The following is a 133,199-nucleotide window of genomic DNA, read 5'->3' as shown; positions in this document are numbered from 1 at the left end:
TCTCACTTACTTTTACATGGTTCAGAAATGCAGACATACACAGAGAACAATAAAGCAGATGGGCTAATATGCAAATAATAGGTAAATCTTGGCAACGAGTGTACGAGTATACTTTGAATCATTCTTCCAACTTTCCTGTAAATTTGAAATAAAATGCTAAAAAAAAAGTTTAAAACTCCAAAACAACAAAGACAGCACATGCAGTAATGCCAGGACCCACCTGGAGAGCCAGCCGGGTTCCCCAGGTGGAGCTGGCCCAGGGAGCCTAATGGCAGGCAGGGATGAGCAGTGCAGGACTTTGGGGAGGACCAAGCCAACCTGGGGCCTGTTCTTGGAGCCTGTGCCTCTGGTTCAGCCTCTCAGAACAGCCTCTGGACCCGTTCCAACAGGTGGGCCTGGTGCGGGAGCTTATAAGCTTAAGCAGCAGCAGTTAGGATCTGAGCAGAAAGCATCTGAGGAATGCGGTGTGTGGGGCACCAAGCTTTTCCTGGAGGGCACACACGAATAGGCACAGGCCCTGGAGAACTCCGCCCAAGTTCAGGAAACAGATGTGGTGTTCACTAAAGTCCTCCTCCTCTCCACCCCTTCCTTCAGGCAGCCTTTCCTGATTGCTCCCACACCACCCTCCCCAGAAATCTCACAGACCTAGTCTGAGTCTCTGGCTTTTCCCTGGTGTGGATATTAGTCTCTAACTGCCTTTAGCAGGGGGGGTGGTCTCCAGTCAGCTTGGGCAGAGCCTGGGTCTCCCCTCCTTTTCTTACTTCTTTCCCCTGCCTCTCTTCTGTTGCAGGGAGCCCAGTCCCAATGGTACAGGGGAATCTTTATGGGGGAAGCTAAGAAAGAGTTTGTTGACCAGATCTCTCCATTCATTTGAAGGTGACAGGGTGACATGTCTTCCCAAGTGCTGGGACAGGATATGGCTTTACTGGCCCTAATCAGGTGGTCTTGGGCAGAGAGGGCTCCTGGCAGGAGGCGATGGGTGGGTGGGTTCAGAGAGAGGTTGATGGGTCAGCCAGAGGCTCCCCATTGACTGCAGCACGTGTCCCTGGAGCCTGTCCGTGGCCAGCTGTGGTATGAGCAGAGAGCAGAGGCTCTGACCTCAGGAGCAACCTCAGCCTGTGGGGAGTGTGCCAGCCGTGGGCCTGAGTGGCCCCGTGGAGGTGAGAGAGAGCACCGAGGTGCTGGGGCAGCTGAGGGTGGGAGGCAGGGGGAGTACTGTGGGAGCACCTTGAAGGGTTTGAACAGGGAGGAGGGAGACCTTTACTCCCGATGGAGAGTCAGGGTGGACAGAGGTCCGAGTGGGCAAGTGCAGGCCGGCTCAGCTGGGATCCTGGCTGGGGTAGGGCCAGGGAGTAGAGGACAGGCTCAGGGGAAGCCCCATTTCTAGAAGGGTCTAGGAAGCAGGCACCGAAGCGATCAGCCCCATTCCTCCCCGGCAGGGCTTCCCTTGTGCTTCCAAATCAGTCCCCTCGCTCCCCCAACCCGTATCTCTCTTAGAAGGACTGTCCTTGGGCAGGTAGACCTGCAGTCTGCTCAGGGATGGGGGGCCCACTACCTGACCCCAACTCCCCAGCATGCTCTGCCACTGACCGGAAGTGAAGAGCTCCAGCTGTGGCAGTGAACCCCCTGGGGGCCCTGGGGGGTCCAGGAGGCTGGGACTTCTTTTCCTTCTCTATCCTGCTCCGTCCCCTCTCTTACCAATCTCCCCTGGGAACACTTTTACAAGTCACAGCAGATGACCCCTCATCTCAGCCCTGGGGAATCTGACAGGAAGGCAGCCTAAGAGGTCAGGGAAGTCTGGACTTGAACTTGCTACATGTAACAGGTTAAAAACAAACAACAATGAAGTCAGACAAAACCCTTGCACCCAGTGGGGGGGTCCTTTGGAAGACTGTGGGTGCCAGAAGAAACCCCCACCCACAAATGTGACCAGCAGGCTAACTGAAATACTGTCATTTAGAAGCTTTCTGTCCCTAGGGGTCGCCCAGGCCTTGGTGGGCGGTCCCCATCTTCAGAAAAAGTCCCCTGTGCACAGCAGCGGTGTCCTGGCACCCAGGAGGGGGAGGTGCTGTGGGTGTGGGACAAGGGGGGACACCAGCAGCTGCTGGAGGTCAGGGGTAGGAGGATACCAGATATTTCTTGGTTTTTATCCAGAACGGTCCTGTCCTTCTAAAAAATGCTCCACCCTCTCTTCCAGTTTCCCAACGATTTTCCACCATCACTTCCTCCCACCTCAAGGAGTCTTTTTAGATTTTTTTCCCTGATTGTCTCTACTCGTGAAACTGTAATACCCCAGATGTGTTGTCTGTCTATGTTCTGTGGTTCTCCAGACAGCCACAGACCACGGTATCATCCAAGACTGCTCTGCTCTCCACTTTTTGCCCCCCTGAGAGAGGGCACGCTCTCCTCCCAACATGGGGCTTGATGGGCAGCAGGCCACCCTGGACCGGCCCGATGCAAGCGGCCAGGCTGGGTGAGTGAGAGGGACCGTAGCTGGTTGATACAGAAAAGACCAGCTGGTCTGGGCAGACTCAGTCCCAATCTTTCCCTGGGATTTACGAACTCTGCATCTCGAGAGCGGCTATTCCTTGGTCACGGAGAGACTGAGAGGCGGCCAGCAGCTGCCTGGCTGTTGAGAAAGCGGAGCTGAGGGACTGAGCTTGCCACCCACCAGAGGGGGCAGCGAAGGGGGCGGCGAGAAAGTCCTGAGGCGTTCCAGACTCCGGTCAAGCCCACTCTGCCTTGGCCCCCTAAAAGGGAGCTCTCCAAAAATCTTCCCTGATCTTCTAGCCAGTGTGCAGGGCACTGCCGTTACTTGCTACCCCAGGAATTTTGACCAACTTAGAAGGGGTCAGAGGAGAATTCAGAGTAAAAAGTGACCAGGGACCTGGAAGACACCCATCCCCATGTCTGGGAACCAGAGCTGTCAAAGAGAGCTCAGACTTCCTGTCCATCTAATGGGCTGGGGCAGATAGGTCATTGTCAGTAGCTATAAAAGGGAAGGGTGACTTTGGGGGACTGGGGTTCTTTGGGACATTTGGGCTGCATGTGAGAGAGCTAGTTCTGTGTTCTAGAATGTTTGCTTGAGCAGCAGCGTGGTCTTGGTTTGTAGATTCGACTGGAGTTAAGGAGGGAGCAGAGCGGGCCAGTGCTGCAGCCCGGGTGAGGGATTGGATGGTGTCCAGGGCAGGGTCGGGTCTGCCACCGCACTGAGGGGCCACCACACTGAGCCCACCTCTCGCCGGGGCTGAGACTGCTGGCACCAGGCACTATAGCAGGTGAGGCTGCCTGGGGTTCCCTCCCCACGCTCCTCGCGCCCCCACCCCAAGTTTATGGCCGGGTGACACCTTGTCCCCCAGGAGTATCAGGTTCTCTCCTGATTTTAGCTGTGGTCACACCGATTTAGTCTCAGATGACAGAGTATGCCTTTGTGAGGTCCTTTCAGATCACAATTTTATAGCATCGGTAGAAGAACAGCCATTGGTTTTGCTCATTGTTTATCTTTATTCTTTCTGTGGGTTCTGTGGGCTGTTACTCTGATCTCTCTCTCTCTTTCTCCCCTTCTAAATCCTGGTTCCGGGAAGCCAGGTCCAAGTATGAGTTATGATCATCTGTGTTGTCACTCGTCCCTCAAGAAAACCGAGTCATCGTACTTGATTAGTGGGCATGGAGTCAGCTCTGGCCGAGTTTTTACCCGCTCACCAGCCTCGTGTCTGGGGAACAGCCGTGGAGCCTGTGGTTTCTGGAACGGTTTGGGCCCTAAGGCTGAGTGGACTTCGGGCCTGGCTCCAGGTTGCCGTGTCTGTGGTTTCACAGCTGTCCCCCTGCCCTGTGCGGCCACCAGGGGTCGGGCTGGCAGAAATCAGGCCTCTGCTCCTGCCTGGCCAGGTGCCCCAGTGTCTCCACCTCTGCCGGCACCCCCCTCCCACCCCATGCCTATCTCCCTCACCTTTCCCCCAATTCCCTTAACTGTAAAACAGAATCATGACCCCTCCCATGGAGGCCGTGGTGAGGATCAAGTTAGAACAGGTGTGGACAGCCACTTCCCGGAAATGTTGTTTTGTTTCTTCTAGTTCAAAGTCAACGAACACTGAGGACCTGCCATGCACACGCCCCCACGCAAGGCATGACCACGGGTGCCTAGAGTGGAGTAGGTTCTTAAGAGAAGTTTGTCAAGTGACTGAGTGAATGGGGATGACTTTAGGAGTCTCTGGGCAAGAGGGTTGGGGCAGTCAGGGATAAAAGGGATTTGAGAAGCCCCTGGCACACAGGGCAAGGTCTGGATGCTTCTCCCCACATCTGCCGCTCTTGAACTCATACAAGGGCACCAAACTGGAAGGGGGAAAACAGTCGTTAGCATGAATTAAACATCATTGATTGAGCACCAACTAAGTGCAGGGTGCAGGGAGAGAAGACACAGTGGCTGTCCCTGATTGGTGGAGGAGACAGAGCAGGGATCAGGCAAGGCTACAAGGGCCAGCGAGTGTGAAGCTACCAGTGCTACCTGCCATTGGGGTTGGGAGGGTGACCAGAGCTCAGCTAGATGAAGGTGCAGGTGTGGAGGAAGGGCCTCTGAAGGGTGGGCGAGAACAAGACAGGCTTAAGGACCTGCAGGGGGCTTGCAGGGGTGCAGCTGATCTTGGATGAGGTGGGCAGTGGGCAGAGCCCCAGCCAGGAGGCACGTGGGCCGGGTAAGGCATCTTCGGGAGGAGCTAGCCATGGGGCTAACGGGCCACTTCGGCGGTGTAGAAAGAGCAGGTCAGAGAATGCCGTGGCTGGGACCTGCCCAGGGGCAGCAGACCAGTCAGGAGGCTCTGCCAATATGCAGTGGTGCTGGCCTGAGTCTGGTCCTCACGCTGCTCTGCAGAGGACATCGGAGCTGGAAGGGACTTTAACAGTCACTCAATTCACACTCCCATTTCACAGGTAAGAAAGCAAGGCCCAGGAAGGTGTGGTTCAAGTGCGGGAGGGCCATGCCTCCGCACTCACCAGCCCGCTCCCTGCCCCACTCTGTCTGCGGAGTGAGAAGAGCCCAGGGCATCTGGTCCTTTCTCCTCTTCAAGACCAGGCCACCTCTGCTGTGGGGTGACTTTGGGGGCTTCCAGGTGACAGGAGCCTGAGACACACATTAACATTGCGAAAGGCAAGTGGTCTATGAGGTCAGCAGGGCCTGATTCAGCCGGGAAAGGTCAGGCGCAGTGGTAGGTGCATCGGGCCTCCTCCCCTTCTCCAGGGTTTGCCAGCCACCCCTGTGGCCGCTCTTACTGGGAGGCTGTTTGTGAAGGGAGAATTGGAATTTCACTCAAAAGCTTTTTCTTTCCTTACGAAAGATAGTGGTCTCAAACTGAGCGCTAGAGCCATTAATTCACTGATAATAGGAGGCATTTGTGAGGAGAAATGCATCGCTTTGCACAATCTGCTAATGCTCTCTTTGGCAGGTGTATAGAACATTGACAAAGGAGATTCAAACGGTCCTGCATTTATTTCCCCTGGCTGCTCAGGAAAAGGAGAAGTTGGTTTTTGCACAGAGCATAAATACCATCCCAGGCGTCCTCAGATATGGGTTCTGTGCAGGATCCTCCATCATAGGCACAGAGCAGGGGCACAATTGAACTTGACTGAAGCTGGCCTGCCGGGTTAGCTTTGCATCTACCACAGTCTAGCTGTGTGACTCTGGGTGAGTGACTTCAGCTCCCCGTCTCCCAACTCCCTTTGGAGAGTGGAGCTCAGAGCAACACCTGTTGTAGCCCCTCCCTCCTTGCCTTGCTCTGGGGATGACATGGCTCCATCCAGGCGGAGTGGATAGTTCAGGGCCTGGCCCATCCATCGTTTTCTCTGAAACCCCCTGGCTGCTGGGCCAAGCTTCACATAGGAATGCGAGTGGAAAATTCAGCCAGGATGGAGGAGATCACCCTGGCCACCCTGTTCCCAATGGTCTGGAGTGACTTTGATCTTTAACAGATGTTTGCACTGTGATGAAAGTCTAGCAGTAATTGGCAAGTTCATATACAAAAATAGAGAGAGCTTTGCAAATGACATTAGATAGCATCTAGTTTAATGTCCCTCTTTGTAGATGTGTAAACTAAGGCCCAGAGAGGAGAAAGGATGGCTCAGGTCCCCCAGGGAGGACTCCCAGAACTGACTCGTAACTCCCTCTAGATTGGAGGCTGCGATGCTTCTCCAGATTCATTTCTCTGTCGAGGATTGTGACCCGATCATAGACTTGAATGTCGAAGAACCAGCAGATCACCTTTGGCAAAAGGCCAACACCACTTATGCTAGCAACTGTGGCACTGAGGGGTGCCAGGATTCACCAGGGCAGGGACAGCAGCCTGCATTTTAATGATCAGGCCTCTTAGCTGTGTGACCAGCTAGCCTGGGAATTGTCCTGGGGACCATCACACCCTGGTTTTTGTCCCAGTCATGGACAGTTGAGGTTGTGGGCAATATGCATGTTCCAGCTGCCTGGACCCACAGGGATGATGACACGGCAGGGTCCAGAGATGCCCTTCTGCCCAGGTCAGAGGGAAGGTGGGATAGTGACCCTCAGAGAAACGTTATTTGCCTCTTAGCTAGTTGGTAGTAGATTTAAAACCAGAGCCTTAAATTGCTGACTTCCCAGACCTACTAGGTCAGAAAGTCTGGGGGTTGGGCATAGCAATCTATGTCATTAAAAGATTATTCTGATGCACACTCAAGTTTGGGAACTATCACCTTCAACTAAGTTCATTAGGGTCAGGGTCTGTTCACCTCCCAGCGTTGCTCAGGCTTGGCCAGATGGGCCTAGATGTGTACACACTACGCTGGTGAACACACTGACCTGCAGCCCTGCCCACAAAGTCAGACAGCCCCGGCCTCAGGCTCGAGTGGAGGGCAGAAATCTCCTCTTTATTCTTTTAAAGAGATTTTATTTGTTTAGAGAGAGGGGAAGGAAGGGAGAAAGACAGGGAGAGAAACATCCATATGTGTGTGAGATATCCATTGCCTCTCACATACCCCCAATGGGGGACCCAGCCCACAGCCCAGGCATGTTCCCTGACTGGGAATCAAACCAGTGACCTTTCCGTTCACAGGCCAGCACTCAATCCACTGAGCCATACCAGCCGGGGCTCTCCTCTTTACTCTTGTAGAGAGGATGGCCTCCCTCTTTGTTCTCCCTGATGAGAATTCCAACATCGCCTGTTTTTTTTACTGTTGTCACTTATCCAGTGCATCATCTGTTGAACCAGTGCATTGTGGTTGCTCTCTGCATGCAGATGCAGTGGGGGGCTGGGACGCGGGGTTGAAGGGAAGGGCAGGTGGACAGGCAATTGGGGCGGGTGGGTGGGATATGGCACCTTCCTCCTCCTGGTGCTGGCCCTGCCTCTCTGGGGGACCCTGGGCCAGTCACACTCCTGCTCTCGTCCCTAAAATGGGTGAAGTCTGGACCAGATGAACTCTGAAGGCTCTTCCAGTTCTAGAGAGTTTGGCTCCTGAAGGAGGGCAGGTGATGGAGGCAGAGTGCGGGGCCATAGACACACGGTGAGCTAGTGAGCTCTTAATCATCATTAGATGAAGGGGGAATGGATGGATGATCTGATAAAGAATATGCAAATGAACAGAAGACCCAATGAAGGGACGTGAGGATGAGAGTGAAGTTGTGCTGAGGGGCAGGAGAGGTGGGTTGTGTCTGTTGTGTGTCCCCAAGGCTTGAGCAGCAGGCACATATGAAGTCCTACGTCTCTGTGGTCCTATGCGCTGGTCCCTTAGCCTCACAGGCAGAGCCACCAGGATTTCTTAGCAGCTCAATAAAATCAGTGCTCTGGGTGGGAACATGTCTCAGAGCCACGAAATCCCACTCTCTGTCTGGGCCTGAAACACCCTCTGCAGCTCCACACCAGCCGAGCACCCGGCTTCTGCTTGGACAGTTCCTCCTTTTCTCACTGGCCTTGGGACTTGAGGCTGCCTGCCTTGACTGTTCCAGACCCCACCAATCTCCCCACTCCTGTGTTCCCACAGCCCCCCATGTCTGAGCCTCCTACTCCAGCCCCTCCTCTCTTCCCAGCCTGAACTCTTCTCGGCTGCCCCCCACAATGCAGAAGCACCATGGGCACTTATAAATACTTTTAAAAATTATGTTCAATAACAAGAAATACACAAATACATTCTCAGTATTTACAAATACAAATAAGAGAGTCAGCCATCCACTTTGGTCCTCCCAATGGCATCAGCCTCCCTGGAGATCAGTTTTTAAGTTTTCCAAGTTTCTTTCCACACTTCAAATTTTTCATTTTCATCAAACTTTGGTATTTCTGGTTTTTGTGAGGTTGTTTACACACATACCATACAGATGCTATTTCACTTAACCATATGTGATGCGGACTCTGACCAGCGGTGTCCGCAGTGTTGTGGATGTGACAAAGAAATTCGCACGGACTGAAGAAGTCCTGTGGAGAAAAAGGGACAGTGCGGCCACTCTCTGGGTGAGAGAGGGCCCCGACCTTTGCCCGGACAGGCTTTCATTGCTTTCTGGGAGCATTACCTCAAGGAAGGTCTTCATTAATCATTGTCAGGCAGTAATGATCAAACAATAGATAACATTCAAAGGACTATCAGGGCTTATTCTGAGTCAGGGTCAGTTAACTAAAGGGCCATAAAACTTTGGGGAACAAACTCACTTCATTCTTGGACCATTATCAGAAAACTGAGGACATTCTTAGCAAAGCAGACTTCACAGGATTTTATGAATTCTTTCTTACACCTGATCACCACATGTTCCTGGGAACCACTTGTTCCTGCCCGGGTCTATACTGCCTTCTGTCATTGTTTCAGGCTTAAGTCAGGCAGGGGAAGTAAGGCAGCCAAGAGATTAGGAGACTTCTCACAGATAGAATGAGGACTCAGGCTATGTCAAAGCTGAGGGGTGAGGGTCCATCATCCCTTTTTTCTATAGCCGCCCCCCCCCTCCCCGTCCTTCCTGGAGGGCCCCTTTGTGACGATGACTGTCTTAGGTTGTCCCTCCCTTGAGGAATCTTACCTGTCATTGGCTAACCAGTCATCCACTGTGGGCCAAACAGGGTGAAGTAAAGTGGGCAGAGGCGGCACCCCTACCAGGAAGGTAAGCTTTGTCTCCTCAGTGGCTTGTGGTTCCAAGGTGTCTTTACTCAGCCTCAGCCATGGGGGTTACAGTTTCTGAAACCAGGCAGGGAGGTTTCCAACACATATGTCTTAGAGACCCTTCAGTGCCAGCATTTTTGTGTGGGGTGTTATGTATGTGTGTCGTCTATGCTGTGGCATAAATGTGGCATTAAATACCCTGTAGGGTAACAGCTGCCTAGTGTACAAAGCAGGATCCTCTACTTGTAGTGATGGAGGTGTGGTGCCTTCCCCAAGTTCACGGTCACTGATGATGCCTCTTTGTGCATCATGTGCACGTATTTCCTGGGGGACACACTCAGACATGGGGTCCTCGGCTGGGAGGAAACAGACATTCTGTATTTTAATAGACGCTGCTACACGGCCCTCCACGTTCTTACTGCCGGGCACCTGTGCCCCCGGTATGTCTTTCCTTGGCCTATAGCAGTTATGGTTGTTCTTCATTTTGCCAATCTGAAGGGGAATCACACCCTGGCTTTCATTTGCATTTCCCTGATGACTTACGAGGCCAAGCGTATTTCCCTATGGTGATTGGCCATTTGCAGAGGAAAAGCTCATGGAATGATTGAGCACTTAGTGAAGACACTGCTGAAGAAGGAGGAGAGCCACTGAGTGGCTCAGGGAAGACGGCTCCTGTGCTGGTCCAGGAGCGACGCTCAGGGGACTGGGACCTGGCTGGGGTGCAGGCTGAGGAAGGCGCCTCTGACCCTGGAACAATCGAGTTGTACAGCCAACCAGAGACAAGGCTGGGACCTTGACCCAACGCCTCCTTAGCTCGTGGGGTCTCCCCCTAACTGGTGTCCTTTGCTTTGGGAGCTGTCACTATCTGAATGTAGAAACTTGAATCTTAGTTCTCTCTTGCCGCATGGTAGACTGCCCCAAGTGTGGTGGTTAAGACAATAACAATCATTTATTTGCTCATGTTTCTGTGATTTGGGGACATCTCAATGGCCAGATCCATGAGTTGTCTGCTAGGGCTGGAACATTCAAGACGGCTTCCTCATTCACATGCCTGCAACCTGGGCTGGGATGGCTGAACCAGCCGGGCCCTGCGTGGGGGGCATCTCTCGGGGGTCTCTCCAAGTGGCTTAGCTCAGGCTTCCAAACAGCATGGCAGGTTCAGGAAAGTGATAACCTTTTTTTTACATGGCAGCTGGCTGCCCCCAAAATGCAAAAGTAGAAGCTGCCAGGTCTTCTTCATGCCTGTACTTGGAAGCCTCAGAATATCACTGATGCTTCATTTTGCTGGTTAGTCAGTCACTGGTCAGTCATAGGACCAGGGGAGGTGAAATGGACTTTACTTCTCCGTAGGGGAGTGGCAAGAGCCCTGGCAAGATAGCATGTGGGCTGGGAGGCGTAGTCTACCACACAATTGAAATCTTCTCTAAACAGATTGAGAATAAAGAGGAGAATTTATTCGAAGGACAAGGTGTGATCAGAGAAGCCAGGCCAGGAAATGCAGGGGTGGAAAAGCGTGGACTGGAAAACTCATCAGTGACTCAGGCTGCATCTCCCTGGCCTCGTTGAGGGTACTGTGGCCTCCCCTGCACTTGGCCTTTCCCCGGCTTATGCGCTCTATGCGCTGCCCACCCCCCAAGCCCAGTATCGCACCCTTAGCCCCGCATCTTTACCTTCCCTGAGTTTTTGTGAATCCCACTTCCAAGCCCCAGAGGGTCCAACTGGCCTAGGCTGGGGCAGGTTTTCTCCCAAATGTGGAAAACGAGGCTCAGAGCCTTGCAAGGTGTTGCCCAGCGCTGGCACATGGCAGAGCCAAGTGTCCAGCCCTGGCATCTCCCTGAATCCGAGTGAAGGCTCACTCCAGGCTTCCCCAAAGTGCCCTGCCCCCCGGCCCAAGCCCCTACCTATCAAGGTCCGACCTGTGGGAGTTGAGTGGGGCTGGACCTCACAGCCAGGGGCCCTCTTAATCAGTAGCCTCCTCTGGTCCCTGCTCAGGGTGAGGGGCAGTTTAGTGGTGTAATTCATCTAGAATGAAGGGCTTCAGCTACCCCAGCAGGCTTTCTGTCTTCCCATGTCAGCTCTGGAGCTCCTGAGCCTGCCCAGAGGAGATCATCCGAGTCTCTAGCAGGTCTGATGAGATGGCTTGTGATTCTCTGGAGACTGGCTGCACAGCTGGGACAGGATGCACCAAGGCTGTGTCTGACCTCCCACCCTTCCCTACACTCTATGCAAAAACCTGGTTTGGGGTCCACAGCTACCTGCGGCACTCTCCTGTCCTTCCCCAGGGCTGGCCTGCGGCAGGGAACCTCTGTGCTTCTGGTTCCCGGCACCTTCCTTTTCTCTGCAAAGCCTTGGCTGATGTCGACCCCCAGCAGTGGGGGCCTGAACCCCACGGCTGCTCCCAGGCCCTGCAGGGGACAGGACCCCTGTTAGTACTTGCCAGGGTGACCCCTTCTGGAGACACATGGGGCAGTACACCTGGGACTCCAGATGGTGTCTCTGTTCTGCAGAAGCAGGTGCAGGCTGGTATCTGTTGCTTTTTTTAGGTTGCATAATGAAATTCCACCTTGAATTTGCATAGCTTTTATTTTTCTCTTGTTGAAGTCCTGTCTCATCAACCTGTTCCACATTAGCACCTCTTTCCTCCTAGCTGGGGATCAGCCAATGCCTTCTTCTTGTTCCCCAAATGTAAACGGGAGCTTCCCCAGTCTACTCCAAGGCCCGCCAGTGAGCAGTCCACACAGTAAGCCCCCGCCCCCAAGAGAGACAAAACTCAGAGATGAATAGGGGCCGCTTAACCCCCACAGTCCCCTGAGTCACCTCGGCTGTGTGGATGGTGCAGAGAGGGGACACTCCAGCAAGGATGTGCCTGGGGAGCGGCTTATCAGTGTGACTGCTGGGGCCCCAGGCATCTCGAAGGGATGGCATCTTCCACCAGCCAAGCTGGAGTCAACCCAGTTGCTGGGTTTGGTTTTAATTTATTTGCAGATGAATATCCCTCCTCAGAGGCAGAAGGAAGGGAGCACACAATCTCTTTTTAATTATTTGGGGCTTGATTTACAGAGACCTCTGAGCCAGTGCCCCGGCCTCAGGGGCGTTCTGATCTCCAGCGAGTCCCAGTTCCTTCTCTGCTTCCCTTCCACACTCACACACGCAAGGGGTCACCCCCGGCCCAGGCGGAGCCCATCTGCCTTCCACCCCCTCTGCTGCACGTCCCTCCCTTGTCTTCACATTCTTCTGCCTGGTGAAGGGAGCTCTGGTAAGCACAGCTGAGCCCGGGTGGGGGTGGCACCAGGATGGCAACCATGGGCCCCAGCAGAGGTCTGAGTTCCCCAGGAGTGGCTTCCACACTCAGCCCCATCACTGGGCCTTGAAGGTAAGTCTGATAGTGTCACTTGCCCTCTCTAGTGGCTCCAATGACTCCCATGTTGCTCAGATGAAGAGCTGCGGCCCACCAGGCTCTCCGTGCACACATGTGCTTGTGTGCACACAGAGGCTGCCATGAACAACACATGTGTCACTCATGCCTACAGGCACACATGTCCCCTGTGCATGCACACACAGACCCTCACAGGAACAATGCACACCCACAGATGCGTGCAAACACACAAACCCTGCATGTACACACACAGATGGATGCCTGTGTGAACAACACACACACATGCACACACAGAGTCCCGTGTGCACTCGCCAGGCACTCTCCCATGTCAGGGCCTTCACTTGGGCTGTTCCCTCTGCCCAGGCTCCTGCTTGGCTCGCTCTTAACTCTTGCCTCAAATGTCACCCCCTGGAGGCCCTTCCTAGCCACATGGCAGGGGGTGCCGATGTGCCCCCACTAGGCCCTAGCTGCCCTTCCTGCACACGTTGTCTGCAGAAGGACAGCCACCTGGCTTGGAGCATTCCTCTGCCTTTCCCTTTGCACTGCCGGGCAGCCAGCAGCAATTGACAGGCGGGTGGGAGAAGGGGCAAAGATGTCAAAGGGGGCCCCGACAGTGTGCCATGCACCCTACAGAGCTCCCTGGGGACGGACCTGAAGAGAGGACCCCACTGACACTGCACCTGTTCCACCTGTGCTGCCAGCCTGACTTCAATTCACCACATGCACGAACCCTCCCCAGCCAGGCTCCCGGCCCAGGTGGAAGCTCACACTATTTAGACTTGTGGACCCCAACCTTACCTATGTCCCCTCCACTGTTCGTTGGACTCTTTGCTTTATTGTTTCTAATTTATCATCTTTAAATATAGGATTCTCTTATTTCTTTTGTTTTCTGTTTTTTTTTTCTCCCAACTTAGAAGGCAAAGTCCTACTTAGGAGGCAGAATTTTATGTTTCGTTCAGTTTACTGCTTGCACATAGCAGGTGCTCAATAAATAGCAACCTGTAATCACCATATTTTATAGACCAGAATCTAAAAGCCCAGTCATGATGCTTGCATAGCAGAGTGAGGATTCAAACCCATGTCTGTCTGTTTGTCTGTCTGTGTGTCTGTCTATGGAGTTATGCAGATTCTATAGGCCACCTTTCTGCCCCTCCGCCCGGTGTGCAGAGCATCACCTGGGCACAAGCACGGACGTCACCTGCACGCACTACCATTCCGTCTGCTTAGTAGGTGTGATGGCACAGCTAGGGGAGAGTCCCAGATTGTCATTTACTTCCTGTGTGTCCCTAGGCAGGTTCCTTAACCTCTCTGAGCCTCAGCTCCCACATCTGTAAAATGGGGATACATGGACTCACTCAGCAAAATTACTTATCAAGCACCTAGAATATGCCAGGCACTGCGCTGAATGCTGGGGAGAGACACAGTCTTGCCTCGTGAATGGGGCGTGTACTATTTGGCTGTCCAAAAGCGGAATGCTGGGCTCTCTCGGTGGATTTCCAGGAGCTTTCTGCCTTTGCGGCCACTGTAGGAAAGACTCTGCCCCTCTGTGGTACTGAGGGACCAACAAGCAGTTACGCCTTTTGAGGTCCGAAAGGGGCACTGTAACTCCAGGGGAGAGGTGGAGCAGGAATTTTGCTGTCCAGTGGAATTGACAGCCAGCATCTTTCTCAGACGCAGTTCCCAGGACAGAGAAAAATGCATTGCTTTCTTTTCAGCAGATCGGGTGGTCTAACCATGGTGGGAGGCGGACTCCCTGTGGAATTACAGAGGTGTGCCTGCTCCGTCTGCGGCAACATGCTGGTGGGTGTCAGCAGCGTGAATGTTCCAGGCCATGCTCCGAACATGCCCCTCCCTCCTGCGCAGAAGCAGCCCAGCCTCCTTGGCTCCTGACCCTCCCTTCGCAAAGAAGAGGTCTGGGGGCCTAGCACGTGACACTGTGTTTCTTGGGGCCCATCCTGCTTCTCTGGCCTCTCGGCCGTCGAACCCACCAGCCACCCAGCCTTCCCAATCTGGGCACATCCCTCCTGTCCCTGTTCCCACTACCTTTGATAACAGGTGTCTCTCTGCCAGGACTAGCAGCCCCGTCCCCACTGCCCTGCCCCCAGCCCGTCACCCCTTGTTGGGCACCTCTGCCCGTGGAAACCCCTCTGAGCCCATGCCCGCCACTTTGGGAGCCCTTGCTGACTCTCAGTCGTGCTTATGTCCCTGTGCCTGTCCTGGCTGTGCCGTCTCCCAGAGGCACCAGCCACACACCCACAACACAGCCCCACCCTCCGCCTGAGCATCCTTGTCTTCAGGACTAAAGAGAAGCCCAGAAGTTACCTTCTCTAGATGCCTCTGACTTCCTAGGGATCCCCCAGCCCCTCACTGACCTCCTGACGGAGTCCCCCAGCTCTGAGAGCTGGAGCCCACCTTCCAGGCACTTCTGACTGAGCCACAGTGTGTTCGGTCTCTGGATGCCAGCAGGGTGGGGCCTCTCCTCTGCTCACAGGACATGCACTGAGTTAAAGTGGAAAGAGTGCTGACAATGACCGACACTTCTAGCATGACCTTGGGCCAGGTGCTGGACTGAGTACTGAACATACATCAACTCATTTAGCCTCCACTATCACCTTTATTTTGTATCCGATGAAACAGGTGGAGAGAATGAGCTTAAGTGGCCAGGTGTGCCTACCTGAGTGTCAGGGGAAGGATTGAATCCAGGCAGCCATGCCTTTGACCTCTACTTTCTATGCTCTGCTGTGCTAGAGTGATGGGAAGGACTCCTGAGGGCTGAGGTCTCCAGGGACACTTCCTGGAGCAGGGGCCCCATGACTAGTGACAATTTGCTGATTGGACAATGGCTGCATGAGAGAAGTGCTCGCTTGTGCAGATTCTTGTGTTGATATCGTCATGCTCCGGCTCTGCCTAGACAGAAGTAACTGAGGCCTGTTCCCAGCCTGGTGGAGCTCGCAGGCTGGTGGAAACAAGCTGACATGTCAACAGAACCTTGCAAAACCACATGGCACCAGGCAGGTGGTGAAGGGGGGAGGAAAGATGGTTCTCAGTGGAGCTATGAGCTATCTGGGTTTGTAGGGAAGAGGAGGTTCTACAAAGTATGGCCACAGCTAAGGCCAAGGGCATGCACAGCAGAGCAAATGCACAGGTAAAGGCCCTGAGGCAAGGAGGGCTGCGTAAAGCCAGTATGGCTGAAGTGTTGGGATATGCCATGGGGTGACCCCTGAAAAAGTTGGAGGAATCCTGGTTATGGGCCTGTCTAGAGTGGAGGGGTGAAAGCGGAGGTCCTTTTTCTTCCTGAGTTCTAGCCTCCTTGGCTGAAGCCCCCATTTTCCTTTCTTGGATCTCTAGATTTCCTGATATTTTAAGCTCTGATTTGGTTCCAGCAGGACGAGACCTATTCTTTGTGGACGCCAGAACCAGGGAGAGGGCAGCCACATCCAGAGGAGGGCTTGAGGACCCTCCAGATGGGCGGGCTTGCAGCCCATTGGAGATAGGGAAGCCTAGGGTCCAGCATGTATGTAGGTCATGCCTCCAGAGCCAACAGAGCCAGCAGCACCAGTGACAGGGCAGCAGGTGGGCAGCAGGCAGGCAGCTGAGCCTCGTTTGGGAAAGGGGTGTGTGGGTCCTCAAAATCCTAGATCCAGCTCAGGGCAGGTTCAGTTCCAAGAATGGAGAGGACAGGACCAAGGAAGTGAGTCACTGAGGGGAGAGGGTGGTAAGGAAGAGAGCTGCAGAGATGAAGCGACAGAACAAGATGCAGACAAAAGAAGAGCACTATTTAGGAGGTACCATCAAGTAGCCTGGCTGCCCAGGTGCAGGGGAGCGTGTGAGAGAGGAAGGAGTCAGGGATGGAGGCCTGTCCTCACTGAGATGGACACGTGGGGAGGGGGAGCAGGTCTGAGGATGGGGAGCCTGCCTTTGAACCTGCTAAGTTAGAGAGGCCATAGCTCAGGCAAGCAGAGGAGGGCAGGAGCACAAGCAGAACCGACAGGCAGACAGTGGCTCTCTGGTGGCCTTCTAGAAGGAATGGTGATTCTTGGATGCTCCTAATGACATATCAGCAGAGGAAGGAGAGACCAGCAAGCCCAGGGTAAGACAAGGGGCGTGGGGCACATTTTCTTGGCAGAGTGCTGGAGCCCCCCTCCCTCTCTCGTCTGGAGACAGGAGCCTGAGGGGACACTCCAAGGCGTGTCCAAGACCCCTGTGATTCCGGGGAACAGTCAGAATTCAAGATGCACCCCTCACTCCTTGCTTCTCACAGGGTGGCCCCCGCAGCAGCAGCAGCAGCCGCAGCCGCACTTGGACGCTTGTTGGGAGTGCGGAATCTCAGGCCCTGCTGGCTCAGAATCCATAGCTTAACCAGCTCCCAGGTGACCCCCACGCACACTGGTTTGGAAATACCTAGTCTTTGGGGCCCTAGAGTGCCCAGTGAAATCCAGTGTCCAGGACCCACAGAGGCAGGAGCGTTCTGGTTTCATAGTGGCCCTTCCTGTCCAAGAGTTTCCCGATTCCTCTGGGTGTATGAGCTCACAGCTCCTCCACTGCCTGAGGCCTGGCAGAACCTCCATAGGTCAAAAGGGCCAGAGCTTGGAGATTTCTTTTCTAAGGAAGCCTCAGACATAGGTCTTTCTCAGCACTTCTGCCTAAAGCTTTCTGCCCTGCCCTGCCCTGCCCTGCCCTCTGGTGGTCTCAAGGAAACATAGCCATCTCACATGACCCCACCTCAGCAGCCAGGAAATTGAGATTTAAACACCCTTGTTTTAGAGTTCTAAGTTTCCAACATGCCTCGCTCTAGGGTCATAGAAGTGAGTATTCCCTTTTCCAATACACTAATCCTGTGGCTATCCGCAGATGTTCTCTGGCTCCTGTGTGACTGTGGAGCACCCTGAGACATGGCTCCAGTCTTCACACAGTGTGTTTAAGACCAGGAGGGCTCTGAACAGGGAGGACTGGTAAATGTTTCACGACCAGCTGTAAAAAGACAAGAAGCAAACATATATAAAGAAGTGGGTGATAGGCGCTTTATGGAGATTGCCACTTCCCATGGTGTAAATGCTCCCACCACAGTGGACTGCAAGCTCCCAGTGGTCTAACAACTGTGCCCCCAATTCCTGAAAACGTGACCCCTGGCTGAGCACACCTCTGTCTCTAAACTAGGGCTGGCAGGTTTAGCAAATACAAAGACAGGGTTCCCAGTTAACTGAATTTCAGATAAAACAATGTCTTAAAGCGTAAGTGCATCCTTACATTGCATGGAACATACCCTCAATGAATACTCATTGTTCATCTGAAATGCAACTCACACTGGGCGTCCACAGTATTACCCACCCATTAGAGAACATTTGTAGCTGGAACAGTGGGGGCTCTGGTTGGAGAGCAAGTTGTCTCCTGCAGCTCTGCCTTCCATTCCCGCCATCAAGTGCTGTCACACAGGACCAAGTGTCCCAAGGCACCATCGCTCCATCCAGGGAAAGATGCCCAGAGATTAGCACATGATCTTTGGTGTTATTTCCTCGGGAGCCTGTGTAGCATGGGGCTCTTGCTTCCCAAGTGTGACCGCAAGAGGAGTTTTAGATGGGTGCGTAGCTTTCCAGCTATGTATTTGTTTTAATGTATGTCAGAGATTTAATCAACACACCCAAGATGTGATTTTGTGAGTAGTACTGCCTGGAAACACTTTCCTTGTAAAAGAAACTTAAACATATTGTGTGTTGATTAAAGATAATACTTCATAAGTAACAGTACAGGTGCTGTGGGCTGAATCGTGACCCCCAAATCCATGTGTTGATGTCCTGAAGTTCAGTACCTCAGAATGTGGCTGTACTTGCAGACAGAGCTTTTAAAGTGGCCTATACATTGAAATGAGATAGTTAGGGGGGGGTCCTAATCCAGTATCCGGTGTCCTTTTAAGAAGAGGAGATTAGGACACAGACATGCACAGAGGAAAGGCCATGCGAGGACACAGGGACATGACCGCCATCTACAAGCCAAGGAAAGAGGCCCCAGAAGATTCCAAGCTTGCTGACCCCCTTGCTTTGGGACCTTTAACCTCTGGAACTGTGAGAAAATATGTTTCTGTTGTTTAAGCCACTAGCCCACTAGTACACTGGGAGGTGTGCCGATGGGGCCAAGATCATGAAGGGGGCACCCAAGCCACTGGGTCTGAGGCAGCTGGTACTGGGCACAGGCATGGGTTTGGCTGACAGGCAGCTTTGCCCGTTCCTAGCTGTGTGACCTTCAGCAAAATCTAAAGCTTTTTGAATCTCAGTGGTTTTTTTTGTTGTTGTTTAATTTTTAAACACTAATTTGAAGAGAGATGGGTGGGGGGGGGAGAGACAGAGAGAAATTCATTGGTTAACCCTTGTATGTGCCCTGACTGGGATCAAATGTGTAACCTTAGTGTGTCTGGGACAGTGTTCTAACCAACTGACCTAGCCAGCCAGGCAGGACTCCATGTCATGTTTTGAAGAAGGGAGCCAAAACAACCCTCTTGCCTGGAAGTGGTAGGATTAAAGAGGTGATAATGCATGTAAAATGTTTGGTGCTCAATAACAAACAGTCTCCTTATGGGAATGCAGGCACTAAGTGAGGAGGGAATGCTCTTTAATTTCAGTGCTGAGTAGGCAGAGGCCGGGGCTTCTAGTCCCTCGCAGTCCAGGCCAGACAGGGCCAGTGGGTCTCCAGTGACCCCAGGAGCCAGCTCGGGTCTGCCAGTAGACCTCTAGGGGCCACCTGCCTGTGGGTTTTCTCTCCCAGGATCGAGGAGGCAGGTACTTCCCCATTGCCCATCTTGGGAAATGGGGACTAGAATTGGATCAGTGACTTGTTCTAGGCCGTCAGGGTCTGAGTCAGGACCCAGGTCGGAGCCCTGGGTGGGCTCCTGGGCGGCTCACGACTTCTGCCTTGTGGGAGGTGCATCCCTGCTGGCAGAGGGAGTTCCAGTTCAGAGGATGCCCCGCCCTTCCCACCCGCCCTCTGAGCTCCAGGGGAAGGGGCGGGGCCTCCAGTGCAGGGAACACGTCGCCACGGCAACGCGGCCATACTGGCCAACCGGCCCGGGGGTCTGGGGCTGTGCGGCCGCAGCCTCGTGGGTAGGGCAGGCAGCATGGACAGCCTCTTCGTGGAGGAGGTGGCCGCCTCCCTGGTGAGGGAGTTCCTCAGCAGAAAGGTACGTAGCGTGCCCTCCGTAGCACGGGGCCGTTGCTCTAATTGGGGGCACCCTGGGGGCTTCCCTGCAACCTCTGCCATTTCAGGGAGGGAGACCTTCCCCTGCCCGCTGCCTGCCCGCTGCCTGCCCGCTGCCTGCCCGCTGCCTGCCCGAGGTGACCGGGCAGCAGCTCCGCTTTCCTGGGCTGGCATGAGGGGACTACACTTCCCAGGACCGCTTTCTGTCCCCGCGCACTTCTCGAAAGCAGGGCCCACCGCAGCCGCCCTCCCAGGGCTTGTCCCCTCCTGGCCGGCGGTAGTGGGATGTGGCCCAGGGACCGGGTCCAACGCCTTCTCCCTGACGAGCCCAGCCTAAGACTCTCTGCGGCCAGGAAGAACTGCCCCAAAAAGGAAGCCTGAGGGGCTAGAAAAGTTCTCAGACAGTCAGACCCTCCAGTCACGTTCATCATCAGCTCAGTCGTCGCAGTGGGTTTGTTTTTAAGTTCTGTTGACAAAACTCTCTTGTCCCAGGAGAGTTTTTGGAATGATCTAAGGTTGGGGAGGTCCTTGGCTCTGCTTTGCCCTGTCGGTGGAGGTGAGGGCAACCCAGGAAAGAGGTGGCTGGGGGTCACGGGGAAGGAGAGCCTAGGGACAGCACCCATTACTCCTACACAGTGACTGAAGGCTGGCTACCTGCCATGTGTCTTGGGTCCTCGTGGTGTCCTGGAAGGCGGGGCAGTGGGCACTGGTCTGGGATTAAAACACACACACACACACACACACACACACACAGAGTAAACAATGTTTTGAATGGAGGAAGGGGAAGGGCTTGGAGTCAGGGCAGTTCACTTGTCCACCACTAGCTAGCAGCATGAGCTTGGGCCCACTACTCACTGCCTCGATTTCCTTACCTGTAGCAAAGGAATGAGACTTTCCCTTGGCAGATTAATAATGAGGATTAATAATGATATATGGGCAGCTCTTCAGCATTGTATGGTGCACATAGTAGGTATTCAACATTGTCTTCTCCCCATCTCTGATGGGCACCTGTTCTGAAAGTCTTTGTTTGCTTTTTAAACATGTATTTTTATTAAAACACCTTTTAAAGGCATGTGGTTTCATTGTATCTGCTTTATTTTCATGGGTATTTGACTTTTCATCACCCAACCCCAGCAAGACATTATATTATCAGTGACACACCCTGGGAGGTTGACCCCTGCTGTCAATTTTTAAAAGTCTGGTCACCAAGCAAAATTCTCAGAGTTTTTCTCATGCCTTTTCTTTTTTGAGTACAAACAGATTCCAGGGTCCTCACCTGAGATCCAAGGCTCCCCTTGATCTCAGCTTGCCAGCCCAGGCTCACTTCTAGCTTCTTCCTCGTGCTCTTCTTCCCTGTTCCAGCCAAGTCTCATGTCCTTCCAGACGTCTTTTCAGGTTAATGCTCACTGGAATGATGGGCTCATCTTGTCTGGTTTGCTCATGATGGGCATGTTACATTTTATGCACCCGCCTTTCTCCCCTGACAGATAGGTACACAGAGCTGACCCCTGAACCTCGGCAGTTGTCTGGTTCACCTGGCTTCTTCGCCCATTTTTCATTTGGGTACATTAAGGCCCAGAGAGAGGAAAGGGGCTGCCTACAGTCTCCCAGAAAGTCACTGAGAGCTGGGACTTCAGCCCAGGTTGACTGCTTTTTTCATTGACTTCTGCCCCAAGGCAGAGACCATGAACTCCCCATGGGGCTTAGCACAAGGCGGGCCCAGCAATTATAATTACCAGAATCCCCATCATGGTTCAAGGTACCTGCTCAGTGCCTGTTTGTTCTCTCAAGTCCTCGTAACCGTCCTGTAATACTATGACAAGAGTAGGAGGCGAAGAAACGTGCCCAGGGTGAGTGGGGCAGACCTTGTCACCTTCCTTTGTGCAAAACCCTCCCTGAGCTTCCCATTACAACTGGAGTGAATTCCCAGCGAAGGTCTCACCGGGGCCTTCAAGGCTGGGTTGACCCGCTCCCTGCGCCCCCCTCGGATCCCATGCCCTGATTCAGCGATGTACCCAGCTACACTGGCCCCTTTGAACTCACTGCGTGTGACCTCCTCTCAGGGAGAGTCCTGACAGTATCTTGGTGACGTTGGGATCCACCGAGGTGATTCTCCTGCTGCCTAAACCTCCCAGTCCATGGCCCCTCCTGTGGTGACCAGTCCCATCCTATCCTGCCACCCTTGCCTGCGACTGTGCCTTAGATTTGTCATTGCCAGCACTGCCCTTTCCATAATCTCAGTTCCAGGTACCCCACCGTCCTCGTTTCCAGCTTACCCCCCACCCTGGAAGTCCAACATGAACTGTTCTTCAGCCTCACTGGCGTCTCCTGCCACCGTGTCAGAGCCCCTCAGCCCTATGGAACGTGACCTCCAGGAGGGCCAGGACTGTGATCTGTTCCCTCTGCCCCCAGCAGCTAAACTCGTGGGTCGGTGGTGGTTCCCTTCATTTCACAGATGGGGAATTAGAAGACCGGAATGAGCATGGGGTGATGCTCAATGGGTAGCTGACCATCTAAAATTGTGTTCTTCATCTTCATCTCTGCTCTCCCTGTTTGTCACCACAGTCGTGCGTATCAGCAGCCGCCATGCTGTAAGCTTATGCCTTGTTTATGGCCTGCTTCCTCATCAGATGTCGGCCTCATGGGACATGGGGGGACTCCGCCTGTTTCTTTCTGTATTTCCTGCCTGAAGAACAGCCTGGCACATAGTAGGTGCACTACAGATGTTTGTTCAGTGAACGAGGATTAAGTGGGCCTGGTGGGCCCGAGGACTTCCTAATGCTGGAGGGCATTCTTGTCCACTGCCCGGTGATTTTCAAATGCCAGCATGCACCACAATCCTGGAGAGTTTGGTAGAGGTGCTGAGACTGGCTGATCTGAGCTCTTCACCGCTGTCACCCGGCGGCGGGGGGGGACCCTCACTGTGGAGTTTCCAGCACTCAGAGGGTGGGAGAGCCACGGTCAAGCCCAGGTGAAATGCTCATGCTCGCTTTCCAGCCTCACCTCTTCTTCCAGGTGACTGTCCCTAATGCTCGCAGGAATGTCCCTACCTGTTCCCAATCCGTACAACCTTTTCTCTCTGCCTCACTTTCCTGCCCGCACCCAAGGCTTTCTTTTTATTCTCTTTGGTTCAGGGTTGTGTTCATACCTCTTGTTTCACAAGTTCTCACCTCAGTGCATGGCTGACAGCAAGTTTTGTCTTGTTTTCCCGGCAGTGAGAGCCTCCACTACAAAATTCTGAACACACAGGACAGGGGAGAAGTCGGGGCCTGCCTAGCACTGAGGTCTGTGTCTTTCCAGAGTAAAGGGCCCTCGTTATGCCAGGCGGAGCTGTTTGCCAGGCATCTTGGCCCCGTCCTCCACCATTGGAGGATCAGCATGGCCTGGAGCTGCTCCTTGTGGAGCAGCGGGTGGCCAGAGCTGCCGTGATTGGTTTTAAGGAAGAAGCCAGGCTCTAGGGGAACAGCACTTCCCCCTGCCAGAGTGTGTCTCAGCTGGGCCTTCTGGGGGTTTACGTCTGGGTGAGGGAGGGTGGCTTGCTGTGGGCCAGGTCCCAGCATCCTGACTCACACGGGCTGTGCCCATCAGAAGCCCCGCTGATGATTCCGCTGTGTTGCCTTGGGTGAGTCAGCCCTGGCTCCCCATCTGAGAAAGGGAAGGAATGAATATTGGCCTTTTGTGTATGTTTTTTCTTTTGGTTGCTTTTAAAGCTTCCCATTCTGCAGCCCCACATGAGGGCCAAACCCAGGGCTCCTGAGCCGTACTTGGGTGAGTCAGTTACCTGAATTTCCCTTTCTTCTTCTGTGAAATGGTCTGACAATGCCAGCCTTACCTTGCTCAGCCCACGGGGCTGTCGTAAGATTTAGAATATTAATTATGAAGATGATGTCAAGTGTGAAGGATACATAAAAATAAATTCTCCAGTCAGAGTTTGGCCTTTGCAATCTCCCTGTGAGGCCAGCAGGGTAAGAATGGTCCTAATAAACACCAGTGGTCTGTTGTTCGTTCCCATGTCAGACACGGAGGGTTTTGATTTAAAATGGTAAATAATGGTTGGGATTCCTCCCCTCAGGGCTTGAAGAGGACGTGTGTGACCATGGACCAGGAGCGCCCGCGCACTGACCTCAGCATCAACAGCCGAAACAACCTCCGCAAGGTTTTGCACCTTGAATTTCTCTACAAGGAGAACAAGGTGTGTGCTGTTACTGTGTGACGTGGTGTTCTGGAGCCGAGTTTGGCCACGCTGAGGCGCGCACGGGCCCTGCCAAGCCCTCCGCGGTGGGGAGCAGCAGGGGGGCCGCACCTGCGGTCAGGGAGAAAGAGACCCAGGAGTGCTGATGACTCCCGAGTGTGAGTCACATTTCCAGCCTCAGCCAGGCCCCCTGGGCTGCCCCAGAGGCATGCCGCGCAAGCCCCGCTATGAGACTCACGTTGAACCCAAATCTGTAACAGTTGTTCCCTGTGCTCCCTCCTCCCCGCTGAGGCTAATTTTAGCCAGACTTTCCTTGAGAATATAGTATACGGTTACACTAAAATTTTCCATTCCCTGTCCGCCTAAAAGTTTCCTTCTTCAGCTCTGAGTACTATGTTACTCTTTAGTTCAGGTGCAAGCGAAGCTTGGGTTCAGCTCCCCCGATGCATTGGAGTTGAGAAGGGGCGGGGGTGGGAGAAGCTTCCCTGGGCCCCCAGCCTCAGCCCCCCCAGCCGCATCACCAGCGTTCACGGCGCCCTATAGTTCTCTTCCCTTGTGCTCATCAAGGGTGTCACAGCGTATCTGTGCGGTGGCTTTGTTAGTGTCCACCTACCCTGCTGTGGAGACCACAGTGGGAGGTAGGAGATGGCGTCTGTTAGGTTTGGTTTTGTGTCCCTGTACTCACCATGTTGAGGGTGACATGGCGAATAGTCAGCATGCATTTCTGGGTTATAGGATGGATGGACAGACAGACAGACGGATGGATGGACTGACTGTCTGGGGGATGAAGCTGCCATTGGGGCCTAACCGCTGTCTGCTGTGAAGACAGAGTCTCTACTTGGGTTTGAGGATGGCTCTCCAGCGTGTGTTGCCTTGTGGTGGGGCACGGTGTCAGCGTTGGAAAGAATCTGATAACCATATTGGTTAGCATTTATCATGGTTTTTTAAAACAGGCAATAAAATATCTCCTGCAGAAGTTCAGTATGGAAAACAAGGACCGGAGGCAGTCCTATTTGAGGGGGAGGTGAGGGCATGCTGCCTCCCGGGCCTTCGGGGCAGCCCTCCAGGGCAGAGCTGAGCAGGTCTGAAGCCACTGGTAGAATGGGGATGCCACCAGGGAGGGCCCGAACCGGCCCGGAGAGAGGTGGCCTTGCCAGGGCCACACAGTCAGTTATGAAGAGGGAGTGAAGCTGCAGCCAGACTGGTTCCGTCCAATGCTGGTAATGGAGCTCAAGCTTCCTTTAATAGTAACTCTCTTCTCAAGTGAAACAGTAGCAGATTGGGTTGGTGTAGGGGTGGGGCACCCCCGCCCGCTAAGGCTGTTTCTGAGACACCTGGGGGACCCCAGAATAGCTTGGGAACCACCCATGGGCACATCCTACCAGCCCAGGGAGGGACTTGGGTAGGTTTCCTCCGTAACGTGAAGGAATTCCAAGCAAACCTATGAACCTCAGCCAACTGGTACCAACCTACAGGAATGTTCAGGAGGCCAGAAGGAAGACCTTGTTCTCTGCTCTGAGGAGAAAGGGCAATGGCAGCCAGGTGATGTCCTCTGGGGCCTGGGGCGACAGGTGGGCCTTTCTGTCTCCTGTGTGCAGTCAGCTGAAGTCCTGTAGGCTGCTGCGGTCCCCGGCCTTCTTGGCACCAGGGGCAGGTTTGTGGAAGACAGTTTTCTGTGGACTGGGTGGGGGGTGGTTTCCGGATGAGGCCAGGGCACCTTCAAGCTCACCTCCTGCTTTGTGGCCCAGTACTGAGGCCTGGAGGTTAGGGACACTCTGCTGGCGAGAGGCACCTCAACCAAGGCAGCAGATACCCAGAAATCCTCCATCTGCTACGTTTTGAGGCAGGAGAGTAGACTGTACATTTTAGGAACTTTTCTCCCCAGGGAGTGAGACGGCTCACCAGAAAACACGATGGACCATTCTGGTACAGTGGGGTGTTTGATATACGTGCGACTTTACCTAATTTTCTAGATATATCTTTCCCATTCAAGTTATTTTTGTTTTTTCACTATAATACAGTCTCTGTAAGGTAACTATTATCTCAAGATACTTAAGATATTTTATTAGGTATTGATAAGTACCTGATTATTTGATTTAATCAGTAGTTATTTGCTATTATACAATGACTTGGAACTTGTATTTTACAGGAAAAATACTTATTAATCTATTTACTGCATAGTGACTTTGGCATTCATACAGAGCTACTGTGATTCGAGGGAAGCCCTGAAATTTCATGTTAGTTCCAGTAACTTATCTTTTTCTATGAAGTATATGATAGGAAATGCCTATATACTGGGTTGGCCAAAAAGTTCATTTGGTTTTCTCCTTAAGATGGCTCTAGTAGTGCTCAGTTGTCTTTAACTTCATTTGAAACACATTTTTTAGATTGTGTTGTGGCCCCAGAGTTCTGCTGTGTAGGTCAGGGCAATAGGAAGGGGAAGGACTGGACATGTCCAAGGACTCCCCCCACGCTGGGCTCCCCCCAGGCCGGGCTCCCCCCAGGCCAGGCTCTCTGTTTGGTTCTTCGTTGTTCTGATTGCAGAGTCCCCGAATGCCCATGCCTGGCTGCACTTCCCAGGGGCCTGGCGTTTCTGGGTAAGCAGTGTGGGCCCTGGCACAGTTACGTGGCCTGGCCCCAGAGGCCAGCCTGGGGGCTTCGGCATGGACAACTCCGTCTGTTCACATTTCTTAGGGGAATTTGAAAAGAAATCGGGCTCTAATTTTTGTGGTTTTGGCTTTGTGAGACTCAACAGAGCTTGGGGATGTGTATTTAGAAATTCTCCTAAGATAATATTTGGTCCAGTCAGGGTTGGGCAATGCTGATTTTATTCACTTCCAAAACCGACTACTGAAGTGTTTCATTGTATCTTTTTATTTTTTTAAGTCTGGGGTGTAAACCAAGTCAGTCCCGACCACCTCTCTGTGTTGTTTGCAATAACCTGCTGGTGCATGGTTCCCGAAGTCCCCAAGTCCAAGGTCAGATGCAGGCTGCACCAATGAAGGGAATATTCAGGCCCCAAATATTTACAGACTTTGGAGTCAGCAATCCCTAAGGGCTTCATTTTTTATTTTTTAAAAGATTTTTTTTTATTTTTTAGAGAGAGGGGGAGGGAGGGAGAGAGGGAGAGAAACATCAATGTGTAGTTGCCTCTCATGTGGCCCCCACTGGGGACCCGGCCAGCAACCCAGGCATGTGCCCTGACTAGGAATCGAACTGGCGACCTTTTGGTTCACAGACTATTAAAGTCTTCATTTTTTAAATGAAAGGGTATATATTTTACAGAGTTATTCCTGGGAGTAAAAAGCATGAGCAGATCCGAGTTGCACTTGGACCTCCTCGCTTACCCACGGGAGGCTAGTCCTCTTAGGGTGGAGGTTTTTGTCCTTGTCTCTGTCACAACTCAGCCCTTCACACTGGATTGGCCGTCAGTGGCCATCTCCTCGGAGTGTGTGACCGAGAAGGTGATAATCTCATGTGAAAGACAAGGCATAGCCATCTTTACCGCCCTTCCTGTGAAGCTGTACTTGCCATTAATGATCTTTTTTCCTTCCACTGATAGGCAAAGGAAAACCCTCTAAAGACAAACCTCGAACTCATTACCAGATACTTTCTGGATCACTTCGAAAATACTGCTAACAATTTTGCTCAGAAAGCACCAATGCCTGCACTCTCACTTCCAAAGAAAAGCGACAAATTACCACTGAGATACTCAGAGACCACGCTGGTGAATATATATGACCTTGCAGATGAAGATGCGGCATGGAGAACATCGCTGTCGGAGGCGAGCAAAGCCAGGTATCTTTTCTGTTTACACTGTGGGTTAGTTTCCCAATGCCGCTGTAACAAATCACTATGAACTCAGGGGCTGTAATAGGGTTCTCCAGAGAAACGAAACCAATAGGAACCAAGAGGATGTGTGTGTGTGTGTGTGTGTGTGTGTGTGTAAAGAGGGCAGCCCAGCAGGCTGGTAACTCAGGCAACATTTCTGTGCTACTGCCTGGGGCAGAGTTGCGTCTTCACTGGGAGGCCTCAGCTTTAGCTCTTAAGGTCGTCAACTGTTGAGCGAGGCTCACCCAGGTTATCTAGGGCGATCTTTATATCACCTGATCGGAGAGGCTAATCTCGTCCAAAAAACACCTTTAGGGCAATATGTAGGGTAGTATTTGACCAAACAACCGGGCACCATAGCTTAGTTGATGTACAAAATTTAACCACTGTGGTCTCTTAAATCAACTCAAATTTGTTACCTTGTGGTTCTGGAGGTCTGAAGCCCAGAACCAGTCTCACCGGATTAATGGCAAGGTGTCAGTGGGGCTCGTTCCCTCTAGAGATTTCGAGGGGAGAGTCTGTTTCCTCTCTCTTTTTTAGCTTATGGTGGCCACCACCTACATTGCTTGGCCTGTGGCCATTTCCTCTGTCTTTTGGGCACATCACTCCCCCCTCTCCCACTACCGACTCTGACACTCCTGTCTCCTCCTGACAAGGCCCCTGCGATTCCGCTGGGCCCACCCAGATAATCTAGCATAACTCCCCACCTTATGATCTTTAGCCCATCACACCTGCAAGGACTCTTCTCCACATAAGGTAACGTGTTCCCATATTTCCAGGGTTGAGATGTGGGCATCTTTGCAGGGCCATCATTCAGCCTTGTGCACCCTGTGCTCTCAGAACCCCTGTTTCGGAGCACTGGTGCCTTCCTCCGGAGGCCGTGGGGACGGGCCACTGGGTGATGGGGACGCTTATGACTTAGAGTGTTTAACTTTTTAAAGTATATTTTATTTATTATACTATTACAATTGTCCCATTTTTTCTCCCGTTTGTCTGCCTCCGCTCTGCACCCCACTTCCCACCAGCGTTTACCCAACTTAGTTCATGTCCGTGGGTCGTACATGTAAATTCTTTGGCTTCTCCATTTCTCATACTTTTCTTAACCTCCCCTTGTCTATTTTGTACTTACCAGTTATGCTTCTTATTCCCTGTACCTTTTCCTCCATTCTTCCCCCTCCCTCTTCCCACTAATAACCCTCCATGTGATCTCCATTTTAAATTCTGTGATTCATAAAGTTCAGGGGCTTGTTTTATTAGCATTTATTTATTTTTAAATATTTAATTTATTTATTTCTAGAGAGAGGAAGGGAAGGAGAGAGGGAGAGAAACATCAGATTCTTGCATGCCCCAACTGGGGGCCTGGCCTGCAACCTAGGCATATACCCTGACTGGGAATTGAACTGGCGGCTTTTTGCTTTGCGGGCTGGCACTCAATCCACTGAGCAACACCAGCCAGGACTTATTAGCATTTTTTAAAGGCAATAAAACACTGGGGAAATGGAAAAAATCTGAAAAATAAGGCCCTAGGAACTCTTAGAAAGAAAATGAATTGGCATTCCTGATTGAACCTCAGTTGTTTGGAAAACCATCCTATTATAGCACCACCTTAACACCCCACATGAGGCCTCTGAGAGGGAGCCTGGCCTCCTGGGGATGGGTGTGCTCCTCCAGCCTGTCCAAATGCATTTCTCTTCCCCAGGGGAGCCAGAGCTGGGGATGCAGGTGTCAAGCTGCCAGAAGGTGAGAACCATTAAAACATTAACTCAAGGCTTAAGATGTGCAACTTAACAAGGGTGCAATGAAGAAGATGGTTCCTCCTTCACAGACACATACTGCCTGGGAAGTGAAATATTTCTGAAATGATAAAAAATTGCAATAACGTCTTTGAAGCACCCAAGTTCCACCCAGTTGCCCAAGCTCAAACTTGCCTGTTATCCTTGACTCCTCCTTGCCTATTGGTTTTGCATCTTTGAGTCCTTAATGAGGGTAAGCTCTGTCCTGCTTCCTCTGGAAGCCCAGGTCTTACCCCTCCTTTCCGGGACTCCAGTGGCCTCCTGGAATGCATCCTGGACCCAGGGCAGCACGAGCCTTCCGAAAGCAAGTCTGCCAGGCTGCTGTGCCACTGAAAGGCCTTCAGTGTTCCCCGTAGCTCTTAGGATGAAATCCAGACTCCTTAGGCTAACTCACAAAGCCCTTTCTGTGGTCAGTCCCCACAGCTCACCCAGGCACGGGTATCTTTTACAGGCTTCTGCTAGAACCTGGGGCCTTCTCCTACTCACCACCTGCCTGCCCTTCTTTCAGACTCAGCCCTTCTAGATTTCCCCAGGCTGGTTCCAAATCCTTCCTCTGCTTGACATACCCCCATCATTACGCATGTGCCCACTTTTCTCTCGTGTGGCCCAGTGCGTGGTAAGTGGCTGGCACAGCAGGTGTCCATGTGCCGTCTTGCCCCAGTCCAGTGCAGAAGGCAGCTGGCCCGCATCAGGGGAGCTGGCTCTGCTCGATCACAGGTTAAGACCTCTTTACCCGGGTCCCTGTCTCCTTCTCATTCTCGTTCTTTCCCCCTCCTTGCTGCTCTGTCTCTCTCTCTCATTCTTTCAATGCCAGGCAACCCAGAAAATGAAGCTGTTGGCATGCCCGACCTTACCCTTCACTGCACCATTGGGAAGGCTGGATTTGCTGCCGTTCCCAGTGGTGCGCAGCACGACTGGGCTCTGTGTGTCCTGGTCCAAATGGAAGGGCCGCAGTGTTCCTCCATCAGTTGGGTCTAGAATAAGAAAGCTCTTTCTAGTGGAGCTTGAGCTTTCTAGTGGAGCTTGAGCTTTCTAGTGGAGCTTGAGCTTTCTAGTGGAGTCCTGTCATGAGTCATCAACTCCGATTTTCTTTCTCGTTTCCTGGCCTCCTCTTGTAGGCCAGAGTTGCCCTGATGAGCAAGTATTTTCCATTCCTTACCTTGAACGATGAAGCACAGGCCAGCTAGAAGTCTCCACGGATCTGTGAATGGGCTTGTGAGCGCCTGCTGAATGTGCAATTTATTATCGTCGTCAGTGATTCCTTTTGAGGAGTCTGTTTCAATGGAAATATTCCCCTTTTTTGCAGACACGACAATCACGATGGGGATGTACTTGGTAATTTGGTGTCATCCAAGAGGCCCCCACACAAAAGTAAGCCGGCGCAGGCCTTCCCGGTTGAAAGCCCTCTGGCTGCGGCCCCCGAGTGGGAGAAGGTGGACAAGCTCCCATCGTCAGAGCCATCCTCTGACACGAAGAGGGCGGGAGAGAAGACCAGGACGAAGCCTGGCCTGATTGTCCGAGGCATGATGGCCGGGCCCACCGCCAGCTCCCCACAGGTTGTTGCTCCTTCCTGTCAATACGAGAGTGGAGAGTGGGAACCAACCGGCATTCCCTTGGGGCACCCCACAGAGAGCCCAAGGGCACCCCCCTGTTCTCCCTGGCTCTGCTGTCAGCTCCTTGTGGGAGCTTGGGCTGTCCTCGTCCCCTTCCCTGCCTCAGTTTACCCGTGACGCCAGTGAGGCGGACGCTGTGGTTGTCTGTTGCTTTGCCGAGTGAGAACACATCTACCTAGCTTTATCTTTGCCATTCAGGAGTGGGGGAACTCATCCAAGCCTGGGGAACTTCTTTTTTATTTTTTAAAACGTGATACTTAAAAGGGAAAAAGAAATGCCAATCTTTGTGGTTTTATTTGCTTTGATTAAAAAAAAGCATTCTAAATATTGAACATTGTTGTTTCACAGTGTCCCTTAAGGAGGGCCTGTGGTAGGGTCCCATGAGGTGCGGAGACTGAACCAGCTCCGAGAACGAATGTCCGAGGGCTCTGTAAAACAACACACTGAGACCCAACACCCACCTGGAAGTGTCAGACAAAGCAGGTGCCTGAGCAAACCAAAACTCCGTGGTGTGTGTCCACGGCCAGTGTGTGTCACCTCTGCTCTCCTGTGCCACCCAGTTGGGTGTCCACAGCGGCTGTGGGCGCTGGTCTTACAGAAACCCTGCCTGTGGAAGATGCAGAACCCTCCCTGCCTCTGCCCCCGTCTTGTGAGGTTTTTGGACACTGTCAGTTTCTGTTGGCCGTGGTCGCATTTGTTAGACAGGTATCTCAGGCCCCTTCGAGCTCTGGGGTTCCGTGGCTCTGAAATGGTTGTGCCGTAGTTCTGGTGGCCAGGTCAAGGGAGGTGAGGGTCTGCTGCCTTCTGTGGGGTTCAGGCCACACCTTGACACTGTGTCCTACCCCAGGTGTCTTGTACTTGAAGAAGGACATTCATAAGCTGGACTATGTCCAGAGGAAAGGAACTAGGAAGGTGAAGAGTTTGGAGGAAATCAAGAGATTTGGGAGTATTTATTTCATCTTGGGAGGAGAAGGCTTGTGGGAGGTGGGACATAACAGAAGAGAGTTCTTCCAGCCTGGAGGTAGGAATAGCGCCACCCCAGGGTGGTGAACGCGTGGCTTTCAGGGGACTACTCCACGCCACTGCCCGCCTCTGTGCCCGTGGCAGACATCCCCAGTCCATCTAGTGCCCTTGTTCTTTTCAAGCCTGGATGTGCCTTCAGAGCCTTTGGCACTGTGGGCCGCTACTCTGGCGGACAGGCTGGAGTGTGAGTGAGATGAGCCCCATCCACCGTCTGTCTCGAGCATAGGCTGTGAGCCCCGGATGGCCCAGGACATGGTGCCTGGTCTTCTGTCGGACTTGGTGAGCAGGCTTGCTAGGTGGCTCCAGGGAGCACAGCCAGGGCTGGAGGGTGGCCTGGGGGAGCAGCTCTCAGTCAGAGCCCCCCAGCAGTGGNCCCAGGGTGGTGAACGCGTGGCTTTCAGGCGACTACTCCACGCCACTGCCCGCCTCTGTGCCCGTGGCAGACATCCCCAGTCCATCTAGTGCCCTTGTTCTTTTCAAGCCTGGTTGTGCCTTCAGAGCCTTTGGCACTGTGGGCCCCTACTCTGGCGGACAGGCTGGAGTGAGTGAGATGAGCCCCATCCACCGTCTGTCTCGAGCATAGGCTGTGAGCCCCAGATGGCCCAGGACATGGTGCCTGGTCTTCTGTCAGACTTGGTGAGCAGGCTTGCTAGGTGGCTCCAGGGAGCACAGCCAGGGCTGGAGGGTGGCCTGGGGGAGCAGCTCTCAGTCAGAGCCCCCCAGCAGTGGGAGGGGCCTTTCTGGAAGGAACTAGGCCCTTTTGCCTGGTTCCCCCTCTGCTGGGTGTACCCCAGGCAAAGCCAGGTACCCCCTCTGCTGGGGGCATTGTGGAAGGGCTTTCTGTCTAGTGTCGAGTTTAGAGTCCAAAAGGGTTTTGTTTGTGTCTTATATCTGTGGACATTTACTGTATCAGAAATGAAAACTGATCGCTTCTTGGCCTTTTGGCTAAGATCAAGTGTGGGAATTAAAACTGAGAAAATAAAGATTTACCTGTTAAATCATTAAAAATAACAGTAGTAAATCCATTACATTGAACACAAATAACATATTTAAAAAACCCTGTTTTTCCCAAAATAAAAAAAAATAGTGAGGTAAGGAGCACTATTTTACATTTTTGCAAATGTCTTTCATGTCTGGCTTCGTAGAAGACTGTCCAAGTCTCATACTTGCTTCTGCATTTGGTCTGCTGCATTACGGTATTTTGCTTGAAGCAGATGGAGAAAATCTGGCCTCATGCAGAGATGCACTTGGAAGAAGGAGAAGTATTTTAATAGTGATTTTAGCAAACCCGAGGTGTCCCTGACCCTGCACCCACCCTGGGCCAGTTGTAGTCTGCCCACGTGGACTCGGAAGACACACCGATGAGCTTCTCTCCGTTTCTATCAGCCTGACTTTTACTTTGAATGAATTCTTTACCACTGTCGTTTGGGAAATGTTGGTTTACCGAGTTATCTTCCAAATATCAACACATTTCCTTATACAAAAAAAATTTTTAAAAAGGCACATCTCCTGGTGTTGCCACCCAACCCATCAGAAAAGTTTTTAAGTGCTGAGAAGTTCTCAAGCTCACAGTGACAGATCCCAGTTTCCCCAAAGAGTAGTTTTTACCTGAACACTTTATTCCCTTGAAAGGGACAGGCTTCATGTATTTTTCAGAAGTGCCCGCCAGATCCCCAAGTCTGTGTAACTGTAGCTGGCCTGCACAGTGGTCTCGTGAAAAGAAGTCGCCGGTCCAGCTCACAACTCAGACCTGTGATGAGGGCTTTTCCTTGAGACAGGCGTCATCCTGTGGGTGAGGCAGAGTGCTCACACACGTCTGATTTTGTCACACAGAGTGTTAACAAGACGGGCACTGTGGGGTCACAGCTGAAGAGAATCAGTAATGCTCATGGATGAACTTGGACATTATTGGCATCGGCATTTTCCTTATGCATTTTCCTTGCAAGCACGGTGAGCACCGAGGGCGCCGGTCAAGTCCCTGCCTTGATTCCTGCTAAGGACCAGCAGCAGTCACACCCCCACTGCGCGCGCCGACACAGAGAGAAAGGTCCATCCGTCACGTTGTTGTTAAGGAGGTGGCTTTCGGCACCCAGAAGGATTTGGGGACCCCTAAGGTTGGCTGGCTGGACGCCCGGGTCCTGCCCTGCCGTGGCAGCCCGATGACGGAGTCTGGGTGGTGGAGGCCCCTTCACAACCGCTGAGGGTGATGGTTGGTTGCATCAGCTTTACCACCAAGAGCTTGTCTGAAACTTCATCAGTTGTCTTGTGCGCCTTCTCTCTGGGGCGTCTGGATCCGGCAAAGGATGGCGAAGCGTGGGCAGTTGCAGAACTTTCCCAGGTTTCCTGGAAGGTGCTTTGTGGGCCTGCGTGCCCCTGGGCCATACTTTTTGATTGTCCCACAGAAAAGAGCAAGACTTGCTGGATATTTCATCATTCACCACTGCTGGGTCGGCTCTGCACTTGGGAAGGATGAGTAAGAGGCCTGGCGCCCCGCCCAAGGCCAGCGGTTGTGTCTCCTTGGGAACAGTGACTAATGCTTTCCTTGAGCTGTGGCAAGGGGTGCCTTGAGTGTCTTTTGGAGGAGACTTATGGTGTCTAGTAACTTCCGCTAGGCAAGAGCACCACAGAATTAGCTCCTCTTCTTCCAGCACAGGCTTTACCATTTAGCTCAGGACGTACTCTGGAAATGCCGAGAGCTTCCAGAAAAGCCTGGCAGGTGTATTTTTGTCCCCTACCTCCACAGCCAGGATTGGTAACAATGCGACTTAACCATTTCATCAGTCGATCATGAATATAACAAAGGACATACCAGTTGACTCCTTTGGAATGCCTTCATTTAAAAAACTAAGCAAATCTCGGTGCCTACTAGGTGAGGGTCACTGAGCCGGGAGCTGTGCGGACACCAGAGATGAGTGAAGGGTGGTGGTCGACACTCCTGGTTTGTGGTTGGGGGGAAGGGCCTCAGTGGAGGTGCACAGCAGTAGGAGCATTCCTGAGCTGATGTGGTGGGGCTGGCCGTGTGCTGGGACCTTCTCTGTGCGGGCCTCGGCTCTAACCCTCTCCACGAGCCCATGGGAGACGGCACCACGGGTCCCTGGGCCCTGCTCCAGAACCTTTGGGCATGTGTGTTCTAGAATTCATGAGTTTTTTCTGGAAAAGAAACACAGCACATAAACCATATGCCATATAATGCCTGCAGCTACATGGTATGTGGTCTTTGCAGAACAAAAACATTTACACGTCTGCAGCTAAACCTGAATAGTCACACTTAGGAAAAGATTAAGTAACCTCAAAGCAGTTCAAAGGATTTGTTACAGGATTCCAAGAGAATCTGTGCTCTGAAATTGCAGACAGTGGTTTGTGGACAGGTTGTGTCAAAGGGGAGGGAAGTGAGGGACAGAGAAGTACCCTAACTTGCCAAGGGGATCCAGCTGGTGGGCAAGGACCCAGGAGCTGGATCCCAGGCCTGCCCCTGTCAGGTGTGGGAGAAGGGCCGTGGCGTCTCCTGCGGTTTACGCAGGTGGGGTACGGGGATGAATCCTGGAAGCAGTAACCTTTGAGTATCCTGTGAAGGAGGGGGTAGGACTTTAAGAGGAGGACCTGGGGATGGGGAGGGAACATGGTGGGCAAATGCTTGAAGTGGCATGAAGTATGCTCCTGCCTCGCCGAAGGGATTGCTCACTGCGTTTGTTCTTGTCCCTTTCAGGACTCGCTCCGCAGGCGCTCCCTGAGGCGGCCTCTGGTCTTGAGTGGCATGACTCTGCCCCACGAGGAGGAGGAGGGCTGCAGAGCCCCCGGGCTGCCCACCCACACCCCGGCCTGTCCTGCCCCACAGGAGGGCCTGGCTTCCAGCACTGGCTCCACCTCCAGGATTCCCCCCGGCCAGCTCAGTGAGCCCGCCACAGAAAAGCACGGGACCACACCTAGCAGCCCCCTTTGCCTACCGAGCCAAGGGCTGCCACAGAAGGGGAGCGGCAGGGGCAGAGGTCTTTCAGGGGACAGCCCCACCATAGACGGAGGCCCAGAGGCCAGCGGGACACCCTCGAAATTCTCCTTGCCCGGTGGGAATGCCAGGACGACCCAGGAGAGGCTGGAAAGAGCATTCACCAGGCAGGGGAACCCCCTCCTGCCTCTCAGGTGAGCATACCGGGCCCAGGTGATGGCTCTTCCTCGATAACTGTCCAAATGGCTCCCCAGGCTCACTGAGCAAGGCGTGAGGCAGGAAGGAGGTCACAATCACTGTCAGGGAAAGAGCAGCCCAGAGAGCATACGCCTGTGGGGGCCTGCTGGGGACGCATCTCTGGCCCCTCTCATGTCTTCTCCAAGCCCAGAACACTTAAGCAGGTAGCCCTCGTGCAAACTTGTGGCGACACAGCCAGGCTGATGTGGTGGGAGAGATGCTCCCCAAGGGAGGCTGGGGCGGGGCTGACGAATCAGCACCCCCGGGCTCCTGCCGGGCTGTTTTTTCACCCCATTCTTCTTCTTGCACAGTAGACCTGAGTGATTCCTGCGGTGATTGTTTTGCGTGTTAAACCATCCAACATTCCTGGAACAAATCCTGCTTGGTCTGGATGGATGGTTTTTTTTACAGATCATTGCGTTCAATTTATTACTATTTAGTGTGGGTTTTTGGGAAGGAGGACTTGGTGAACTTCCTTCCTGGCACCAGCCTCATCAGGGCCTGGTGTCTAGGGTGGGCTGGACGCCGTCCCTCCTTCTCCTGGTCTGCGCCAGAGCTCGTGTTGGGCCACTGGTGTTTCTTCCTTAAACTCCAAGAAGAATTTACCAGTGAAGGCTTCTGAGCATTGAGTTGAAAGATTTTAAATTATGGATTCAGTTGAAAAAATTTTAATGTCTGATTTTCTTTTTTTTGTGTCTATCTATTTTGCAAGTTGTATTTTTCCAAGGAATTCTACCATTTTTTCTAGATTTCAAATTTGTTGGTGTGAAATTGTATAAATGTAATATCCTCTTATTATAACTTAAAGGCTGTGTAAGCTTCGGGGCTGTCTCTATTTTCATTCCTAATACCGGTAATTTGTGTTTTTCCTGTTTTTTGACTAGTCATACTAGAAGCTGATCAATTGTATACAATTTCAAAGGGCTAATTTTTGGTCTTATAGATTTGTTTTCTACTTCATTGATTTCCACTCCTACTGGTATTCTTCCTTTCATTCTACTTTCTTTGAGTTTAACTGGCTATTATTTCCTGTTTTATCTGTAGGGATTTTCACAAACTCTTGTTCGTTGCTGTTCTGTCACAGTGGTCTTCTCCTGTTACATTGTTTAAGGGTGGACGTTTCCCTCTGGTCAGTGCTTTGTTTGTATCCCATGCGTTAATAAGTTGTATGTCCATTTGCTTCTGCTAAAGTATTTTCTTATTTCCACTGTGATTTCTTCTTTTGACCCATGGATTATTTAGACAGGTATTGATTAATTCAAAACATTTAGGGTATTTTTCTGGTTGTCTCTTTGTTTTTGATTACTGCCATTTTCACTTGGGTTATATCTACTCTGTACGATTTCAATCCTTTGGTATTTGTTGATACTTCTTTCTAGTCCAGTCTGGAGCTGGACAGACTTCTCCACCTCACCTCACCTCGGGCCCAGGGTGGGTGACCTCACTGGGTCACACGGCGGGAGGGGCCAGCCCCTGAGGGGGCAGCTCACTGCCGGGAGGGGAAAGGATGCAGCTGCGCTCCGTTTTCTCTCTTCCCCAGGTAGCCACTCGGGTAAGTCCTTAGGGTGGAGTGAGCGAAGGGGAGGAGGTGAAAGGTCTGTGTGAGGCGGAGGCCAGTGGAGCTCCCTCCAGACTCCCAGAAGACACTGGGAGCTGAGAACAAACACTTGTTGACCTAGATGCAGCTGTCACCCCCATTTTCCAGAAGAGGGAAGTGAGGCACCGAGCACTGATGGGCCTGTCAAGGATACCTCGGGATGCAGGCCTAAGGGCTCGCAGTTCGGGGCGTGGAGCTCGGGTTGGATTTCAGCTGTCTGTCTCCTGAGGTACCTTGGTGCTGTGCACTTACTGCGTAACTGCATGCAGCACCCTCGGTCTGAAACCAGGGCCACAGTTCCTCCTCTTGCTAAATCCAGCTGCACCCCCCCTGCCCTTGCCCACCCCTCCTTCAGTCCTCTCTGCCCCCATTTATTTCACTCAGTTCAGTAAGTGTGGGTGTCAGTCCTAGTGTGTATCGGATCCTCTGAGCTCCCTGGGGTGAGAGAGACGTGTGCACATGTGATTCTTGTAAAGCGTGACAAAGGATGGTGAGATGCCAACAGCGCCGGCTTGCATGTGTGGCACACGCTCCCCTGCTCAGCCCTAGTGAGGCTGGAGGAAAGGCGGACACATGGAGCCTTCTCGAGGCCTCGCAGCATCAGCTCAGGGCCGGCCGTCAATGTCACACCACGGGAGGGGCGGGGCTGGGGAAGCCTGTGGTCCGTTGCTTCCCGAGGCGTCAGGGGACTCGAGTCTCTGCAGTCCGGCTCTTCCACCGCCCGTCCCTCAGTGCTACTCAGTGGCTGATGGGACTCCTTTTCTGCTTCTATTTTTGTTTCTTATATCCTTTGATCTTAGAAGATGCTTAGAATACATGTCATCTGGGTTTCCACTGTGGGGGATGTGACTGTTTGGGGCCTTCTGTCATTTATTACTGGCTTGACAGGGCCGTCACATGGGGTTCTTCTCACGATCAGTGGGAACTTCTGGGGCTCTGGCCCTGCCCTGGGTGGTCCCGTCACCCTTGCCTCGTTCTGCCTCCTGCCGTCATGCTGTGTCGCAGGCAGGGCCTTCCTGTGCGTGTCTGTGCACCTCACTGTCACTGCCCCCAAACACATACACCTGGCCCAGAGTGGGCCTTCGAGAAAGCTCAGGTGCAGGACTGAGCCCATGGGAGAGGCGATCCTTTGTGTACCTGTCCCCGTAGCTGGGCCTTCCATGCCTGGTGGTTCCCCGTGTTGACAGTCGGGCTGGGGGCGACCTCACTTGTGGGCTTGCAGCCCCCTCCCTGGCCATGCTGGCCTGTCTTTTGTCTGAGAGTCCCTCAGGGTGAATCTCTAGATTTTCTGATGGCCACACAGATGGACCCTGCATATTAGGGTCTGATGGCTAATATGCAGACGGATTTTCTGCATATTAGCCCCAAACATCTCACACTGGTGTCAGGCACTAGGAACTGGCTTCTTATGTTTCCCAGGTGGGCACGGGCTCACAAGCTCCAGCCATGCGCTTTTCACCTGGTTCCCCTGGAAGCACGGGGGTGACCATGTCAGGAAGTTGAGAAGGGCTGTCAGCCTCCTCTGGGGATTCAGCCCACAGTAATGCCACAGCCTGGGTGCTGGAGCCACTCAGCAAATTCTTGTCCCCTCAAGTGGCATGAGCCATGGGCCCTCGGGGGCCAGGAGCACCAAGGGGGGTGTGCTCGTGGCACAGATGGGGGTGCTGAGGCCCCAAGAGGAGCAGGGGCCTCTCCCAGGTCAGGCAGTCCCTGAGTTAGGGTCAGGTACCAGGTGGCCTGACGGTGTGGGCCAAAATGGGGGCACATTTGTTTTCTGTTACTTGTATAATGAATTACCATACACTTGTTTGAAAACAACACAAGTTTATTATGTTATAGTTCGAGACGGCATAGGTCAGCACTGGGTCTCCCTGGGATAAAATCAAGGTGTTGGCAGGGCTCCGTCCCTTCGGGAGGCTCCAGGGAAGAGTAGGTTTCCTTGCCTTTTCAGCTTCCAGAGGCTGCTCACGTCCCTTGGCTTGTGGCCCCTTCCTCCACCTGCAAAGCCAGCACCGTCAGGCCACGGCCGTCTCAGGCTGCCATGTCCCCGGCTCTCCCTTTCCTGCCCAACTCTTCCCCTTGTGAGGAAGGACCCCTGTGACTGTGCTGGGCATCTGGATAATCCAGGGTAATCACCAGTCTTGAGGATGCTGGTTAGTGGTCTCGGCTCCCTCTGTAACCCGCACCTCCCTTTGCCATGTAGCCCAGTGTGCTCACCGTTTCCGGGGTTGGGGTGTGGACATCTTTGGGAGGGGAAGGCAGCATTCTGCCCATTGTCAAGGGCGTCTGTCTTCTTCTTGCAACATTTAACGTTTTTTGGTCTTCTTGTAATTTTTGTAAAAGTGCATGCCTTTTACGCTCTCAGTCTCCCTTTCTACCACTCCGAGGAGAATTCTTGCTGTGAATCTTTTCCAGGCATTCTCCCCTGTCTTACTGTCCGTCTGTCTGTCTGTCTGTCTTCTTCATGTGGGTCACATGTAGGAAGGGAACCAGGGAATCCCAGGGCCGCTTGGCCCCTGAGATCGGCGGGACTCATAGGGGATGCCCGCCTGTGGGACCCACCATGGGGGCCCAGTGAGCCCTGGATGGTTTCTGGTTTCACGAGTGCTAATGGATTTCACCCTGGGGGAAGTAGGGGTCTTCCCAGAACACGAGCTTAGAGTGTGATAGGGTCCGTGGAGTTGAAGTTTGATTTAGTTGGATTTTTAAAAAGGTATTTGAAATTGAGTGTTTTCAAAGCAGAGTGAAATAGAGGCTCTTTTGGATCCATCTCAATTCTTTTTTCAAAAAGATTTTATTTATTTATCCTTAGAGGGGAAGGGAAGGAGAGAAGGAGAGAAATATTAATGTATGGTTGCCTCTCTGAGACCCTGCTGGGAACTGGCCTGCAACCCAGGCATGTGCCCTAACTGGGAATCAAACTGGGATCATGTGGTTCGCAGGCCCCGCGCTAAATCCACTGAGCTACACCAGCCAGGGCCCATCTCAATTCTTAACTGCATATACGGTCAGGGTGGGAAAGAGCCTTAGAATTCAAGTCCTCCAACTGGCTGCCGGTGAAGAGGGCAGGGACACCCCCGGACTCTCTCAGGGGTCGTGAGTCCTTCTGAGAGCTCTGCTTTCGTCGTCCGGCCCGTGTGTAGAGTTTCTGCCTTAACTGTGTTGTCCTTCCTGTTCTCGGTTGGCTTCTAGCACGGTAGTCACCTGTCCATGTGTGATGTCCTGTTCTTTTGCAGAAACTTCCTCAGTTTTGGAGAAACATGATTTCAGACCCCGAATTCCTAGAGTTATATCTTCAAAAAGGGCCTGTTGACTCATGGAAATAACCATTTATTCCATAGTGTGTTCAGCTACTCCGCAGTGTGCTAGAGCCGGCTCGTGCTGGCTCAGAGAGCTGATCATTAGCATCTTTTCCCAATTCCGTGTTCAGCAACCTCAAGGTGGCCGCTCGAGGTTGGTCGTGGTAGGAATGTTTACACCATGGGCATTGGCAGATGCTGCCAGTCGGCGTCCCCTTCCCTGGACAGCCAGTTGTCCCCATCTGCCAGCATCCCATCATATGTGCCAGCCCCAGCCCTAGCCACCAGCAATTGTGTGAGCAAAGCAGACCAAGTCCCTGCCTCTGGGAACTTGCACTTCCCACGTGGAGAGGCAGCCCGGAACAACGATCAGACAAGTCTACAACCTACCAGCGTGCTGTGAGGGATGGTAAACAAAAGAAGGATGAGCGAGATCCTGGCTCTGGAACTGCTGTAATACAAAAAGGGTAGGTGGGGGAAACCTTTCTGAGAATGTGACACTTGAGACCAGAAGACCAACGGGGAACTAGCGTTTTGACCCCTGGCAGCAAGTGCAAAGAGAGAGTAGCTGCCCAGGCCTTGTGGCAGGAGCGTGTGCTTCTTCCTCTTCGGAGTGGGTGGGGGAGGAGCAGAGGGGCGAGGGCCTGGAGGCTCTGCAAGCCCTGGCTGTCACTCTGGAGGTTCAGGAGGCCCTGGAGGCCGAGTGGAGGCATGCAAGGTTCAGCTCCTGTTTCTGTAGGACCCCCTGGCTGCTGGGTTGGGGGGACTAAAGGTGGCAAGAGTGGTAGCAGGAAGACCAGTCAGGAGGCAGTTGCAATAGTTTACAGAAGGGGTCCCCCACCTCTGGGCTGCGGACTGGTACTGGTCAGGGCTTGTTAGGAACCCGCACACACAGCAAGGGTGAGCTTTTAATGCACTTGGCTCATCCCCCAACTCCCCGCCCCTGCTGGGTCCCTGGAAACATTGTCTTCCACAAAACCAGTCCCTGGTGCCAAAAAAGTTGGGGACCACTGGTCTAGAGGAGAGTTGACGGTGGCCTGAATCAGGGCAGTCACAGTGAAGGCAGTGAGACACGGGCTGGGTTGTACATAACACAAACGGACCTGTACACACAGATGCACTCCCAGAGGCCCACACGCATGCACACAGACCTGCACAGACACACACAGGCACAGACAGGCAGACACACACACACATGGTGGAGGTGACAGCATTGGCCCGTGGGTTCAGTGTGCTCCACTGGGGAAGGTGACGAGGCAAGATGACTCTAGCATTTGTGCTGAACAGGCACGAGAAGGGGGCCTCTGTCCCCTGAGAGAGGGGGACTGTGGGAGAGGGAGTTAAGGCCACGGCCACTGGGCCCCAGTCCCTAGCCGACCTGGCTCTCTGTAAGGCCAGAGGTGTTTCTCTGTTCACTGGCTTCCCTGTGGCCTGTGTGTCATCGGGGCCATGTGCCTGGAGCCCCACCGTGAACAGTGAGCTGTCCTGTGGTTCTCATGTCAGGCCCCGTTGCTCATTTGTGACAGGACAATTTCCTCCTGCCTTTGGGGTCCTGTTGAAGGTGTGAAGAGATTCTCTCTCCCACCGGGACTATTACTAGAGCCTGAGTTAACAGTTCTGCCCACAGCTGTTCTCTGATGATGATAAAAACTACTCCCAGACTGGCTTTTAAGTCAAACACTTATTTTCCCTGTGTTTGCAGGTTGGGTTTCCAACTGGGTCAAATTTCCAGCCCTCTCTGGGCCTCTGTGCTTCTGTCTGTAAGTTGGGGGTGTGTGGCAGTTGGCTGGAGCCTCTTTAAGAGCTCCCCATCTCTGACATTCCTGCCCTGCATTCCACCTGTCACCTTGACATGTCCAGGTGGGCAACCTTCCGTCTTCTCTGTGATCCAGGAATCGCAGCCTGTTTGGCTGCCTGCTGAGGCCCACCCTGTGTAAAGGATGAGAACCACGACCTGGTGCCTTTGAAGTCCCTCCTAAACTGTGGGCTCCTCTGGGTCCCATGGCTGTGCAATAAATAGCCCGGAGTCAGCCTGAACACAAGGGCGTGTTGCCAGAGGCCAGCAGACTGCTGTGTCCGGCTGCAGGGTTTGGAGCTGGGAGGCAGGCTGATGCTACATGGTTGTATCTGCCACCTCTGACCCCTCAGCCTATTACTCGCTGAGTGATTTCTGTCTGAGCGGAAGTTCCCAAGAGCCGTGGTTCTTGAGCTGTGATCCCAGGACCAGCAGCATCTGCATCACCCAGGAACTTGTTAGAAACACAGCCTGTTTGACCTACTGAGTCGGGACTTGGGACGGGGAGCCCAGCAGGGTTTTAACAAGCCCCTTAGGTGATGTGCTGCCAGCTCACGGAACCAGGGTCCTTGAAGCTGAGCCTGAGATGCAGGGTCGGGGGCATGTCATCTACTGGGGGGCATGCCCTCAGTGAGGGCAGGTTGCAGGAAGCTGAGGGGTATCCTTCTGATCCCATAGGGAGGTGACAGGGGGAGTTGACCCAGAGCTGGCCCCACATTTAAGCCACAAGCAAGCTTTTTTTTCCCACTTTGTCAGTCATTGACTGTGGCTTGCCCATGCTGGGGTGGGGCGGGCCATGTGCCACTTCCTGGGTGAGTTTGGCAAAGGGTGGTTCTCTGGAGAACGGTGCATCTATGAGCTGTTAGCAGGCACTATGGACAGTGCCTGGGATATGTGTGCCCAGTCAGGGGCCTCTGGTCCGGGCACCCATGTCTTCCGTGTCACATCTTCTGGCTGCTTCCACACCCACCCAGCTCCTGGTGTCATGATATAGATGGACCAGCTGCAAAGCCTATTCATGATGTCACCCTGGTGCCTGGGGTGCCCTGGTGAGGTGGGGCCCACATGGAGGTACCAGGTGAGGAAACAGATCCCAGAGGGGAGACAAGAGTGATTCAGGCCCAAAGTCAGCTCCTCCCATCACGAATCTACAGCCCTCACTGGCTTCGTGGCTGGGTCCTGTCCTGTTGTGTCAACTAGAGGGGAGGTGTCTCTTCACGCCCTTCTCGGAGCCCAGAGCTGGCACTGGGGACAGATGAGAGGGCTCCCAGGGTCTTCAGGGGCTCTCTGTAATTGGGTGCTGAACTGTGGCCCTCACAGAAAAGCAGAAGACCGGGGAGCAGAAGACCAGGGGGTGCTGGGGGCCAGGCGGGAGGGCCATGTTTGATGCAGAGACTGCATGCTGGGCCAGTGCCATCCAGTGATGAACGGCTGTGATAACGTGTGCTGTCTCGTGTGTGTCTCTGCAGCCTGGGCCCTCCAGGGCCCAAACGCCTCGTGTCCCTCCCTGCCTCTGTGTTGGAGCCAGTGGTTGGTTCCAGGGATCAGTGAACTGACATTGTCAGATTTTCAGGTTTTACAGGAAATGGACAGCAGGTGGCAGCAGATTGTCACCAATCTTTAGGACCCCAGAGACTGGTTGCCTTGTTGCCCGATTTCCCTCAGCAGACCCTCCCAGGCCTCTCTCTGCTAAGGAGGAAGCTGCTGTAGGAGAAAGATCAGTCACCCTGCCCCCTCCCAGACCCCAGCCCCTCCCGGGCTCTTGAGTCAGAAGCTGTACCAGCAGGCTGGCCTCTCTGGGGCTTGCCTGAGACAGAGCAGGGGGTGTGGCATTGGCGGTTTATTGGCTGCTCCCCGCAGACAGCTGAGCCTCCCCAGTCTGATGGCACCAGCGCTACATGGGACGAGTAAGGGGTAGACCTTCCATTTTTATTTGGACTTGGTGTCAAACTGTAGAGGTTCGAGATCAGCTGACTGTTGAAAGAAGCACAGCACAGTCGCTTTCCTGTGTGCCAGAAGCCCTGTGTGGGCAGGGGGCTTGCCCCGGGCTCCGGGACGGGCCCAGCCTGGCCTCCATAACCACCTCCAGGGCCCTGTCTCCTGTGGCAGGCACACTGCCCGCCCCATCTGGCCTTGGTGCCCTGTGCTCATCTCGTCCCCTTTCCGCCTCTTACCCACGTTTGCCCTCTATGTCACCCCCAGTCCACAGAGGAAGACGGGTTCTCTCTCATTCTGAAGGCTGGCCCCTCCCTTGCACACGAGGGAGATTACACATGAGACATGGCTCCAGTGTGCATGACAGGCCACCCGGAGCCCCTGTGATGGGGCTGGTGCCCCGCCCTGTGCTGCACTTACAGCTGCCAGGTACCTTCAGTTCCAGGGTTTCCGAGGCTTTGATCCAATGCTTCTCCCAGGGGAAAGGGGCTTCCCATGACTCAGATTTTCTTTGAGATCAAGAAATGTGGCTGAAGAGGTGACAGAGTGTCCACACCTCTCCTTGGAAGGGTGAGCGATCTCGTTTTCTCCATCTCGGGACATCAGGGTGGCAGCTCCGAGATCCTCCTCTGCCCGAGGGGCGAGTCCATGGTGCACAGGCCAGGAGGATGTTCCAGGGGCAGTCGTGGCTGCTTGCTGGGAGCCAGCTATGAAGACAGAGGGATAGTTTTGGGAGACGAGTGTCAGAGAGCAGGAGAGGTGTGTGGTGGGTGATTCTTCTTTCCTGGGCGCCTTTTATTTCTCACTCCAAGATTCTTACCTGCTGGTCTGCCAGGTAGCTTACAGCAGACCTTGGGTACCAGAACCCCAGGGAGGCCCATATAGAGGTCAGCGAGAGTGCCAGGATGAGATGAAGCAAGTGAGGCATCCAGGGTACAAAATTTAAGGAGGCGCTCACTCTCAAGGTGGTTCAGCCATGGTTGGGCAACGCATGAACCTGAGAGTGAGTGCCTCCTTAAATTTTGCACCCTAGGCATCAGGTATTTCTCACCATAATCCTGGTTTGGTCCAGAGTCTGACAGCTTCTCTGTGCTTCTTATGGTATCACAGACAACCCTCCATATAGCATGGCGGTTTAATCACTCCTCTTCACTTCCACAAACTCCTTGAGGACTGGAGTGGATGTTCCTTTCTCTTCCTTTGTTCTCCCCAGCTGTCTCCCTGGACCTGCCAATAAGTATTGAGCAAATGACAGAATGTACATAATAGGGAGACTGGAAGGGAAATTTATGTTTATCTGTTTGGGGCAGTGTCGTGAAAATTGAACTGATCATCTTTAATAGAACTGGAACAATCCAGACTTTATTTTTAAGTTCACTTGTTGGATTTATTCATTTACTCATTCATTTTTTATTTATACATTCATTTAACCAATTAGTCATCCAACCAACCAACCCATGAACTTACCATCCCACCAAACAACCAACCCACGAATTTACCATCCCAGAAGCCAACCAGCCCGTGAACTTACCATCCCAGCAGCCAACCAATCCATGAATTTACCATCTCAGCAGCCAACCAGCCCAGGAACTTACCATCCCAGCAGCCAACAAACCCACCAACTTATCATACTACCAAACAGCCCACGAACTTACCATCCCATCAGCCAGGCAGCCCAACCCATCACCACTGTGCTGGTTGGTACGTGAGTCATCCTGGAAGTTGCCTCCTTTAGGAAGCCTTTCCCAGTCTCTTTTCTACCCCTGTACCTGGACATGGCCCCTTCTCATACCTCCCAGAGCCCACGTCACACTGGAAAGGGAAGACAGGCCACCTTGTTTCCCCTGCTGGGCCATCAGCTGTCTGAGGTATGGTGAGCTCTCTGTGACCTGCCTCCCTCTGTTTTGCTCAGAATTGTTCCACACTTAGTAGATGGAGCTGAAGTATTGGCTTTGCCTTGGGCTAGAGGGAAGGGAAGTGTGAGGTTTCCCCTCCACTCGAGAAGCATGTAAAAGAGGGTGTTAGTGATTTAGTAACTAGGAAAAGTTACCTAAAAATAGCATCTGTCCCAGAGCCAGATGAGTGGTGTCTGCCGAGGTGCCATAGGATCTTAGAGGAGGGGGCTGCTTCTGGGCTGGGCCTTGAAACATGGGCCGGGTTGGAGAAGCCCAGCTGGGAGCCAGCAAAGGGTCCCATGGCTGTGCCTGGACATACTTGCCACTCTCCCCGACCTTCCTGCGAGCCTGAGATTGTTTGCTTGGGAATAAATCTGCTGGTGTCCCTGGGGTCTCATTCCTAAAGATGAAGGCAGCTCCCATGCTGTTCCTCAGCCCCTTGTCCGGGGCTGCCCGGGTTCACCCGAATTTGTGGACAGTGTTGGACAGTGTGCGCTCACTGTGGCTCGCGAAGAAGAGCCTATGCTCCTAGCTTTCCCTCAGGACCAGGGAGGGCTTTGCTTCAGGGAAAAGATGGGCATCGCTGTTCCCATTCTGAGTATAACTCTGCGAGGCTGGCTGCCCTTGGGCTGGGCAGAGAGAGCTGAAGCCCTTCGCCTGCCAAATCTTGGCCATCCTGCTGGGTGGGCCTTCCCGCATGGTTCCCAGCTGGTTTTCCCAAATGATGGCCGTGGGCGGAGTGCTGCTGTGACTCAGGCAGCCTGGTGCCTCCACCTTGGAGAGATGACCTTTGGTGTGGACTTCTGTCGGGCACTTCGGGTAGAGTTCTTCAGTCACAAAGGTGACCTACCAGGGCGGTTTCCTGTGTAACTGGATTCCATGTGTGTGCCTCATTCCAGAAAATTCGACTTTTGTTTTCTCTGCTCATTCCACAAGCCCTTACTAAAGCCATGGGATTCCTTCCATTTCCTGTTGGGGCCAGGTTCATGGCCATGGGTGGCTCAGAAGTTGAGCCTTTTCCTGACGAAGTAAACAGTGTTTGATCTCACTCTAAATTCATGTTATTCAATTTTATTCAATGCAACAAAGCGTCTATGGAGTACCTCCTGTTTGTGGGAATAGTGTTGGGGGGAGAGATGTGGAAGCCGAGGTTCCTGCCCCGAGGAGGCTGAGGTATCCATACCAATCGCTGTCCTGTGGGACTTCCAAAAAACGCGAGTGGTAAGGGGACGAGGGCAGGGCACCATGGAGTTTGGGCCGTTGCAGGGACAGTGGAGCTGCCGCTGTTTATCGAGTGTCACTGTTGGCACCTCCTGTTGCAGGAACCTTAGATACGTGCCCCCCTCCCATCCCGACGCAACACTAGGCGGGTCACTGGCCCCCATGTTGTAGGTGGGGAAACAGGCACAGAAGGGCCGACCAGTCTGAATTCACGCTGGCAGTCTGGTCTAGGGGCCTCTAGCCTGTTTCTGGGGGCAGAAGGACCGTGGGGGAGCTGGCATTGGCAGGACTTTAGGGGGTCGGTCTGGTAATTCTGGGGGTGAAAGGCTCCTGAGCCGAGGGGGCAGTGTGAGCACAAGCAAAGAGGTGGGCAAGCCGGCGTCTCTGGAACTCGAGGCATGCGTGGGGCCCGGGGCAGAGGGGGCTGGAGGACCTGCCAGCTCCGTGGAACCGGGGCCAGGCGGCTGTAGAGGAAGAGTAAGGCCTCTCGCGATTTGGTTATGTAATGGTGGTTTTCAAACCAGTCTGTGGTGTGCTTCGGGAAGGTCAGTCCAGGGTCACTGCAGGACTGGGCGGGGTGACCGGCAGCAGGAGCCCAACCTACAAGGGAGGCTGGGCTGTGACCTGACAGCACCAGGGGGCCGAGGATCAGGGCTCGGAGGAAGACTGTCCACAGGCCTTGGCCTGCAATGGCAGCCAGGGGCCTGGAGGCCCTTGAGCCTGGGCCTGAAGGCCCTTGAGCCTGGGCCTGAAGGCAGCAGAGATGGGGGGGNGCCTGTTTCTGGGGGCAGAAGGACCGTGGGGGAGCTGGCATTGGCAGGACTTTAGGGGGTCGGTCTGGTAATTCTGGGGGTGAAAGGCTCCTGAGCCGAGGGGGCAGTGTGAGCACAAGCAAAGAGGTGGGCAAGCCGGCGTCTCTGGAACTCGAGGCATGCGTGGGGCCCGGGGCAGAGGGGGCTGGAGGACCTGCCAGCTCCGTGGAACCGGGGCCAGGCGGCCGTAGAGGAAGAGAAAGGCCTCTCGCGATTTGGTTATGTAATGGTGGTTTTCAAACCAGTCTGTGGTGTGCTTCGGGAAGGTCAGTCCAGGGTCACTGCAGGACTGGGCGGGGTGACCGGCAGCAGGAGCCCAACCTACAAGGGAGGCTGGGCTGTGACCCGACAGCACCAGGGGGCCGAGGATCAGGGCTCGGAGGAAGAGTGTCCACAGACCTTGGCCTGCAATGGCAGCCGGGGGCCCGGAGGCCCGGGAGCCTGGGCCTGAAGGCAGCAGAGATGGGGTGGGGTGGGGTGGGGGGGCAAAGCTGGAGCCTTGGCTGGGTCTGGAGGCGGAGGAGGAGTTTTGTTTCTGGATGGGTCCCGTTGAGCTTTGGTCTCCATGGTCAGGGCGGGGCAGAGATGCAGAGCCCAGGGAGTGTGGGGTGAGAGGTGGGAGAGGGGGGTTTGGGAGCTGCTGGCTTGGGCCTGAGAGCGGAAGTCCTTGGACGGGTGGACATCACCAAGGATGCGTGATAAAAGCACCAGAGGTCAGGGTCCCGCAGTGGGATTGGGATGATGGAGAAGGAGTGGCCAGAGCAGGAGGAGGACCAGGAGGTGAGGGAAGAGAGAGGGTCCCTGGAAAGCGAGCAGTTGGCGCTTTAGGACCCTGGGGGAGGTAGGGAAGGTCACTAGGTCTGGTGACGGGGTGTCTTTGGAGAGAGCACTCCCGGTAGAGTGCAGGGACAGACAGACAGCCACAGTGGGTTGAAGAGTGTTGAGGGGAGGACACGCACAGAGAACAGGAAGGATTTACGAGATTTTGAGGTGAAGGAAGTGTAGGGACAGGACAGCAGTTCAGGAGGGCAGAGGTGAAGGGTCAGGGTCTTTGTTTCCAGGACGGGGAGATGGGAGCAGGGGTGTGCTCCAAGGGCTGGGCGCTGCCAGTGGAGGAGGAAGTGCTCATTCACAGGAACTCCTGCGGAAGCAGGAAGTGCGCACTGGGGTGGGGCCCGGTGGGGCAGCGCCCACCATGGCCAGGTTCGTTCTTGGCCATGCTCCACAGTGGCCATTGATGTCCATAATGATGGGCCCAGGGCGTCACACACCTTCAAAGGACCTTTTAAATCGCCAGTGAAAGAGCCAGTTCTGCTCCCCAGCACTCTGAATTTTTTGAAATTTGTTCTAAATAAGCAGAGCATTGTTAAGTTACTGAGGGCCACTGTTTGGGAAACACGGCACCTGGTCGTATCCTGAGACTTTGGGAGGGGGCTCTCCCTCCGTGACATGCTCGTGTCTCTCCGTTTGCTGAGTCTGAAGGGGTCTGAGGTTCGCACTTGGGCACATCTGCCCCTGGTAACACGGTGGCCTTGGGCATGGTCTTTATTTTTTCAAATCTCTTTGTCACTTAGTTTCTTTCATCTAAAATATGGGATGATAGACCCCCATTTATGGGATTGTTATGAAGAATAAGTGAAATTGTTTCTAAAAATATTCGACCTGCAATAATTACTTTAATAAATATTAGCTTTCTGACTCACTATTTAGTTAGCCAAACACCTCCTTCCTGAAGTGGGTGGATGTGTCCTTGAACGAATGAAACTTGGGAAAGAAAGGGATGGGAAATAAGGTTGGAGCCAGATCATGGAGGATGATGAGGCTCCAAGAGAAATGTCCCTCTGTGGGCCACTGCCCAGGGAAGAGAAGCTGAAGAGTGTGGCCAGTCCTCCCCTGCCTTGGGGCCAGGCTGTCCTGTGGGGCCTGGCAGCTCGGGGGGCCCAAGCACTTGCGGATTGACCTTGTCTTCCAGGAGGTATTTCCTCCCTTTTGTGGTGAAGGCCAAGCCAAGGTGAGGCTGGGCCCATTTGGCAGCTCTGGCGGTTGACAAAGATGTCCACACTTACCTTTCTCTTTCCCAGAAGCCCCGGGGCCCAGGCCTGGACAGTGGGCTGGCCCTGTGACTGTGGCCCTCCTCCTCACTGGGCCCAGGGCTTCCTTAGAGACTCTGAAGGATGAAGAGAAAGGGCGAATTGGCGAGGGGCGGATAGTGTTCCTGCTGCTGATGGTGTCACTTCCTCTGGTCCCAGGGTCACTTGGTCCAGTCTTTCTCCCTTTGTATAGAATTATTTCTGAAAGAAAAAAAGGCAACTCAGGCAAACTGAAAAAGTCCCTGGTAGAAACTAAGACCAAGTACCCCGCCACTGTCTGCGGACTAGAGGCTCCTTTGCACGGCCTAGGGCCCCCTGCACGATTTCACCTTCACCTCCTCATGGAGCAGCTGCGCCTGAGTGTTCGCACTCCAGAGGAGAGGGTGTTCTGCAGGCGTCTAGGCCCCGATGCCAGGCACTGCCGAGGAGACGCGTCCACACAGACTTCTATAACCCCGGGCCTCCCCTGCACCCACCCCCTCTCTACTTCTTAACAAATCTGGGGTTGGGCTCCAGTCTGCTGTGGGCAGTCAGGCACCCATACAGCTGGTGCACCCCTGGGACACACCAGGGGAAGGAAAGGGAGGTTGAACGAGTCCATTTTAGATGAAAACCAAAAGCGATCCTGGCCCATTTAGTATTTAATAAAGGTATTATGACAGATTTCTTCTTTTTAGAGAAAATAACTCCAAAAGAGGACACAGATGCAGGGACCTGAGAAAGCTTAAGCAGGACCTTGGTTTTTAAAAGGATCATCACACAGAGAAATGCCACATGGGTTTTATAGATTACCCTTGGTCTTAGGGGTACTGGCTAAAGCATTTGGGGTGACGGACCTTGATGTCCAGCTTGTCTTCTGATGGCTCAGGGAAAAAGGTGTGCATCTGTGTGTGTGTGTGTGTGTGTGTGTGAGAGCTCAGAGAGAGGGGAAGCAGGTGTTGGCAAAACGTTAGCAATGTGTTCCTGGAAGTGAAGGGTGTACTGGTAACCATTGTGTCAGTCTTCAAATTTTCAAAATAAAAAGGGAAAACAATGCATGGGACAAATAGCAGAAATGAACAGTCAGGGGGATCTATGTTTTGTCTCTCCGTAGGCATTGTGAAGGAGAGTAAGCAGGTCATACATAGTGTGTCCATAAGCTCTGCAATGTGCATGAGGCGATGACATAAAACACGAGGCCCACTGGAGAAACAGCCAGGGCACAGCCCAGCACAGCTGCTGATGGGGCGTAGCAGCCCTTTCCCTGCTTTATATGGGATGCAACGGGGAAGCCCTTTGACCTCCAAGCAGCCAGTGGCAGTTCCCTGAAACAACAGCTTAGGCATAATTTCCAGATGCATAGAAAGCAACCTCCTGCACTGCCATCCCAGCAGGTATTTGGGTATTCGGGCATTTGGAAGTGGATTCCTACCCTCCTTCGTGCATCCATTCCCCCCACCCCCGGCCTCAGCCCGGACAGGGATGCACACGCCCACAGCCTGGCAGCACTGGCAGGCGGTGTCTCCCCTTTCCCGACCGACCCGAGGGATGTTCTCTTGGAACCCCCAGCCCTTTGATTACACCCACGTCGTGAGGCTCAACGTGACATTTCCAGCGGGAGGCTGCCCAACGTGGGTCCAGCTGCTCCACATGGTTTTTATATTTGTTCTGGAAAAAGCTCCAGATACCTTTGGTCAAAGCTCTTCCTGTTGGCGGTGTTGCTGGGGCCATTTCCCGCCCACGCGGTCCCGGAGGGCTGCCGGCTGCAGGCCCCAGCACGTCTGCCCCAGGGGACAGGTAACAGGCTGCGGGTACAGCCTGGAGACTAGAGGACTCCGGAGCTTCTGGAGGGTGCGCACGCCCAGCCTCTGCCTGTTATCAGGTTCAGACCCCTGGAAACCAGGGGGCCAGAGCCTTGCCCAAGCTGTCGCTCTGCTTATGCAGAAATTTCACTGTTAAGGGGAAGAGACGTGCTGTTTTGATTTTCTTTTCCCTCTTACAAACACATAAAATATCATTGCCTTTTCAGCAGTGAACACGCCCTGGCTGAAATGCAGAGTCCCCACTTGAGTTCCATGCGAGGTGGGCCCTGTGCTCTCTGCTTTGGGGGTCATGGAAAGGGCCAGTACAGATTTCCCTTCTTTGAGGGACCATGCTCAGCCATGTTCCAGCTCCCCATTGAGCTTCCCCACCTGCCGCGGCCCCCGATAATGAGCCACCTGTGCCAGATAGCTGGGAACCCTCATTAGAGGCTGGGTGGTAACCCCAGAGGGGTGGGCAGGGAGGAGACCCACACTCTGGTTGGTACCCCCAGGACCCGTGCACCCTGTAGCAAGAGAAAGCGAAGTGGCTGCCAGGAGAGGCACAGGGTGGCCACCGCCCTGGCTCGGGGACACATCTAATTTTAGCCCAGGGTGTGCTTGTCCTGAGCCGGGCTGGCTCACCCTTGGACATTCCACAGCTTTCTGGTTTTCTGTGTGTGAGTGGCGTAATGCTCAAAGTTTGCACAGCTCACTCAGGTTTCGAGCAGCATGTTTCTTTCCCTTTTTCTAAGAAATGCCCAGAAAACTGTCAGTCTTCTGTGCTTTTGGAGTGGGTCAGCGTTTCCTGGAGATTCCCTCCTCGTGCCGGGGCAGGGTGTGGTGGAGCCCTGGGAACCCGCCCTCCCTGGACCTTTCTCGGTATGAACTGGGGTAAGGCAGCTGTAGGGGCCTGCGGGTCGCAGGAGACTTGGGCCCTCTCTCTGGTGCAGTGGGTCACTGGGAGGAACTCGTGGGCCAGAAAAACAAAAATGAAAACCGAAAACGACAGGTTTGTGTGCAGACCTGTGACCTGAAACTAACACAGTTTGGGTTGCTTCGTTAAGACAACGAATATAAAAGTATCTAACCTTTGTCGATCTCACAACACTAGAAGACTATGCCAACACGTTGCTGAGGCCCCTTGGCCGGGCCTGTGCAAGTAACGGTCCCTGCAGCCCAACCCCTTTAACTCCATGGTAAATCAGATGCTCTTCAGGTTGTCGTCGCTACTGGTGGTTCGGGCTCAGTCAGAGCTCAGTCAGACTACTAAAACAATTTCAGAAAATTTAAATATGGATACAGTCTTGAAGTGAAAGCCCAACCTTTGAAGGGAGCGAATGAAGCCTTGTGAAAGATTCACAGTATTGTTGCTGGTTTTCCTCATTTCTTCTTCAGCCAGTGTCCCAGGCGGGCCTGTGTCAGACACTCTCCCACCTTCTGACCCTCCGGGTCCTCATTTGTGAAAACAGGGCTAGGATGTCTCTGCCCCTCATCCCACAGAAGCCGAGCTTTGCACGTGCTTGGTAAAGTAGAAGTCACGTCCCTCGCCCTGGAAACAATTGTTTGTGAGGACAAAATGGTAAGATGTTTAGAAGCCTCAGAAGGTCATAGAAAGGAAAAGGAAAGCCCAGGGAAAGTGAGTGTTTGCCCAGGGCCACTCGGCGACAGCCTGGAGCTCCAGAAATAAGTGTCATTTACGTGTAAGCCTCTGCACCTCTTCTAAAGGGACATGAACCCAAATGTCTTTTTTTGCAAATGAAGAGGAAGTTAACTGGGGCCCTGGACGGCGCCATTTCAGTCTCACTACTCACGGCTCTTTGATGAATACTATGCAGGGGAATGTTTTATGAGTTCAAACTGAACGTATTTCATCCCACAAGCTGTTTTAAGCTGCCCCTTGGCATGTGTAACCAAACAGAACCTAAGTGGATTTGCTGTTTAATGGGACTTGGGGAACGTCGGTCTCTCCCACGGGGGCAGCTCTGTCCCTGGGTATGCAGCCTTTATGAAGACCGTAAAGGTGCCAGAAAGCAGCTTCTCCTAGCAGCTAAGTCAACATCTCCACACAGCTTTCCAGGCCACCATGGAAACTGGCGGTAACTCTTATGTAATGTCTTTTAGGTGGCGTGTTAGAACCTTCCCTTTTATAATTCCAAGGGGGACTTTAGATGCCCTGGTTCAGGGCTAAGGTGTAGAGGCTGTCTTTACATCCTGGGCTCTCAGACCAGCCTCGGGGTGGGCAGGCCTGGGGGCATCTTTGTCTTTGGAACATCCGGTGAGGCCCTCGATCCGCTGCCAGGAACCCTAAGCAGAGGCAGCCTCCGTGATCCCGCCTGCTGGGTGTGCAGGGCGGCCTCACGGGGTGGGGGCCCTATGGCCTGGGCCAGGCACCCCATCATGCCTCCAGCTTCTCATAATGGTCACGCTTGGCTGAGCCAGGCAGCCCCATACTGGTGGCTACAGAGGGTCAAGACTGAGAAGGGAGCTTGTGGGCTGGCCACTTTCCGCCTGGCTAACTGTGGGTCTTGGGTGAAAGAATGGTTTCTCGGTGGGCGTGGTCCTGTTCCAGAGATGTACTCCAGGGGGACCACTTTTCCCTCCAGGGGGCTTCTTTCTCCCCGGGGCATCATTGCCTCCACCCTCCTTTCTATGGCTCGTTGAGCAATGCCTGCTCCTGAGCCGCCCCATGGAGCTGATCTTAGCTGCACCCACAACCTTCCGCCTGAGCCCAGGGCAGGGAGATGGGAAGGGGGAGAGCCATGAAGCCCTTTGGCTTATGTCCCTTAAGGGAGGGTTCATCAACCTGTCCTAATGTTGTGGGGTCTTAGAGAATGCAGTCATGGCGCCAACATCCACTGTGGGATAGATGAAAGTTAGCTGAGGTGGATCTGGAACCTAAAATTCTGTTTCTGGTTCTGCCCGCTGCCCAGAGGGATTTGGCAAAAGCTCCCACCCCTACCCCTGCCAGGGCCAGGGCCAGGACTAGTTTACCTAGTTAAGCTAGGGGGCCTGGGTCAGCCTTTCCAGCTCTTTCGGAGGGACAGCCATATCCAGGGAACTGTGAGCACTCAGCTTCTAGAGGGAGCATCCATTAAACTCCAGTTGTATGCCAAGGCCTTGTGCCAAATTGGGAGAATGGGAGAATAGCATGAGGGGAGGTCACGTCTGGTTCAGTTTTGCTTTACCAGTTATGTGCCCTTGGAGGGACCCTCCTGGCCTGATGCCTTGGTGCTCCTGGACTGTGCCAGAGTCTGCCAGACTCAAGGAGGGAGACATGTTGGACTTGTTTTGGATCTTGCTCTGGCTCTGTGTGCTTCTCCTCGAGGGTGTGTGCCAAAGCCCGGGGGTAGGGGCCGAACGGAAAGATAGTCAAACTGAGAAATCCTCACCCCTCGGAGAACAATGGTGCCGGAGGCAGGAGCACAGAGTGTCTTCTCTCCCCGCAGATGGGCTGAGCTGATGGCTTTTCCAGGAGGATGCAGGGCCATCGATGCCCCCTCCCCTCTCCCCCAATCTGTCCTCACCGGGCCATCCCTATTGTTGTCCAACCTTCGTCATCATGGACCCGGATGAGAGAGACTTGGGTCTGCAGCCCAATTCCCAGTGAAGGTTTTTCACGGGTTTCAGGAAGATAATTTATTTGGGTTGAATTGTTAAGGCAGATTGCTTTCACAGTATTCCAAACAGAGTGCTTTTTCACAGGAAATGGCAGACCAGGCAACTGTAGTCAGGTTTTCCACATCCTTGAGAGCAAAGAAAAGAGAGAGGAAAAATAAAAAAGATCCTTTTTATATGTGGAAGGTCAGCAGAGCGGGTGACTGCCGGGCACAGAGCGGGTCTGTTCCAGCCACTGCGCGCCCTCCGTGATGGCCGGTGCACATGAGGACTTCCCGATAACCCCACCCTTGAGAAGGCCTCACGTTCTTCAAGGCTTAATTTCAAAAACGCCTGCCACGCAGCGGCCCAGTGGGGTGGAGCCCTTCCCGATGATGGGGTGCGGCCCCATCGGGCTGACCCCGGGGCCGTGAAGACACCAGAGCACTGCTTCCTCTCTCAGAGCTCAGTTTCCCCGTCCGTGAGACACAAGGCTCTGCCAGGGACCCTCTTGGTACCTTCCGAGTTTAACTCACCATAATGCCGCCCTCCTCTTTTCTGGGGTGAGGGGGAGGAGCGAGGAGGCTTGGCTGAGCTTCTGGAGGAAGCCAGAGAGAAATGGAGAGCAGGGAAGTGAAAAGAAAAACAATCTGCTCTTCTATGGAGAACTTGGGTGGAACACAAAGTGCCTTTTAAATGAATTTGCCTGCAGGGGTCCGCCTCTCTAAGCCTCACCCCTCCTGAAGCTCAGTCTTTAATGAGGGCCTTTCAGGGCTCGAGGCCTGTGCAAAGTCGCTGTGGGGACAGTAGAGAAGCCACCCAACACGGCCACTCCTTGGGCACAAAGGTCGGGGAGGGGGGGCTGTGGCAGGGGAGGGTGGGTCTGGAGAGCTGAAGCCCAGAACCCTGGCATATTATGGTTTTTGCAGCCCCCCAGAGACTATTGTGGCTGAAGGGAGGCCAAGACTCCAGGCAGTTAGTGTATTGCAAGGTGACACCCGTCTTCTGTGGCACGAGTGGCCCTGTGGTGGGTCTGCCCCGTGCCTGTGTGCCCAGAGACAACGGGACAGTTCTGCTTCATTTCCGTCTGGCCCTCACGTCTATTCCAAACGGATGCCTTGTTTGAGGTGGGGCAGTAACAAGAGAGCCGAACCTGTGTCTGGAAACCTGGGCTCCAGCGCTGTGCTTGCCGGCTGCGTGGCCTTGTCCCCCGTGTCCACCTCTAGTGTATTTTGAATCTTGTGGGGTGAGGACATCCCCACTGGGCCCCGCCTTACCTGGCGATGCCACCAGAGCTTCAGTGTTAAGGTGTCCCGTGAAGCAACACCCTTTCCTTCCCGTGAACTTGCTAGGTTCTTATTTTTAAAATATGTATGTTTATTTTTAATGCTGTTTTGTATCTACTGAGATTATTTTACACATTTGCTTCTCTAACCTGCTGGTGTGATTTACATTACTCAATTTTTAACCTTCATTTTTATTGCTGACACTATACAACTGTCCCCATTTCCTCCCATTTGCCTGCCTCCGCCTAGCCCTCACCCCCTACGCTTTCCCACTGGCCGTCACCGCACTGCTGCCTGTGTCCATGGGTTTCACATTTTTAATGTTGCATTGTTCGCGCACTCCCACTTGGTAATAATGTTCTTCAAACTCATGGCTGATATAATTGTCTCTTACTTTATTTCATACTTTTGCACTTACATTTATAGTGTTAGGTTTCGGAACCGAGGTGGTTCCTAGCCTCAGGAACCACCACCGTCCTCTCAGCTACTGTGCAGCGATGACTGTGTGCCAGGTACTGTTCTCGGCCGTTAGCTGGTTTATCCTCACCGGCACCTTCGGAGGGAGAACTATTCTTAGCCTCCTTTTGTGGAGGTTCATGATAGCTAAAATTTCCTGTTGAATTGTTCTCTTTGTTACTCTGTAACAAATAGGTTTATTACTAATCATGCTTATTATCCCAAAGTGTATTTTTATCGGATGGTATTCAGCTACAGTAGTTTACATGGTTGGCATACAAGTGACGCATGGTTTCCCCTCCCCCCCTTCTGTGTGGGGCACCGTGTGGGGGCAGCGGATCGCTAATGAGAAGGAAACCATGCCCGGAGTCTCTCTGTGACCAGGTTAATTGGTTTGCCTTATTATAATTACTGATATACCTGAAATCATTTGTCCTGTTACATTTCATACTTTAATTTTGTCACACTTTTTCTTCAGTTCTTTTTCCCTCTTTCTTTTCTTCTTTAAAGTTAACCACATTAAAGCTAACACTTTGGTGGCATTTGGTACATTCACAGTGTCATGGGATTACTACCTCTGTCTATTTCAAAAACATTTTCTTCCAAGTGCAATCTCTTCCTACTGAGCAGTTTCTCCCCATTCCTCCCACCGCACCCCCACCCCGACAGCCACCAACCGACAACATTTCACATAAGTGGAATTATGTCACGTGTGACTTTTGGTCTCTAGCATCTGTCATTTAGTATAATGTCTTCACGGTTCACCCTCATTGTAGCATGTGTCGGAACTTTGGTCCTTTTAGTGGCAGACTAGTATTCTGTGGTACCAGTATGCAACATTGTGTTTACCCACTCATTCCTTGGCAGACGCGTGGGTGGTTTCCACCTCTGGCTGTCGGGGGCACAGCTGCGCGAAGCTGCACCTCTGTTTCCCGTGGGTCTGGACACGGACCTGCGAGGGGAGGAGCTGCGGGTCGTGTGGAGACTGTGTTTACCCGTCTGAGCAGCTGCTGGCTGTTTCACAGTGGCACTTCCTTGTGAATTAACTGATAGGCATTTTTTTCTTCTTCTGCTTTCTGATTTGGAGGTTATATATTACGTGTTTCATGTTCGGTGGTTACTCTTGAATCTTGGATCATAACTGACTTAGGACTTAAGTTTGATCAATCTCTCTTCCCCTTCAAAAAATGCACAGATTTTAGGAAGCTGTAACTCTGATCACTTACTTCTTCCCACGTTCCCCGTTTATTATTGTCTGGCACTATCCCTTTGTTTCTAACTGCCCCCGAATCAGTTGCTATTGTTATTGTTTGTATGGTCAGCTCTCATTAAAGTTTATCTACATGTTTGTGGATTTTTCTTCTGCCATTTCTTTCATCCTGCGCTTTCCTTCTGGATTCCGTTCCTTCTCCCTGGAGCAAATCCTTAGTACTTCTTCGTTCAGGGGGAGTCTGTGAGGGTAAACTTTTCTAGTCCGAGTCTGAAAATGTCTCATTTTGTCCTTGTTTTTAATGTTTGGAATATTACAGGAGTCTCTTGTTGAAGTAATTGTTTGTGGATAATCTGTGTTTTCTCTAAGATTTTCCTCAGGCTTTTGCATTCAGTAGTTTCCATGTGACATGTGTAGGTGTGCACTTATTGTCATGAGCACCATTGAGGCTTATTTTGCTTCTGTGAGGCTTCCTGTGTGATAAATGCTTAGCAATTATCTTTTAAATAATTTCCTTTCTTGTGTTCTCTTTATTCTTTCCCCCTGGAACTGCTTTCAGATGTATATTGGACTTACCACTTTTTCCTCTCCACGTTTCTCGTTTGCCGAGTCAGATCCTTTATCTGTCGTCTGACTGACTGCGTTCTGAGTCGTGCGATGTAGCTGTGCTTAACGACGTGTTATCTCTTCACTGCGTCGCCTCTCCTTTTTCAGCTTCCTACAAGTTTGTTCCCAGCTTCAGAAAAGCTCTAACCTGCCTGGCTGGTGTAGCTCAGTGGATTGAGCGCGAGCCTGCGAACCAGAAGATCGCGGTTCAATTCCCAGCCAGGGCACATGCCTGGGTTGCAGGGCAGCTTCCAGCAGGGGACACATGAGAAGCAACCATGCATTGATCTCTCTCTCCCTCTCTCCTTCCCTTCCCTTCTTCCCTACCCCTCTAAAGATAAATAAATAAAATCTTTAAAAAAAAAAAAAGAAAAGCTCTAACCTGTAGAAAACCACATTTCATTCGCGTTGATTCAGTAACATCAAGCCCACGAGCAAATGGCTCCCAAATATTTATTTTAGGCTCCAGTTCAGCCACGTCTCTCCAGTCTCTGTCAGTCTCAGGCAGTTTCCCCTCTTCTTTCAGTTTCTCATGATGAGCGCAGTCTTGTTTTGTAGAATGGCCACTTTCTAGATGTCTTTTTCGTTATTAGGTTTATGTTAAACACTTTTGGCGAGGACAGGACATATATAACGTTGTAATAGGAGATAGGACGTGTATTTCCTGTTACATCACATCAGGATTATGTAAGGTCAGTTTGTTTTATTTTTGGTGATGCTAAGTTAAATCGCTCCATGAAGGTGGTTTCTCTATCATTATGAAGGTAACTTTCCCTTTGCAATTAATAAGGAATCTGTAACATTCAGACTATGTGAATACCCTGTTCCTCAAAAACCTTTCACCCTGGCCAGTGTAGCTCAGTTGGTTGGAGCTTTGTTCCATAGACCAAAAGGTCATGGGTTTGATTCCCAGGCAGGGCACAGAACTCAGGTTGTAGGTTTGATTCCCAGTCGGGGTGTGTACGAGAAGGCAGCCCCCCAATGTTTCTCTCTCACAGTGATGTTTCTCTCTCTCTCTTCCTTCTTTTCTCTCTCTCAAAAAAAAAGTAATAGAAAATGTTGTCAGGTGAGGATTAAACAAATAAAACAACCTTTTGACTAGGGATTTTTTAATCCATCAGTGGTCTTTTCCCATATTAGGAGTTTATAAAACAGTGATTTAAATTTTTATCAGTCTTTTAAATGTATTAGTTGATGGTATTCTATAGAGAGGAGCTTTGCATTACCTATCCCCCTCCCTTCCTCCTTTAAAAGCAGACTCATAGATTTTTAAAACATATTAAATATGTTGTTATCCATTACTATCATTACATGCCCATAAGTTTTATTTTATTTTATTTTATTTTTAAAAGATTTCACTTACTTATTTTTTTTAATATATTTTATTGATTATACCATTACAGTTGTCCTATTCCCCCCCTTCATTCCCCTCCACCCGCACACTCCCTCCCCCACCCTTCTCCCCCCCTTAGTTTATAACCATGTGTCTCAAGTTCTTTAGATTCTATATTTCCCCCACTATTCTTGCCCTCCCCCTATCTATTTTCTACCTACCATCTATGCTATTTTCTGTGCCTTCTCCCCCCTTCTCCTCCTCCCACCCCCCTGTTTCTAACCCTCCATGTGTTCTTCATTTCTATGGTTCCACTCCTGATCTAGCTGTCCTCTTGGTTTGCTTTTGTTTTAGGTGTGGTTGTTAATAACTGTGTGTTTGCTGTCCTTTCACTGTTCATATTTTTCATCTTCTTTTTCTTATATAAGTCCCTTTAGCATTTCATATAATAAGGGCTTGGTGATGATGAACTCCTTGAACTTGACCTTATCTGAGAAGCACTTTATCTGTCCTTCCATTCTAAATGAAAGTTTTGCTGGATAAAGCAATCTTGGCTGTAGGTCTTTGGATTTCATGACTTGGAATACTTCTTTCCAGCCCCTTCTTGCCTGTAAGGTCTCTTTTGAGAAATCCGCTGACAGTCTGATGGGTACTCCTTTGTAGGTGACTGTCCCCTTATCCCTTGCTGCTTCTAGGATTCTCTCCTTCATTTTGGTCTTGGCTAATGTAATTATGATGTGCCTTGGTGTGTTCCTTCTTGGGTCCAACTTCTTTGGCACTCTCTGAGCTTCCTGGATTTCCTGGAAGTCTATTTCCTTTGCCAGACTGGGAAAGTTCTCCTTTATTATTTGTTCAAATACATTTTCCACTCATGGCTGTTTCTTTCCCCCTTCTGGTACCCCTATAATCCGGATGTTGGAACGTTTGAAGATGTCCTGGAGGTTCCTAAGCCTCTCCTCATTTTTTTGAATTCTCATTTCTTCATTCCTTTCTGGTCGGATGTTTCGTTCTTCCTTCTGGTCCATTCTATTGATTTGAGTCCCAGTTTCCTTTCCATCGCTATTGGTTTCCTGGACATCTCCCTTCATTTCAATTAGTTTAGCCTTCATATGTTCTTCTAATTTGGGACTATAATCTACCAGTTCTGTGAGCATCCTGATAAATAGTGTCTTGAATTGTGCTTCTGAGAGGCTGGCAATTTCTCGGTCGCTTAAGAGTTATTGGCTCTGGGACTTTGAGTTCTTCTTGCGCCATCTTTTGGGCTGTTCGTGCCTGTTCCGTATCAGGATCGGAGCCCTAAAGTGTTCACCAGAGCAGGGCAACTCAGTTGCTGGGTTGTGACATTGTATGCGGGGGCGGGGTCAAAGAGGGACAATGGCTTCCCGTCTGCCGCCTCCCGCCACGGCCCCCACCGGCGCCGCAGCCAGCACCGTCGCCAGGCCCACGCGTTTCGTTCCACTGCACTTGAGTGTGCCACCGCCTCAGCCCTCCACCACTGGGTTCGCTCCCTGGGGCCTGCGCGGTCCGTCTCCCTGTGCACGAACGTGCGACCGCAGTCAGTCTGCCCCGCACCCCGACTAGTTCCGGGCTGCCTGCGCACCTAGGTCGGGGGATCTGTCCTGCCCGACCCAGCTCCGCTGTTGGCTCTGCCTCTCTTACCGTGCCGTTGAATGGTCTTCCGTATAATTCCGTTTTCTGGTCTTTGGGTGTGTCCTAGTTCTCCAAACCTTTGTTGTATTCAAACGTGGTTGTGGGAGAAGGCACAGTGTTTCCACCTATGCCTCCATCTTGGCGGAAGTCCTCACTTACTTATTTTTTGAGAGTGGGGATGGAGGGAGAAAGAGAGGGAGAGAAACAGCGATATGTGAGAGAAATATCGACTGGTTTCCTCTTGCATGGGGCCAACTGGGGCCCTGGCCTGCAACCTAGGCCTGTGCCCTGACCTGGAATTGAACCAGCGGCCTTTCAGTTTGTAGGCTCAATTCACTGAGCTACACCAGCCAGGGGAAGTTTTTATTTTAATTTTTATGACTGTATTTACTGTTCATAGCTGCCCATTTTTTTTCTTAAAGTCTTTTGCTTTCAATTGTTTTTTTTTTTGTTATCTCCCGTTCTTGGGAGTCCTAATTTTGTTTTAGCTGGCTTTCACTTACGGTGCTCATTTTGCTGATACATTTAATAGGTTTTTAAAGAGTCTCTCTCCCCGACCTGGGAGTCTTGTTGTTGACCCTCTCTATGGGGGGTGGCCCTTCAGGTGCTTTCACGTCGCTTCGGTTACGTGTGCCAGGATATCGTTGACTTGGGGAGTCTTAGGCTAATTTCTTATGTTTCGGATTCCTGTGCTGTGCAAATGGGATCAGTCTGAACTCCATTCACACTGGGTCCTGAGTTTTCAACAACAGAACAGTATCTTTATTCTCATGGGACACCTTTCTTTTGGAATCTGTAACTAAGTTAGCCACGTGTCTAGTTCCAACCATATAGGAAGAGCAACTGCTTGTCTCTGTTTTTACGTTAAGAGCCGGTGAAATATTCTGAGTGTTGGGATCACAAGCAGTGGAGCATCTTCAAGAACGGCATGGCCCAGGCGCGCCCCCTCAGAGCCCCAGCACCTGGTCATGCCCCTCCCCAGGCACAGATGAGGCAACGGGCGCCCACCGCGCGTGAGTGGTTTGCCCAAGCTCACGTGACTGGACGGGTGGCAGGGAGCAGGCAGCCGGGCCTCCAAGTGGCTCTTTCCACTCAAACCTGGGACTGGCTCCTGCCCCAGGCAGCTCCAGACACCCACAGTGCCCTGGCCCTCGCGTCTCCCTCGGGGCGCAGAGAGGAGCTTGGGTGGGGAGCCGAGGCCCAGACATGGCAGGCGAGCCGGCTGTCTGCGGCCTTCCTCCCAGGGGGTTATCCCATGCATGCTTTGACACATGTTGCTGGGTTATCTGCACAATCAAATTTTTGAAAAAGTGTTTTGAATCCTTGATTTATCTTTTTGTCATTGTTTTTCATAATAGTTTTCATTCAAAGGCAAGGACATGCTTTTAAATTGACCTTTTAAACCCCGTAATGCTCGTGCTACAAAGGGACACATGAAAGGAACAAAAGGCACATTCCCCGAGTGTGAGCTGGAAGTCCCCTCGGCTGACGGGGTCTGTGGGAAATGTGCACGAGGCGTCCGAGACGGGCTCTCGTGGCTGACAGATGGGGCCCTGGTGGAAGTCCCATGACCGGGGCCAGCTGTTCCCTGCGCAGCCGGAACATGGCCCCACCCGCTCACCACAACACAGGGCCACCCTCGTGCCTCATGGCTTTGCCCTCAGGAGCCGGAAGGGCCACTTGGGAGTTTTGGACTTTGTCCCAGGATCCACAGGGAGCCATGGAGGGTTCTGGGCAGGGAAGGAAGCATAAAGTAGAAGCAAGAGCAAGAGAGAGCATTTGGAGACAGTGGCCTGGATTTGAGTCCTGGCTCTGTCACTTCTAAGCTGTGTGACCTTGTGTGAGTCACCCAACTTCTACGAGGGTCACTTGACACTGGACATTCATTTAGGAGTGTCGCCTAAGTGCTGGGTGCACAGGACACAGAGGTGGCCAGTACGATCCTGCAGCCCTTTGTCCCTTCCTCCTTGGTAATGAGGAAGGTTCCTCCCTCCTTACCATGGTGTTGGTTTCCCGTGGCTGCTATGGCAAATTAGGACAAACTTCGTGGCTTAAAACAACGTGCATTAACTATTTGTTCCAGAGGACTGAAGTCTGAAGTCCGTTCCATTGGGCTCCAGCCGCAGTGTGCGCAGGGCAGGTTCTTTCTGGAGGTTCGAGGGGAGAGTCAGTTTCCTTGCCTGTTTCAGCTTCTAGTGGCTGCCCACAGCCCTGGGCTTGAGGCCTCTTCCTCCAGCTGTGCAGGGTATCACCCCAGCCTCTGCTTTCATCGTCACACCAGCTCTCCTCTTCTGTGTTGAATCTGCTCCTGCTTCCCTCTTGTAAGAACACTTGCAGTTACATGGGTCTCACCTGGATAATCCAGGCTATCCTCCTTAACTTAATCCCATTGGCAGAGTCCTTTTTACCACATAAGGGACCATTCATAGGTTCTAGGGCATGGATTTCATTGGGGGCCAGTATTCAGCCTTCCATACCACCTCATATCGCAATTTATGTCTGTTTATTTTCATTGGGCAGGGAGACAAGCCTGCCACATAACTGCCACCTGTGTGCTGGGTGAGTGGGTGGAGAAATGAATGAACGCGTGCTTTGGAGCTGAGAACATGGTGACATCCCACTTGGGCTGCAGAGGATTAGTGCGGGTTTCCCGGATTAGTGTCTGGGCAAAGTGAACACCTTAGGAAAAGATACAGAGGCCTGGGCTGAGAAGTTCAGCATGCAGGGGAAGCAGGGGCAGTGTGCGGGGGACAGTGTGTGGGTGCACAGTGGGTGAGCTGGGCAGTGGGCGGCCAGGTCATAGGTAGCACACAGGACACCATATTGGGCCTGGCTCTGACTTTATATGGAAGTGCTATATGTGGGGGGCCTTTGGAGTTATCACCTGGGTTCCAATTCTCATGCTGCCTCTTGCTTGCTGTGTAACTCTGGGAAAGTCACGGGACCTGACTGAGACTCAGTGCAGTACCTACTTCCTAGGGCTGTTCCAAGAGGCAGAGGACTTGTGCTGCTTGCAGAGCATTCAGGGCTGTGCCTGGAGCAGCTGGAGGAGTCAGATAACAGTGTTTGCTGTGTTATATCATTGTCATTTTTATGAGTATGGTTACTGATGATGATGGTGATGTGGAACCTTTGAAGAATGTCAGCCAGACAGCAGTATGGTCAGATTTTCTGTTTTAGAAAGATGCCTTTGACACCCACGTGAAGATGTGGGGAGCTGGCATGGGGCGGGGTGTTCCACTGGGGGGTCTGGAAACCAGTCAGGAGGCCACTGCAGTGACCTGGGTAAGAGAGGGAGAGGCGGAGAGCAGAGGTGTCGTGGCCCGTGGGATGTTGCGCAGATGTGCAGAACAGCTCCCGCCGTACTCTGCATGTGGAGCCTGTCCACACCTGTGCCTTGGTCACCGCTTCTCAGACAGGGACGCTGATGGGCAGCGGGGGAGGGGCACCTCGTCTTGGTCCCTGGGTGAGACGGTGACAGAGGTTTAGACAGAGGTGGGGTTCAGGTTCTCAGCTGGCTCTGGCTCCGTGTTGACCTTTCACATCCTCTGCGGCTGGTTCATGCCTCAGCACCTCTCTCCTGCCCCCTCTTTCACCATCCCCACAAGGACGCTGCAGAATCCTGGTAGCTAGGGCATAGGGACATGGCAGGTTCAAATGGAGAAAACGGTTTAACGAGTGGGGAGGCCAGGGGGAGAAAATGGCCCGACCAGTGGGAGGGAGTCGGAAGAGCTCTGCGTCCCAGCCCCAGAGTAGGAAGCCCAGAGCCCGAAGCAGCATGTGCTCGGGTTGGGTACTGCACGTCCTCAGCGATCTCGCCTCACACCCCTTCATACATCTTCAGGAGGAAGCCAATTCAATGGAACCTGCTGTGGTGATTACAATTGTTACTTCAATCATAGCTTACCCTGCAAGGATGTTGGAGGAAAAGATATTTCAATGCGACCATCAAAAGAGCTGTCATTTTTGAACATAGTAAACAGAGGGTTTTCAGAGAGTGACGTCACATTGTTATTTTTAATATAATCTTTTTAGAAAATGGTTTTACTTTAGTTCAGATGGATGCGTGCTAGGGGGGCGGGGGGCAACCCTAAAGAGGAGTGAATGCAGGTAGGCCATTTTAAGAAAGTTCCTCATGCATACACCAGAGTTTACGAGTCAGAAGCACAGGAGAGTTTTTTGGTAGGAGAAGGGTACAGGCAGGACAGGTCCCTTGGTGCCTTTCAAATGGCGGCTGGTAGCTTTCCAGGAAAGCCAGGAGGAAGGAAACAAAGGCAGTGGGGACAAGATGAGAATGACCTGTGTCGTGGCTGCATGGACCTGTGTGCGTGTTTCCAAGCAGTGTCACGGTGACACCAGCAAATTGACTCATGCTTAGTTCTTGGCAAGCATCAAACTACACTGTCTGATGTGTGTGTGCATGTGTGCATATGTGTGAACACAGCATCGGAAGGCACCTTGGAGACAACTTGGTTCCATCCAGCGGCACCTTCAGCTCAGAGAGGGCATGTGAGCAGTGCAAGGTGCACAGAGGGCCAGGGCCGGGGCCAGAGGGCACCGCTCCAGCACCGCACCCCACCCCGTTCTTCTCGGTAGTTTGCCTTTCTCTGCCATTACCCTCTGGTACATTGCTATTTTCTTTTTTTCTAGGAAGAATCAGTTGCCAGTGACCAGCAAGGCTGATGGTGAGCTGGGTGCCCTGCAGCTCGGTAGGTGTGACCGCTGCCTCTGTGCTGTGCCTCCCAGGGCCCAGGGCCCTCATCTGGAGGTGCTGGGTGGTGGGGCTCCTTTCTTTCCCTGTAACCTCAGGAAGCTTCTCTCTTTTTGGTTGATGTCTTCTTGTACTGTCCGTCTTCCTCTCCCAGAGAAATCCTCATAAGAAGTCTGCTTTTCTGGATCCACATGGGGGGCGTGGGGCAGAGGACTCTTTGCTGCGTTTGGAGGTTCTGTTAGAGCCATTCAGAACCTACAAGGGTCTCCAGAAGACCGTTCTCAGTTAAAACGTTAGTTTGGCCGCACCTAGGGAAGCCTGTTCTTCTGAAAAGTGCGTCTGACTGGGGCGTGCACTAGGGACTGTGAAGTGCAAGTGCACAGCCCCTCAGTGCTCAGTGCCACACGCTCCTGAATAGGTGTGCACCGCAGTAACTCCTCATGTGCTCTCTAGTCTTGAAGCTGTCTTTTTGCCCCTTTCTGCGATTCTCTGCTGCCCGTAGACTGGGGCATTTGCAAGGCTTGGCCAAGGCAGTGGCAGAAGGGAGGATGGCGCACCAGTGCCCAGATAAGAGAGGTGGAGGTGTGCATGCCTTCACATTTGCTCTGCTTCCGGGAGCCAGCCATTTACCTGTTGGGCCTCCTGCTCACACATGTTCCCTGCCCTCTTAAGCATTTCCTTTCAACCAAAGGACCAAAGCTGTGAGCCTGGTAGCAGTTTCTGAGTGAGACGGGCAGTCTCGTGGCTTGCTTTGATGAAGTTGGAAGGCAGGGGCTTGTTTAGCCTGCTCAGCTCACTTCAGAGGTAATAGTTCCTCAGTTTTAAGCATCAGCAATGGCAGGTGGGGGTTGCCTGGCTTGTCCAGGAGAGGGCCGCACTCTGCACATGGCTGTGCAGACGCGAGCACGGAGCCAGGAAGTGCTGGCGTCTGGGGCCTTTCTGTAGAGATAGATCCTCACTTGAAGATTTTCCGCTGAAAGCCACTCCTGTTTGGACAGAAAGCCAAGCCGTTCCCGGTCTTCAGAGCCCAGCGGGCTTCTAATAGAAGGAAGGCTTTTAGCAAATCTCTCAGAACTCGCACTTTGAAGTGTGTGTGTTTTCCAGAGGGAGGCAGGCCCCTCTTGGCTCATGGATCAACTAAGGATTTCGAAGAGGAGGAGAGAAAAGAGCCCGTGAAACCCAGTCACCAAGAGAAAGGGGAGGGGCTTTGGCAAGGGGGCAGGAAGAAGGAATCCAATTTGGTTAGAAGGACAGCATGCTCTTCCCCACCCCAGGTCCTGTCTCCTTGGTCCGGTTCAGCAAACATGTCTTGGCCATCACGTGACTGCTACAAGAAAATGGCGAGGAGTCTGAGTGCCTTCCTTCTGGGAGGGCAGGGCGGTGGCACTGCCCTCCGAGGAAGAGAGGTGTCTTCCCAGCGCAGCCCGGGAAGCACCTGACCCGCAGTTCACTGCTGCAAGGGTGGACCAGCCTAGTTTGGTGCGGGGTTTGGGAGGCGTTCATGGCAAGCTGGGGTTTAGACTGAACCCTGCAGGGTGGGCAAGATCTGGCCAAGTGGAGCTGTGAAATGAGCCACGTGGGCCAAGGCCTGGAGTGTGAGAGAGGTTGGCTTGAGGTAACCTGTGGGCGGGGGGTAGTGGGGCCCCTGGAGAGGAGGCTGGGGTGGACAGGGGTGGTCTTGAGTGTTGTGTGACAGAGTGTGGCTGTCAGCCATTGGCCAGTGAGGTAGGGTCTGTGCTGCTGAGGGAGGCATCCAGGGCCATGTGTTTGGGGCTCTGTGTGTGTAGGGGGGGGTGGATTTTAGGAGTAAGAGCTGGGATGTTGGGAGCCTGGTGAGGGGGCTCTTGGAATAGTCCAGAAAAGAGGTGATTGGTCACTTGTTCTACATGGGGAAGTGCTATGGGTATTTGAAGACCCTGCTCAAATATTCACCTCCCGTGGAATGCGTCCCTGGCCTTTTAATGAAGAGTTGTTTACCTCTTTCCCTCTGCTCTTCAAACCTGCACACTCCTCTCTATTTTGGCACTGACGCTATATTCTCTGTGTGTGTGTGTGGGGGGGGGCTCTGTCTCCCCCCTGTCCAGGCAGGGGTCTCCTTGAAGGCACAGGTAATGTTTTAATCCTTACCTCTTCTCTGTCCCATCTAATTCCTGGCACGTGGTAAGTAAAGTGCTTGATGAATAAATAGAAAAAGAATGACACGTTCCTGTAACAGAGAGAGAGAGAGAAAGGGCAGGGCAAGGCAGGAGGCATTCTGGAGGCAGAATGGTCCCGGGGCTGGTGCAATGTGGCATGTGGGACAGGGTGGGGGTCTCAGCCACGTCCCCAGTGGGGGGATTGGGGAGATGGAGTTTGTTACCAGAGCTGAAGCCAGGGGGAGGGGGGCTGTGTTACTTCCAGAAGATACCGTATAATCAGTAAGAACTACCGAGCAGGCACCTGGAGAAAGATGTGTAGGGGCCTCATATATTTTCCTCCAAGGAGTAAATAAAATGGGAAGGGAAACAAAATCTCTTGCTTCCTTTCAACCAGATATTTGTACCAGGGCCTTAAAAATAGCTCCTCAAAACCACCGGCGTTTGTGGACGGTTGTGTCTACTTGGCTGGCACGTCATTCGGTAGGGCTTTGTTTTCCTTTGCATGGCGGTCCTGCCACATCTGGGCCTGAGGACTGCCATGTGGTCCTGAACCAATGCCCTGAACAGGGGCCAGCGTCCTCCTGGCAGAAGCCAAAGCAAGCTGCCGCCGGCCCGCTCCGCTTCCCCTGAGCTCCCAGCCTCCACCCTCAGACGTGCTTCATGGGGCCCAAGCATCGCCTGTTTCAGCTTTGGCTTTCTCCCGGACAAACTCAGACTAAACAGAAGCCTCCAGACAGGCTTCAGTGTTGTCCCTTCTGTTCCTCCAGGCAACAGTCTGGCCTGAAGTATTGCAAGGAACCTTTCAGGGCCTGGTGGAATCACTTGGTTACTCTCTCCCTCTGTTTTGGGGCTTTGAGGTCTATGGTTGAATTATTTCTGTTTCTCCAGCAACAATTCTCAGTACTGATCTTTACAAAGCCAGCCCTCCCTCCCTCCCTCAGTCCCCCTCTTCCCTCCCTCTTGGCTCTTCTTCCTTGTTTTCCTTTGGCCCCACCCCCAAAATTCCCCTGACCCTTTCCTCCATGAACAACCATTCCCGAGTATGCAGTCTATTTCTTGGGCTTGTGCATGCCCTTGAAAAATGTGTAGTGTTACTTGGTGTGCATGTGTTTGTAATAGATGTAAATCCCATCTGCTTTCTTACTTTGTCTGCCTGGTGCCACGTTTTAAAGGTCCTTGCATGTTGCTGGGTGAACATCTGGTCTTTATTTCAGGGTATTTTTTTGTAAGGCTATGGTGGCTTTTTCAGAGACCCTAACTATGAAAGGTTCTCATTTAAATCCCAGACTTATTAAAACATTGTTTTTCAGACTAAAAGTGGAATCCGCCTCCTTTTTGGTGGACTGAGCCTCGAGGCACTGACCTGGGCTGTGCCTGCTCCCCTCCCAGGGCAGAAAGGGAGGCAGTAGGCTAGGATATAAGATGTGTCCTGGGGCTCTTGGCATTTGGACGCTGTCTCCAGAAGGTGTGGGGCAAGGGCAGTGATGTGTCTACAGCCCCAGATGCACAGAATTATGGGAAAGAATGTTGCTATCTTTCAGTGTGGTGCGTTTTTCAAATTAGCCTTTAATCTTGGGAAAATGGGGGGAAATAGGAGGTCCCAGAGGCTCCCCAGAGAGTGGCTGGCTCAGCCCTACCAGCGTGGCTGCCCAGAGCAGTGTTCTGGAGGGCGGATGGCGGGAGAGAGCTTCAGCTGCTGGAGAAGTGTGGGCTGGGGCTGCCATGACTCACGCAGGGCCCTGTCTGGGCCTCAGTCGCCCCAGCTGTATGGCGATTGTGCCTGGAATGTGACCTAGTGTCCCTTCTGGCTGGAGGTCCAGGGACATCTGGCTGGCAGGAAGGCCAAGCAGTGAAGGGCCGGCCTGGGTTTGATCCCGTCTCTGCCGCTTCCCATCTGCCTGACTTCGGGCTGGTTACTTACCTTCTCTAACCCTCAGTTTCCTCATCTGTCAACCATGGAGGAGGGGTGTGATAATTACTCCCTCAAGGGGCCTGTTAGGGGGTTAGGTGATAAAACGGGAGTGGCTTGTAAATGAAAACCACAGCAGTGATAATTTATTATTATCAGGAATGGCAACGTTTCCTGGACCAACTCTGCCTTCTTCATATTTGGCATCCAGGGACAGATTTGTGCCCCATGCCCACTTTTCATAAGAAATGTGTCTGAGTGAGGCCTTTTTGGGAGGACCCGCAGGCCCAGGCCCCAGGCAGTTTCTTCGCTGTGTGCCCACAAGCAGACCTTCCCAGGGGACCCACAGCTGTGTTCCACCCACCAGCAGCCGCGTGGCATGGGCCAGCGTGGGGTTTGGACAAGGAGCAAGCACTCTCGCTCTGCCTTCGTTGCTTCTGAGGTGGGCTGTGGAGCCCCAGAGGGAAGTGGGGTGGGTGGTAGGGGAGCCGCCGTTCATTCAAAGCTCCTCAGAACTCACCAGTGCCCTTGGGGTTATGTGACTTCATGTTTATGTTCTGTTCTCCGTGAGTCATAACAAGAGCTCACACGGCCAAGGTTCTCTTTCAGAGGATGTGGAGGACGATGAATCGATACGGGAAGAAGTCATTCTCTCTCCAGCCCCGTCAATGCCCAAGCTTCAAACAGTGTCAAAGCCAATCGACCTCTCAGTGGCAAAGGTAAGTGTCGGCTTAAAAGTGCAAGTTGACGAGTTGACACATCTTGGTTTGCGTGGGTGTGGGTGAGGTGCTTGTGATCCCTCCAGCGCCACCCACCTCAGTGTAACTTCTTGGTCATTGTTACCGTGGAAATGTGGGTGGGACGCAGAAGAAACCCTGCATGGTGAGGCTGCAAAGGGAGCCTAGTCCCTGGCTCCCAGCCCTCTCCACCTCCTCCCATCGAGACTCTCCAGGGTCCTGTTCTTCTGTCCCTGAACAGCCTCGCCTCATTGCAAGGGGCCTGCCGAGCTGTGATGGCAATGGGACGGCTGTCCTTATTAGACTGGCCCTGCCCCTGCTTGCATCCTCAGGCTGGGTCGCAGTGAGGAAGGACGGGGAGGCACTGACCATTCCTCAGTGTCCTCTGGGTTAGCACCAGCGGTCTCCCCGAAGGATGCCTGGGGAGCAGGGCCCTGGCCATAGCAGCCTCCTCTGCCGGGGTGTCCGGGATTCGTCACCACCTCTGCTGCTAGGTGGCTTCACCCCTCCGTTCACAGCGGGCTGAACTCTGCACCTGCTGGCTGGCCCTGGCTCTTCAGCTGGGATCCAGGAGGAAAAAATAAAACTTCTAGGGACACAGCTGACCCCCTTGTCTTCCTACTTACCAAGTATTTACTCAGCACACACGATTGAAAGTCAAAGATTTTTCTAAAGATTTTCTCTCCCCTCTTCTCTCTTTTTCTTCCTTCTTTGGAAACCACCAATGGTCAGATGTGTGTCAGTGACCCTGAACCTGGGAAGAAGTACGCTGGCTGTCTGTGGCCCGAGAGCTGTGGCTGTCTGCAGTGGGCAGTCATGTTTTGGGGAGGGTCCCTAGAGGCCCATGGAGACCACCCAGCAGTAGTCTCTCCAAAAGCAGCTGGAGAACTGGAGGCCCACACAGAGCAAAGAAGGGTCTGGTCTAGGGCTCACTACACCAGGCAGGTGGTTCATAACCCTGTGACCTGGTGACTGTGCTGCGCCTAGCTGGTAGCTGTCATTCTGTCATTAAGAGAGCAGACGTGTGCTTCAGCCAGAAAACTCTAGTGCCTCTGAGAAAGTCAGATTAAGTACACAGGTGATTGTCGTTGGTGCCAGGAACCAAATCCGGACAGGTGGGCTCGCCCTCCGGGCTCTCCTGTGCCCCCAGCCCACACCTGACGGCCTGTAGACAAATGCCGTCACCGAGACTTTCCTTGTACTTACTGCAAAAGAAAATTTAGAGGGAAGTAATCCGAGTCCGTAGGGCAGACCTGACCCAGAGAGGAGGGGGTCTGGAGAGGTGGCGTCGGAACCCACGTGTGGGCCTCTTTAGAGACCCTGGACGCACAGCTGTGGTGGAGAGAGAGGAGGTAGCCGGCGTGGGCAGGGGGCGTCCGTTTGGCAGAGGTTCTGCCTTTCTGTCTCAGGGCTGGGCAGTGGTGTTGGGGGTGCTCTGGAGGGTGGCGTTGGCTGGTGGGAGGTGAACCATAAGCTCCATGTCAGGCAGAAGTTTAGAGAAGACGAAGCTGTGAAAAAATGAGGTGGGGGAAACTCCTCCCTGGGTGACTGGGGTGTTCAGGCCATAGTCTCCGGGGACCACTCGTAGGTGACGTTGTAGAGGAGATTCCTACCTGCAGCGAGGGGTTATCCCCCCTGTAGCTCAGGGGCTAACAGGCCATTTCTCTAAAGGGCCAGAGAGTACGTTTTTGGCTTTCTGTTGCAGCCGCTGAACTCTGCCTTTGCAGTGGGACAGCTGACCCTGACAGAATGTAAACACCTGGGCATGGCCGTGTAAAACAAGTGGGGGAAAGGCGGGTTTGGCTGCGGCTTTGCTGAGCCCGTCCTCTGGCACCAGCTCCAGTCCTCAGTCACCTGGGAGCTTTCACAACACAGACCCTGCGGCCGAAGCCCAAGGGTTCTGATTTGGTTGGCCTGGCCTGCGGCCTGAGCATCAGGCTTGTTAAGAGCTCTGTAGGCGATTCTAACATGCAGTCAAGAACTTCCAAGTTGCCTTGTGAAACCAAAGCTTCATGTTTCAAGTTCCTTCTGAGGAACCTAAAAAGGCTTTGGCCAGGGCCAGCATGGTCTGGCTCGGTTTGCAGACCTTCCAGCGGTGAGGCCCTCAGGGCTGATTTTATCTTTGCTCCAATAGGAGAAGGATGGGTTTGCAGATAAAAAGGAGGTAGATAGCCCTGGTGGAGGATGGGCCACCCTGCTGGAATCCAACACCGGGACCCTGCTGGGGGCACATCCAAGGAGCAATGTGTTGTTTACGTTTAAAACCTCCAATAAAAACACTTTCTTCTTTTGACAGGACTTGAAGACAGTTCTGTTTGGGTCCAGCACTGGCTGCTTCAGTGAAGAGTGGAAACTCCAGAGCTTCTCGTTCAGTGACGCAGCCCCGCTGAGATACGGCATCGTGCAGAACAAGGCAGGCTGCTTCTAAGCTTGTCCAGGACCTTCCTGCGGTCCCCTTGAAGATAGGGTGGGATGCAGCCCAGCTTGGTAAAACATACGAACATTTCCTGGGCTCTGCAGTGCCCCATTTGCTGGCTGTCACCCAGTACAGGAGCATCACATGGCCACCAGAGCAAGAGCACAGGCCCTGACTGTCGGTGCTGCATGGTGCTGGAGTCCCCCCGGAGGAAGTGGAGGAGACCCTGCGTCTGGTGGGGGCAGGGCACTAGAGAGGGGCCGAGGTTGAGCACGGGGACATGGTTTTGTGGGAGAAAGGATGCTCGAGGCCTGTGGAGCATGCACAAAGTGGGGTAGGGGTGGGGGCGTGTGGGAGTCTGGGGGCTGCAGAGATGGCAGAGGCAGCAGCGTGAGAAGCAGAAGCATGTGAGTAGGTGGTGTGATGTAAGACAGGGAGACAGAGGTCGATTGTGGTGGGATTTGAACATGGCTTATACCTATTTCCCAAGATGTGCACTTTAAGGGCCAACAGACCCTCTAAATCCTGCAGTTGAACTGGGTTCCATTTCCCAAGACCCAGAAGTCCACCCCCCCCCCCTGCTTATTCCACCCGCACTGCCTGGGGGAGAACCCAGAACAGCAGCTTCTGTCCCCAGCAGGCCATGCTCATCTTCTTGCACCCCCAAGTCAGGGGCACCCATGGCCTGCTGCTCTGACCACCCTGTACTTGCTGGTGCCTACAGGGATGAGCTCTTCAAGGAGCCCACTCAGGCTGGTGGGGAGGGGACAAAGACATGCTGAATCGGTGCTGAGGCGGGCCACAGGCTGGGCAGAAGCAAGCTCATATAAGCAGAGGCTGCCAAAGGGCTTGCTTCTAGCTGGGGTGGTTGGGAAGGGCTTCCTGGAGGAGGAGGCTGTCAGGATGAGCCTTGCAGGCTGGGGAGACAATTGACACCCTCAGCCAGTGCATGTAGACATTTCCTGGGTGACTGGAAACCTATGGTGACATCCCTGGCTCCACATTTACTAGTTGTGGAGAGTCACTTTCCCATCAGACATTGTAGACTCCTCCCACTGGTGACAGGTGCTTGGACCTTTGTCATCCCCTCTCTGGGACTGGGGGTCAGTACCTTGTAGGAGGAATCACCACATCAGAGACCACTGTTCCAGAGGCTGTGGCTCAGAGGGGCCCCTGTGCTCTGTCATTTGTGGGCAGAGGTTGGCTCTGGAGGTCATTTCACCGGCACTCACGTGTGTCCTTTTTGGTAGGGTGGTCCCTGCGGGGTCCTGGCGGCTGTCCAAGGCTGTGTCCTGCAGAAGCTCCTGTTCGAAGGAGATAGAGCTGACTGTGCTCGGTAAGTCGGGGTGCATTACCGCCAATAACCTGCTTGTCCTCTCCTGAGTGTCCAGAAAAAACAAGCAAGGAAGCGCGTGTGTTCCTGATATTTCCCATCTCCTGGAAGGGGAAATGGAGGCTGGCGAACAGGCCTGTGCTGACCAGTGCAATGGGGGAGTGTGTTTCATGAAGGCAGAGAGGGTGGCCCAGTGCTGCTCCACATGGTGGCATCGGAGCTGAAGCCACACCCTCTCCTCAGTGTGGTGGCTGCCTGGTTGCTGCCCACACCCATGCTGACCTGCTGACCCTGCCCCAGAGTCCAGGCCTCGCCTCCTCCCCACATTACCTCACCTCTGCCGACAGCCGCACTGCGCATTCCAGCCAGCCCTACAGAACACAGTTTCCACTCCCTTGGCTGTTTGTTTTCCAGCTCACGCATTAAGTGTTCACACATGGGCACCCTGCTCTCACTCTCGCCCACTCAGCAGACACTTCTGGAACAGTTCTGTGCAGGCGCAAGTGGTGCAGGGCCTCTGTTCTCCAGAACGGCCCTGTTAGGGTGATGGGTGGGTAGAAGGCGCCGTCTGGCACCACGGTGGGTGCAGAGGCAGGTGGACGGGGGAAGGTGCTGCGACCGGGCTGGGGCCAGCACGTCCTTAACGAGGAGGCGCCTTCCCCCCTTTCCTCCCTGCTGGCCCAGTTACTAGCTTGTGTTTTTAGTTGAAATAGAACATACAGAAAAGTGCGCAATCCCAAACTACACAACGTATGTGCGTTCTGCTTAATGAATTATCACCAAGCCACATGCCCATGATTACATCATTCAGATCAAGGAAGGAAATATTTCCAGCACCCTGGATGAATCCACCTGCCCGGTAGACATCTCCATTCTCCTCCCCACAGTTGTAACTAAACAGACTCTAACATGGTGGTTTAGTTTTGCTGGTTCCCGAACTTTAATTAAAAGCACTTGTTTTTTGAACTAGCCATTTCACCACTTTTTAAAAAAAGCTTCAGTGTTATGAAGACAACAAAGCCTGTTTCTCATTTATTCAGGGTCAGACTTAGGGGAGAGATACTGGTCCCCGAGTTAGATGTCTAGCTGAGCGTGCTGCAAACGAAACACTTACCAGCTCCCGTGATTTTGCCTTAGACAGGGTCCAACTGAAGGTAGCTTGTCATGCTTGGCATTTTATAATTTGTCCAATTGCTTTAAAAAGTAATAATCGAGGGGTTTTTTTGCTCAAGTCAGAGATGCTAACCGTAAACACAGCAACATCTCACTCGTCCTCGTTCTCACTGCCCCAGGTGCATCCATTGTTGTGTCTGCTGGTGCGGGTCTGTCCCCATGGCCTGCCCCGCAGGGCCAGCCCAGCCAAGTGCAGGCAGGCTCCAGTTCCTGTCGTGGGCAGAGCCCTGCTGTTGATCCCGCCCAGAGGCTGGCACAGAACACTGTGCTCAGGAACGCTTCTGCCTGCTTATGGGCATGCCCAGTGTGGGGCCTGGCTGCCCCCCAGGGCAGGGACTTCCACTGAGTGCACCTGTCCCCATTGGCCTCACTGCCCTCCTCGAGCTGGAAGGGAGCATGCGGGGGGACTTAGCAGATGCTCAGAGGGAAGAGGGGCTCAGTGAGACCACTGCAGCCTTGTCCTCTTGACATGTACAGTGGAACATGAGGGCCAGGCCAGCAGACAGGAAGTCACAGGGGACACACAGAATGCTAAGGTTCACCCACGTTCAAGAGGGCTGGGCAGGCTTGCTGGAGGCCTGACATTGTCATCTTACCGAGATCTGGTGGAAGAATAGGGTGGCTGGTTCCCCTTCACTCGCGCCCTTGGGCACACTCGTTCCTCCCTCAGCTGCCCTTCCCAGCAGATCCCTTACACTCCTTCCTTGCCTTCCAGGCCCTGCCTACCGGCTTCTCAGTGCTCAGAGGCTGTGACTTCAGAGGGCCTTCCCGGGCCTCCCCATTTCAGACAGATCGGGCCTGCCCCCAGCCCCCCTTCCCAAGACTAGTGCCCGTTCATCCATGTCACTGTCATTGTCTGCCCGAAGCTGCCATCCCAGACTCAGGCCCTATGAGAGCATGGGCCTTCCTAGGCCCCCTGGTTCACAGCCTGTCCCTGGCATCCAGCCCAAGGCCTCTTCCACGGGATTTCTGCTGAGTGAACACATGGGCAAGTGTGTGCATTATCCAGACCAACAGGGAGGGGAACGGTGTTCCAGTAAGGAGAACAGCGAGTGCCAGGGCCCGAGGGCAGGAGAGCAGGGCTGGGAGAGGAGCTGGAGTGGCCAGGGGCGGCCAGGGCAGTTTGGAGGGGCCAGACAAAACGGGCTGGCGGTGGGTCAAGGACAGGCTGCCAGGGGGCTTGGGGCCTTGCCGCCTGCTCTGGTCCAGCCTTGGCCTTGGCCCTCGTGGGAGATGTCCTACAACTCTTCAGCTCGGTGCTCCTTCACAGCTGCTTTCGGGCTGGGACTCTGGACTGCTGAGAGAAGTTGCGGATCATGTTTTGGTGGTCTGGACAAGGGTTTTGAGTAGGTTCTAGGAATGGCCATGTCCACCCAGGGCACTAGGCAGGGCTAGTTTGGTACTGCCCACCCTGCGTGCTCACTAAGGGGATGTGAGAGCCCCCGGCTCTAGGCACGCCCTTGGGGTAGAGTCTGCTCTCCACACCAGAGACAAGAGCGAGGGCTCTGGGGGCAGAAAGCCATCCTGATTGGGAGCCACGGTGGGCTGTGGACGGAAAGACAACTGCCAGCTGTGCGGAGTGAGGTTCTACCCACCCACTGCCCACTGGCCAGCCACTGGCCCAGCGTGGACTCAGGCCCCAGTTTTTTCTGATGGGTGTCTGTCTGTGTAAGTGCTGGCCAGATGGAGAGTTCTGCCAAGGCTCTGCTGGGGAGGTGGGACGCAGCCCTGGCCCCAGGTCTCCCTGTCTGTGAGACCCTGAGACAGGGGTTGAGGCAACCCTCGGAGGCCAGGGTGGGGGGTCTGAGGTGAGTCCTGGGGGCACAGGGAGGGGGGAGGAGGGGCTGCTGGGGCCATGTGTAGGTGTGCCTCAGGGGAAGGAGCCCTACTCTGGGGGAAGGCTGCCTGCTGGTCAGGGCCCCTCCTCCAGGGAGCATCTGTGCTGCTCCTTGTGAACCCCTCCTGCCCCAGGCCCTACCCGCTGAGCTGCTCTGAGCTGATTAACCACAGTGGACCAACTACGTGCTCCCATAGAGCCCAGAGGAGGCCTGAGGGTGAGAGGGAAGAGCGGAAGGCTTGGCCCAGGGACCTGGGCTCTCTTGTCCAGCAGGGGCTGCTGAGAACACCTGAGGGGACTCAGAGAGAGGTGGCTCTGAGGAGGACACACCAGGGGAGGCCCTGAGGGTGATGGGCCAACTCTGCGGAGATGTGAGCCTGCTTTGGGGCTGCAGAGAGATTGCAGCTGGCATGGAGAGCCTGCCTGGGTTCAGGCTGCAACGTGGGTCAAGCGAAGGCCAAGGGAGTGAGGGGCTGGCGACAGCAGAGGGAGGTGTGAGCCAGCGAGGGCAGAGTTGGAGCTGATGCTTTGTCGAGGTGATGGCCTGCAGGTCAGAGGCCCCAGGGAGTGCCTTTCCCAAGCAGGCATCGTGCAGTCTGTAGCTGCCCTGCTGAGGCCGGGGCAGTGCCCAACTCTGTGCTCTGTAGCCTGTTTCCAGCTTAGGGGTGCTAAAGAGCACGGGACCCGGGCCTAGAGACCTGACAGTATAGGGGAGCAGGGCCTTCCCTCCTCCACTTGTGAGTCTCTTTCCTGCCTGACACTGGCCCTGCCAAGTAAGTCCTTGTGAATGAATCATCAAGGGCTGTGTGAGTAAGTAGGACCATGGACGTCACTTGCCATGGTACACGTGGGGAAACTGAGGTACATCTGGCATCAGTGGCAGAGCCAAGCCTGGAATGAGACGCCCTACCAGTTGCACACACTGCTGTGCCCCAGAGGAGACTTGGCAAAGGGAGAGCCTGAGGGGCTGGGAGGCTGGAGCGTCAGGAGCCCGAAAACCCTGAGTGCTGGACGCCCATATGGCCTCTCACTGACCGACTCTGGCTCAGTGTTCTATGAAGGGCTGTCTGCAGAACCGCCTCTTTTTTCCTAATTTGGAAAAGAATCAATACTGAAGAGTACACAGAATAACGTAGCAAATACCTGGGACCTGCTGTCTCAAGTGAGCAAAGGGTGACACTGGCATCTCTGCAGGGACCTCAGTCTCCAGCTCCTCTGGTTTTATTGATTCGTTTCTTCAGTTTTAATATTGGGTGATGTTCTTCATGGGCTTTGAACGCTGGTGTGGGTTTGAGGCTTCAGTGTTTCCTTTGACTCTGAAATTCCAGGATGTCAGAAATGACCCAACTTAAAAAAAAACACAAAAAACCCTGGGCACATTCCTGTCTCTTCAGGAACGCCTGGCCCAGCACACCTCGGCAGTGTCGGTAGCTGGCGAGCCCGGGGGGGGGGGGGGGGGGGGGGGGNGTGGCGGGCTCCAGGACCCATGGACTGAGGGGCTCCTCGTTTGCTGTTCTGGGCTGGCTCTGCCCAGCCTGCAGGCCTGGGCGGTGGAGGTCCCCTCCCCACCCCGCCCACTTCCTTCCCACCTGGTGGGGAAACGGTTCTGTGAAAGGCGCCTGAGGATGCGACTATGCCCTCCTGTGAAGCCATGCTGAAATAAAGGCTTCTCGGCAGGGGGGTGTTTTTTTCTGCGGGACTGTCTGGCTTCGTTAAGGCCCGTTCCATCAGACCGGCAGCTGGCCTCTCTTCAGTCAGGGAGCACAGAGCCCGGCAGCAGGACTGGGGTTTTTCCACTTGAGGAGGAAGGGTTGTGCCAGCCGGCCAGCTGGTGGGAAGAGACAGGCGACAGGCCTGCATTGCCCTGCAGGTGTGGACAGAGCTGCAGACAAGGACAATGTCCTCTCACTTTCACTCCTCTGAAACTGGGGGATCGGAGGCCCGGAGAAGGAGGGGCCCTTGCCCAAGACCCCTCTGGGACATTGGGAGCAGAGCCAGAATGGGAACCCAGGTTCAGTGGCCCCAGGCCAGCCTCTTTCCACCCCCTCCAGCAGCCTTTGACCGTGAGAGGGAGCAGGTGGATGCACCAACCTCCATTTCTTGGCAGCCGTCCTCTGAGGTTTCTATAACGGACTAGTCAGGCTGCTTTAAGGTAATTAGGGTAGAGGCATCTCTGAAAGACGTGGGTGATGTCGGAAAATGCAAAGGGAATTGTCTCCCCACTCCTACCCCTCCCCAGACAAGTGTCTCCACCCTGCACTTTTCTGGGGGTTAGACTCTTAACAGGAACTCCTGTGGGCGCAGAGCCTGGCCAGGAGCAAGGTGCATGGTAGGGATTTGATGAATGCATGTCTGCCAGTCAAGGTAATGCAGGACCATCTTTGTCACCGAGCTGTGCCAGCGAAGGCAGACACTTGAGTTATTTGGGGATGGCGGGGTGGGTGATCGAACACATCACCCCCCTCCTCTTGATTCCCATCTGGGTGCACACACGTGCACACATCCCTGTCTGCCCCGGGGCCAGTTCAGTGGCAGGATGGCTAGACCTGAATGATGCTTAGAAGCATCTGGCCCAGTGCCCCATTTATGGCTGGCGAGGGCAAGGGGCTTCCCAAGGCCTGGGAGCCAGGAAGGGAACCCAGATCTGACTGCTGCCCTCACCCCACTCCACTGTGCTTTCTGGAAAGCTGTGTCTCACATGAGCCAGCTGGAAGAGGCTCAGAGAAGGATGGAGAGGCTGGAAAAGTGATTATAAGGAAGCCCATAAAAGAATGAGGACTTTTGTGCATAAACATAGGGGTTGGGAGGGTCTGTGACCAGGAGCACGGTGCTGGAACCCGGGGCTTGAAGGCAAAGGGAGGCTGGTTCTCAAAGCCAAGGGTGCCAGACAGTTGGTTCCATTTCCCACATTCTCTGTCCTCCCTGAATGCTGTTTTAAGATTTCTAATTTTTACTGAGTGATTTGGGACAGCTCGTTTAGTCTCTGTGCCTCAGCTCTCCCACTTTGAAAAGAGGATTACATGGTGCCTGCCTGCTCCCCAGGGTGGTTTTAACAACGCTCCAGAGCCCTGGAAATGGAAACGGAAAGAAGTGTCTGTATTCGGCTGTTTCCCCTCCTCCCTCTCGTTCGCTGCACCCACCATGGGCCTCTTAGGTACCCTTTTTTTTAATTCCTAAGCAATTCTTCTACCATGTTTGGCATTGATGACTGCCCACCCTTCTTACAGTCCTTTTGTTCTTTGGACTGTGGGGTGGCACTGCCTCCTCAGCTTCCCCAATCCTTGGCCACCGCCCCTGCCCTTCCTGTCCTCTCTCTGGGCAATTTTAGCCACTCCAAGTGCCAAGGAACCCTCAGGTACTGGTGGCTTGCAAACCTGTATGCTGCCTTGGCCACTCTCCTGGGCTTTAGATGTGTTCGACAGGTTCACCTGGGTGTCCCATGGGCACCTCTGACTGCCTTCCCCTCCCTGGTCCCCAACCTGTGTTCTTCATCTCGAATCCTTTCTCCCTGACATCCCCACACTGTATGACTTCTAAGCTGCTGGTCAGCCAGGCCTTGGCCTGCAACTGTGGTCTTATTTCCTTGTAGCCGGTGGGGTGAAGACCACTGCTTGCATAAGCTGTTGTCTCCAGGGGTCCAGGGGTCCGATTGGGCATTGCTAGGGCAGGGCAGTGCCTAGCCTTTGCCTGGCATGGCCTTCCTCAGGTGGCAGCAAGTCTGCGGCTTGTCTGCTGGGCCTCCTGGCAGCAAGTCTGCGGCTTGTCTGCTGGGCCTCCTGGACTACCCTTTCTTACACATACCCCAGGGCCAGCCAGTCTCCAGTCCCCTCTGCTCCTCCTCCAGCCCCGCCCAGGGCCCCTCCCTCTAAGCCTTTCCCTAGGTCCTTATCAGAGGAGGTGCCTCCCAGTCTCTGCAGGAACCCTTGGGGGTGGCGTAGGAAAGGGTGGGTCACCTTCCACAGGGCTGAGCTGTCCCTAGTTCATGTCCCATAGACTTAAACACACTTCCTTTTCCATCCTCAGGCAGCTGCAACCTTCCAGTGCCCACAGGACCCACTGCCTGGCCCTGGCCATTGCGGACATTTTGTGGCGGGCCGGGGGCCATGAGAGAGCCGTGGTCACACTGTAAGTGCTTCCCGGGGCTGTGCCGCTACCACTCGACCTGGGGCTGGCCCAGCTGTGGGCAAGCCAGCTGGGAGTCGTTGGGATAAGGACCGCACTGTGTGCCCTCCTAGGCCCCTGTCCTGTGCCCCACGCTGGGGCCAGCCCAGAGAGCCAGCCTGATGTGCTGGGTAGCCCACCCTGGGAGGGGCTCGTTCTCCCTCAGGACGGGGTCGGGTCTGCCTTTCCTCCCTCCTAGGGGAGCTCTGGGAGAGGGAACCTGCCCAAGAAGACCTCTGACCCAGCAGCCAGCTCCCCTGATCCAGAAGCCTCAGAAAACAGCCTCAGTTGACCTAGTCACCCCCTGATGAGTACCCCTCCCCAGTCCCCAAAGCACACTCTGTTTGCTTTGTCTCTTGGACCCCCCTCCTCTGAGGAGGGAACTCGGGCGAGGGGTTGGTGGTGGAGCCAACAGCCTTGGCCTGCTACCTTCTTCCTACCCAGATGGAGGGTGCTGCCCTTGGAACACTCTCAGATGGCTGGCTGGCTTCAAGGCCTGGCCCTTCAGCGTGGAAGTGTCGCTTTGCAGGCCAGGTGGCCGAGCTTTAGTAAAGGGGTGTCTTTTCCCAGTGCTGTTGCTTATTGGCTCCGTGACCTTGGGCAACTAATGCAACTTCTGTGTGCTGCATCTGTTTACTCATCTGGAAAAGGGGGGTGATAAAGATGATATCATATGGCAATTATGAGGGAATTAATGAGGCAGTATAAATAAAATGATGTATGATGAATGACAGTATTATCTATCTATTTAAGTTGTCAATGCATGTAAATAGATGAAAAGTAACAGCAGAGCGCTCAGGACGATGTCTGGCACACGCTAGCGCCCCATCAGTAGGTGCTGTCACCATGCTTATCGTTCCTGCCGAGTGCTCCTCCTTGGCACCCTGCTCTCCAGCTAATGGATTAACCTTGGCCCTCAGGATCTGCCTGGTAGTCCTGAGAGCAGATGGGGTGCTCTCAACTTCTTTTTGTTTGATACACTAAGAAAAAGAAGCCCAGAGAGGGGCGGTGGCTAGTCTGAGGCTACACAGCAGGCTAAGGGCACAGCAGGCCCCCGACCCAAACCCAGCTTTCCATCCATGTCTCCCTGGGTGGTGGGTTTGGTGGGAACCTCAGACAGAACAGAGGCTAGAGATTCTGACGTCCCCAAACACGGTGGGGGGGGTGGGGTGGGAGGGCGTGGGCAGCCCCCCCACCTCCGCATCCGGGCAGCCTCCCTCCTGGCAGGACTGGGTTTGGTCACCCGAAGCGCTTTTTCGGCTGTCAGTTCTCCACTCCGGTTTTTATTCCTTCTGTTAGAGGCGCGCTCTGGGCTGGCCTAACGGAAACGAGAACGCCTTGGCTGCCTTCTCTCCCCTGGAGCCACCTTCTCGTGTGTCCTCATTTTGTGGCACACGTGGTTTCACCCTGGCGCAAGGTCACGTCTTCTTTCCGTGCACAGGACTCATGCGTCTCCATTTCCTTTTCAGGCCTTCGGGAACGCAGCAGTTCATTCCAACAGGGAAATACAAAGCAGATGGAGTCTTAGAAACAGTACGGCTTTCTGGAAAATTATCACGCAACCCTTGGCTTTGTTTGGGCCCAGTCTCCTTTATTATAAGTAAATCCTTCCTCCACTGGGGAGGGGCCAGCCTTCCCTGTGGCCCGAACTGCAGAGCCTTCCGCCTGGGGCTGGGGTGGGCAGAGGCCGGGGGTTCAGGGATGGGTTCTTGCCAGACTGGCTTTATGGCTCAGAAAAGGCTGATGGGTGGCCTGTGATGTTGAGGCTGTGCCGAGCCTGAAGTTGCCCCGGCACGTCCAGCATACTGCGATTGGGCTAAACCCAGCCTTCTTGTGACCCTCTTCACGTCTCCTTGTCCTCTCTGGGCTTGCTTTGAGACAGTGGTGGGGGGGGGGGGGGGGTAGGGGGGGGGGAAGGTGGAAGGTGTGGAGGAGCGTTGACAGGGCCCAGCACCGGCGTCAGACCAGACCCAAGGAAGACAAAGGAAGGGACAGAAAATGAGAGACGGCCGGCAACACAGAAACAGTGACTTTCCCCCAAGTTAACCTCCTCCCCACTGAGCGGTAAACCAATTAACCTCTTCATGGAGGATTTTTGCTTCACCTAGTTTGTGTCGCTTGACCTGGGTCTGGGCCCCAGTGGTCCTGGGAACCTCTGAAGGGCCTCACTTGGTTGGATGTTTTCTCTGAAAGTAGTTTTTCCTGACCTGCCTGAGAAAATGAGACACTCATATCTGCTCCCCACGGGGCTCAGGACTCTGCCTCCTGGGTGTGGAACTGGCCCGGGTGGTGGCTGGGATGGGGTGCCTGCCCCAGGTGCCCAGGGCTCGGGGGTCACCTGTGCATTTGTGTCTCCTCAGCTCATGCTCCACAGTGTGACCTGCCATGAGGAGCTGGTGGCTTTCCTGCAACAGAGTGTCCATCAGGTATGCACAGCGGTGTGGTCTGTGGGGCGTCCTTGTTAGGTCAGCCATCTGCTTTGTTTGCAGAAGAGATGCTGATGAACCGAATCCTGCCCCAGGGTGGGGACCCTGGGGCGTGAGAGGTAGAGGTTGGGAAGGAGCGGGTGCCGGCCCTGGGCTCCTTGGCTGAGGGTGGTGGGTGATTTAGATTGGGGAAGCATAAACTTGAGAAATGGGGGTCCAGTCGCTGCCATTGAATCCTTGAGGGCTGGCCGTGGCTACAAGGTACAGGACACTGCCACAGTGGGGCTGCAGTAGAAGGCGGGGTGGAGTCTGAGTGAAGGGAAGCAGTTGATGGACGGCAGTTGTGAGCGCTTGTCTTTGTCCAAGGGGAGGCAGCCACCTCTGGAAGCAAAGGACCTTTTGTCAATGCACAGAGAGCCTAGTGGCAGTGGGGGAGGTGACAGGAGTGTGGGTTTATGGGCTGCATCGGAGGTCTGGGCACTGCGGATGGAGACCCTGCTTGGCACAGGCCCTCATGTGGAACTCTGGGAGGCAGGGCAGGGCTGGGCAGGGCCCCGAAACACCCCATCTGCTGGAGGCAAGGTGTGCCCCCACTAGGGGCCATGAGAGGGGGCAGAACTTGACCTGGGCCAGGAGCAGCACAGTCAAGGGTTGAGGGCTTTTGAACTGGGGCTGTAGCTCATGGCTTTGTGGAGGACTGACCGAGCTGAGTGCCCCAGGGGAGAGAACATGGTCTCCGGAGCCATCAGCTTGGCTTAGTGTTTAGGATACAGCCCTCAGTAGCTGTGTGACCTTGGGCCTCAGTTTCCTCACCTGTACGGGGAGGGGGGTGACAGTAGTGGTGCCTGCCTCAGAGCACCACACAGAGTGTTCAGTTCGACATCCCAGGGCGGGTAGTGTTCCTCGGGAGTGTCACGGTCACCACTGTCATATATTTAAGGGGCCTCTTGACAGAGACCACTAACAGGCACACAGAAAGGTGAGGGAAGCCTTGCAGAGGGAGGGCACGGTGTGGCCCCAGGACAGGAGACCACTGGCCCCGAGACCCGTGAATGCACAGCCTTGCCTTCTGGTGCCCCTGTGTCCCCTGTGTCCCCCGAAGGGTGGAGAGTGCCCAGCCACTCTCTGGAGGGCAGGTGAACTCTCCGGGCCTCCTCTCTGCCTTCCCTCCAGCCTCTGGGCCACGGGCTCTGCTCTCGTAGGCTCCAGAGAAGGCATTGGAAGGTTCAGTGGTGAGCCTGGAGGGTGGGAGAGCTCACTGGCCATGGGAGCAGCTGGACGCTCTGAGGGTCACAACCCTCTCTTCTGGCACAGTTCACCAAAGACTGGGATGTGTCCTGGCCTTCTCCGCACACAGGCCCCTTGGGCAGGGAGGAGGGACCTGCCAAGACCATGGGAGGCAGGTGTGCAGTCACTGGGGCACTGGGCCACCTGAAATCCTCACCCCCGGGGCTGTTGCCTGGCTTGGGTGCCCGGACTCTGACCCAAAGGACACTGCCCTTCTGTATTGGCTGCTCTGTCCAGGGGTCCGTGGGAGGGCTCTGATATGGGAGCAGTCCTGGCTGGGTGTCAGGAGTCTCAGTCTGGCTGTCACTTACTGCCTGTCCCCGCTCTTTCTAGTTCTCCATGGACATAACCCGTGGGTCATCTGCCAACTCAGTGTGCTCCCCACCTAGCTCGGGGTGGGTGTAGTGGCCTATAGCAGGGGCCTGAGGACCTTGGTTGCATGTGGCCTCGGGAAAGTCACTGGGCCTCAGTTGCCTCATCTGGATAAAGGAAGATGGAGCAATTAGTAGGTAACTTCCAGCTCCGCACCATCCAACCGCGCTTCTTAAAGAAGAAACGTTAAATGCAGGGGAAAGAATGTCTTCCAGGTTAAGTGCCAGACACTTGGCATAAGCAGAAAGGAAACTGATTATCAAACACTCCCGAGAGCTGTGGTGACCCAGCAGTGCACCTGCGAGAGCAGCAAAGCCTGCTGAGGTTGGTGTGTGTGGCGTGACCCGGGAGGCCAGGTTCTCATTGTCTGGTGAAGCAGATTATGAAGCCGCTGAGGCCGGATAGGGAAGTGGCCTGAGAGGCTTCTGGAAGGGAGCAAAGGGAGGGGTTCTGGGGGTGACTGACCCCATGTCCCAGGCATCTGAGGCCCCATCCCTGCTGGCTGATGGCCCTTGAGGGGATGACCCCTCAGCAGAAAGGTCTTCCTCATCCTTGAGTGTAAGACGGGGTCTCCCCCATCCCTTGGCCTGTGCCCCCAGGGTGTCCATGAAGCCCAGGCAAAACAATGACTGTGTACGAGGTCAGTGAGAGGCCAGTGCCGGGGTGGCAGCCACCTCCATTCTGTCAGTCTCTGGGCACAGCACAGCCCCCTCCCCACCCCACTCTGGGCCCTGGGCGCATGCGGTCGATAGCTGGCCCGCTCTCTGGGAGGCTGTGTTTCCCCCGCAGCCGATGTTTTTGCTGGAAGCTAGTGTGCTGCCTCAGCACTGCCCTCAACAAATCCATTTTTCATGGCCTGGGCCTGTGAGGGCTTCCTCGTGCCAGGCCTTGGAGTGCGCACTGAAGCATCGCTGCCCAAAATAAATAGCCTTCCTGCTGTTTTCATTACCACTCACCCTCGGGGCAAGGTGTCTGGCTGCCCCCCACCTCCGTGAGTGGGGAGGGATGGCTTCCTCCGCCGTCCCTCCGATTGGGGTTCCTTTGTGGGCGCAGTCTCTGCAGGCCTGAGCAGAGTGGGGAATGGCCCCGTCTCCCCAAGCAGGACCAGACATTTTTCCAGACCCTAACAGTGGTTTCTGGCCTTTCAATGTCAGCGTCTGGCCCTGTGATCTCCCATGTTTTGGCAGCTTGAACTTAATGAGATAATTTTAATATTATTTTTAAAGAAAATGGGATATTGGTGTCATTCAGTCATGTTCCCACAAGGGCCAGAAGCTCAGGCAGGGGTCATTTTCTCACCATCTGAAGTCCCACCTAACCGGTCCCCATGGAGGCCCTGGCCGGAGCTCTTGCGAAGGTCTCCTGTGGGTATTCCAGCAACTGTGTGTTGGGGGGGCAGGGGGTGGGCTGGCCGGGGCAATAACAACGGTTCTTACGGACGCTGGGGCTTACGGTGGGCACCTGTGTCCCTTATTTCACTGCAGCCCTGCAAGTGGGCAGGCATTGCAGGCACGGCCCGGGGGCAGCAGGCTGGGAAAGGGCCGTGGCTTCCTCAAGACAGTGTGTGAGTCCAGGCAGAAGTAGGCAGGCATTTGGGGAGGGGAAACCGAGGCTGAGAGAGCTTTGCCACTCCCCGAGGCAACATGCACGTCTGGTTGAGGTGCGGCAAGGCACAGGTGACCCAAATCCTCCGGGCCCATGTTCCCCGCTGCAAGGAGGTCGGCACTGCTCTCCGAAGTTGTCAGAGTGAGTCCACACACAGGGTCTTTCAGGGCATGCGCCATAACCTAGGGAAATATGCACAGTGGGTGGTCATCATCCTCACTTTGCAAGTGGGGAAGCTGAGGACAGCAAAAGTGGAGTGCCTGGCCTGCTATCACAGAATTAAGATGGCATTGATTTAAGATTGTTGTTGGTTCATTCATTGCATTTCTACTTCCAGAAAGGACTTAGAGTTACTCGTTAAAAAATAATGTTCTCAGGGCTTGTCTGTGTTCTAACTACCGTAAATTTGCCCCCCTTCCCTCTAGGCCTTTGCATGTGCCTTTCCTCATGCCTGGAACAGCGTTCCCTTCTCTTCCGATTTCTCCTTGTCCCTTGCGTTTCTGTTGAGACCTCACTTCTTCAGAAAGCATCCTGCCACACTCCCTCCTGTTTGTTTGCAGTGGGCCTTGTATTTCCCATCAGAGCAGAGCCCCTCCCTGCCCTTTTCAGTGGCTTACTCTTCCTTCCTCGAGTTCCTTCTCGTGAGGGCAGGTCTGTGCCCAGCTGTTCACAAGGCAAGCCTTAGCAGCAAGCAGCCTCTGGGCACTGAACTCCCACGGTCTGTGAAGGCCACCGACCAGATGAGGAGACTGGGGACAGAGAAGTTGAGAAATGTCTCCGAGGTCACATAGCTGGGAGTGGCAGAGCAGGGATTTAAAAGGCAGCCAGGTTTAGTCTGTGGGCCCCCGTCCAGATTAGGGCGAGGCAAGTAAGCTGCTCCCCTTGGGTGCAAAATTCAAGGGGGTCCCTGAAACCTCAGTAATGAGCATGAATGATATTGTAATGCAGTATCTAAAAAATAACCAAGTTAATCCAAAAAAAATCCACGAGGAACAAAATACAGATTTCTTTGAAAGACCGGACCTGCCACGCCCTCCGGCTCTGAGCCCCGGGCCCCGCACAGGGCAGAGGGCCATGGTGGCAGCCCTCACGGAACACGTCTGTGAGAGTCTGAACTGTGACAGTGAGCACAGGACGCTTTGCACTGCTGACAGAGGCTGCTCCCACTGCCACTGTCTCCTGAGCTTCCAGGATTTGGCGGTTAAGGGTGTGCTCCTTGGTGGGCACTGTGTCTGCTCCCATTGTCACTCAGGCTGGGCTCTTTTCATCCCTTAGGGGGTCTGGCTGGTGGGACCTGGACAGGGTCTGCCTAGGGGCCACCCAGCCAGCTCTGGGGCCGGCCTGGGGGCAGCTGGCTCAGGGGCAGGCTGCTCCTTGGGCTTCGGCCCCGGGGAAGTGAGAAGAGGGAGGTGTGGGCCTGATGGGCACTCATTCCTTTCTCCTCTTTCCAGTTCGAAGTGGGCCCCTTCGGATGCATCCTGCTCACCCTGTCTGCCATTCTGTCCCGGTCCACAGAGCTGTGAGTATCTTCCTCTCTCCATGGCTGGGGTGGCGTGTCTGTCTGTTCACCTTGCCTCCCCAGAGCCCAGGGTGGCCCTTGGTGCGAAGAGGGTGCTTATAGCAAGCCTGCTTGGAGGGGTGAGTGAGGGTGGGTGGGGGAGAGGGAGCAGTTACGTTTTACATGCACACATGTTCACCACCACCTTCTCTTTGGTCTCCCCACATGTGCTGTGGAGTGTGGGGTATACTTCGGCACTCTGTGCTCCCCTGGACCACGTGTGGGGAGGGGCAATTGAGTCTGAAACCTGGGCCGTGAGCAAGCGGCCCTGAGAGCTCAGGGAAAGGGGTACGCTCCCTAGGCCACAGCAGTCCTCAGGCTGTGAGGCTCACGTCTACAGCCAGCCCTGAGAGGGGCTTGGGGGGGGGGGCGCCCAGGGCTTTGGAGGTGGAGGGAGCAGAAGGCTGAGTCCCGACTCCAGGCATCCTGGTCACAAGCAACCTCAGCTGCTTGAGAGCTGGAATTCCTCCATCACACTCATCCCCAGGAGCTCTCTCCACACCTGGGCATTGTGTCACTGGGGAGAGTTTGGATTAATGGCGCATTAACAATCTTGTGAGGTACAGTCGCTTGCCCCCTTCCCTTCCAAGCAGAGAACAGGCCCCAGGGGTGTGGAGACCTGGGGGAATGTGTTTCTGCTCTGGGGGTGCTTAGAGTGGGGGTGGGTCTGGGCCCAACCCTAAGCTGGTGGGCCCCAGAAAATGGAGAGATAGCAGGTATTGCCATGCAGTGCCCGGGCCTGGAGGCCCCCATAGGAGGGGACACAAGCTCCTGCTTATGGCTGGGCCTGGGCCGGTCCATCCACACTGCCCATGGTTTCTGGTGCTGGTGGGAGCAGGATGGCACGGGCTCTGAGGCCTGGTGCCACCGGCCTGCCTGCTGCTGACCTTATTAAACACATGTGTGCACACAGCATGTTCCATGGCATTTTCCTTCTAATCCTCCCATAATGATATGATTCATTCCTGGCCCGGGCTCACATGCATGGAGGCCATAAGCTGCACCACCTTCTCCCCAGGCCTGGGTTTGCTAATCCCTGGGCTGGTGGGGTTGTGGGGGGCGGGGTGGGGGGGGCAATGTCTCTAGGAGTGGGCGAGACCTCTGACCTCACTGCCAGGAAGCTGAGCTTTCCAGAAGGGCCAGGCCTGGTGATGTCTAGCTGTGTGATCCTCTCAGCCTCAGTTTCGCCATCTGCAGAGCAGCCCCTTTAGTTTGGGGGTCTAGGCCCTGGCTCACCAGCCTGGGATCTGGCCCCATTTACATGCCTGCTCCGGCAAGGAGTGGCTCCAGCTGCAGGGCTTTGGGAGCCCCTGTCCAGGCTGTTTTTCACGTTGTCCAGAGCTGGTGCAGCTGCTTCTGTCCCCTCTCTGCTCCGTCCACCTCTGTTGGGCACCTGTGGGGCAGGTGTGTAGGGAAGGCTGCCTTACTGGACCAACAGAGCCTCGTGCTAACGGGCCTGAAGTTAAAATCCTGCCAAACTCCTTCTTGTTCACTACAGGCACACGCACAGAGACACACCCAGGCACACACATGGGGTTCAGCTGCAACCACCTCCTCCCGCTGTTCTCAGGGCCGGGAAGGGGGAGGGTGTTCGTGACAATTTCCTTCCCTTCATGGCTCCTGAGGACCCTCCTGGGTCTCGGGGGCAAGGGTTTGAGTCTCCCCTGACCACTTTGGTCAGCCTGCCCTGCCTTCCAGGGGGACTGGCATAGAGACCTGCACTGGACCTGGCAGGACACTGCTCAGGCTTGTCTTGCTCCGTGGTCTCTCCGTCCCCTTTTCTGAGAAGACAACAGAGAGGACATTCTCGCCAGCACTGGGCAGCAGAAATGGCAGCACCCGCATCTGGGGAGCTTCCTACCTGCCCTGCCCTGTGCTCTGACATTTCACACATCCATGTGTTCAGCTCTGCAACAGCCCTGCTGGGGGGCACTGTTGTGGTTTCTGTCACCCACCCTGTCAGGGGAAGTGAGGCTTTGGGGTGTGAGTGGCCTGCCCCAAGGTCACACAGCTCAACTGGCCAGCTTGACACCAGACAAGGCCTTTGGGTTTGTTGTTTAAGGACATGAACTTGGGAATAAAACAGACTCCATTTCAGGCTGACTCTGTAACCCTCTGAACCTGTGTTTGTCTGTAAAATGGGGATAATTCCTGCCTCACAAGATTAATTGGAGAAATAAATGTGTGCTTGGCACAGCTCCTGCTGGGGAGCAAGCCTTGGATAATGGTCCCTGCTAGTCTGCTCCTGCCTCCGCTGTGCTCAGATGCCTCTTGTGTCCCGCCCTGTCTGGGCTTGGTGCCTCGTGGTGGGGGCATGGCCGCAGGGATGTCCTGCAATGGGTGCTGGGTCTACTGTGGCTGTGGTCACCCTTGGCAGGCACTTCCTGAGCGCCTGGGGGCTTCCAGGGCCCTGCTTGCTGTTCCTCAGATGGGGCAGGAGAAGGAGTGGTGGGAAGGCCCATCCCCACCCTGGGAGTGCGCCCAAGGGTGTGCTGGAGGAATGCCACTCAGTGCTCTCTTACATGGTGAAGCTCAAGATAACTTTTAGGTGGGCTACCTGATGGCATCTGGCAGGCATGGGCAGGCCTTGGGCCATGTCTGGGTGTTTCTGCAGACCCACGCTCCCTGCCCCGAGGGCAGCCACTCATGCTCCCATGGGGCTGCCCTGTCCTCCCCAGCTCCAGGGGGCCTCCTGGAGGGGCGGCCGTCGTGATGATGAACGGCAGGACTGACTGGGGCACAGGAATAGCCTGAACTGTCACCACGTGGCCCAGAGCCTGCTAGAGGATCACGCCGAAACCACTTAAAACGCCACTTCGCATTCCTGGCATTTCCGAGGGGCCCCCTGAAGGAGCTGTTCTCGCCTTCGCCTCTGGGGAGGGCAGCTCCGGGAATGGTCCACGCCCCTCACAGGGCACTCGTGCTGCTGCCCCACGCAGCCTCCCTGGGCTCCCAGAGCCCCCAGTCTCTGGTCTCGGGAGGGGTGCCAGGCCTGGCTCCAGTTTTGCTGTGATCTGCTTGGCAGGGGCCGGGAGGCACACCTCCTTCTGGCCTCCCTCCGGCTAGCGAACTGTGAAGGCCTTTGTTTATGGGCCTTTGGGCACCCAGGGGAGTGTCACCCAGCACAGGCACCATTGGGCAGACAGAGCGGGGAGGCTCGTCCAGGGCAGCCCAGGGGGTGACAAGTCACGCAAAACAAAGTGGCCCCCCATTTGTGGCAATGTAGCTGCAGGCACCCAGGTCCCCATCTTTGCTCCGCTGGCCCCCGGCTGTGTGACTGTTGCAGCCAGTGCCTCACCTCCTTCCTCTCTGACAGGAGGGGGTGGATTAGTGCTTCTTCACCTCTTTTGTCGTGTGATGAACAACATTGAAATTTTTTCTAGAGACACCGTTCCCCGAAGCTCCCTGTAGAAAGCAGATGACACAGAATGGCTTTGACTGCACTGGGGGGTGGGGCGGGGAGGCTCCTGCTGGCCTCCCAGCTGGGCGCCAAGTTGAGGCCCCTGCTGTGGAGAGGCCCGTGCTCTGCAAACGGCCGGGAAGCCACCGGGCCTTCCTGCTCTGGGTTCAGATTCGGCTCTGCCAGGGGCATTGGGGCAGTTTCGGGGCCATCTCTTACTGCTCTGGGCAGTCGACCACATGTCCTGGTGGCCCAAAGAGACAGCAGAGCATCTCAAGTCATATGCTGTTCCGCCAGGGGGAAGCAGAGTCAGGGGCTGGGAAGCCCACCCCGTTCTTTACAGATGGTGTGCGTGTGTGCAGATGAGAGACGGGTGAGGCTGTGTGGGTGTTGGTGGTTGTGTCTGAGATTGTGGGGTGGGTGACTTGATTTTGTGTGTGTGTGAGTGTGTGTGAGAGAGTGTGTGTGTAGGCGCATGTGTGTGCACATGTGTGAGTGTGTGTGTTTGTGTAGGAGCATGTGTGAGTGTGTATGAGTGTGTGTCTGTGTGTGTGTGTGTGTGTGAGACACTGAGGGCACGGCCATCTCTCCTTCCTAGCAGAGTTCTCAGACTCAGGCCTGAGGCCCAGGGGCAGCCCTCACACCAGAGTCAAGGCCCGCTGTCCCCACTGTCCCCGACCCTGAGGGGGACTGGGACGAAGGCGTGCAGCCCTGTGTGCAGCCCGGTGCTTCACCCTCCGAGGAGGCAAGTGCTGGTGGAGCGGTGTTCGGGTGCTGTTTGTCCCAGGCCCACTTCGAAGCTTCACGGAGGTTTTCTTTTTTCCTACTGGATTTCCTGCCCTCTGTTTTCTTTCCTCAGATCTTAAGTTGCTTACAGTAAATCTCATACAGGCTTTCTTGCCCCCAGCTTCCCTGCAGTGTGAACCACGCGGCCCAGAACTTTCTCCAGTACACTCGCACAAGCCCCAAGGGGACTTGGGGTCCTGGGTTGGGGCCGGCTCCGAGCCAGGCTGGTGAAGTACGGCTGGGTGCACAGCCCCTCGGGGAGTGGATGTGATGGCTGGCATCAGGGAGGGCTCAGGCAGTGCCCGCTGGCAGTTCAGGCCTGGGGGTGGGGAGACAGCTTGTGAAGAGAGCCTTTTCACAGAGCACAACCTTGGCCCTTGGTACAATGGCAACTCGGCTGCCATTCCGAAAAGGCCAAGGTCATTCTGAAAGTCCCAAATTGGAGGTATTTTGCCATGCACTGGTGTGATTTGAGGGCAGTGTGACCAGGCCATGAGGGTGAGGGGCAGCGTGCACAGTGGGCAGGCTCTGTTGCTGTATAGTTCTCTCCAACTGAGGGAATGACAACCACCCAAGCAGCACACTGTGCTTCTTTGTGCAAATGGCCTTGAGATGAAAGCCAGCCATCAGTGCTGGCAACACACAGGCCAGTGACGGAAACTCAATTCCTAGCCAGTGTGGGCAGGCAACCACACTACTAAGTGATTCATATCAGAAGCTAGGGGCTATAGGAGAGGCTGGACCCAGGGGGACAGAGAGTATTCTGGGGGCTTGATGTCCCTCCCTCTGCCTCTTCATCCTTCTTTCCTCCGCCTCGGCTGTGTTATCAGGGGGCCCTCTTATGTGGCGAAGGCCCCTTTCTCCAGCACCCCTCCACCTGCTGAGTGGGTCCCCATTCCTGATGCCTCACTGTGGCCAGGCCAGGGTCACGCCATCATGGGGCATGTAATACAGGGGCTGGCCCAGATGGCAGTTCAAACCTACAGAGGGCCACCACGCAGGCTGGGGAGGAGGTGGGCCGGCTGGTCAGGAGCTGTATCAGGAAAGCGGCTGTGAGTCTGGGACCGGACTGGGCCTGAGCTGGGCCGGGGCCATGGTGGAGGCCCTCAGGTTCCTCTCAGGGATGAAGAAAACAGTGACAGAGCTTTCAGCTCTGGCAGAGCCAGTGGCTGCCGTGGGGAAGCTGGGTGGGGAAGCTGGGCGGCTGATGGTGTGTAGCCCTGGGGATTGGGTGGGGGCTGTTTGTGGTGAGAACCCCAGGTTCACGGTGGCCCCATGAGTCTGTGCTACCGGGAGAGGACAGGCAGGCTGTGTGTCTGCTTCCCCCCACCCTCCATCTCACCTGCCTGCGCTCTGCAGCCCAGGATGATGAGGTCCACACAGAGCCACTGGGCCCGGCGCCCCTGTGTCACTCGGACCGCAGCTGCTTTGCAGCCCTGACTGATGGCACCCTTGGCCTCTCCCACCCAGGTCTCCTGAGTGTAACATGAGAGATGGGACAGGATGGTTAAGGGCCCTTCCTACCCGACATACCAAGATCTTTGACTGTAGCTGGGAAACGGAAGGGGAGAAACTTCTGCAGCGAACTCCAAATCACCTTTAATTTTGATTCAGATTAGGGTGGAGGCACGATTGCTTTCAGCAACTGTGTTTCAAGAGGCTAAGACGGTGGGTGGGAGTTGGACCTGAACTGTGCCACTGGAAATGGCAGACACCCTACCCAGGCCCCAGTTCCCTTGACTGGCTTTTCTTCCTCTCCCTGGCCCCTCCCTGCAAACCCCCAGCCCCTGTGCAGCGACCAGAGCTCCCTTCTGTAGATCTCTGGCCAGCTCCCTCTGGGGTTCCCTGCGAGACTCCCTTACCCCATGGAGGGCGAAGGGAGGGGCCCTCACTTCTACCCTGAGCTTGTGGTAACCCCAGGGACAGGCCCACTGGCCTAGGGACATCGTCCCATTTTACAGATGTGGGGCCCAAGGCTCTGAGCGGTTAAGGGCAGGGTGGCAGACAACACCCCTCAAGTCCCCTGGCCCCAGTTCTCAGACAGCACCCCTCAAGTCTCACAGAGCCCAGTTCCCGGTGCTGCGCGACCAGGTGGAGGCATTGTCACCTTGCCCTCAAAGTCCCAGCTCCTGGAGGGGCAGAGCAGCTGGTGGGTGCTCCTAGGAAGGGGATGTCCAAGGACAGGTGGGGCACATCTTCCCCAGGGCGCGGGAGATGTCTCTTTATGGAGTAGTGACATTTCGCAGGGCCCTGAGGGCTATTCAGGAAGGGTCTTGGCAGGCAGCGGGAGCAGAGGAGGTAGGGGTTGACAGGGACCAATGGTACGAGGTCTGCTTTGGGAGGAAGGTGCCAGCATGTGGGGGACATGGGGGTGGGGGGATGGGGAGGTAGTGAGGAGGGCCACTTGGGAAGGGCTGGGGCATCTCTGCCTTCTCCTCCCTCCCTCCACACACCTTGCCCTGCCCCCTGGGTCCCATCTAGCCCCCACCTCTCCAGCTCCTGTGGAGCTGTCGGCAGTCTGCCCAGCCTTCCTGTGGTCCGAACTGCAACAGCCCTTTGAGGTGGTTGTAGATTGTTATCCCCACCAGGGATGACATACCCAAGGCTCAGAGATGAAAAGCAGTTTTGTAGAAGGTTACACAGTGCAGGTGACAAAGGGGGCCTGACCCCAGGTATTCTGACTCATCGCCCACTTCCTCACTGCCTTCCTGGGAAGAGTCGATATCCGCCCTAGCCAGATCCCTCTCAGAGGCTCACAGCCTCGAGGCCTCTGTTTACTCTGGGTTCTTGGCCCTGGCACAGAAGGTTGAGGCTGCAGGAATCATGACCTTCCATTGTTTCTTTGGTGGTGGCTGTTACTGCTGTTATTGTAGGAAAAAGGAAGCGATATTTACCAAACACCGAGTGCCTTACATAGTTTACCTTACCCAGTTCTCACAGCAACCTGTAATAGAAGGTGGCATCATTATATTCAGATCGCCAGTGGGGAGACTGAGGCTCAGAGAGGGAGGCAACTGGTCAGCAGTTGGACTTGAATCCAGGGCTCCCTGACTTCTAAGCCCAGGTCCTTTTTGCTGTTCCCAGCTGCCCTTTGCACTGTTGACACTGTCCTCAGAGGTGAATGGGGGTCCCACCAAATGAGGGGTACTGTCTCTGGAGGTTGTAGTGGAGGTTGGGGAGCTCAGTGGACAGTCCAGTGTCTGGGGGAGGGTCTGTTGGGAGGATAGTCAGGAGCTGTCCCCAAGGGATGATGTGGTGCCCCTGGGGCCTGGTGTCCTAGGGCTCAGGTTGGGGGCAGGTGGCTGGTCGGGTCCTCCCAGGTTAATTACCGCCTGTTTTAGGCAAAATGTTTTCAATGTCAGAGTCACATCTCAGGAGGTCCCCAGAGACCCCTTGCTCCAGTCCTCTGGCTTTCTTAATGTAGGCACAGCTGAGAGAAAGGCAGGGACTTGCCTGAGGCCCCTCAGCCAGCCCAGGGTTGAGCTGGCCACTGACCCCCCACCATGGACTGTGATTTTAGGTGAATGGCTATGAGTGTGAGCTGGAACCCTGTCTCTAGGCCACATGGACAGATTCAGTGTTCGAATGAATTGCTCAGATTCACTCATTCATTCATTCATTCATTCATTCTAACGTTCAGACACACGTGGGCCAGCTTCAGGGTGAGGGGACAAGGTGCTCCCTGTCAGGAGTGGGGTTTCAGGGCGCCCAGCCTGCCTGACCACCACATGTTTCAGGCCACACTGTGATGTTGGGGACAGGGTCTTGGCCCACTGACTCTCTGTGGCCACGAGACCACATATCTCTTCTCCTTTCCAAGCCACAGTTTTCCCATCAGTAACACAGAAGTCGAGGGACAGAGAAAGTGAAGAGTGTAGGGACCTCAGAGCTCAGACAGCCCCTCCAGTGATTCAGCCCCCTGCTCCCAGGACATTGGAGACCAAGGGGCTCAAGGGGAGGTGGGCCCCAGGGCTGGTGAGCCTGGAGAAAGATGGGACTGCACAGCCGCTGGTCAGAGTGGCTCTGCCTCATGTTTTCTGTGCAGGGCTTCCTCATACAAGATGTTATCTCAAGAAAGGGCATTGAGTCAAAAAGAGGTCAGAGGTTCCTTGTATTAGTTTGCCAAGGCCGCCATAACACAGTGCCACAGATGGGGCGGCTTAAACAACAGAAATGTATATTGTCTCACAGTTCTGGAGGCTAGAAGTCCAAGATCAAGGTGTGGGCAGAGTTGGTTCCTCAGAGGATAGCCACCGTCTCTCTGTCCTCATGTGGTCTTTCCTCAGTACCTGCAGCCCTGGTGTCCCTCCATGTGTCCAAATGTCCTCTTCTTAAAAGGATACCGAACGGACTGGACCAGGGCCCACCCTAATGGGCTTACTTAACTGAATCACCCTTTAAATGTTCTGTCTCTGATACAGTCACTTTCTGAGGTACTGGGGCTAGGGTTTCAGTGTGCGAATTCTGGTGGGCACGATTCAGCCCACAGCGCCAGTCACCCCACATGAACCCCTCACCAGGGGAGCCCGAGGCCCGGGGAGGAGAGGTTTCAGGCCACACAGCAAGCGGGACTAGAGCTCAGGCCTGGGGCCAGCCCTGCCGTGTGGGCTGCCTTCTCTCGGCAGAGCCGAGGCCGCCGTTCCTCCACTCAAGGACTCCTCAACGCTCAGCTCTCCAGGGAATTCCCCTGGAGGGAGGTCTGGACCTCAAGATTTGCCAAAGTTGTAAATCTCTTAAGCCATAAGCCGCTCCTTGGCGTCTCCCAAATGCCCTAATGTGAAATTCAGCTGTCCCTCCCTTTTAAGATCTGAGTCCACTGCTGAATTTCCCATCGTGTTTGCACCTAAGGATGCAATTACCATTTCCTCCCATTGTCCTCTCTGCATGTCCCTCTGCTCTCAGCTGACGCAGGCTCTCAGCCCCGCTGGGTGAGCACGAGGCTGTGAGATAGCAGAGATCAGGCTACTTCTGAAAGCTGCTGGTGGCTCAGGGCCAGAGATGCTTATCGGTCCACCCTGGGCCCCTCTGAGTTTATTTTCTTCTCTTCCAAAGATGCTTATATACACTAAGGGGAACGTTTCCATCAATTCTTCTGCCTGAGCCCATGCCAGCCGAGTGGGACCCTCGGCCACCTGTCCCCGAGCCAACTCCTCCCCAGGCCCTCTGGGCTGTCTCGGGTGGGCCAGCCTCCATGGCCCTTCCTGAGACCCCCTCACCTCCCACAGCCTTTGTGGGTCTCAGCTGGGACTCGTGGTTCCGACCCCAGCCCGTCTTCCCCTGTGGGCCACAGACTGGCGTCGTTTGGCCGGACTTATTAGAAAGCTTTTCTCCAGCAGAGGTTATAAGCTTGCGTTTCTAAACTTGTTTGGGAAGGAGACAGGGTCCAGGGTGTATGTTTTAGGTTTGTGGACTGATCTTAGAGTTAAAGCATAAAATTGAGCCCAGGTTTCTCTTCTCTTCTCTTCCACGAGAAGGAAAAACACGAGAAGGGCTCAGCAAGCTCAAACATGCTTGCTGAGCCCTTCCTGCCTGTGGGCCGCCTCTCGGCGCTCTTTGTGGGCTGGGGGTGAAGGGGGAGGCCGGGCCCGGTATGGGTTGGGTGGGGCATGCACCCAGGGCTGTGTGGGAACCAGAGGGAGCCTGGTCCCCGGCGTCACCTCTCTGAGCTCTTGTGCAGTAACTCTCACTTCCCTGGGGTGGGAGGGCTGACACCGACACTGACACTGCTGTCCCCTGAGTGTGTTCAGTAGAGAGCAGCCTCCCTCCTGTTCCCCCATGCACACCTGTCAGCTCTGTCCAATGATGACGCGTCATCTCCAGAGGGGGTGACTTCGGGCAGGTAAAAGCAGTGCAGTAGCAGAAACCCATTCCTTTTGGTTAGAGAGATTTCTGTTGGCAAAGGGCCTTTAAACCTTGGGCTGCAAGTCAGCCCTGTGCCGAGCCATGCTCCTTTCTTAGGGTTCAGGAACGGTATGTGTACAGGCCCTGGTATGAGGTCTGTGCCAGGTGGTGGCAGCCATTATTTTAGACCATTCCTCCCCTTTAACAGACTCACAGACTGAGTTTGAGGCCATGGAGAAGATGGCAGAGGAGATTCCCATCCTGACCATCAGTGACCATTGAAATGTGAAGGCAGGATGTTGGACTCCAAACCCTGGGGCCTTTCTGCTGCATGGGCAGAGGGCCTGGCAAGGCCAGAGTGAGGCTGTGCTTCAAGAGAGTGTGGGGGGCTTGAGAGCCCTGGGCACCAGCCTGAGGGAGGGCCCAGAGCAGAGGGCTGCAGCCGGAACCCGTGGGAGCCCCGGCCACCCGGTGAGCTTGCCTCACAGCCTGAGTCAGGCAGAGGCACGCTAACACCACTTTTTCTGTGTCTTCCAGCATCCGCCAGGACTTCGACGTCCCCACCAACCATCTGATCGGAGCACACAGCTACTGTACCCAGGTCAGGGGCAGCCGGTGCCTCTCCCTTCCTACCCCCTTCCCTGCCCCCCGCCCCCTGCCCTCTGAGTGGCTCCCCTCAGCCCCTGCCAGAGGAGGCCGACGGCTCAGACTGGGGCCCCCAGGCTGGCTGGAGAGATGACTGCCACAGCCCCCCGTATCTGATAAGGCAGTGTCTTTCCTGCAGCCCTGCCCTCTGCATGGTCACGGGAGGGGGTCACTTAGGGGCCTCCAGTGGGGACGGGGGACACTGAGCCCAACTGTTTGTCATTGATCCTCCCGGTCATGGTATAACCAAGGGAAGGGCCTGTTCAAGAGCCTGTGAGCGAGCACCAGGGCTGGGAGCCAAGGGCGACACCCGGCTTCTGTCTCTGCCTTCCCCTGAACAGCCAGGCCTCACAGAGTGGCCAGGGCATCACAGTTAAATCCAACCCACCCGTGTAGCACAGACGGTCTGGGCCCGGCTGGTGACCCAGTCGCCCCAGGCCCCGGCTCACTGTGCCCACCCTGAGAGCACCCGGGCACCCCACAGGACCAACCAGGCCTGCACTTTTTCCGGGCACCCGAGGGACCATGGGGCGGCAGCTGCCCACCTTCCTGCAGGAAGGCCTCAGACTTTCCTGGCTGCCTAGGTGGTCCCTCTCCCTCCCTGGGTGACTGGCTTCCTGTGGGAGCCACCCCCTCGGCAGGCAGAGAGCAGTCCAGCCCAGGGTGGGCAGCAGAGCGGGTGCAGAGAGTCCCAGACCCAAGCTGGGGCTGGGTCCTGAGCCAGCTTGGCTCTTTCACTTGCAGACTGAGCTGGGGTGATGTCCTCCCCCTCCCTGAGAGCCAGCTTCCTCACTTGTGGGACGATGTGTTTGGACTAGNAGGCCTCAGACTTTCCTGGCTGCCTAGGTGGTCCCGCTCCCTCCCTGGGTGCCTGGCTTCCTGTGGGAGCCACCCCCTCGGCAGGCAGAGAGCAGTCCAGCCCAGGGTGGGCAGCAGAGCGGGTGCAGAGAGTCCCAGACCCAAGCTGGGGCTGGGTCCTGAGCCAGCTTGGCTCTTTCACTTGCAGACTGAGCTGGGGTGATGTCCTCCCCCTCCCTGAGAGCCAGCTTCCTCACTTGTGGGACGATGTGTTTGGACTAGACCGGTGCTTTTTAAACTGATGTGCACACGAACCCTCCAGGGTGTCGTTGATGGGCAGGCTCAGATTAGGGGTCTGGACTGGAGCCGAGTCTGGGATTCTAACAGGCTCCCAGTGGCAGGCGGGGCAGCGGGCACACAGGCCACTCTGTGAGTCGCAAGGGACGGGATGACCCCTGCGCTCTGCCGCTGTGTGATTGTGGGTGCAGGGGCAGGGCGCAGCCTGCTGTCCTCTCCCCATTTCAGGAGGGCGTCCCGCCCCGAGGAAGGTGAGGCACACCCTGGACGGGGAGCAGGAGCCTGCTCTTTCCCCTTGAACACCAGCTGGGAACAGTCCACCCCACCGGATGAAGGCGGGCCTTTTAGCAGCCTCTGCTCCCAAGGGGCAGTATCCCTGAGCCACCGCTTCCTGCAGACCCCCCTCACCTCCTCTGTGAGGACACAGCAAGGCCTCTGGATGTCTCCCTGTGCAGCCGGAGCAGACGCCTTTCGCTGGCACTGGAGCAGGGGTCTCGGTGGCAGAGGGAATTAGAAACTGGGCGTCATTCACACAGTCCAGGGGAAACACTTCTGTGAACTCTGCTCTCCAGGGAAAGGGCTGGGATGGCCGTTCCCATGCCTAGTGTGAGATCTCTGTAGGCCTCACACACGCGCCAGGCCTGGATGGATGTAGGTTAGACAGGGGTCTTTCCTACCTGCCCAAGCTCCAAGTCTTGTCTCACTCAGACCCTTCCTCAGTGGTCAGCCAGCTAAGTGCCGACTGATCATCTTTAGTCTTGAATCTTTGGCCAGCTAGGTGGTACCTTGAGGGTAACCCGTAAATGTGGAGGGAAGGGACACAGGACAGGGAGCCAGAACCCATGGGTGGAAGCCTGGCTCTGTCCCTAACGAGCTGTGTGACTTGGGCCTCTCCCACCTGTGAGCCTCAGTTTCCTTATTTCTAACAGAGGTTGGACCCCTAAGATGCTCTGCATGAGGAAAGGCCCTTCCAGTCACCCCAGTGCTCCATCTCCTGTCTCGGGGGTCAGCAGGCTTGTTGGCCTGTCAGCGTGAGGCAGAAGCCATGTGGCCCCTCAGCCCTGATCCCAGGCAGCCAACAAGGGCAGAGGCAGAGCTGGGGCCCAGATAGGGGCTTCCCTGCCTCCACCTCCCTGCTGCGGCTGCCCTCTCCTCCCCCCCACCCCCCGAAGACCCCGCCACTCCTGGCGAGATCTGAACAAGGCCTGGGACTGAGTTATGGGCACCGCCATCCATTTCCTGGCGTTGCTAATGTGCTCTGGTTATGTAAATGTCTCTGGTTATGTAAGATGTTATCACTGAGGGAAGCTGGGTGAAGGGTACACAGGAATTCTCTGTACTATTCTTACAACTGCTTTTAAGTCTAAAATTATTTCAAAATAAAATAGGTTATTAAAGAAATCACCCTCCTTCAACACCCACCCAAATGTTACTTCTCCACAAGTTGCTGGGACCAGTCACGTGGTTGTGTGTCTGTCTGGGCCCAGAGTGCCCTGCACCCCAGTTTTGGAGCCCCAGCCACACTGTGCTGGGCAGGCACATACCTGAGCCCCCACTGTGACCCCGACGGCCAAGGTCAGGGCCGTTCTCTCCCTCCAGCAGGACCCCCACCCTGCCAAGGCCTGGCGCATGCTGTGCTTGACGAGCGCTCTCGGAGGAGAGCTGGACAAGCGCCCAGAGCGGCCTTGATGTGGGGGGTTGGCAGCTTTGCCCGAGGCTTGTGGGGTCGCTGAATTCAAAACCCCTCTGATCGTGGTCTCCCTCCCTCCCCGCTTTCCCTCCTTCCCCTGCCTCGCTCCCAGCTCGCCTTGACCAGCCTCTCCCATTGTCTCATCAACAGGAGCTGGTCAATCTGCTCCTGACCGGGAGAGCCGTGTCCAACGTTTTCAACGACGTGGTGGAGCTGGACGCCGGGAACGGGAACGTCACGCTGCTCAAAGGCATCTCGGCCCGCAGCGACGTCGGTTTGCTATCTCTCTTTGAGCACTACGACGTGTGCCAGGTAGCAGGGGCACAGGGGTCCGGACTAACGGGTGGGGTGGGGAAGGAGAGCCAGTGTGAATCCCTGTCTGGTCTCCCTCACGAGAGGTTTGGGAAGAAGTGTGGCTTCGCTGCTCTCGGGTGCCGGGCTCCAGATTCACACTTGGAGTCAACTGGTTTCTGGGAAAGGCTGTTTGAAAGGGACTTCTAGGGGCTTATGGTGGGATTGCAGGTTGGAGTGTGGCTGCCTCTGTAGTTTGTGTGTGTGTGTGGGGGGGGTGGTGTGTGGTGGGGGTGTCTTCCCCAGGGACAGGGGACCTGGAGTTACAGACCTGTGTTAGTATCCTAGGGCTACCGCAGCAAAGCACTATTAGTTGGTGGCCAAAAGCTACAGAAATGCATTATCTCACACTTTGGGAGCACAGGCTCTCCTAGCAGAAGTTCAAAGTCAAGTGTTGTCAAGACCATGCTCCCTTTGAACCTGCAGCGAGAAGCCTTCCTCGTCTCTTCTAGCTTTTGGTGTTTGCCAGCCATCCTTGGTGTTCTTTCGCTTACTGCCGCATCACCCCAGTCCCTGCCTCTGTCGTCTCGTAGTCGTCTTCTCCCTCTGTCTTGTGGTATTAAGGGCCCACCCCACTCCACTAACCTCATCTTAGTTACTGTGTCTGGAGCAACTCAAATACAGTCACATTCTGAGGTACTGGGGCCCGGACTCCAACCTGTGTTTTTGGGAGACGTGGTTCCACCCATACAAGGGTTCCCTCAGTCTGTTTGCTAACGGATCGGTCCCTCTACTGCCTCTCTCACTGCAGCCAGGGCCCTGGGGGAAGCTGGACAGGGGACATTGTGACTGTACCTCTGGGCAGCGTGAGCAGGGGAGTGCCAGGCCCTGTGTTCTTGTCCCAGCCTGCCTCGGTCCTTCTCTGAGCCTCCGTTCTCCCGTGCTTGGTTCTCTGGCTGACTGCGTCGAGGGAGCTGTCCCGGGAGGACAGTGGGAACTCTTTGCATGGTGGCTGCCCTGCATGGTTCTCAGAGGGTCTGGACAAGGCCGCATTCACTGTGTATCCCCAGAACCAGGGATGCAGTGACACAAGGGGGCACTCAGAGTGGTTGGAGCTCGGCATTGTAAGGTGGGGCTCAGTGTCATCGTGTCCCTCCCACCCAATCGCACGTTCCGGTGTGCTGTCCCATTGCTCATGGTCCACGTGGCGTGGCCCACCCCCAGGTGTCCCCTCTGGGCGACCCCCACCCCCATGGACAGGAAGCAGACTCAGGGTTTCCAAACACTTGAGTGGAAAAGAATGATAATGGCTCCTTCCCAGGTCTGCTGATGTTGGAAGAAGCCCAGGAATGTGGCCACGTGGCCTGTGAGAAGCACTAGGGCCCCGAGCACTAGACCCTGGGTGGGCTCTGCAAACACGCAGCTCGGATTCCACAGGCCAAGAGGGTAACCTTGGCAGCACTCACAGAATCCCTGGCTTCCACACGGTGAGCCCTGGTTCCATTCCTGTGCGGAGGGCGTTGGCCCACCAGTCAACTGTTTCCTTCGGTCTATGGAGGGCAACTGCTGAGAATATCAGTTGGGGGGTAGGGAGGGGGCAGGGTGGGCTGTCCTTCCCTTGGAGTGAAATGCTGGTTGAGGAAATTCAGGCCTCACAAAGTTGGGAACCCTCAGGTCCACATAGACCCTCGCCTGTGTAGTGTGCTTGGCCGAAGACTGGGAGGCAGTTTGACCCTGCACAGCAGGACGACGTCTATGCCTCTGCCATGGCACTGTGGGGCCTTCCCCAGCCGTCTGCAACCCTGCCGGTCTTGCCTTGCCCACCCGACTTCCCCCTCACTCCCACTACCTGGGGCTCAGCAGTGAGGGCTGGACCACAACACAGGCTGCAGCTGAAAGGCCACCTCCTCGTGGTGGTCACGGTGATGGGGGACTGACAGGCCTGGGAAGGCCTGCATGGGACAGGGAGTTTAACTTTGGTGCTTCTCCCCTGCCTGGAGAAGGCATTTCTGTTGCGGTCTCCATGAAAGGACCCCAGCAAAGATGGAGCTGTGTTCACTGCCAGCTCCACCCTCCTCCATGTCCCCCGCTCCACACACGGCACCGTCTGTGCAGTGACCCAGACCAGAGGCACGTCCTGTCCTTCGGGGGGCCACATGGCTCCCACCCTAAGTTGTCTCTCGAGTCTGTTTTTCCCAGTCTGAGTCACCAGCATCACTGGCCTGGGCACCTGTGACAGCCCAGCTGATCTGGGGCTCCTGTCCCCACTGTCTTCGTGTCCTGCCTATACAGTGTGATCTTTTAGAGAGTGGATCCGAGCACATCATTCCTTTGCTTAACCACCCTTCGGTGGTTGTCTAGGTCTCTGAGACTGTTATGGGCTGTTTACGGCGAATTGTGTGTCCCCCACAAATTGATATGTTGAAAACCCAGCTCCCAGTGCCTCGGGGTGTGCCTGTATTTGGAGAGAGGGCCCTACAGAGGTGATTAAGTTTCAGCGAGGCTGTTGGCTGAGCTCTACCGCACTGTGGCTGGTGCTCTTGTCAGAGTAAATTGGGACATGGATACACACGAAGAGAAGACGGTGTGAAGACCTGGGGGGATGACTGCCACCCACAAGCCACAGAGAGAGGCCCCAGGAGAAACCGGCCCCGTTGACACCTTGATCATGGACTCCAGCCCCCAGAACTGGGAGACCTGCGTGTCTGCTGCCTAAGCTGCCTGGCCTGTGGAGCCCCAGTCAGGGCAGCTCTCTCGCACAGCCGTCGTTCTACAGGCCCAGTGCTCCCCAGGACCTCCCAGGCCCCATGAGACCTGTTCCTGTTTCCCCTCCCAGCCCATTGTGGCTTAGATGCCACTTCCTACAGGAGGCCCTTTCTAACCTCATCACTCTGTCTGGACAGGGTTCTCCACTCGTGGCCCCAGCCCTCCTATCATTTTGCACCATGGAATCTTAATTCTTTCCTCCCTGGGCCTCTTTTTGCTCTAAGTATCGTATTTCATTGCTTGTGAGGTGCACACTCTCCCCACCTTTGAACATTCCAGAGACTGTGATGCAGCCCTGCAGTCGATGGTCAGACTCAAATGGCCAGCTCACGTTTGTTCTTAGCCATAGGGAAAAATAATGGCAACTCCAACGGCATCTTAGATTCAGTGGAAGGAGGCGAAAACGGGCCTGTAGGACTATTTGATTACCACCTGCCTTCCCCACTCCCTGGTAGGCACCATAGGACATACATGGCTGTTCTTATGTCCTTCACTGCCATATCCCATGGCCTGGCACGGTGCCTGGGACCAGAGTGCAGCCTTGCTGATGCACGGTGTCCCTGCAGATGGCAGACTGCAGCCCTGCCTGCAATCACCTGTGGGGCTTGTTCCATTAAGGCTGCACCTCCCCCACCTGTCAGAGACGTGAGACCCCCTCTTTGAAGAGTAGTCAGTGGTTGTGCTGCGTGGTGGTCACCCACCAGCAGAAAGCTGGTGGGGGAGGAAATGCGCCCCCCGCTGCCTCCTCGCCCCAGGCCTTTGGTCAGCTACCCCTGAGTCCAAGGAAGGAAACTTCGTCTTTGGAAAATGTCACCCACTTGGAAGAGGCTCCTGAATGAGAAAGCTCATTTATAAACTCCCTGGGCAGCTTTTTTTTGCCTTTAATCTTTTGACCGCTGTATAAATGGCAAGCTGCCCTTTTGTCCCTCCGCTGGAAAATTCAGGGTGGCTGATTGTGCAGACGCCTGCCTCCGGGCGGCTGTGCGGCTCCTTTTCCTGCCGTGAATGAGCCCTGGGTCCCCAGGTTTTGAGGCTCCCTCTTCGAGGTGACAACCCTGCCAGAAAAGCCTCTTTGGAGCTTGGAGCAGAAGCCAGGTTGGCCATGGGGTTCAGGCACGTCCAGCCACATTCTCTAAAACATCTAATTCCCATTTCCCACTGAGGAGCAGGCTCCGAAGTCACGTCTGAATGTCACGCAGGGCTGGAGTGAGGGCCCAGCGGGCCAGGTGGGGACCCGGCACTTGGATGAAGAGGAAAGGGACACCTCGTAAAGGTCGTCCTCCCACCCTCCAGAGGCAGCGGTTGTTCACAGCAAGCCTTGCACCAGGAACCGGGCCGAGGGCGCTCTGCGCAGCCCCTCCCCCAGCCCAGAGCTGGCTCCCACAGGGCTTGCAGGGCCTGAGGAGGGCCACGCTTCTGGGACAGGCCCCGGAGAAAGTATGCCCTTCTCTCCACTGGAAAAATAATTCCCATTCTTTCCTTAATCCACAGGCTATGGCTGTAAATACCTGAGCAAGCAAACATCTCCTGGGGCTGGTAGGGATTTAGGACAGAGTCAGTCTGGCCCAGCCCATGGCATGTACACACTGAATAAACTCAAGCCTGTGTGGGGAAGGCACAGCCCACAGGTTTCACAGGTGACAGAGAGAGTGGGCTGAGGGGTGGGGTGGCCAGGCACCGACCCCCCTTGGCGGTGAGAGCAACAGGGCCCTCTACCAGGGACGTTGGAGGGAGCACCTCACCGGAGGAAAGTACCAGCTCCCATTCCCCCACCCCACTGGCCTTCCCTAGTGTGCCTTACTGCTCCCTGAATGTCTCTGGACATTGGTCCCTGGTGTCACCACTGACTGCTCACCCACAGGCTGTCCCTCCCTCTTCCCTGTGGCTCCAAGTCCCACTTGTCTTCTAGGTAAAGTCCTACCTGGTTCCTGATCCACCTCACTCACGAGGACCCTCGTTCGTCAAATGTTTGCTTGTGTGGACTATGCCCCTGCTCAGCACTAAGGGCACAGCCCAGGGTGTGAACAGCAGGCAGACGTGTCCTCATGAGGCAGTGATGCATGTGCTAGAGGAGGGGCTAGCCAGTACCTCCCAGGCGGGGGCCCAAGTTGGCAATTGGTGCTCCCTGGTTGGGTGGTTTGGGTGATGCTGTACCCTGCAGGGGTGGAGAGGACTGCCAGCCCTCCAGACCATGCTCTGCAGATGCACAGGTGCTGGCACTCGCCATGCTGGCGTAGTTTGAGGACTGGTGAGAGGTTCCATGGGCTGCCAGATGGGCAGGGCAGGGTGGGGGAGACCTGTTCAGGAGGTCGTTCATTGTCCGGGCAGGACAGGCTGGACATGAAGGACCTCGGGGCTCAGCAGGCAGCCCCATGTGCTAGGAGGCGGTGGGCTTCCAGACTGAGCATCTCCGCCAGGCTGTCTGTGAGGCAGAGGCCCTGTGAGCGGCAGGCTGAGCCAGTGGGGACAGCTCTGGGAGTCAGGCTGCTGCGTCTGTGAGCAGCAGGAAGGGACGCCAGCCTCACACACAGGTCACAGTCTCCAACTGGGCCCCTGAGGTCAGCTGGCCCTGGGCTTGGCCAGGAGATGCTCAGCATCCCTGCCCTCTTCCCCCTGTCCAGGTTGGCTGCTTCCTAAAAACCCCTCGCTTCCCCATCTGGGTGGTGTGCAGTGAGAGCCACTTCAGCATCCTCTTCAGCCTGCAGCCGGGGCTCCTGCGAGACTGGAGGACCGAGAGGCTCTTCGACCTGTACTACTATGACGGCCTGGCCAACCAGCAGGAGCAGATCCGGCTGACCATCGGTGCGCTGCCTCCCCACCCCATCCAGCGCAGCCTCAGGGAGCCTCCAGGCTTGTGGGGGAAGCGGTCCCTAGCACACCTGCGCACAGCAGTCAGAGAGCAGTGCAGACTCACTGAGTGTCAGGATGGGGGTTGGCAGGCGAGTGTCAGGGTCCTCCTGCCGCAGGGAGCCGGAGCTGGGCCAAGAAGCAGATGGTGCCATGGCGTGAGGAGAGCCCGAGAGCATGCACTAGTCTGGAATACCACACCCACAAATTTGAGGTCTATCCTCCAGGCAGTAGAGAGCCCTGGGAGGTTCTGGAGCAGCAGAGTGATGGGATCAGATGTCTTTTACATGGAATTATTCTGGTAGCTGAGGGCGGGGCAGGAGGGTGGGGTGGAGACTGGAAGTGGGAGGCCAGTGAGGAGGCTGCGGTGGTGTCCAGGTGAGAACTGAGGGGCAGGAACGAGGGGGCGAGAGGAGGAACAGGTGCCAGAAGAGGTGGGTCCTAGGAGGTGGGCTGTCAGTGGGCCCTGGCCTGAGTGTGTGGCTCTGTCGCCTTCCCAGACACCACCCAGACTGTCCCTGAGGATAGAGACAGCGACCTCGACCTCATCCCGCCCCTCGAGCTCTGCATCAGGACCAAGTGAGTCAGGGACCCCAGCCCCGGCTGAGGAACCTCACCTGGGTGGCCGGGAGTGTGGGGGTGTGGGCTGCACGACACCCCAATTCACAGGGGGTGGGGCCCCCACAGACCAGAAAGACACAGTGCTTGGGGCTTGTTCGTGTGAAGTATTACGTGATCACCCTGGCCCAAGTGGAAAAGTGTGTCATTTGTGGGGGGACAACTTCTGAAGATGTCCCTGAGCTGAGGGCTGGGGGTGAGTGGGGACCTTGAGACCCTTGCTTGCTCAGGGCAGCAGCCCCCCAGTGCGGGGAGTGTTGTTAGGTTCAGAGGCAGAAGGACTGGTAAGGTTACCTGGGGGTAGGTTTGGGGGTCTTTTAAGCAGGACAGGAAGGTGGTTGGGACTGGCCCACCCAACCGGTAGCTGGGGGGCAGCTTCCTGGAGCAGCAGCGCCCTCTGCTTTGGGGAGGAGCGGCCGTGGTCACTCTGCTGCTGCGGTTGGGCCCGCTGAGCAGAGTGGTCCTTCAGCCTCAGGCAGGGGGTCCTGGCTCCTCTAATCCAGCCCCTCAGTATTTACTGGAGGCTGATATTTAGGACAAGGCAGGGGGTTGCCTAGACTCGACAGGGAGTCAGGGCTCACTTTACCCCCGAGTTCTCCAGCAGGGCCTCAGGGCCGGGCGGCACCCCAGACAGAGGGTGGTGAGCTTGGAGCTGTGGGGAGTTCCCAGGCTCTGGGGGGCCCTTCGCTGAGCTTTGGGGTGGTGACTTGGAGGCCTTTGGACATGGTAGGAGGGGCAGGCCAGGGAAGGAGGGGCCTGAATTCCAGCACCTTCTCTGGGGGAAGCAGTACAATGCGCAGGCTCAGAGTGTGGGTTCTGGAGCCAGGCTGCCTGGGTGCAAATCCTGGCCTTGCCCCTGCTGGCTGAGAGTCACTGGACTTCACCTGTCTGGACCTCACTTGGTCCTCTGTGAGGTGGGGGTGATGGCAGCGCCTGGCTCCCAGCATGCTGCAGTTGCCGGGGTACCGCCTCCACTCTGTAAGCAGCTCTCCTCTTACTATTGTCTCAGCCACTCAAGAGTCAGTGGGACATCAGGTGAACCTCCGTTCTCCAGCTTGTGAAGTGATCAGGGTTGGAGTGGGGGAACCAGGTGATGGCTGAGGCCTTGCAGCTCTGAGATCCACGCAGCTTACCTGGAACCTCAGGGTGCTGCCCCCTCATAGGCAAGCAGGCCCTTGGATGGAGCTGCACAGAGAAAGAAGATACCACAGGTGCAGTTAGAGGACCTGGGCCATGTTGAGACTTTCCCACTGGGCCTCCTCCATTCACCCCTCTGCTTGCCTGCCCACCTGCCCACCCCCCTGGGCCCGGGATGAAGCATTCCTTTGGGGTCATGTGCTGGCATTTCTTTCATCGGAGGATTACAGGCACGTGCAGGTCGCTTTCCTTTCATGTACAAAGGGACACTCATTCAGAGTGATGAGAGAAGGGCAAGCAGTGGGGAAGGGAGGTGACACTGGCCTTGGCGCCTTCTGTAGGACAGGGTGGGAGGCCACAGGCCATCCTTCCTGCAGGTGGGCTTGTAGATCAGGGCTCTGGACCACACCCTGGGCATGGGCTCCGCCCACTGCCCGGCCTCTGGGGCCCTTGCTGAAGGGGTGTTTGTTTTTCCAGCCTCCCTGGGGGCGGCCCACCACCCTGAACCTCTCCAGCTGCCCCACCTACAGGGGTCCCTCTTTCCATGGGAAAGCTTCTGCCACTGGACCCACAAGCACCTCTGGGGGCCCAGGGGTGGACTTCCTGGGCTCAGCCCTGATGGCAAGTGCTTGAAAGTGACCTGGGGCCCCACTCCATCAGGGATCTCAGTCCGGACACATCTGAATGTGACTGTGGACCTGGAGCATCTCTTCCTCTTCCTGCAGCTGTCCCCCTCTCCAGGCCCTTCCCCGGCCCCACTGTGGCCATGTGCCATGAGATGAACAGTGAGAGGATGAGGTAGGCTGCCACACTGGGGCATGAGGCTTGGCCTGGGGCAGGTGGTCTGCTCTGCCCCTGCCTCTGACCCTGCTCACTGTCAGGCGAGGAGCTTGGGCCAGGCTGAGTCCTGGCATCTCCTCTGACAGTCCCTCTTGGTCCTGCCACAGAGGGGACATCATATTTGTGTAGCCCCCAGGGTTAGGGACACCCAGACTAGGGACCCCGGTTGGCACAGACCCCACCCAGCTCCCAGTGGCTGAGGGATCGATGGTCTAGTACACTGGTTTCTGGCTGTGGCTCCCCATCTGGAAGGTTTGCCCTGGAGCGTGGTCTTGGGCTTTAGCGGGCACCCCCTGGAGGGCGTGCCAAAACACAGGTCCTGGGGCTCACTCACCCCCAGGGGCTCTGGTCAAGTAGGTCCTCTCTGGGCCTGAGGATGTGCATTTCTGAGGAGTTCCCAGGTGCTGCTGCTGGGGTTGCTGTCCCCCACCCACACTTTGAGGACCACACTCCCAGAGCCTGAAAAGAGCAGCGCCTCCCCCTCCCAGCTGTCTTGTGAGATCAGTCGCCAATGGAGGTGCCAACCCTCCTGTGCCTGGTGCATCTGGCACATGGAATGCATCTGTCCCAATGCAATACCCAGGGCCCCGCTGGCCGCCTGCTCCACCGCCCCCACCTCTTGCCTCGCTGTGAGGGTCCACCTGTGAAACTTTCCCAGCATTACTGCCGTTATTCCCGGAAAAGTGGAGTGGGCGGAGTGGGACCTCTGGGTGTCCCCCCATCTGTCTCCATCAGATAACATCCCGCAGTAATAGGAACCAGAAGGCCCAGCCTCCCGGAATCCTGTTCCAGGGCTTGGATTACAAAGGCTTCGGCATATTGTTTTCATCCCAGACTCCCAAACAGTTCAAAGAGAGAAACTTGGGAAAGTGAACTTAAAGGTCATTGAGGACCCTCTGGACTTGGGCCCTGCCTTTTTGAGGGACACTTCCTGCTGCTGTGGGAAGCCCTTGCTCTGACGGGAAGGGGGTAGGTATGGTGCCCCGGCTGAGCTCAGGTCACCTCTGAGGTCAGTCAGGGCTCGCCAAGCAGGACCCGCCTGTGGGCAGGTGGTTCCCCCCATCACTTCCACCCTGTGGAACCCTGGACTGAACCCCATGGAAGAAAGAGCGGGATAAGACTTGATTCTTGCTCTCAGAGAGCTCCCAGTCAAATGGAAGTCAAGTTCAGAATCAACTCTGCTCTGGTCCAGGGAGAGATGCACCATGCACCCTCAAACCTGACTCTTGCCCCATAAGGACCTCTGGCGCTCACCCTGACCCAGTGCGAAGCACACCATACACCTGGCCAGCTGGCATTGGGTGAGGGCCCAGAAAAGGGCCCTTGCTCACCACCAGGCACGGCCCTTCTCTTTACAGATGGGGGTCTCCTGAGTGGAGGTCTGTGCCCAGGTCTCCCCTCTAGTCACAAGCAGCATGGGGCCTGGAGCTTAGGCTCCAGCTGTCCCAGCCCGGCAGAAGGTCACTCAGCAGGCACTGCGACTTCCCACCACCTGGCTTTGTCACTCTGGTGACATTGCACAAGACCAGACTTCGGGTTTTGCCTTCGGAGAAGAGCATCCTAAGTTGAATGATCCCTGGGTTCCGTGCCAGGTCGTCTCCACTGTCCTGTGTGACGCGCTTCTCCACCTCAAAGAGTCTCCTGTTACCTTTGCTTGTGTCAGGATTGCGGGGCCTGTCCTCACCCCCCTCTTCCCACTGTTTTCTAACCACCTCAGCAAAACCCGGCTCACTGTGGGTCATTGCCCAACTTGACGCACACGGTGACCACTCTCAACCCTCCAGCCTAGTGAGAGTGGGAGAAAATGAAACAGTTGTCAGCAGTCCAGAAAAGAGAGGAGAGACTCACACCTGGGGCCTGGGGCCAGGCCCCAGATGTTTCTGTCTGCACGCTCAGACAGGAAATTGAAAATGTAATTTCAGCTGTAAGCTTGCCTTCCAGGGCCGGAGCCCAGTACCCTGCTCCCCTGGCTGTCCCCCAGCCACCTGAGGGTCCCCCACGGTGGCAGGGATCCCTGGGTGCTCCCACTGCCCCCCAGTCCTCGTGCACACCCGCCCTAGGTGTTCCTCGTACCTGGACAGGCTCGTACAACACTGAGCTCCGAGATGCAGGCGAGAACACAGAATAGGGCCCGGCCTCCACTGTCCAGCTGTGTGCAGCCACGTTGCATGGCCGCCAGCAGGTCTGGTTCTGCTGTCACTGACTTCTCCCACCTGTCAATTGGGTGTAACCACGTCCTCTCTGATGGACCATAAGGGGCTCACACCTGTGTGAGGGGAGAAGGCAGAGGGCAAGGGACAGGGGAGTGGCTGTGGGACACGGAAAGGGCTTTGCAACAGTCTGAGGCAAAGGGGAGGGGTCAGGCAGTGTGCACAGAGAGTAAGGTTTCCCCGCTGGGTTCTGGGCTCTGGAGGAGCAGCTGGTGTGGAGGGGTGTCCGGGCAGTAGCACCTGGTCGCCACGCTCAGGCCCCAAGCTGGAGGCCAGCACGAGGAGCTCTGCCCTCTGGGACTCCGAGTCTGTTGGGGGAGGGAGACCCCTAGCAGTACTGCTGGGGGAAGGGTGGCAGCCGTGTTGAGGGCTGACCCCCAGGGCCAGAGAACCCTTTTGGAAGGGGTCCCGGGTCTGACCCTGAAGGGTGGGGGCGGAGGGCAGAGCATAGGCCAGGCCACAGGTGAGAGACACCCCCTGGGGCCATGGGGCCCAGGGAAGGAACTTGCTTGTGGGATTCTTTCCTGGAAGAGCGGCGTGAGTCAGAGGAGCATGGGGTGTGTTTTTGCCAGTCAGCTCCCAAGGCCAAAACCAGGCCCACCCCTGCTCCTGGCTGACACAGGCTCTGTTGGGCATCTTCCCCCACCATCAGGGTCATCGGAGCTGACCGTCGGTTGGGCAGTAACTGCCGTTCTGTGGTGGTGGTGGTGGCCCTGGAGGAAGGGCCTCCCGTGGGGCTGTGAGGTGGGCCTTTGTGATGCTGAGCCACCTGGGCACCAGGGACCATGGCATCTTCACTGAGGTCGACCCTGGGGCTATCGGTCCTCAGTCGGGGCGGTCTTGTGCCCCAGGGGCCATTTGTTAATATCTGGGGACATTTTTGGTCGTCGCAGCTGCGGGGGGCAGGGGGTTCTGTATCCAACAATACCCAAGACAGCGCCTGCAGCAGAATTATGTGGCCCAAAATATCGGGGGTCTGCAGGTCCAGAAGCCCTGCTTCGCACTCACCCTCCTGAGTTACCATCGGAAGGGGGCCTTGGTGCTCTTCCTCACTCGGAGGGCATCCGTCCTAGCCTGCCCCATCTCGCCGGGTCCTAAGGCACGCGCAGAGCTCTCCCTGCTGTCCTCGTCATTGACTCACAGGACCCGCTCTCTGGCAGGAATGGATTTGAAAGTGTATGAATTTTTATGTAAGTCCTTTCAAATTTTAAAACGTCTCTGCTTTGATCTTCTGCCGTAAACTGCAAACTGCTTTTCTCTGGTGCTTCAGTGCTCTCCCTGCTTTGGCACCTGTCGGCTGGGAGGGGTGGGTTAGATGCCGCTCTGAAAACCCTCAAACCAAGCGTGAACCCAACAGCCTGGCCATAAGCCTCAGTGCCTGTTGGCGTGGCATGCTCGTGCAGTGATGGGCCAGTCTGGCTCACTGAGACCACACGCCGTCCTGCCAGGGTCTGAGGTGTTTGCAGAGTGGGAGCTCAGAGGAGGATCTTCCGCATGCCCGCTCTGAGTGGCGAGGATGAAGGCTGAGAGGCGTAGGGGAGGGCCTTGGGGCCAGGCTGAGGATGGACTGTAAAGGGACACAGGAAGTCCATTCCATCTCTGACTCGTCCCCTCATTCTTGCCATGACCGGGGGCGAGGACCCACCCAGCTGTGGACAGTTGTTGCTCCATTCAAATCTGGGTCACAGGGCCAGGCTGGACAGAATGCCACTCTCCTCCCTGACCCCTTCAGTTGCCTTTCTAGGGTCTGGATTTATGGTATGTCCCTAGCATCCGAAACTTTGGTTGAGTAATTTATAGAGGCCGATGCCTACCTACAAATCTTAATAGAACAACAAAAGCCATGTTTTAAATAACATGGTTCAAAACTTCAAAGATGACGAACAGAGAAAGAAAATGGACAGTCTTGAGTTGCCGGCAGCACCCATGAAGCCCCGTGTTGCACGGCCACAGAGTGCTGAAGCACTATCACGGGCAGACCAGCCTTGCCCCTGGGATCCTGTGCTCAGCACTGTCCTGCCTCCGGAACCTGCTCAGCCATGCGGGCCAGAGCTGCATCCATCTTCCCTCTGCCCGCACCAGCGAGAGCCGCCCAAGGACGGCTCCAGCCCCAGGGGCAAGGCTTCATCAGTGCAGGCGTGGGCACTGACCACCGGGAGCAGTCCGACTTCTGCCCCGTCCGGTTTTCTCCAGACACAGCCCCAGTGTCTCTCCTTCGAGCGGTGGTGAATATGACGGTGCCGATGGGTTCTACTGAAGTGGCTCCACCCCTAGGCACCTAATATATTCCTCCGGATCTACCTCCACGCTGATGCCCAGCAGCTCAGCACAAAGTCTAAAGCACCCAGGCACCACAGAATCACTTCATCCACACCCAGTGGGACCAGCGATGCCGACCCTGTTGGTTCACACAACATGACTGACAATGAGGGGAGGCAGGGCCTGTGGACGCGCACCAGTGGACTCTGCTTTTCACAGCGGGGAGGTCTGGGATGCGTCTCACTAAGCAGCTCGTCCAGCAATGACTCTGGAGCGAAGACCTCTCCTGGAAAAGTAGGTGGACACAAGTACATCCAGAGCACCTGTGACCAGCAGGTCCCAGGGAGCAGGTGGTTCAGGTGTGGAGACAGCACCGCTCAGCCTGCTGTGCAGGAAGGAAAGGCCAGGTTGCCAGAGACCAATGCAACCTCACTGAGGTGACATGTCTTAGTATCATGGGGCATTACCCAGTGACACTGAAGAGAACATGGCTAGGGTTGGAGGGACCCGTTCCCTAAAACAGTGTGACCTTCCTGGCTGAGCAGGTTATCCATCATCCACCCATCTCAGCCCTTCTCGCTGAGTGTCTGAACCAGAAGGAGCAACTCAGCTTTCATACTTGGACCAGATCAAGATTTCTTGGCACACTGATTGACGTGTACAGCATAGGCAGGGCTGTGTCTTGTGTCCGGACCATGCCGCACGTTGTAGTCTCACACTCTCCATGTTTACGAGAGGGGCCATGCCGCACATTGTATCCTCACACTCCCCGTGTTTACGAGAGGTCGGGCCCCACAGAGCCTGGGGTGGGGCCCGGGGCATGCAGTACCAGCTGTTCCCAGTGCACTCTGTGCAGGTGTCTCCTGCACTGTGCCTTTCTACAGGAGTGAGAAGCACAGGAGCGCTGCAAAGATCTCTTTTCTCCCAATGACAAGGAGTCTTCTTGCTCGTTTGAAGGGGAATGGAATGGTGTGAAGTATGTAAAATATGCAACAGGGGAACAGGCGGCCTTTACAGATACCGGAAGTAGTCTGGCATGAGAGGGCAGTGAGCCGGAAGAGCAGGATGCATGTATGAACCCTGGACAAGCCTCTGGACAAGGATCCCTCTCAACTGAAAAGCGAGGGCAGGGATGTGGCAGCTGGAGCCAGGCACAGGCGTGAAGAAAGGCAAAGGGCAGAGGCCCGAGGAAGCAGAGAGACAGAAATGCAGTGGGAGTCTAGGTTTTTCATGAAGATGAGGCGTGTCGGTCGGGTTTGTGCTGAAGCCCTTCAGTGCTTCCAAGCTCCAGTTGCGAAATGGAGACATCGTATTTTGAGTGGTGCTGTCCCTTCTTGCTTGCGGCCGTCTGGTCTCAGGTCTCCTGGACTTTGTAACACACATGTGCAGTTAGAGTGAGAAGAGCATCTCTATCTTCCTCCTCTGTGGCACTTACCATTTTGATTTCTGTCCTGGAGAAAAACTTCAGGTTTTGGAAACGTCTGCTCCCTCCCTCCTCAGACCCTGTGCTGTGAAAAGCAGTTCCGCACCCCAGCCTCAAACTCTGCGCTCTGGCACTGCTCTGGAGGTGTGTGATGCCTGTTTCCCAGCCCACTTTCTCTTATGAGATGGGCATACGCGTCAGATACCCAATGCCAGGTTCTGCAGGAACGTGCCATCCGATGGAAATGTGAGTCCCCCAAGTTGCTGTAGAAAAAATAATGCCACATATTAAAGCCCCACCTGGGAGATGTCGTGGTCTCACGAACAAAACTTCTATTTGGGAATGGAACTATTATTAAATTGTAGCTAAGCCTGGACTACAGTTTAATTACACTCAGTGTTTCTGAGAGTGTCATAAAGTTGTGGGTTTTTTCCTTTAAATGCGAATCTGTGTTTTACTGAACGGCCCACAACCCTTTGCCAGCTTCCCAGGCTCATAGAGGAGAGCCCAGAGAGACAACAGGGCCTCCTAGGTCCCGCACGCATGGCACAGCGCCGCCCCGCCCCCCTCCCCCGCCCCCCTTCTCGCCACACCTTTCTGGGCCCCAGTGGCCAGACCTCTTCCTGCGTCTTGAACAAGCCAGGGTTTTATCGTATCTAGGTCTTTCCACGTACCTTTAGGCATTAGGCACCCCGGAACGATATGTGTAGACTCTTTGTGTGAGGTGAGGGCCCCGCACTGACAGGCATGAAGGGGGTCCCCAGTGAACACTTGTGGCAGGAAGCAATGAATGGATGAACTGCCCCTCCGTCACTCTGCTGGGCCTTGGGTGCATTTGTGTTTTAGAAGGGCCTGGGATGTAGGCTTGTGTGTGCGTGTGGAGGAGCCAGGGGGAGGGCGGAACCTGACTTCTCCAAGACGGCAAGACGAGCAGTTCAGGTGAGCGAGGGCCCGAGATGGCTCCTGTGTGGGCCCCACAGCTCTGACCCTCTTTTTCTGTCCCTCTGTTCTTAGGTGGAAGGGGGCGTCCGTGAACTGGAATGGCTCAGACCCCATCCTGTGAGCCTGTGTTGGAGTGGCTGTGTCCTGTGGCTCCACCACCCATTGCAGGGTTGACAGCTAGGCCCCAGGCCTCAGGGATGAGTCTGTCGGAAGGCTGTCACCCCCAACTGGGCCAGCACAGCTTCGGGAGCATCCAGAGCCGCCCTGCACCTTCCATGAAGGGCCCGCCCAGGACTGTGATAAGGGCCTGGGTGCTGCTGCCCTGTGGCCCCCTCCCAGCTGGCTGTGACTGCTGGGGACAGGAGGGAGGCTGGCTGTTGGGACTGCTGCTGCCTTAGCCCGAGTCCCTCCTGCGCTCCCTGCTGGGCCATCCCCTTGCCAAGCCTCTGATATGGCAGGTATGGGACTGTGGGCCCTCATCGTTCCTGGTAACCGGCTTTCTATAAAACAGGAGAGAAACCCATGGCGAGAGCCCAGACTCACTTGTTTTGTTGTCAGAGAGAAACCACTGTGTCTGCATGATTCGAGGCTCAAGTGGGAACAGTCCTGGGGGGAGGGACCTCGGAGCCCTGGTGACCTTTGGGCTGCAATGTCCCCTACCAGGGTCTCTGCAGGCAAGTGATGGCCTCTGGCCTCGTGGTGTTCCTGGCTGGACTTGTGGCTCAGCCGGACTGCTCCTGGTCACACCCAGGTCTAAGGTGCCAGGTATCACAAGCCGTGCTGGCCCATCTCGGGCAGACCTGGATTCCTGGGGCCCCAGAGGATGGTCTTGTGGACCTGCAGGCTAGGTAGGCCTGGCCAAGTGGGCGTGGGACAAAGAACCTTCTTGGGAGAGGCCTCATAGCCACAGAGGGCAGTAGGATGGGGGTGGACAGAGGGACTGGGTGTGGTCCCCCATGCGTCTGCAGCACGGCATGTGCAGGAGCCAGCTAAGGATGGGGGTGGGCAGTGTGTGGGGACCCTCACATTCCAGGGCCGGGATGGAACAGTGGGCCTGGGAAAAACAGTTACTCAAGGAGGGAAAACTACAGATGAAGTCGCCTTCGTTCTGTTCATTCAGAGGGAGGAAGTGTGGAAATACACCGGGAGGCTGGTGGAATAGACCAGAGAGGCAGCAGTATCAGAGCCCAGCACCAGAACTGAGGGAGGGAGGGCGCCCAGAGGCAGAGCCCAGCCCTCGGCAGCCTGTGCTGCTGCTGTCCGAGCGAGAGCAGTGGGCAGCAGCGGAGCAGAGCCTGCAGGAGCACGTCCCTGTGCCGCCTCTGCTGTGCCCTCCCAGCACCTGGGCCGGGGCTCTGAGTGGTGCCCGAAGAGGTGGGTGTTTACACAAGGGGTCCGAACTCAAGATCATCCCTGGCCCAGGAAGAAGCCACAGAGGCTGGTGAACACCAGGTGGTAGCCAGTCCCCAGGCTCTGAGTGGCCCCGGGGACTCAGGACGCAGGCAGCTCAGGGGTTGTGTTCACTGCAGTGCCGGCTGAAAGGAGACCCTCCTCTGTAAGTGCAAGCATGCAGGGGGCACAGCTGGCCTCTGGGGGTGCCCATCGAAGAGCTTCTTTTGTGCTCATGGGCTGTGCATGTCTGCGACTGGCTGTCGGTGTTCGGCCCAGCAGGGAGGAGCCCGGAGGGAAGTGAGAGGGCAGGGAGTGCTTTGTCCAGGCTGCGCGGAGGCCCCAGCGGGGCCGGCTGTGTAAACTCCAGTGACCATTCACAGCAGGCGTCCAGCAGAACTGCTTCCTATATATCCCCGAAATGTTTATGCATTTGTTTTCCTTGGCCAGGGCCAGGCTGCTCCAGCTGAGTAACCAGTGAGGAAGGTGGTTTCCTTGCTGCAGCCTTGTTTATCAGCCTGGAAGGAAAGCTGTCTTTTCAATGAAACTCACTTAACCTCTTGACCAGGTCGGAGTGGCAAGGCTGGAGAAATCAAAATATTCTGGCGTTGTTTGAGAAGGCCAGTTCCGACAAATTAGAAAAGCACTGTTCCGGAAGCCAAGACACAGGTACACATGCAGTTCAATGCCCTTTCCCTGCAGTTTTCTGGAATGGAAGATGAGCAAAGCCTGGCACCGCCCCCTCCCGGGCCGGAAGTGAGAGTAAGCAAGCCCGCAGTGCCAGTCCGGCCTGCAGGAATGAAACAGGCCCAAGCGTCCCTGCCCACAGGTGCTTGCATTTGGGAGTGCATGGCTTTCTAGGGAGGCTGTAAGAAAGCTTCAGGGGTCCATACCCCCAAATTATATTGAAATCTTTGGGTACATGTACATATGTGTACTTTTCTGGGGAGAGGACGCTTAGCCTTCCTAATGGCCTTGAACTTGGAATAATGTCCCCTTCTTTTCCTTCAAGGTAAAGAGCCAACCATGTCCTAGAGGTGAGTGGCCTCCCAAGGGCAGAGCCTGAACTTGCCCCCATCTCTGGGGTCTGGTTCATCGAACAAGCAGACCTCAGTGGGAAGGGGGGAGCTCTACCCTTTCTTACTGTGACTACCCACTGGGGCCTCTCTCTTTCTCCACTCTTTGTTTCTGGGTCTCTGGGTGAAAGGGCAGGTCACTTCCAGTTTTGGGGGGACAGTGTGAGCAGGAAGACCAGTCTAGCGGTGACACTTCACTCCATTCTCTCATCAGTGGGAAGCTCTTCCGGGGACCTCGAGTCACTGGCCTCTTTCTGCGGGACATGCAGCACACGCAGTTTTCTTGAACCTTCCCTCCCTGGAATTGAGAAGAGGGGGCCCTGGCCAGACCCGCTGACTCAGATCTGCATTTCAATGAAACCCGCAGGGGCATCGGATTAAAGTTTGGGGAGCTCTGTGGCAGAGCTTGCGATGTTGGGGGGGCGACTATGTGGATGTGAGAAACTGCAGAAGGCACGTGCAGGGAGGCGTCGCACCAGAGAGGCCGCAGCGGGACCGGAACGCCTGACTTTGGTGCTGACCCCCGCTTCCTGCCTGTGTGGCCTGAGCACCTGACACAAGCTCCCTGAGCCTCAGTCTCCTCATCTGCAAAGTGTCCACCTCCCAGAGCTGAAACAGGACCGATCTGGGTCCACATATTGTGAAGCGCATAGATCAGGGCCTGGCCCTTCACGAGGACTCAATGAGGGTTTGCTCTTCATATTTCCAGGGGGATCTGGGAGGCCCCTCAAAGGTGGCAGCCCTCTCACCTGGGTCTGGACAGATGGGCTGGGTGTTGACAAGTGGATAATTGGATGAAAGGGCTTTGCAGGTGAAAGGAACACTGAGAGCTGAGAGACTGAGTGTCCAGGTCTGTAGGTCTCATGGGCGGGGGGTGACCCGAGAGTGGAAGCACCAGAGGCTTCAGAGAGGAGGCAGGTGGTGGGTGATGGCCTTTCCCGGTGGGCCCGGGGCTGGTGCTTCTTCCCGGGACCCAAGGGCTGCACAGAACTGTGCTGCAGGCCTCTGTCCTGGCAGGGGGGAGGGGTGGGGTGGAGGCAGGGGACACTCTGAGGGGCTCCTAGGTGCTCCCAGGGAAGGCAGTGTAAGTGACAGGTGAGGGGGCACGGAGGTGACAGGTGCTGATGGCCTTGGCTCTGAGGACAATCTTCATGGGCCCCCAAGCCCTTCTGGATTCCTGAAACGTGCAGGAGGCAGTCAGGCTGCCAAGTGTATTTGCAGGTATTTCCCCTCCACCCATGAGAAGCCTCCCTTCTCCCTAATCATGCCCTAATCCTCACGGAGCTCCGGGAGTTGGAGCTACAAGGCAAAAATGCCAGGCATTTGCGATACGGAGATTGCTTAATGCAGCACAGGAGTGGGCGGATGGGTGGGTGGGCGAGTGAGCAGGCCAGCGAGCAGGCCAGCTGCCCCAGGGGTCTGGGCGGCACCCTGCCAGAGCCTGCGAGTCACTCCAACAGACCCGCTCTGGGCAAGCAAGAGATCAGAGCCCACTGGTTGGGTGCTTGGGCGCCCAGTGACCGTGGAAACCCGAGGTCGGCCATTTCCACCCATCCTTTCGTGCCACCATGAACGGGTACTTCATCCCACTGTCCGGCCCAGGTCCCTGTAAACACCCATCCTGTGTCCTGGAGAGTCACTGAAGGCCTTCTCTTTCCAGATGGGGAAACTGAGGCCCAGATAGCGGCCCTTAGTTAAGAATCCTCCTGGAAAATTTCTCCTTCACGGGGTTCTTTTGGAAACCAGACCACCAGATGGTTTTGGGGCTGAAGGGAATAGATCTGATATCTGAAGGGGGAGGGACATGGGGGGTGACACCAACCTGGCCCTCAGTCCCCTCACTGCTTCTCCAGCTGCCCCCTGCCACCATGCCACAGCAGCTGCTTCCCCAGAGAGCCCCCTGCTGCCTGTAGCCTTTGCTAGTGTATGTCGTACTACTAGGCTCCCCCGTTCATCTGTCAGATTCTGCCCACCCCCCAGGCCTGTCTTCAAGGCCTTTGGAAAGCCCTGCTGCCTTTGCAGCTAGAAGTGTGGTTTCCCCAGGCCTAGATTCCACTTAGTGGGTGTTGGTCACCCATCTACAGGTTTCCCCATTACTGCATGCACCTGTGTCCCCGCCACCACCACTTCCGCCCCCAGGCTGTGTGCTCTCATCCCTGGGCCTGAGGCTTGTCTTCCCAGGTACCTGTCATCCTGGGGGATGAAGCCCAAGGTCCACACCCCCTCTCTGAAGAAGCCCCTTTCTAGCCTGCACCTGTGCCCCGCTGCCCTCCCTCCAGGTGTAAATCCCCAGTCACTGGGTGTTGGGGTGGAGAGGCTGCGGTTGCCTGAGGTCTCTAAACCGTTGATTCCGGGTGTGGTTTTGAGATTAAACCCGGCGCCTTTCTTGTGCTCCCTGATAAGGGCAATCCTGGGCTCTTATCTGGCGGGTTCTGTTTAAAAGCCTGCTGACATCAGGGAGCCTGACGTAGTCCTGCCTCTCTTCTGAGCAGAGCCCTGGTGATAAGTGCCCACGGCCCTGGGCCCTGCTGGGTGCCCTGCGTAGGCACTCTCAGGGCATTGCCTCTGGACCCAGCCTCCACCGTCCCGCCCCTGTCCCAGCACAGCCACCGGACCTGAGGGGTGCTATTAATAATAATGTCAGACAAGTGTGTGAACTGGCTGCTCTCTGCATGGGAACCTCAGTCTAAGAAAGGATTGTTTCATCATTGATTCATCTCCCGACACCATTCTCCAAATTCCTGGGCTCAGATACTTCTTAGATTGTACCCAGGGCATAGGGTTTGGAGGAGGGGAACCTACAGAGCCTGGAGCAGTCTGGGAGGCTTCTTGGAAAAGGAGGATTGAATCTGGCACCTGAAGGAGGGTTGGGGAGAAAGAGGGCCAGCGGCACCCCAAGCAGAGTGGTCAGGGGCAGAGCTGCCATGGGGATGGGTCTGGGGAGTCTGGGGTGGCGGGAAGGTTAAGGATAATAGGGCTGGATCCGGAAGGGATTTGCACTGAGCACTGGGGAGCCACGGGGGGCGTTTCAGAGCAAGGCAGTGGTGAATCCAGTCCAATCAGTCTTTGAAAAGACTGATGCTGCGACTGTGGAGGATGGATCTGAGGGAAGATGCCAACTTCTGGGCTGGGCCCACAGAAAGGGAACAGGGGGAGAGACTGTGCTGCAGTCATTCAGCCTGGGGAGCCAGGTGGGGGCCCCCGGGCCTGGAGTTGAGGTCCTCTCTCTCTCCTGCTTCCTGGCAGTCACTCTGTCTGTGTGGCCCCCGGCGGCCCTGGCGGCCTCAGCTCTCCTGGAACAGTCTCTGCAGAACATCCCTGCCTCCCAGTGAAGGCTTCCTCTGCCCCCGCCTTAGCCATTCATAAAGGAGGGGCCTCAAGGCAAGGAAGTGCCTAAACCTTTGTTCTGGCTCCGGCCACAGCTGGACCCACTGCCCATTGTTTTCCAGGCTGTTGGTGACCTTGGGTCAGCTGAACGGCACCCACGGGTCCCCTAGGGCCTGGCCACCTCCAAGTGCACATAGAAGACCACTCTGCTGGCAGGATGGTTCTCAGTCCCTCAGTGGCTTTGGGAGGACCTCCAGGCCCCATCTGTGGTCTGAGAGTTCAGGACCCCCAGCTCTGGCCCCTAGCTCATTTGGGGTGTCAGTGGGCATGACAGAAACTGCTCGCCGCCTGAGGACCTGGGGGCTCCCAGGCAGGCTAGCAGACAGAGGGGTCCCAGGCCCTCCTGGACTTGCAGCTGGAAGGCTCAAGTCTGTCCGTCTGCTCTCCTTGCCGCAGGAATTGTGCAAGCTGAAGGGGCCTGGGGTGGAGTGGTTGTGAGCTCAAACCTGGAGTTTTCTCTCTGGGTTTAGGTCTTAGCTCCAGATTCTCAGTTGTGTAGCCTAAATTAAGTTACAAAACAGACAAAAGCAAAACAAAACAAAAACAACCTCTGCGAGGCAGTGCCCCTGCCTGTGAAACGGGAACAATCGCATCCTGTGCCCGGCAGGGCTGGTGCCGGGGGGTGGGGCGGCGCAGGAACAGGCGCTCGCACCCGGTCTGCTCCTGGGAGATGGGAGATGGGTGCTGGGAGCTGGGTGGGAGGGGCCCGGGGCTGGGGTGGACCCAACTCATAGAGAATCAAGAAGAGTGACCACATGCCACACCATGACATAGTGGGGCCCGCTGGACCTCAGCCATGTCACCTGACCCCCGTGGTCAGTCCCCACCTTTCCGAGCCCACCCCCCAAGTGGCAGTGCCTCCCCTCCCTGCCTCAGCTCTTGTCGCATCTCAGATCTGCTCCTGAGCTGGAGAAATGCTTTCCTCTCCGCTTGCCCACTCAGGCCACCCCCCCTCTGGGATCTGGTTCCTTGTCTGCAAAACGAAGTGATTGGACAGGTGGCCTTCTGCAGCTGGGCCCATGTTCTCATCAGTGACACCCCTGGGACAGAGACCCACAGCCCCACCTCCCACTTCCGCATGGGGAAACTGAGTCTCAGCCTGAGCGCTTGCCCAGGGTCTACAGGCTAAGAGGTTGCCAATGTCATGCTCTTCCTCCTTGTTCCCTGGCCTCCTGGAAGCCCCGGGGCAGGGTGGACGAGAAGGTGGGGCTTCCTGGAACCCCTCCTCTCCTATCTCCTCTTACTTCCTCCTCGTCACCAGCCCAGGCCTGCGACTTTGGGACCCTGGGAATATCTGTGAGTGTCCTGGTGTCTGGCCTGGGAGCTATTGTGTGGGAGCCTGGCCTTTCCTTCAATTCAGACTTCTCCCCACAAGGAGCCGAGAGAGAAGGATGGGTCAGAGCCCCTGTCTGGCCCTGCCCAGAAGGAGGCCCAGTCAGCCAAGGTGGGGGCAGCGGTCTACCCCCAGCAGCCCCTGCACACCCCACTTCCTATGGCCCTCCAGGCGCCAACAGCTTTGGCAATCACAGAAAATGCCAGGCACTTTTTTCCTTCCTTGCAAATGCAGACACACCTTGACTTTATTTGTCTAAGGGTTTTCCATTTCCTTTTCTGGAAAGTGATGAGGGTCCCGCACGTCCCTTTCATCACAAGGGAGGCTGGGAAGAGAGGGGGGGTGTCCTGGGTCCCGTCGGGGAGGAGTGAGTGGGGAAGGCTGAGCACATAACACCTGTGTGACCCTGGTCTGTGCTCTCCTCGACCACCCCCCCACCCCAGGCTAAGCTGACCTCTCAGGTTGGTCTCTCATACGAACCAACCTATTTTCAAGTGGAACCCCTCCTGCTGGGGCAGAGAGTTCCCAAGGCCGTGTGGCATGAGGCTGCCCAAGTCTGTCCACTCGTGCATCCTATCCACGGCTGTGCCCACAATCACATTCTGAGGCCTGCCTGTCCAAGCTCCCCCTTCAGCCCTGGATCCCACTCGAACTGGTCTGGGTGTGGATGTCCCTGAGGGCAGAGCCTCTGCCCTCCAGCCTGGGTGCTTCCTGAGGCCGGCAGGGCCCTGGAGGGGAAGTGCAGTCCCCGGCTGTGAAGATAGAGTCACACAGGACATCGTGGGCGTGGGGATGGCGAGTGGGCAGTGTGCCGACACACCTCCACCAGCCCCTCTCTGAGGGTCTGAGACAGCCACGGAGAGAGGAGCAGCAAGGGAACGTCCCCATTCCCACCACTGTTGGAAGCCCACCCCATCCTGTCTCTCCTCCTGCTTGGACTTGCCTCTCTCCAAACTGCCTCCTTCCTTTACATAAACAAATCTGTCCGCCATGTCCCCTCCTCCAGGAAGACTTTCCTGATTACTGGGAAGAGGTGGGGCTTTTCCGCTGCCCACGGATCCACCTCACCCCTTCCTGTGGCTCAGGCCTGGTCTTGGCTGCCCTCCCCCAAACACCCAAGGCTGCACCAGGCCCACCAGAGTTTCAGGCTTCTCTCTGTCATCAAGGGCACTTGAGTCAGCCAGTGTCTGGACCGGCCCAAAGTGGACCTGGAGGGCACTATGTTATATACACTGTCACTTAATATTAAGGATATGTCCAACTGAGGTACCCAGGTTAAGTCCTTCTCGCAGAAAGGCCCGCGAGGGCCCAAAGTCAAGGCCTGCTTCTCACAGCTGCTGCTCATGACGGCCGCTCATCCGTCCCTGGGCCGGAACCAAGGGGCTTCCTGCTGATGACAGGCCACTGTCTCTGCTTTCACAAAGTGAGAGCTGGTAGATGCTTCTCTCCCTTCTTCTCATGGCTTCTGGGAAGCTCGGTTGGAGAGGGATGCCCAGGAGCCGTCTCTCTCAGGCATCAGTTGGTGCTTCCTCCCTCTCTGTCTTTTCATTTCAGTTACATTGTGACTGGGTGAGTTTTTTTAAAAAGTTGTCAAATCCAGCCTCTTGCTGCTCAAAGTCTGAGACCAGCCACCTCAGCATCACCTGGGAGCTTGTTAGATATGCAAATTATCAGGCGCCAGCCCAGGGGGAACCCGGATCTGCATCCAATAAGATCTCTAGTGGATTCCAGTTGGTACTGATGCCTGAGAAGCACTGATGGAACCCTCCAGATAAAAAAGGTGCCTAAACGAGATATGTCAGGAGTCTCCCTCTCCTGCCCTGACTTCTCTACCTAAGGACTTCACCTGGCTGCAGCTCTGCCCATGCCCAGCCCCAGCCCTGGCCCTGGCCCTGGCCCTGGTCCTGGCTTTGACCTGGGCCTTCAGGTCTGCTTTCCTGCATGGTCTAGTCACTGACGGGTGTGGCAGGCAGTGGATCCAGGCCCGGTGGGTCCCTCTTTCCCATCTGGCTCTAAAAATGGCCACTCCCAGGGCTTCTGGCTCCCAAGCATGGAGGGCTGAGGGAAAGGTTCCTCGCCTGCCCCTCAGCTGCTGCCAACACTGTATTCACTCTCTCTCAGGCCTAGGCAGAGTCAAGGTCAATGTGAGTCCCAGACACTGTAGCCCCAACCCCTCCAGCCCTGGCTCCTCGAGGGCCGGGTGATGTTGGCCCTGGGGTGGGGTGGGGTGGGGAAACGCGCAGGGAGGAAGTGGGGAGAGTCTCGCCTTGTTCATGCAACAAGCCCCCTTCCTGGCCCACGTGCACCCTACCTATCAGCTGCCTCTCTGCTGGTGGGGGTAGGGTCGTTGAGTCTGGCCCACTGTGTACTCCTGGCCTCCATTTGCCTTTGTGCGGCAGGGTCTCCAGGACCTGGAAACACTCCTGTTCTAACACTCTGATTCCTGGGAGTTCACAGGTGCTCAACCCTGGTGACAGGAGGGCCCTGGAGGGGTGGCATGGGGGCCTGTGAGTTGGCATCCCTGGACCAGTGGGCATAGCTGTGGAACAATAGCACATAGCAGGAGGGGTGTGTGCTGGGGGTGGGGGCACCAGGGCAGGGGGCCATGTCATCATTTTCTCATTAGGCAAGACAGCAATCTGCCGGTGTGACATGATCTCGCTGACCCTGTGGGCTCCAGGAATGTTGGCTTTACATGAATAGAATCTCCAGACCGAACCGCAGAGGGAGGGAGGTATCTCTAGCGGATGTGGACGAGTGCGGGTCCTGCCCACCCTCCCTCCTACCCTCCCTCCCACCCTCCCAGATGTGCCCCCTCCAGCCCGAGCACACGGCATCGTGGCACTCTAGGAAGCCAAAGAGTGAAAGGGGGTGGCCCCATAGGTGGCCTGGGGTGGCCCTGATCTGTGGGGGCCGAGCACAGCCTCCTGACCCTGGCTGGTGCGCTGGCAGGTGGCTGGTTCTGTTTGCCTTTGAAAACTTGCTTGAGCTGCCTCACCCACTGAGCCTGTTCCCTTATGGCTGTGACCAGAGAGTTGGACTGGCCCCAGTCCCTGGCCCCACCTAAAGTGGAGGGAGTCCCATCTGGAGATGAAGGGCAACTAGGACACACATAGTAATAACAGAGCACTCCCAAGTGAGGAGCTGCGAAGCCATGCTGTTACAGAAATGCCTGCCACTGCGTGGCTCCTGCCCACGGCTCCACACTCCAGTTTAAGTCAGCTCCTCGGTGAGGAGAGGAGCGCAGAGGCCCTGGGTTATGGGTGGTGTGGGGACAGTGGCCTCGAGCACTCAGAAGTGCCAGAGACTGTGCAGAGGCCCCAGGGCTTGGTGGGCAGGCTGCACACGTGGCAGGGGGTTTAGGAGGTGCAGGGGGTGGTGGCCATGGTGTGTGCTGTTACTCTGTGTGCTCGCATGCATCTGTGCATGTGGGGATGTGCATGCCCTTGCATGTGTCTGGGCATATGCACACCTGTTTGCAGGCATGTACACACGTGTGCACACATGAATCAATGTGCTGTACAGGCCACCCATGTGCGTGCATTGCATGTATAGAATGTGTGCACTGCCCACACTCATGTGTGTGTGCAAGCTGGTGCAGTGTGTATACATGTGTGCACACATGTGTGCAGGTAAGCCCACATGCTGTCAGAGGAGGAGGAAGGACAACTGGTCCTGTATTGATTGAGGGGCCCTGGCCACGTGGGGCTCCACAAGAGCAGGTGAGGGGGCTGGAGGACCTGTCATCAAGGAGGAGAGGGCTGGGGACACAGCTCAGCCCAGGAGCAGGCCTTCCGCACTGGAAGGGTCACTTCGAGCATGGCCGGAGCTGGGGCGGGCTGCTGTCTGGCCCTGCCCTGTGCGCACTGTCAGGCCAGCTGTGTGGTGGTGGTGGCGGCAGCAGTGGCGGTGGTTGGGGTCACAGGACGACATTCATTTCACTCTGTCGGCCTCTTCCTCCACAGAAAAACACTAAGAACTGAAGTTTACGACTGGGTTGTTTTAAGCATGAATACGTGAATCCTGGTGGCGAGCTGTGAGGACAGCCACTCTCACAGTGACAGAGGGACTTCCCTGACACTCTGGTACCCACCGGCATCTGAGCAGCCCACTGCAGGGCCTGGGAGGGGGCCTGAGGCTTCACAGGGCCGGCACTGCTTCCCCTGGCAAAGCCCCGTGAAGCACCCAGTCGTCCCAACAGTAGGGCCCCAGGAGGCAAAGACACCTCGGCATGGCTGATGGGACCTTGCTGTGGCAGGCACAGGGTCCAGGAGCCAGGAAGGCTCCCAGGAGGAGCCAGATTCAAGAAAGACACAGTGAGAAGAGCAGAGACAGTGAGGTCCACAGGAGGGTGGCGAGGCCCGGTGGCCGGGTGGCAGCGGGTGTTCGGGAGAGGGTTTGGAGCAGGGGACTTGGGGTGAACACGGGCTCACTCGCCCTGGGAGTGTGGGCCACAGGTGAAGAGTGGGCCGGACGGGGCAGGGAACGTGTGGGAGTCGCAGAAGGTGAGAAGGGCGACAAGGGCCGCAGGGCAGAGGCCTCGGGGACAGCAGTGTTGCTGGGGATTGACGGATTGACAGGGCTCCTCGCTGGCTCAGGAACTTCTGGGAGTCTCCAAAAGGTTAGGTTTGGGGGCCCAGCGGGGTAGAAGGCAGGCAGGAGGAGGTGGCTTACTGTCACCAGAGAACAAAGGATAGAGAGACTGGGTGTGGATGGCTGGAGGACCCAGCCTTGGCGGGAACCAGGAGACTGGGACCCCAGGCCTGCCTCTACCCGACCCACTCAAGGACCCCGGGCATGTCACCTCTCCTCTCCGAGGCTCAGTTTCCCTGTGAGCACAGTGAGGGCACCAGACCCAATGCCGTCTGACCCCCTTCTCCAAGTGCGATGCTTTGCGGTCTAAAAAGCAAAGGTGAGAGATTTGTGAGGGCCCAGGGCAGGAGGGGCTGGGGGCCTGGACAGTCGGGTGAGATGCTGTGTGGTAGTGAGGCTGGAGACGGGGAAGTTTGGTGTGAGTGCCTGGTGTGAGGAAGTGGTCCCAGACCACCGGCTTGACCAGAGCTTCCCTGCTAGGGACTCACAGCGCAGAAGCGGATTTAAGGCAGAGCCCCCTGTCCTGCCCGTCCCCATCCCCAGCCCCCGAGGACGCAGCAGGCAGCCCTGCGTAAAGGCCACCACCAGCATTTTCTGGAAGTGAGGGATGCTGCCTGCCAGGCCCAGTGTTGTGCCAGCCCCTGGGGCAGGGCTGGGGGACTGTGACTCCACTTGCTCTTGGAAGACCTGCTCTGCCCAAGCACAGTAGGGATAGGACCTGCGGGGGGGGGGGGGGGGGGGGNGGGGGGGCGGTGGTGTGTGGTGGGGGGGGGCGGGGCGGGGCAGCCCTGTGCTCTTGCTGTGCCCTCACTCAGGCTGTGAGCCCTGCCTGCTGGTGGGGTCTCTGGGGGCGTGCGGTGTCAAACCCTCCCAGCCCTGGCTGGGCCAGGGCAGCTTTCTTCTGTCTGCTCTCTCTGACTCCTCTTCTGTGGCTTCAAGGAGGGGTGATTACCAGAGAGCTGGAAAATCCTGCTCTCCACCTGTAGGTTTGACATAGTCCCTCCCCTCCATCCCTCCTGATAAGCCTCAGTATTGCTTGGGGCAAGCAGAGGTGGGGGTGGGGGTGGGGGCAGTGGGAGAAGTGAACTGGAGGCAGGAGGCAGCAGCTGAGAAAATGACTAAATTGTTCCTCCTCCAGTGAGCACTGGTGGCCCACTAAATCCGGTTTTGATTTAAGGGGGATCGTGTGACACCTAAATGGCCAGGAGTTATCTGTCACACAGGGAGGGATTCACGTGCTTGGAGAGGTGGGCACCATGTCCTTGCAGGGAGTCCGGTCATCAGAGAGCAGATGCCTCCTGGGTCACCCCCGCCATGCCTAGTCCTGTGCTCAGCTCTGCCACCGGGCCCAGCCTTGCCCCACGGGGCCATGAGGGGGCAGTCCAGTCTGGCATGCACTCACGCCTAGAACTGGGGGTGCGCCATAAAGGAAGGGGTCTGGGGAGGCTGGTGCAGGTGGAAGGAGGAGGGGGAGTGTGCGAGCCAACATCCAGGCACAGGGAGCCTGACAACATGGGAACCTGGCCCTTGTCCGGAGTTGGGGAAGGTGGTGGCGAATGGCTAGCCTTGAGGACTGGGCTGAGGCGTTTGGAGGGCCGTCCTGTACCCTTCCTGGTCTCTGCGCTCTGGGCCTGGGTCTCTCCTCCACTCCTCTGGGAGGGGATGGCTGTGCTTCCCTGTTAGGCTGGCTTCACGCTAGTGTCAAGTGCCTGCTTTGACCTGTGCCTCCCGTAAGCCAGGAAGTGAGAGCAGCCAAGAGCCAGGGCCTGTGGGTCCAAGATCAAGGTTGGGGAAGGACAGCAGTGAGTGCCCTGTGCAGGGAGAGGTGGTACTGGGAGGCCACAGAGGGCTTCTCTGGGAGGGGCATTCTCTGATTCTTGAAGCCCTCTCCAGGTCCCTCCGAAGCTTTGCCCTGCCTTTCTACCCTCCACCAGCGCTCTCCGCCTCGCTTAAGGGAGCCTGAGTGACTCTGGAAAACTCATCCCAGCTGCTGTTGAGCCAAGGTCATGGCCAGTTGGCTGCCTGAGTCCCCTCCTGCCCCAGACTCCATCTTCCCAGTGGGCCTCCTGGAGGCAGTGACGTCATCACTTCCCACAGCCCAGCCTGCAGTGGGAAGCGC

The 133,199-nt window shown here is 55.3% G+C and overlaps 1 protein-coding gene across 1 annotated transcript; it reads left to right on the top strand.

Annotated features, from left to right (window-relative positions):
- Positions 1–19,437: 19,437 nt before the first annotated feature.
- Positions 19,438–119,825, top strand: MINDY4 (MINDY lysine 48 deubiquitinase 4). Its single transcript, XM_037041201.1, has 18 exons — positions 19,438–19,640; positions 23,730–23,849; positions 27,412–27,647; positions 30,780–31,029; positions 35,816–36,246; positions 67,500–67,558; positions 72,217–72,326; positions 74,641–74,757; positions 76,011–76,096; positions 83,127–83,228; positions 84,734–84,797; positions 85,625–85,690; positions 90,406–90,473; positions 101,077–101,140; positions 104,120–104,281; positions 109,648–109,828; positions 110,374–110,452; positions 119,375–119,825. Exons 1-18 carry the CDS (start codon positions 19,578–19,580, stop codon positions 119,421–119,423), a joined length of 2,307 nt encoding a protein of 768 aa, XP_036897096.1. The 5' UTR covers positions 19,438–19,577; the 3' UTR covers positions 119,424–119,825.
- Positions 119,826–133,199: the final 13,374 nt, after the last annotated feature.

This window comes from Sturnira hondurensis, unplaced genomic scaffold, assembly GCF_014824575.4.
Source record: "Sturnira hondurensis isolate 20B ecotype Veracruz unplaced genomic scaffold, ASM1482457v3 Scaffold0002840, whole genome shotgun sequence".
NCBI lineage: Eukaryota > Metazoa > Chordata > Mammalia > Chiroptera > Phyllostomidae > Sturnira > Sturnira hondurensis.
This window is presented reverse-complemented; position numbering and strand designations above follow the sequence as displayed.

What these genes read in the sequence shown, in the direction of transcription:
- MINDY4 (XM_037041201.1), top strand. Translation starts at nt 19,578, where the DNA reads ATGGACAGCCTCTTCGTGGAGGAGGTGGCCGCCTCCCTGGTGAGGGAG. An exon ending in TTCTCTACAAGGAGAACAAG is followed by an intron (nt 23,850 to 27,411) that starts GTGTGTGCTGTT and finishes TTCCACTGATAG; the next exon opens with GCAAAGGAAAACCCTCTAAA. An exon ending in ACGGCATCGTGCAGAACAAG is followed by an intron (nt 74,758 to 76,010) that starts GCAGGCTGCTTC and finishes CCTTTTTGGTAG; the next exon opens with GGTGGTCCCTGCGGGGTCCT.